Genomic DNA, 144179 nt, shown 5'->3' with positions numbered 1-144179 from the left:
TGTAGAACAGGGGGAGATCACACAAACTCCACTCACTCTGTAGAACAGGGGGTGATCACACAAACTCCACTCACTCTCTGTAGTACAGGGGGAGATCATACAAACTCCACTCACTCTGTAGAACTGGGGGAGATCATACTAACTCCACACACTCACGCTTAGAACAGGGGGAGATCATACAAACTCCACTCACTCTGTAGAACAGGGGATGATCACACAAACTCCACTCACTCTCTGTAGTACAGGGAGAGATCACACAAACTCTACTCACTCTGTAGAACAGGGGGTGATCACACAAACTCCACTCACTCACTGTGTAGAACAGGGGGAGATCATACAAACTCCACTCACTCTGTGGAACAGAGGGAGATCACACAAACTCCACTCACTCTGTAGAACAGGGGGTGATCACACAAACTCCATTCTCTCTGTTGAACAGGGGGAGATCATACAAACTCCACTCACCCTGTAAAACAGGGGGAGATCATACAAACTTCACTCACTCTGTAGAACAGGGGGTGATCACACAAACTCCACTCACTCTCTGTAGTACAGGGGGAGATCATACAAACTCCACTCACTCACTCTGTAGAACAGGGGGAGATCATACAATCTCCACTCACTCACTCTGTAGAACAGGGGGTGATCACACAAACTCCACTCACTCACTGTGTAGAACAGGGGGAGATCATACAAACTCCACTCACTCTGTAGAACAGGGGGAGATCACACAAACTCCACTCACTCACTCTGTAGAACAGGGGGAGATCATACAAACTCTACTTGCTCTGTAGAACAGGGGGAGATCACACAAACTCCACTCACTCACTCTGTAGAACAGGGGGAGATCATACAAACTCCACTCACTCTGTAGAACAGGGGGTGATCACACAAACTCCACTCACTCACTCTGTAGAACAGGGGGAGATCATACAAACTCCACTCTCTCTGTTGAACAGGGGGAGATCATACAAACTCCACTCACCCTGTAAAACAGGGGTGGATCATACAAACTCCACTCACTCTGTAGTGCCGGGGGAGATCACACAAACTCCACTCACTCTGTAGAACAGGGGGAGATCATACAAACTCCACACACTCACTCTTAGAACAGGGGGGGATCATACAGACTCGACTAACTCACTCTGTAGAACGGTGGGAGATCATACAAACTCCACTCTGTAGAACAGGGGGAGGTCACACAAACTCCACTCACTCTGTAGAACTGGGGGAGATCATACAAACTCCACACACTTGCGCTTAGAACAGGGGGAGATCATACAAACTCCACTCACTCTGTAGAACAGGGGATGATCACACAAACTCCACTCACTCTCTGTAGTACAGGGAGAGATCACACAAACTCTACTCGCTCTGTAGAACAGGGGGTGATCACACAAACTCCACTCACTCACTGTGTAGAACAGGGGGAGATCATACAAACTCCGCTCACTCTGTGGAACAGAGGGAGATCACACAAACTCCACTCACTCTGTAGAACAGGGGGTGATCACACAAACTCCACTCACTCACTCACTCTGTAGAACAGGGGGTGATCACACAAACTCCACTCACTCTCTGTAGTATAGGGGGAGATCACACAAACTCTACTTGCTCTGTAGAACAGGGGGTGATCATACAAACTCCATTCTCTCTGTTGAACAGGGGGAGATCATACAAACTCCACTCACCCTGTAAAACAGGGGGAGATCATACAAACTTCACTCACTCTGTAGTGCCAGGGGAGATCATACAAACTCCACTCACTCTGTAGAACAGGGGGAGATCACACAAACTCCACTCACTCTGTAGAACAGGGGGTGATCACACAAACTCCACTCACTCTCTGTAGTACAGGGGGAGATCATACAAACTCCACTCACTCACTCTGTAGAACAGGGGGAGATCATACAATCTCCACTCACTCACTCTGTAGAACAGGGGGTGATCACACAAACTCCACTCACTCTGTAGTACAGGGGGAGATCACACAAACTCTACTCGCTCTGTAGAACAGGGGGTGATCACACAAACTCCACTCACTCACTGTGTAGAACAGGGGTTGATCATACAAACTCCACTCACTCTGTGGAACAGGGGGAGATCACACAAACTCCACTCACTCACTCTGTAGAACAGGGGGAGATCATACAAACTCCACTCACTCTGTAGAACAGGGGGTGATCACACAAACTCCACTCACTCACTCTGTAGAACAGGGGGAGATCATACAAACTCCACTCTCTCTGTTGAACAGGGGGAGATCATACAAACTCCACTCACCCTGTAAAACAGGGGTGGATCATACAAACTCCACTCACTCTGTAGTGCCGGGGGAGATCATACAAACTCCACTCACTCTGTAGTTCCGGGGGAGATCATACAAACTCCACTCACTCTGTAGAACAGGGGGAGATCATACAAACTCCACACACTCACTCTTAGAACAGGGGGGGATCATACAGACTCGACTAACTCACTCTGTAGAACGGTGGGAGATCATACAAACTCCACTCTGTAGAACAGGGGGTGATCACATAAACTCCACTCACTCTGTAGTACAGGGGGAGATCACACAAACTCTACTCGCTCTGTAGAACAGGGGGAGATCACACAAACTCCACTCACTCTGTAGAACAGGGGGAGATCATACAAACCCCACTCACTCACTCTGTAGAACAGGGGGTGATCGCACAAACTCCACTCACTCTGTAGAACAGGGGGAGATCACACAATCTCCACTCACTGTAGAACAGGGGGAGATCACACACACTCCACTCTCTCTGTAGAACAGGGGGTGATCACACAAACTCCACTCTCTCTGTAGAACAGGGGGTGATCACACACACTCCACTCTCTCTGTAGAACAGGGGGTGATCACACAAACTACACTGTAGAACAGGGGGAGATCATACAAACCCCACTCACTCACTCTGTAGAACAGGGGGTGATCGCACAAACTCCACTCACTCTGTAGAACAGGGGGAGATCACACAAACTCTACTCGCTCTGTAGAACCGGGGGTGATCACACAAACTCCACTCGCTCTGTAGAACAGGGGGTGATCGCACAAACTCCACTCACTCTGTAGAACAGGGGGTGATCACACACACTCCACTCTCTCTGTAGAACAGGGGGTGATCACACAAACTCCACTCTCTCTGAAGGTGATCACCTTCCACTGTCGTTGTTTTAATTCAATCGCGAAACCGTTGGAGGTGACGGCTTCCTCGTGTTTAGGCCACTTTGTTGAGCCATCATTTGCGACTTTCCCTGGTGCTTTACATATCCGTTGAAAGCGATTTGCTCAGCTTACCTTTACACTTTAGCCCCGTGTCCCCTCCCCCCCCCCTACTGCAACAGGAGCTTCATAGCACTTCGGGATTTATACTCCAGTATAAGTAACTTTTCTGTTCGTAATAGAGTTTTTTTTGGAGGGGTGCGATCGCGTAAATGTATACATGTCGTTAAAATTCGTGCTACCACACGACTCGGCCAGCTAGTAAGGGTTGTCACGTAAATAGAACGTGGCCAATTCGTCACTAGTACAGCACTGGTGTATAGTAGTGTAGTGTATAGTAGTGTAGTGTGTAGTGCATAGTAGTGTAGTGTTTAGTGTAGTCTATAGTGCAGTGTATAGTGTAGTCTATTGTGTAGTGTGTCGTGTATAGTGCAGTGCGTAGTGTATAGTAGTGTAGTGCATAGTAGTGCATAGTGTAGTGTATAGTAGTGCATAGTAGTGCATAGTGTAGTGTATAGTAGTGTATAGTAGTGCATAGTGTAGTGTATAGTGTAGTGTATAGTTTAGCGTATAGTGTAGCGTATAGTGTATAGTGTAGTGTATAGTAGTGTAGTGTATAGTAGTACATAGTGTAGTGTATAATAGTGTAGTGTGTAGTCTGTAGTGTAGTGTATAGTAGTGCATAGTGTAGTGTATAGTAGTGTATAGTGTAGTGTATAGTGTAGTGTATAGTAGTGCATAGTGTAGTGTATAGTGTAGTGTATAGTAGCATATAGTGTAGCGTATAGTGTAGCGTGTAGTGTATAGTGTAGCGTATAGTATATAGTGTAGTGTATAGTGTAGTCTATAGTGTAATGTATAGCGTGTAGTGTAGCGTATAGTGTACAGTGTAGTGTGCTTGTACAGCGACACCGGTGTGTTGGGGAGCCCAGCCACAACATTTGCAATCTGAGTACGACGCTTCGCCAGCAGCAATTTCAACTTGGCTCCATCAGGCGACAGCGAGATTTGTGACGAAGTCCACCGTTTCCGTCCCCTATATATCGAGGCGTGGATGTGTTGACCACAGCGGGGGCTTACGGAGTCAAGGTACGTCGTGGACGATATTGGTCGCCAAAGCCTCAGCTGTTAAACTTCTCTGTTCAAGGGGCAGTCCGTGAATGACGTCACGATTTTTTGACGGCGTCACTAAAAGTCAGACCCCCCCCCCCCCTCAAATATGACGTCACACAGCTCTGCCCCTCCCTCTCCCCCCCAAAAACCATATTTCCATTTTGAAAATAAAACATGCGTATTTAACGCGGCGCTGCACTCTGATGTTGTAGGAGCGTTGTTAGAACAATTTCTGTATTTATTTAAAGTTGACGTGACGTCACATGTCTCAAACCCCCTCCCCCCCCCCCCCCCCCCACGTCGTCACACGTCGTCACAAATGTCTGACCCCCCCCCCCCTAAGATGTTCACACGTTAGGCCACTGTTGATGTTGAGTCTTCACCCCGTGACTTTGCCCGGTAGTTTCACTCGCTACAATTTATTTCTCCTATCGCGTTTGTTGTGTGTTGTGATTGTTGTTGTTGATGTTGTTGTTGATGTTGTTGGAACCGTTGTGGGACTCCCCCCGACTGGACTGTCTGTGAATTGAAGAGCTTCGTAGCTCATCGGATTCCTTCTCCTGCGGTATAACTCCACCATTCTGATTCTGTGCGGGGGCTGAGTAGGGTGGGGTGGATGGTGGATGTTGTTTAGAGATCGTACGGGGGTGGTGGGGGTTGTACATCTGGGTCTCAGGCCCTTCCCGCGGTAATGGTGATGGTGGTGATGGTGGTGGTATTGGTGGTGGTGGTGATGATGGTGGTATTGGTGGTGGTGATGATGGTGGTATTGGTGGGGTGGTGATGATGGTGGTGGTGGTGATGATGGTGGTGGTGATGGTGATGATGATGGTGATGATGATTGTGGTGGTGGTGGTGATAGTGGCGGTGGTGATGATGATGATGGTGATGATGATGGTGATGATGGTGGTGGTTGTATTGGTGGTGGTATTGGTGGTGATGGTGGTGATTATAGTGGTGGTGGTCGTGATGATGATGGTGGTGGTGGTATTGGTGGTGGTGATGGTGGTGATGATGGTGATGATGATGTTGGTGTTGGTGGTGATGGTGATGATGATTGTGGTGGTGGTGATAGTGGTGGTGGTGGTGATAGTGGTGGTGGTAGTAGTGGTGGTGGTGGTAGTGGTGGTGGTGATAGTGGTGGTGGTGGTGATAGTGGTGGTAGTGGTGGTGGTAGTGGTAGTGGTGGTGACAGTGGTGGTAGTGGTGGTGGTGGTAGTGGTAGTGGTGGTAACAGTGGTGATAGTGGTGGTGGTGGTGATAGTGGTAGTGGTGGTGATAGTGGTAGTGGTGGTGGCGAATGTTGCGATGGGTGGATGGAGTTGTCCCAGTGGCAGCCCCCACTTAACACAGGAGGGGGGGTGGGGGGGATCTTTGTGTGTGTCACTGTGTGTGTGTCACTGTGTGTCACTGTGTGTCACAGTGTGTGTGTCACTGTGTGTATGTGTCATTGTGTGTCACTGTGTGTGTGTCACTGTGTGTGTGTCACTGTGTGTGTGTCACTGTGTGTGTCACTGTGTGTGTGTGTCACTGTGTGTCTCACTGTGTGTGTCACAGTGTGTGTGTCACTGCGTGTGTCACAGTGTGTGTGTCAGTGTGTCTCACGGTGTGTTTGTCACAGTGTGTTTGTCACAGTGTGTCTCACTGTGTGTGTGTGTCACTGTGTGTTACTGTGATTGTGTGTGTCACTGTGTGTTACTGTGATTGTGTGTGTCACTGTGAGTGTGTGTAGCGGTGGTGTAACAATTAACGCTACGCTGCGCTTAGAACCTGGCGACCCGAGTTCGATTCCCACTCACGGCCAACACCGGTGACGATTATCTGAACCGGTCCTGGGCCTCCCCTAGGTCGATTCAGCCTCAAATGAGTGCCTGGTGCTGTGTGTGTAATAAACATCGCCACTGGGGAGACAAAGGCGGCCGGGCGTGGCGCTGGCCACCCACCACTTCGTGTGCCACAGTGCCGGTATCCATCACAGGTGCTGCTCGCTAACAGCACTTGCCCCCAACAGCCTGTTAGAGGCTACACGGGGGAGCTTTGTTTTCGTTCTTTGGTTGATTGTACACGTGAGTGGTTGGCTGGGGAACCTGGTGTGACTGGGTCCTTGGTTGACTGTACGAGTTAGTGGTTGACTGAATGGGTGGGTGGGTGAGTGGTTGATTGAATGGGTGAGTGGTTGACTGAATGGGTGGGTGGGTGAGTGGTTCACTGAATGGGTGGGTGGGTGAGTGGTTGACTGGGTGTGTGAGTGGTTGACTGAATGGGGGGGTTGAGTGGTTGACTGGGTGAATGAGCGGTTGACTGGGTGGGTGAGCGGTTGATTGAGTGGGTGAGTGGTTGACTGGGTGGGTGAGTGGTTGGCTGAATGGGCGCGTGTGTGACTGGGTCATTCTCAAATGAGTACCTGGGTGGGTGGCAGATGGGTGTATGGTTGGGTGGTTGAGTCGATGAGTGGGTGGATGAGTGGGTGGGTGGATGAGTGGGTGCGTGGGTGGATGAGTGGGTGGGTGAATGAGTGGGTGCGTGGATGAGTGGGTGAGTGGGTGAGTGGGTGAGTAGATGAGTGGGTGCGTGGATGAGTGGGTGCGTGCGTGGGTGGATGAGTGGGTGGGTGGGTGGATGAATGGGTGGGTGGATGAGTGGGTGGGTGGGTGGATGAGTGGATGGGTGGATGAGTGGGTGGGTGGGTGGATGAGTGGGTGGATGAGTGGGTGGATGAGTGGGTGGGTGGTTGAGTGGGTGGGTGGATGAGTGCATGAGAGAGTGGGACAGTGAATGAGTGTGTGAATGAGTAAGTGATTGATTGAGTGATTGAGTAACTGGGGTGGGTGGGTGATGGTTTCGTTGTGACGTGCAGGGCAGTGCTGGTAGCACAGTGTGGTGGATGCGATGACGCCGTGAAATGTCTGGCAGCCCGAGTCAGAGTGGCCAGATGTTATCTCTCTCTCTTGCCTGCTATGGAGAAAGTTGTGGGTTCTATCTCGACCTTGACGATGCCTCTATTAAGGATTCTGCCTGTGTGTGTGTCTCTGTCTCTCTCCCCGTGGTGAGATGTTGACTATCTCGCCTGGTATACAGCAGGTCGTGGGTTAGATCCAGACCCTGACGATGCCTGATGCTGTATATGTGGAGTCTGAATCGCTCTTTCTCCCCGTGGTGAGATGATGACTACCTCGCCTGGCATACAGGAGGTCGTGGGTTCGATCCCGACCCTGACGCCCGCTGCTGTATATTTGGAGTCTGCGTCTCTCTCTCTCTCTCATCATCATCACGGTGGCCAGGAGATGTTAACTACCTCGCCTGGTCTACAGGAGGTCGTGGGTTCCATCCCGACCCTGATGCCTGCTGCTGCTGTATATGTGGAGTCTGCCTCTCTCTCTCATCATCATTATCACGGTGGCTAGGAGATGTTGACTACCTCGCCCGGTATACAGGATGACGTGGGCTTAATCCTTGCCCCTGACGATGCCTGCTGCTGCTGCTGTATATTTGGAGTTTGGGCGTCTCTCTTTCTACCTCCGCACGGCGAGATGTTAACTACCTCGACTTGAATATAGGAGGTCCTGATCCTGAAGTCTGTGTATTTGGAGTTTGCGCGTCTCTCTCTCTCTTCACGTGGTCGCGTGGATTATTCTTCGGGATCTTCCGGTTTTTCCCACCTCCCACGTTTGTCAAATCGGCGTCAGGCGCCGCACGTTCGCCGGGCTTGTTTCGCACCGTACGTAGCCAACGCCGCTGCTGTACATTTCCGCGTGATGTTGATGACGACGACGACGAAGCCCCACTTCTCGCTGAGCTTCGATCATTTGTGATGGGCCGGCGTCGCTTCTGAAAGAGAGAGCCCGCTTAGTCCAGTGGCGTGCCAAACCTGTTACAGTTAATAACGTTGTTTAGTTTTATAGATTGTTGCTGCTGCCTTGGTTGTGGTTTGTTGTGGTTTGTTGTGGTTATGGATGTTGTTTTCTTTGGTTCTTTCGGTAAAGTCACCACGTAGAATGAGAATAAAATAATAAATTTATAAAATAAAATAACACAATAATATTCTCACGACGTTTCGGCCACAACACAAGCGGCCTTTATCAGGTGAAGGGACGAGACTTGTCTGGAGGACAGCGCTGTGTTATTTTATTTTATCAATTTATTATTTTATTCTCATTCTACGTGGTGGTGACTTCACCGAAAGAACCAAAGAAGATGAATCCTTGCAGTCACGAAAGCTTTAAATCGAAATATGAATGTTGTGGTTGTGGTTTGTTGTGGTTGTTGTGGTTATGGATGTTGTTGTTGTGGTTTTGGTCTGTTGTGATTGTTGTGGTTGTTTTGGTTGTGGTTATGGTTTGTTGTGGTTTTTGTTGTTGTGGTTATGGTTGTTGTTGTCGTTGTGTGTGACGATTATCTGAACCGGTCCTCACCTCCGCTAGGTCGACTCGGCCTCACATACCTGGTGCTGTGTTGTGTAAAAGCATCGCCACAGGGGAGACAAAGGCGGCCGGGCGTGGTGCTGGTAGCCACCCACCCCCTCGTGTGCCGTTCCGGCCTTCACAGGTGCTGCTCGCTAACAGCACTTGCCCCTACAATCTGTTAAGACTAAACGGGGGATCTTTGTCTTTGTGAGAGTGTGCGTGAGTGCGTGAGTGTGAGCGTGTGCAGGGAGCGGTGGGTGTAGCGGTTAGCGCTACTACACTGCGCTACGAACCCAGCGACCCAAGTTCGATTCCCGCTCACGGTCAACACCAACACCACCGGTGACGATTCTCTGAACCGGTCCTGGGCGTCCCCTAGGTTGACTCGGCCTCAAATGACTGCCTGTTGCGGTGTGTAGTAAACATCGCCACTGGGGAGACAAAGGCGGCCGGGCGTGGTTGTCGGCCACCCACCCCCTCGAGTGCCGTGCCGGCCTTCATAGGTGCTAACAGCACTTGCCCCTATAGTCTGTTGAGGCTATACGGGGGATCTTTATCTTTGTGAGAGTGTTGTGTGTATGTGTGCGTGAGAGTGTTGTGTGTATGTGTGCGTGAGAGTTGTGTGTCTGCGTGAGAGTGTTGTGTCTGTGTGTGCGTGCGTGAATGAGAGTGTTGTGTGCGTGAGTGTTGTGTGTGTGTGCGCGTGCGTGCGCGAGTGTGTGTGTGTATGTGTGAGAGTGTTGTGTGTGTGTACGTGAGTGAGAGTGTTGTGTGTGCGTGAGTGAGAGTGTTGTGTGTGTGTGAGAGTGTGTGTGTGTGTGTGAGAGTGAGTGTTGTGTGTGTGTGAGAGTGAGTGTTGTGTGTGTGTGAGAGTGAGTGTATGTGTGTGTGAGAGTGAGTGTATGTGTGTGTGAGAGTGTATGTGTGTGTGAGAGTGAGTGTGTGTGAGAGAGTGTGTGTGAGAGAGTGTGTGTGTGTGAGAGTGAGTGTGTGTGTGTGTGAGTAAGTGTGTGTGTGTGTGAGAGTGTGTGTGTGTGAGAGAGAGTGTTGTGAGTGTGTGTGTGTGAGAGTGTGTGTGTGTGAGAGAGAGTGTTGTGTGTGTGTGTGTGAGAGCGTGTGTGTGTGAGGGTGTTGTGTGTATATGAGGGTGTTGTGTGTGTGTGTGCGTGAGTATTGTGTGTGTGTGTGTGCGTGAGTATTGTGTGTGCGTGTGAGAGTGTGTGTGTGCGTGCGTGAAAGTCGGCGCTCATCAATATTTGAGAGTCTGCCCGTCGCGCCTCTGTCAGTCTGAGCGGCGTGCGGTAGCGCCGGCCGGCCCAGCTACAGGAGATCTCGACACAAACGATATCCCTCAACACACCTCCGTGTCAGTAGCAATGCCGCACTTGCGTGAGTGTGTGTGACAGTGTGTGTGAGTGAGAGTGGGGAGCGGTGGTGTAGCGGTGTGTGTCACTGTGTGTGTATCTGTGTGTGTATCTGTGTGTGTGTGAGTGGGGAGCGGTGGTGTAGCGCTGTGTGTCACTGTGTGTGTGTATCTGTGTGTGTGAGAGTGGGGAGCGGTGGTGTAGCTGTGTGTGTCACTGTGTGTGTGTATCTGTGTGTGTGAGAGTGGGGAGCGGTGGTGTAGCGGTGGTGTAGCGGTGTGTGTCACTGTGTGTGTGTCTGTGTGTGTGAGTGGGGAGCGGTGGTGTAGCGGTGTGTGTCACTGTGTGTGTGTATCTGTGTGTGTGTGTGAGAGTGGGGAGTGGTAGTGTAGCGGTTAGCGCTACGCTGCGCTATGAACCCAGCGGCCCGGGTTCGATTCCCGCTCACGGCCAACACCGGTGACGATTATCTGAACCGGTCCCGGGCCTCCCCTAGGTCGACTCAGCCTCAAATGAGTACCTGGCGCGGTGTGTAAACATCGCCACTGGGGAGACAAAGGCGGCCGGGCGTGGTGCTGGCCACCCACCCCCTCGTGTACCGTTCCGGCCTTCATAGGTGCTCGCTAACAGCACTTGCCCCTACAGTCTGTTAAGGCTATACGGGGGATCTTTATCTTTGTTGTGAGTGAGAGAATGTGACGGTGTGTGACAGCATGTGTGAGTGTGTGTGAGTTAGAATATGTGTGAGTGTGTGTGAGTTAGAATATGTGTGAGTGTGTGTGAGTTAGAATATGTGTGTGTGTGTGTGAGTTAGAATATATATGTGTGTGTGAGTTAGAATGTGTGTGTGTGTGTCTGTGAGTTAGAATGTGTGTGTGAGTTAGAATATGTGTCTGTGTGAGTTAGAATATGTGACAGAGTCTGTGTGTGTGAGAGCGGTGGTGTAGCGGTTAGCGCGCTGCGCTATGAACCCAGCTGCCCGGGTTCGATTCCCGCTCACGGCCAACACCGGTGACGATTATCTGAACTGGCCCCGGGCCTCCCCTAGGTCGACTCGGCCTCAAATGAGCAGCTGGTGCTGTGTGTGTAGTAAACCTCGCCACTGGGGAGACAAAGGCGGCCGGGCGTGGTGCTGGCCACCCACCCCCTCGTTTAACGTGCCGGCCATCATAGATGCTCCTCACTCACAGCACTTGCCCCTACAGTCTGTTAAGGCTGCACAGGGGATCTTTTTGCGTGAGAGTTGGTGTGTGTGTGTGTGCTGTTCCGGCCTTCATAGGTGCTCGCTAACAGCACTTGCCCCAACAGTCTGATAAGGCTACACCGGGGGAGTATTTGTCTTTGTAAGTGTGTGAGTGTGTGTGTGAGTTGGTGTGTGAGTTGGTGTGTGAGTGAGTGTGTGAGTTGGTGTGTGAGTGTATGAGTTAGTGTGTGTGTGAGTGTGTTTGTGAGTTAGTGAGTGTGTGTGTGAGTTGGTGAGTGTGTGTTTGTGAGTTGGTGTTTTTGAGTTGGTGTGTAAGTGTGTGTGTGTTTGTGAGTTGGTGTGTGTGAGTGTGTGAGTGTGAGTTGGTGTGTGAGTGTGAGTGTGTGTGAGTGTGAGTTGGTGTGTGAGTGTGTGTGAGTGTGTGGGGAGTGGTAGGGTAGCAGTTGGCGTTACAAATCCGGCAGAGACCCGGGTTTGATTCCCGCTCACGGCCACCAACACCACCGGTGACGATTATCTGAACTGGTCCTGGGCCTCCCCTAGGTCGACTCGGCCTCAAATGAGTACCTGGTGCGGTGTGTAAACATTGCCACTGGGGAGACAAAGGCAGCCAGGCGTGGTGTGGGTGAGTGAGAGAGAGACGGTGGGTGAATGGATGGGTGAGTGGGTGGGTGAGTGGGTGAGAGAGTGAGTGTGTGGGTGAGATGGTTGGTGAGTGAATGAGTGCGGTAGGTGATTGAGATGATGGGCGAGTGAATGAGTGGGTGGGTGAGATGGTTGGTGAGTGAGTGAATGAGTGGGTGGGTGAGACAGTGGTTGAGTGATTGAGTGGGTGGGTGAGTGAATTGGTGGGTGAGATGGTTGGTGAGTGAGTGAATGAGTGGGTGGGTGACACGGTGGGTGAGTGATAGAGTGGGTGGGTGAGTGAATTGGTGGGTGGGTGACACGGTGGGTGAGTGATAGTGGGTGGGTGAGTGAATTGGTGGGTGAGATGGTTGGTGAGTGAGTGGGTGGGTGAGACGGTGGATGAATGATTGAGTGTGTGGGTGAGTAAATTGGTGGGTGAGATGGTTGGTGAGTGAGTGGGTGGGTGAGACAGTGGTTGAGTGATTGAGTGGGTGGGTGAGTGAATTGGTGGGTGAGATTGGTTGGTGAGTGAGTGAATGAGTGGGTGGGTGACACGGTGGGTGAGTGATAGAGTGGGTGGGTGAGTGAGTTGGTGGGTGGGTGACACGGTGGGTGAGTGATAGTGGGTGGGTGGGTGAGTGAATTGGTGGGTGAGATGGTTGGTGAGTGAGTGGGTGGGTGAGACGGTGGATGATTGATTGAGTGTGTGGGTGAGTGAATGAATTGGTGGGTGAGATGGTTGGTGAGTGAGTGGATGGGTGAGACGGTGGGTGAGTGATTGAGTGAGTGGGTGAGTGAATTGGTGGGTGAGATGGTTGGTGAGTGAGTGAATGAGTGGGTGAGTGAGTGACTTAGACGGTGGTTGAGTGAATGAGTGAATGAGTGGGTGAGTGAGTGACTTAGACGGTGGGTGAGTGAATGAATGAGTGGGTGGGTGAGTGAATGAGTGGGTGGGTGGGTGAGTGAATGAGTGGGTGCGTGAGACGGTGGATGAGTGATTGAGTGTGTGTGTGGGTGAGCGAGAACTGGTGGGTGAGGTGGTTAGGCGAGCGAGTGAATGAGTGTTGTGGTCGAGCGAGCGAGCGAATGCGTGGTGCTGCCCCATCCACCCATCCACCCATCCACCCATCCACCCATCCACCCCGTCCCGCTCGTGTGAACTTGCCGGCCCTCACGGCCGCTGCCGTGGCTGCGGCCGCCACTGCGCGTCACCCTTCACGGCCTTGCCGCCGGCCACACCGGGGTGGTGTGGCCTATGCTGCGCTCACGGGCCACCTGTGAACGCCCTCGCCCCTGGCGCCGACGGGGGGGGTGGCTGTTATTGTCCGCCGCCGTCCGTGTCGATTCGTTGCGATGGCGCTTTTGTTTTGGACGCTGCGGCGGCTTCTGCACCGAGTCTCGGGGGGGGGGGGGGTGGGGGGTGGTGCTCCTCTTCGGGGAGGGTCCTGCCGGGCTTTTTGTTGTCAGTAGGAAGAGGTGAGGAGGGTGGGGGGGTAGGAGTGGTGGCGATTGCTCTGCCCCCCCCCCCCCCACTCAGTGTGTAATTCCAGACTGAGTGCTTGAGTGGGCGGGTGACTGAGTGAGATGGTGGGTGGGTGAGTGAGTGAGTGAGCGAGCGAATGAATGAGTGTGTAAGTGGGTGAGTGAGTGAGTGGGTGGGTGAGTCGGCGAGTGGGATGGTGGGTGGGTGAGTGAGCGAGCGAATGAATGAGTGTGTGAGTAAGTGGGTGGGTGAGTGAGTGGGTGGGTGAGTCGGCGAGTGGGATGGTGGGTGGGTGAGTGAGCGAGCGAATGAATGAGTGTGTGAGTAAGTGGGTGGGTGAGTGAGTGAGTGGGTGGGTGAGTCGGCGAGTGGGATGGTGGGTGGGTGAGTGAGTGATCGAATTAATTATTTCATGAGTGGGTGGGTGAGTAAGTGGGTGGGTGGGTGAGCGGGTTTGTGGGTGAATCGGCGAGTGGGATGGTGGGTGGGTGAGTTATCGAATGAATTAATTCGTGAGTGGGTGGGTGAGTGAATGAGTGGGTGGGTGTCTGAAGGCTGAGTCGACCTAGGGGAGGACCGTGACCGGTTCAGATAATCGCTATAACCGTGTTGACCGTGAGCGGGAATCGAACTCGGGTTTGCCGGGTTCATAGTGCAACGTGGTTACCACTACACTTACCGCTCACCACACTCACTCGCACTCCCATCCACTCGCACTCACTCATCTCTGTCGGGATCGAACCCAAGACCTCCTGTATACCAGGCGAGGTAGGCAACATCTCCCAGCCACCGTGATGATGATGAGAGAGAGAGAGAAACAGACACACAGACTCCAAATATACAGCAGCAGCAGGCATCGTCAGGGTCGGGATCGAACCCACGACCTCCTGTAGACCAGGCGAGGTAGTCAACATCTCCCAGCCACCGTGATGATGATGAGAGAGAGAGAGAGAAACAGACACACAGACTCCAAATATACAGCAGCAGCAGGCATCGTCAGGGTCGGGATCGAACCCACGACCTCCTGTAGACCAGGTGAGGTAGTTAACGTCTCCTAGCCACCGTGATGATGATGAGAGACACGCAGACTCCACATATACAGCTGCAGGCATCGTCAGGGTCGGGATCGAACCCAAGACCTCCTGTATACCAGGCGAGGTAGTCAACATCTCCCAGCCACCGTGATGATGAGAGAGAGAGAGAAACAGACACACAGACTCCAAATATACAGCAGCAGCAGGCATCGTCAGGGTCGGGATCGAACCCACGACCTCCTGTATACCAGGCGAGGTCGTTAACATCTCCTAGCCACCGTGATGATGATGATGATGAGAGACACGCAGACTCCACATATACAGCAGCAGCAGGCATCGTTCTACAGAGTTAGTGGAGTTTGTGTGATCTCCCCCTGTTCTACAGAGAGAGTGGAGTTTGTGTGATCTCCCCCTGTTCTACAGAGAGAGTGGAGTTTGTGTGATCTCCCCCTGTTCTACAGAGTGAGTAGAGTTTGTATGATCTCCCCCTGTTCTACAGTGAGTGAGTGGAGTTTGTATGATCTCCCCCTGTTCTACAGAGTGAGTGGAGTTTGTATGATCTCCCCCTGTTCTAGAGAGTGAGTGAGTGGAGTTTGTGTGATCTCCCCCTGTTCTACAGAGAGAGTGGAGTTTGTATGATCTCCCCCTGTTTTACAGAGAGAGTGGAGTTTGTATGATCTCCCCCTGTTCTACAGAGTGAGTGAGTGGAGTTTGTGTGATCTCCCCCTGTTCTACAGAGTGAGTGAGTGGAGTTTGTGTGATCTCCCCCTGTTCTAGAGAGAGAGTGGAGTTTGTATGATCTCCCCCTGTTCTAGAGAGTGAGTGGAGTTTGTATGATCTCCCCCTGTTCTACAGAGTGAGTGAGTGGAGTTTGTATGATCTCCCCCTGTTCTACAGAGTGAGTGAGTGGAGTTTGTGTGATCTCCCCCTGTTCTAGAGAGAGAGTGGAGTTTGTATGATCTCCCCCTGTTCTAGAGAGTGAGTGGAGTTTGTATGATCTCCCCCTGTTCTACAGAGTGAGTGGAGTTTGTCTGATCTCCCCCTGGTCTACAGAGTGAGTGGAGTTTGTATGATATCTCCCTGTTCTACAGAGAGAGTGAGTGGAGTTTGTGTGATCTCCCCCTGTTCTACACAGTGAGTGAGTGGAATTTGTGTGATCTCCCCCTGTTCTACAGAGTGAGTGGAGTTTGTGTGATCTCCCCCTGGTCTACAGAGTGAGTGAGTGGAGTTTGTATGATCTCCCCCTGTTCTACAGAGTGAGTGGAGTTTGTATGATCTCCCCCTGTTCTACAGAGAGAGGGGAGTTTGTGTGATCTCCCCCATTCTACAGAGAGAGTGTGTGGAGTTTGTGATCTCCCCCTGTTCTACAGTGAGTGGAGTTTGTATGATATCCCCCTGTTCTACAGAGTGGGTGAGTGGAGTTTGTGTGATATCCCCCTGTTCTACAGAGTGAGTGAGTGGAGTTTGTAAGATCTCCCCCTGTTCTACAGAGTGAGTGGAGTTTGTATGATCTCCCCCTGTTCTACAGAGAGAGTGAGTGGAGTTTGTATGATCTCCCCCTGTTCTGCAAAGTGAGTGGAGTTTGTATGATCTCCCCCTGTTCTACAGAGTGAGTAAGTGGAGTTTGTGTGATCTCCCCCTGTTCTAGAGAGAGAGTGGAGTTTGTATGATCTCCCCCTGTTCTAGAGAGTGAGTGAGTGGAGTTTGTATGATCTCCCCCTGTTCTACAGAGTGAGTGAGTGGAGTTTGTGTGATCTCCCCCTGTTCTAGAGAGAGAGTGGAGTTTGTATGATCTCCCCCTGTTCTAGAGAGTGAGTGGAGTTTGTATGATCTCCCCCTGTTCTACAGAGTGAGTGAAGTTTGTCTGGTCTCCCCCTGGTCTGCAGAGTGAGTGGAGTTTGTATGATATCCCCCTGTTCTACAGAGAGAGTGAGTGGAGTTTGTGTGATCTCCCCCTGTTCTACACAGTGAGTGAGTGGAGTTTGTGTGATCTCCCCCTGTTCTACAGAGTGAGTGGAGTTTGTGTAATCTCCCCCTATTCTACAGAGTGAGTGAGTGGAGTCTGTATGATCTCCCCCTGTTCTACAGAGTGAGTGGAGTTTGTATGACCTCCCCCTGTTCTACAGAGAGAGTGGAGTTTATGTGATCTCCCCCTGTTCTACAGAGAGTGTGTGGAGTTTGTGATCTCCCCCTGTTCTACAGTGAGTGGAGTTTGTATGATATCCCCCTGTTCTACAGAGTGAGTGAGTGGAGTTTGTATGATATCCCCCTGTTCTACAGAGTGGGTGGGTGGAGTTTGTGTGATATCCCCCTGTTCTACAGAGTGAGTGGAGTTTGTATGATCTCCCCCTGTTCTACAGAGAGAGTGAGTGGAGTTTGTATGATCTCCCCCTGTTCTACAAAGTGAGTGGAGTTTGTATGATCTCCCCCTGTTCTACAGAGTGAGTAAGTGGAGTTTGTGTGATCTCCCCCTGTTCTAGAGAGTGAGTGACGTTTGTATGATCTCCCCCTGTTCTACAGAGTGAGTGAGTGGAGTTTGTATGATCTCCCCCTGTTCTACAGAGTGAGTGGAGTTTGTATGATCTCCCCCTGTTCTAGAGAGAGAGTGGAGTTTGTGTGATCTCCCCCTGTTCTAGAGAGTGAGAGGAGTTTGTATGATCTCCCCCTGTTCTACAGAGAGAATGAGTAGAGTTTGTGTGATCTCCCCCTGTTCTACAGTGTGTGTGGAGTTTGTTTGATCTCTCCCTGTTCTACAGAGTGAGAGAGTGGAGTTTGTATGATCTCCCCCTGTTCTACAGAGTGAGAGAGTGGAGTTTGTATGATCTCCCCCTGTCCTACAGAGTGAATGAAGTTTGTATGATCTCCCCCTGTTCTACAGAGTGAGTGAGTGGAGTTTGTATGATCTCCCCCTGTTCTAGAGAGTGAGTGGAGTTTGTGTGATATCCCCCTGTTCTACAGAGTGAGTGAGTGGAGTTTGTAAGATCTCCCCCTGTTCTACAGAGTGAGTGGAGTTTGTATGATCTCCCCCTGTTCTACAGAGAGAGTGAGTGGAGTTTGTATGATCTCCCCCTGTTCTGCAAAGTGAGTGGAGTTTGTATGATCTCCCCCTGTTCTACAGAGTGAGTAAGTGGAGTTTGTGTGATCTCCCCCTGTTCTAGAGAGAGAGTGGAGTTTGTATGATCTCCCCCTGTTCTAGAGAGTGAGTGAGTGGAGTTTGTATGATCTCCCCCTGTTCTACAGAGTGAGTGAGTGGAGTTTGTGTGATCTCCCCCTGTTCTAGAGAGAGAGTGGAGTTTGTATGATCTCCCCCTGTTCTAGAGAGTGAGTGGAGTTTGTATGATCTCCCCCTGTTCTACAGAGTGAGTGAAGTTTGTCTGGTCTCCCCCTGGTCTGCAGAGTGAGTGGAGTTTGTATGATATCCCCCTGTTCTACAGAGAGAGTGAGTGGAGTTTGTGTGATCTCCCCCTGTTCTACACAGTGAGTGAGTGGAGTTTGTGTGATCTCCCCCTGTTCTACAGAGTGAGTGGAGTTTGTGTAATCTCCCCCTATTCTACAGAGTGAGTGAGTGGAGTCTGTATGATCTCCCCCTGTTCTACAGAGTGAGTGGAGTTTGTATGACCTCCCCCTGTTCTACAGAGAGAGTGGAGTTTATGTGATCTCCCCCTGTTCTACAGAGAGTGTGTGGAGTTTGTGATCTCCCCCTGTTCTACAGTGAGTGGAGTTTGTATGATATCCCCCTGTTCTACAGAGTGAGTGAGTGGAGTTTGTATGATATCCCCCTGTTCTACAGAGTGGGTGGGTGGAGTTTGTGTGATATCCCCCTGTTCTACAGAGTGAGTGGAGTTTGTATGATCTCCCCCTGTTCTACAGAGAGAGTGAGTGGAGTTTGTATGATCTCCCCCTGTTCTACAAAGTGAGTGGAGTTTGTATGATCTCCCCCTGTTCTACAGAGTGAGTAAGTGGAGTTTGTGTGATCTCCCCCTGTTCTAGAGAGTGAGTGACGTTTGTATGATCTCCCCCTGTTCTACAGAGTGAGTGAGTGGAGTTTGTATGATCTCCCCCTGTTCTACAGAGTGAGTGGAGTTTGTATGATCTCCCCCTGTTCTAGAGAGAGAGTGGAGTTTGTGTGATCTCCCCCTGTTCTAGAGAGTGAGAGGAGTTTGTATGATCTCCCCCTGTTCTACAGAGAGAATGAGTAGAGTTTGTGTGATCTCCCCCTGTTCTACAGTGTGTGTGGAGTTTGTTTGATCTCTCCCTGTTCTACAGAGTGAGAGAGTGGAGTTTGTATGATCTCCCCCTGTTCTACAGAGTGAGAGAGTGGAGTTTGTATGATCTCCCCCTGTCCTACAGAGTGAATGAAGTTTGTATGATCTCCCCCTGTTCTACAGAGTGAGTGAGTGGAGTTTGTATGATCTCCCCCTGTCCTACAGAGTGAGTGGAGTTTGTATGATCTCCCCCTGTTGTAGAGAGGGAGTGAGTGGAGTTTGTATGATCTCCCCCTCTTCTACAGAGTGAGTGGAGTTTGTATGATCTCCCCTTGTTCTACAGAGTGAGTGGAGTTTGTATGATCTCCCCCTGTTCTACAGAGTGAGAGAGTGGAGTTTGTATGATCTCCCCCTGTCCTACAGAGTGAATTGAGTTTGTATGATCTCCCCCTCTTCTACAGAGTGAGTGGAGTTTGTATGATCTCCCCCTGTTCTACAGAGTGAGTGGAGTTTGTATGATCTCCCCCTGTTCTACAGAGTGAGAGAGTGGAGTTTGTAAGATCTCCCCCTGTTCTACAGAGTGAGTGGAGTTTGTATGATCTCCCCCTGTTCTACAGAGAGAGTGAGTGGAGTTTGTATGATCTCCCCCTGTTCTGCAAAGTGAGTGGAGTTTGTATGATCTCTCCCTGTTCTACAGAGTGAGTAAGTGGAGTTTGTGTGATCTCCCCCTGTTCTAGAGAGAGAGTGGAGTTTGTATGATCTCCCCCTGTTCTAGAGAGTGAGTGAGTGGAGTTTGTATGATCTCCCCCTGTTCTACAGAGTGAGTGAGTGGAGTTTGTGTGATCTCCCCCTGTTCTAGAGAGAGAGTGGAGTTTGTATGATCTCCCCCTGTTCTAGAGAGTGAGTGGAGTTTGTATGATCTCCCCCTGTTCTACAGAGTGAGTGAAGTTTGTCTGGTCTCCCCCTGGTCTGCAGAGTGAGTGGAGTTTGTATGATATCCCCCTGTTCTACAGAGAGAGTGAGTGGAGTTTGTGTGATCTCCCCCTGTTCTACACAGTGAGTGAGTGGAGTTTGTGTGATCTCCCCCTGTTCTACAGAGTGAGTGGAGTTTGTGTAATCTCCCCCTATTCTACAGAGTGAGTGAGTGGAGTCTGTATGATCTCCCCCTGTTCTACAGAGTGAGTGGAGTTTGTGTGATCTCCCCCTGGTCTACAGAGAGAGTGGAGTTTATGTGATCTCCCCCTGTTCTACAGAGAGTGTGTGGAGTTTGTGATCTCCCCCTGTTCTACAGTGAGTGGAGTTTGTATGATATCCCCCTGTTCTACAGAGTGAGTGAGTGGAGTTTGTATGATATCCCCCTGTTCTACAGAGTGGGTGGGTGGAGTTTGTGTGATATCCCCCTGTTCTACAGAGTGAGTGGAGTTTGTATGATCTCCCCCTGTTCTACAGAGAGAGTGAGTGGAGTTTGTATGATCTCCCCCTGTTCTACAAAGTGAGTGGAGTTTGTATGATCTCCCCCTGTTCTACAGAGTGAGTAAGTGGAGTTTGTGTGATCTCCCCCTGTTCTAGAGAGTGAGTGACGTTTGTATGATCTCCCCCTGTTCTACAGAGTGAGTGAGTGGAGTTTGTATGATCTCCCCCTGTTCTACAGAGTGAGTGGAGTTTGTATGATCTCCCCCTGTTCTACAAAGTGAGTGGAGTTTGTATGATCTCCCCCTGTTCTACAGAGTGAGTAAGTGGAGTTTGTGTGATCTCCCCCTGTTCTAGAGAGTGAGTGACGTTTGTATGATCTCCCCCTGTTCTACAGAGTGAGTGAGTGGAGTTTGTATGATCTCCCCCTGTTCTACAGAGAGAGGGGAGTTTGTGTGATCTCCCCCATTCTACAGAGAGAGTGTGTGGAGTTTGTGATCTCCCCCTGTTCTACAGTGAGTGGAGTTTGTATGATATCCCCCTGTTCTACAGAGTGGGTGAGTGGAGTTTGTGTGATATCCCCCTGTTCTACAGAGTGAGTGAGTGGAGTTTGTAAGATCTCCCCCTGTTCTACAGAGTGAGTGGAGTTTGTATGATCTCCCCCTGTTCTACAGAGAGAGTGAGTGGAGTTTGTATGATCTCCCCCTGTTCTGCAAAGTGAGTGGAGTTTGTATGATCTCCCCCTGTTCTACAGAGTGAGTAAGTGGAGTTTGTGTGATCTCCCCCTGTTCTAGAGAGAGAGTGGAGTTTGTATGATCTCCCCCTGTTCTAGAGAGTGAGTGAGTGGAGTTTGTATGATCTCCCCCTGTTCTACAGAGTGAGTGAGTGGAGTTTGTGTGATCTCCCCCTGTTCTAGAGAGAGAGTGGAGTTTGTATGATCTCCCCCTGTTCTAGAGAGTGAGTGGAGTTTGTATGATCTCCCCCTGTTCTACAGAGTGAGTGAAGTTTGTCTGGTCTCCCCCTGGTCTGCAGAGTGAGTGGAGTTTGTATGATATCCCCCTGTTCTACAGAGAGAGTGAGTGGAGTTTGTGTGATCTCCCCCTGTTCTACACAGTGAGTGAGTGGAGTTTGTGTGATCTCCCCCTGTTCTACAGAGTGAGTGGAGTTTGTGTAATCTCCCCCTATTCTACAGAGTGAGTGAGTGGAGTCTGTATGATCTCCCCCTGTTCTACAGAGTGAGTGGAGTTTGTATGACCTCCCCCTGTTCTACAGAGAGAGTGGAGTTTATGTGATCTCCCCCTGTTCTACAGAGAGTGTGTGGAGTTTGTGATCTCCCCCTGTTCTACAGTGAGTGGAGTTTGTATGATATCCCCCTGTTCTACAGAGTGAGTGAGTGGAGTTTGTATGATATCCCCCTGTTCTACAGAGTGGGTGGGTGGAGTTTGTGTGATATCCCCCTGTTCTACAGAGTGAGTGGAGTTTGTATGATCTCCCCCTGTTCTACAGAGAGAGTGAGTGGAGTTTGTATGATCTCCCCCTGTTCTACAAAGTGAGTGGAGTTTGTATGATCTCCCCCTGTTCTACAGAGTGAGTAAGTGGAGTTTGTGTGATCTCCCCCTGTTCTAGAGAGTGAGTGACGTTTGTATGATCTCCCCCTGTTCTACAGAGTGAGTGAGTGGAGTTTGTATGATCTCCCCCTGTTCTACAGAGTGAGTGGAGTTTGTATGATCTCCCCCTGTTCTAGAGAGAGAGTGGAGTTTGTGTGATCTCCCCCTGTTCTAGAGAGTGAGAGGAGTTTGTATGATCTCCCCCTGTTCTACAGAGAGAATGAGTAGAGTTTGTGTGATCTCCCCCTGTTCTACAGTGTGTGTGGAGTTTGTTTGATCTCTCCCTGTTCTACAGAGTGAGAGAGTGGAGTTTGTATGATCTCCCCCTGTTCTACAGAGTGAGAGAGTGGAGTTTGTATGATCTCCCCCTGTCCTACAGAGTGAATGAAGTTTGTATGATCTCCCCCTGTTCTACAGAGTGAGTGAGTGGAGTTTGTATGATCTCCCCCTGTCCTACAGAGTGAGTGGAGTTTGTATGATCTCCCCCTGTTGTAGAGAGGGAGTGAGTGGAGTTTGTATGATCTCCCCCTCTTCTACAGAGTGAGTGGAGTTTGTATGATCTCCCCCTGTTCTACAGAGTGAGTGGAGTTTGTATGATCTCCCCCTGTTCTACAGAGTGAGAGAGTGGAGTTTGTATGATCTCCCCCTGTCCTACAGAGTGAATTGAGTTTGTATGATCTCCCCCTCTTCTACAGAGTGAGTGGAGTTTGTATGATCTCCCCCTGTTCTACAGAGTGAGTGGAGTTTGTATGATCTCCCCCTGTTCTACAGAGTGAGAGAGTGGAGTTTGTAAGATCTCCCCCTGTTCTACAGAGTGAGTGGAGTTTGTATGATCTCCCCCTGTTCTACAGAGAGAGTGAGTGGAGTTTGTATGATCTCCCCCTGTTCTGCAAAGTGAGTGGAGTTTGTATGATCTCCCCCTGTTCTACAGAGTGAGTAAGTGGAGTTTGTGTGATCTCCCCCTGTTCTAGAGAGAGAGTGGAGTTTGTATGATCTCCCCCTGTTCTAGAGAGTGAGTGAGTGGAGTTTGTATGATCTCCCCCTGTTCTACAGAGTGAGTGAGTGGAGTTTGTGTGATCTCCCCCTGTTCTAGAGAGAGAGTGGAGTTTGTATGATCTCCCCCTGTTCTAGAGAGTGAGTGGAGTTTGTATGATCTCCCCCTGTTCTACAGAGTGAGTGAAGTTTGTCTGGTCTCCCCCTGGTCTGCAGAGTGAGTGGAGTTTGTATGATATCCCCCTGTTCTACAGAGAGAGTGAGTGGAGTTTGTGTGATCTCCCCCTGTTCTACACAGTGAGTGAGTGGAGTTTGTGTGATCTCCCCCTGTTCTACAGAGTGAGTGGAGTTTGTGTAATCTCCCCCTATTCTACAGAGTGAGTGAGTGGAGTCTGTATGATCTCCCCCTGTTCTACAGAGTGAGTGGAGTTTGTGTGATCTCCCCCTGGTCTACAGAGTGAGTGAGTGGAGTTTGTATGATCTCCCCCTGTTCTACAGAGTGAGTGGAGTTTGTATGATCTCCCCCTGTTCTACAGAGAGGGGAGTTTGTGTGATCTCCCCCATTCTACAGAGAGAGTGTGTGGAGTTTGTGATCTCCCCCTGTTCTACAGTGAGTGGAGTTTGTATGATATCCCCCTGTTCTACAGAGTGGGTGAGTGGAGTTTGTGTGATATCCCCCTGTTCTACAGAGTGAGTGAGTGGAGTTTGTAAGATCTCCCCCTGTTCTACAGAGTGAGTGGAGTTTGTATGATCTCCCCCTGTTCTACAGAGAGAGTGAGTGGAGTTTGTATGATCTCCCCCTGTTCTGCAAAGTGAGTGGAGTTTGTATGATCTCCCCCTGTTCTACAGAGTGAGTAAGTGGAGTTTGTGTGATCTCCCCCTGTTCTAGAGAGAGAGTGGAGTTTGTATGATCTCCCCCTGTTCTAGAGAGTGAGTGAGTGGAGTTTGTATGATCTCCCCCTGTTCTACAGAGTGAGTGAGTGGAGTTTGTGTGATCTCCCCCTGTTCTAGAGAGAGAGTGGAGTTTGTATGATCTCCCCCTGTTCTAGAGAGTGAGTGGAGTTTGTATGATCTCCCCCTGTTCTACAGAGTGAGTGAAGTTTGTCTGGTCTCCCCCTGGTCTGCAGAGTGAGTGGAGTTTGTATGATATCCCCCTGTTCTACAGAGAGAGTGAGTGGAGTTTGTGTGATCTCCCCCTGTTCTACACAGTGAGTGAGTGGAGTTTGTGTGATCTCCCCCTGTTCTACAGAGTGAGTGGAGTTTGTGTAATCTCCCCCTATTCTACAGAGTGAGTGAGTGGAGTCTGTATGATCTCCCCCTGTTCTACAGAGTGAGTGGAGTTTGTATGACCTCCCCCTGTTCTACAGAGAGAGTGGAGTTTATGTGATCTCCCCCTGTTCTACAGAGAGTGTGTGGAGTTTGTGATCTCCCCCTGTTCTACAGTGAGTGGAGTTTGTATGATATCCCCCTGTTCTACAGAGTGAGTGAGTGGAGTTTGTATGATATCCCCCTGTTCTACAGAGTGGGTGGGTGGAGTTTGTGTGATATCCCCCTGTTCTACAGAGTGAGTGGAGTTTGTATGATCTCCCCCTGTTCTACAGAGAGAGTGAGTGGAGTTTGTATGATCTCCCCCTGTTCTACAAAGTGAGTGGAGTTTGTATGATCTCCCCCTGTTCTACAGAGTGAGTAAGTGGAGTTTGTGTGATCTCCCCCTGTTCTAGAGAGTGAGTGACGTTTGTATGATCTCCCCCTGTTCTACAGAGTGAGTGAGTGGAGTTTGTATGATCTCCCCCTGTTCTACAGAGTGAGTGGAGTTTGTATGATCTCCCCCTGTTCTAGAGAGAGAGTGGAGTTTGTGTGATCTCCCCCTGTTCTAGAGAGTGAGAGGAGTTTGTATGATCTCCCCCTGTTCTACAGAGATAATGAGTAGAGTTTGTGTGATCTCCCCCTGTTCTACAGTGTGTGTGGAGTTTGTTTGATCTCTCCCTGTTCTACAGAGTGAGAGAGTGGAGTTTGTATGATCTCCCCCTGTTCTACAGAGTGAGAGAGTGGAGTTTGTATGATCTCCCCCTGTCCTACAGAGTGAATGAAGTTTGTATGATCTCCCCCTGTTCTACAGAGTGAGTGAGTGGAGTTTGTATGATCTCCCCCTGTCCTACAGAGTGAGTGGAGTTTGTATGATCTCCCCCTGTTGTAGAGAGGGAGTGAGTGGAGTTTGTATGATCTCCCCCTCTTCTACAGAGTGAGTGGAGTTTGTATGATCTCCCCCTGTTCTACAGAGTGAGTGGAGTTTGTATGATCTCCCCCTGTTCTACAGAGTGAGAGAGTGGAGTTTGTATGATCTCCCCCTGTCCTACAGAGTGAATTGAGTTTGTATGATCTCCCCCTCTTCTACAGAGTGAGTGGAGTTTGTATGATCTCCCCCTGTTCTACAGAGTGAGTGGAGTTTGTATGATCTCCCCCTGTTCTACAGAGTGAGAGAGTGGAGTTTGTAAGATCTCCCCCTGTTCTACAGAGTGAGTGGAGTTTGTATGATCTCCCCCTGTTCTACAGAGAGAGTGAGTGGAGTTTGTATGATCTCCCCCTGTTCTGCAAAGTGAGTGGAGTTTGTATGATCTCCCCCTGTTCTACAGAGTGAGTAAGTGGAGTTTGTGTGATCTCCCCCTGTTCTAGAGAGAGAGTGGAGTTTGTATGATCTCCCCCTGTTCTAGAGAGTGAGTGAGTGGAGTTTGTATGATCTCCCCCTGTTCTACAGAGTGAGTGAGTGGAGTTTGTGTGATCTCCCCCTGTTCTAGAGAGAGAGTGGAGTTTGTATGATCTCCCCCTGTTCTAGAGAGTGAGTGGAGTTTGTATGATCTCCCCCTGTTCTACAGAGTGAGTGAAGTTTGTCTGGTCTCCCCCTGGTCTGCAGAGTGAGTGGAGTTTGTATGATATCCCCCTGTTCTACAGAGAGAGTGAGTGGAGTTTGTGTGATCTCCCCCTGTTCTACACAGTGAGTGAGTGGAGTTTGTGTGATCTCCCCCTGTTCTACAGAGTGAGTGGAGTTTGTGTAATCTCCCCCTATTCTACAGAGTGAGTGAGTGGAGTCTGTATGATCTCCCCCTGTTCTACAGAGTGAGTGGAGTTTGTATGACCTCCCCCTGTTCTACAGAGAGAGTGGAGTTTATGTGATCTCCCCCTGTTCTACAGAGAGTGTGTGGAGTTTGTGATCTCCCCCTGTTCTACAGTGAGTGGAGTTTGTATGATATCCCCCTGTTCTACAGAGTGAGTGAGTGGAGTTTGTATGATATCCCCCTGTTCTACAGAGTGGGTGGGTGGAGTTTGTGTGATATCCCCCTGTTCTACAGAGTGAGTGGAGTTTGTATGATCTCCCCCTGTTCTACAGAGAGAGTGAGTGGAGTTTGTATGATCTCCCCCTGTTCTACAAAGTGAGTGGAGTTTGTATGATCTCCCCCTGTTCTACAGAGTGAGTAAGTGGAGTTTGTGTGATCTCCCCCTGTTCTAGAGAGTGAGTGACGTTTGTATGATCTCCCCCTGTTCTACAGAGTGAGTGAGTGGAGTTTGTATGATCTCCCCCTGTTCTACAGAGTGAGTGGAGTTTGTATGATCTCCCCCTGTTCTAGAGAGAGAGTGGAGTTTGTGTGATCTCCCCCTGTTCTAGAGAGTGAGAGGAGTTTGTATGATCTCCCCCTGTTCTACAGAGAGAATGAGTAGAGTTTGTGTGATCTCCCCCTGTTCTACAGTGTGTGTGGAGTTTGTTTGATCTCTCCCTGTTCTACAGAGTGAGAGAGTGGAGTTTGTATGATCTCCCCCTGTTCTACAGAGTGAGAGAGTGGAGTTTGTATGATCTCCCCCTGTCCTACAGAGTGAATGAAGTTTGTATGATCTCCCCCTGTTCTACAGAGTGAGTGAGTGGAGTTTGTATGATCTCCCCCTGTCCTACAGAGTGAGTGGAGTTTGTATGATCTCCCCCTGTTGTAGAGAGGGAGTGAGTGGAGTTTGTATGATCTCCCCCTCTTCTACAGAGTGAGTGGAGTTTGTATGATCTCCCCCTGTTCTACAGAGTGAGTGGAGTTTGTATGATCTCCCCCTGTTCTACAGAGTGAGAGAGTGGAGTTTGTATGATCTCCCCCTGTCCTACAGAGTGAATTGAGTTTGTATGATCTCCCCCTGTCCTACAGAGTGAGTGGAGTTTGTATGATCTCCCCCTGTTGTAGAGAGGGAGTGAGTGGAGTTTGTATGATCTCCCCCTCTTCTACAGAGTGAGTGGAGTTTGTATGATCTCCCCCTGTTCTACAGAGTGAGTGAGTGGAGTTTGTGTGACCTCCTGTCCTACAAAGTGAGTGGCTTATTCCGTGCAGAAATTTACAGCAGCAGCAGCAATCTAACTAATCGAGCACGACGCGTTTCGTCTGAAACGTTTAAGCGGCAGACAGACGCAGCACGCCCACGCGGCTTCGGGCAGGAAACAATCATCGAACGCCCCGCTCCGCCACGCCCCCCCACGCTTCCCCCACGCTCCCCCCACGCTCCCCCCACGCTCCCCCCACTCTCCCCCCACGCTCCCCCCACGCTCCCCCCACGCTCGCCCCACGAACCTCCCCTTCGCCCCCCCACGCTCCGCGTAACTTTAGAGACTCCCACGAACCTCCCCCCCCCACCTCCCCTCCACACCTCTTGCGACGTCGCCAGCGGCGGTGTTAGCGGAGCAAAGGCGGTAGTTGTTGTTGTTGTGGTGGTGGTGATGACGGGTGAATGGGCGGGCAAGGAACCGCCCCATCGACCGCCCCCACCGGGCGCTCGCTCGGACAGCCTCACACCGCAGCCCTCGCAGCGACGGCCGCAGCAGTAGCGGTGGATGTAGCGGCAGCAGTGGATGTAGCGGCAGCAGTGGTCGGTGGTTGTAGCGGCAGCAGTGGTCGGCGGTTGGTAGCAGTGGTTGTGACAGCGGTGGTAGCAGAAGCAGTCGTGGTTCTAGCAGCGGTCGTGGTTCCAACAGCGGTCGTGGTTCTAGCAGCAGCAGCGGTAGCAGCGGTAGCAGCAGTCAGTGGCGATAGCAGCAGCAGTAGTGGTTCTAGCAGCAGTAGTGGTAGTGGTTCTAGCAGCAGCAGCAGCAGCAGCGGTAGCAGCAGTCATTGGCGGTAGCAGCAGCAGCAGTAGTGATAGTGGTTCTAGCAGCAGCAGTAGTGGTAGTGGTTCTAGCAGCAGTAGTGGTAGTGGTTCTAGTAGTGGTAGTGGTTTTAGCAGCAGCAGCAGTAGTAGTGGTTTTATCAGCAGCAGCAGTAGTAGTGGTAGTGGTTCTAGCAGCAGCAGCAGTAGTGGTAGTGGTTCTTGTCGTGGTAGTGGTTCTAGCAGCAGTAGTGGTTCTAGTAGTGGTAGTGGTTTTAGCAGCAGCAGTAGTAGTGGTTTTAGCAGCAGCAGTAGTGGTAGTGGTTCTATCAGCAGTAGTGGTAGTGGTTCTAGCAGCAGTAGTGGTAGTGGTTCTAGCAGCAGCAGCAGCGGTAGCAGCAGTCAGTGGCGGTAGCAGCAGCAGCAGTAGTGGTAGTGGTTCTAGTAGCAGCAGTAGTGGTTCTAGTAGTGGTAGTGGTTCTAGTAGTGGTAGTGGTTCTAGTAGTGGTAGTGGTTCTAGGAGCAGCAGCAGCGGTAGTGGTTCTAGCAGCAGCAGCAGTGGTAGTGGTTCTAGTAGTGGTAGTGGTTCTAGTAGCAGCAGCAGTAGTAGTGGTAGTGGTTCTAGCAGCAGCAGTAGTAGTGGTAGTGGTTCTAGCAGCAGCAGTAGTGGTAGTGGTTCTAGTAGCAGCGGTAGTGGTTCTAGTAGTGGTAGTGGTTCTAGCAGCAGCAGCAGTAGTGGTAGTGGTTCTAGTAGTGGTAGTGGTTCTAGCAGCAGCAGTAGTGTTTCTAGTAGTGGTAGTGGTTCTAGCAGCAGTAGTGGTTCTAGTAGTGGTAGTGGTTCTAGCAGCAGCAGCAGCAGTAGTGGTTCTAGTAGTGGTAGTGGTTCTAGCAGCAGCAGTAGTGGTTCTAGTAGTGGTAGTGGTTCTAGCAGCAGCAGCAGCCAACAGCGGTGGTTGTTGGCAGCAGCAAGCGTTCTCCGGGGATTCGGTATCGACTGTCGTCACCACCACCACCACCACCACCGCTGCCGCTGTACCCGCCACTCTTGGCCCGCTCTTCGCCTGCGCGCTCGCCACCGTCACCGCCTCGCCGTCTCACCGCCTCGCCGCCGCCGCGATGATGAACTACGTGCTCGCCAACAACTCGAGCGTGGCCGGCCAGCGCCCGCAGTCGCACCGCGACGGGGAGACTTTCTGGCAGAGCGTCGTGGGCGTCTTCTACTGGGGCGACACCAAACCCTCGTGCGGCGGCGGCGGCGACCCGCGGCGGCGTCGGCGCGGCGCCCCCGGCGGCCGCCCCGGCTTCGCCGGCGGGGGAGGAGAGGGAGCGGGGGGCGGCTTGGCATGGCACACGCTGCTGGCGCTGTGCAGGTGCCACCCGGCGCTGCGGTGCGGGGCAGTGTCCAGCGAGGTAACCGTCGGAGGTGGTGCCGGGGGTGGTGGTGAGGGGGTGGTGGTAATGGTGATGGTGGTAATAGTGGTGATAGTGGTAATGGTGGTAGTGGTAATGGTGATGGTGGTGGTAATAGTGGTGATGGTGGTAATAGTGGTAATGGTGATGGTGGTAATAGTGGTAATGGTTGTGGTGGTAATAGTGGTAATGGTGGTAATGGTAATAGTGGTGGTAGTGGTGGTTATGGTAACAAGGGTGGTAATGGTGGTGGTAATTGTGGTGGTAATAGTGGTGGTGGTGGGTAATGGTGGTGGTAGTGGTGGTAGTGGTGGTTATGGTGGTGGTGGTAATAGTGGTGGTGGTGAAATGAAGAGGGTGGTCACACCCGCGTTCGTGCGACGCTCCCGGGGATGCACTTCTGCGGCCGTCTGGAACGGTCTTTCCTCTCCGGTTGTATGGGAAGCCAATGGGAGCTGTGGCACTATTAAATCACCCGTCATCTCGACCGACAAACTCGTTTCTTTGAGAGCTGCCGCTTTTTTTTGTCGTCATGTTCAGTTTGTTTGGCGAAGTACGGCGCTAAAGAGGTTCAGCGTACATACCCGCGGAGAACAAGATACCCCGCATGGCATGTTAGGGCAAGTGCTGTTTGCCGAGTAGCACCTACGAAGGCCGGCACGTGTAAACTTAGGCTCGTGCACACAGTGTTGAGTCTATGGTGCAGTGTTGAGTCTATGGGCATTGTTGAGTCTATGGGTAGTGTTGATTCTATGGTGCAGTGTTGAGTCTATGGTGCAGTGTTGAGTCTATGGTGCAGTGTTGAGTCTATGGTGCAGTGTTGAGTCTACGGTGCAGTGTTGAGTCTACGGTGCAGTGTTGAGTCTACGGTGCAGTGCTGAGTCTACGGTGCAGTGCTGAGTCTACGGTGCAGTGTTGAGTCTACGGTGCAGTGTTGAGTCTACGGTGCAGTGTTGAGTCTATGGTGCAGTGTTGAGTCTATGGTGCAGTGTTGAGTCTATGGTGCAGTGTTGAGTCTATGGTGCAGTGTTGAGTCTATGGGCAGTGTTGAGTCTATGGGTAGTGTTGAGTCTATGGTGCAGTGTTGAGTCTATGGTGCAGTGTTGAGTCTATGGTGCAGTGTTGAGTCTATGGTGCAGTGTTGAGTCTATGGTGCAGTGTTGAGTCTACGGTGCAGTGTTGAGTCTACGGTGCAGTGTTGAGTCTACGGTGCAGTGTTGAGTCTATGGTGCAGTGTTGAGTCTATGGTGCAGTGTTGAGTCTATGGTGCAGTGCTGAGTCTATGGTGCAGTGTTGAGTCTATGGTGCAGTGTTGAGTCTATAGTAGTCTTGAGTCTATGGTGCAGTGTTAAGTCTATGGGCAGTGTTGAGTCTACGGTGCAGTGTTGAGTCTATGGTGCAGTGTTGAGTCTATGGTGCAGTGTTAAGTCTATGGGCAGTGTTGAGTCTATGGTGCAGTGTTGAGTCTGTAGTAGTGTTGAGTCTATGGTGCAGTGTTAAGTCTATGAGCAGTGTTGAGTCTATGGTGCAGTGTTGAGTCTATGGTACAGTGTTGAGTCTATGGTGTAGTGTTGAGTCTATGGTCTAGTGTTGAGTCTATGGTGCAGTGTTCAGTCTATGGTGCAGTGTTGAGTCTATGGTACAGTGTTGAGTCTATGGTGCAGTGTTGAGTCTATGGTGCAGTGTTGAGTCTATGGTTTAGTGTTAAGTCAATGGGCAGTGTTGAGTCTATGGGCAGTGTTGAGTCTATGGGCAGTGTTGAGTCTATAGTAGTGTTGAGTCTATGGTGCAGTGTTAAGTCTATGGGCAGTGTTGAGTCTATGGCGCAGTGCTGAGTCTATGGTGCAGTGCTGAGTCTATGGTGCAGTGTTGTGTCTATGGTGCAGTGTTGAGTCTATGGTGCAGTGTTAAGTGTATGGGCAGTGTTGAGTCTATGGTGCAGTGCTGAGGCTATGTGTTGCAGTGTTGAGTCTATGGGCAGTGTTGAGTCTATGGGCAGTGTTGAACCTTTGGTGCAGTGCTGAGTCTGGTGCAGTGTTGAGTCTATGGCGCAGTGTTGAGTCTATGGGCAGTGTTGAGTCTATGGGCAGTGTTGAGTCTATCGTGCATTGTTGAGTCTATGGTGCAGTGTTGAGTCTATGGTGCAGTGTTGAGTCTATGGTGCAGTGTTGAGTCTATGGTGCAGTGTTGAGTCTATGGTGCAGTGCTGAATCTATGGTGCAGTGTTGAGTCTATGGTGCAGTGTCGAGTCTATGGGCAGTGTTGAGTCTATGGTGCAGTGTTGAGTCTATGGTGCAGTGTTGAGTCTATGGTGCAGTGTTGGGTCTATGGTGCAGTGTTGAGTCTATGGTGCAGTGTTGAGTCTATGGTGCAGTGTTGAGTCTATTGTGCAGTGTTGAGTCTATGGTGCAGTGTTGAGTCTATGGTGCAGTGTTGAGTCTATGGTGCAGTGTTGAGTCTATGGTGCAGTGTTGAGTCTATGGTACAGTGTTGAGTCTATGGTGCAGTGTTGAGTCTATGGTGCAGTGTTGAGTCTATGGTGCAGTGTTGAGTCTATGGTGCAGTGTTGAGTCTATGGTGCAGTGTTGAGGCTATTGTGCAGTGTTGAGTCTATTGTGCAGTGTTGAGTCTATGGTGCAGTGTTGAGTCTATGGTGCAGTGTTGAGTCTATGGTGCAGTGTTCAGTCTATGGTGCAGTGTTGAGTCTATGGTGCAGTGTTGAGTCTATGGTGCAGTGTTGAGTCTATGGTGCAGTGTTGAGTCTATAGTGCAGTGTTGAGTCTATGGTGCAGTGTTGAGTCTATGGTGCAGTGTTGAGTCTATGGTGCAGTGTTGAGTCTATGGTGCAGTGTTGAGTCTATGGTGCAGTGTTGAGTCTATTGTGCAGTGTTGAGTCTATGGTGCAGTGTTGAGTCTATGGTGCAGTGTTGAGTTTAAGGTGCAGTGTTGAGTCTATGGTGCAGTGTTGAGTCTATGGTGCAGTGTTGAGGCTATTGTGCAGTGTTGAGTCTATTGTGCAGTGTTGAGTCTACTGTACAGTGTTGAGTCTATGGTGCAGTGTTGAGTCTATGGTGGAGTGTTGAGTCTATGGTGCAGTGTTCAGTCTATGGAGGCAGTGTTGAGTCTATGGTGCAGTGTTGAGTCTATGGTGCAGTGTTGAGTCTATGGTGCAGTGTTGAGTCTATGGTGCAGTGTTGAGTCTATTGTGCAGTGTTGAGTCTACTGTACAGTGTTGAGTCTATTGTGCAGTGTTGAGTCTACTGTACAGTGTTGAGTCTGTGGTGCAGTGTTGAGTCTATGGTGCAGTGTTGAGTCTATGGTGCAGTGTTGAGTCTATGGAGGCAGTGTTGAGTCTATGGTGCAGTGTTGAGTCTATGGTGCAGTGATGAGTCTATAGTGCAGTGCTGAGTCTATGTGCAGTGTTGAGTATGGTGCAGTGTTAAGTCTATGGGCAGTGTTGAGTCTATGGTGCAGTGCTGAGGCTATGTGTTGCAGTGTTGAGTCTATGGGCAGTGTTGAGTCTATGGGCAGTGTTGAACCTTTGGTGCAGTGCTGAATGTATGGTGCAGTGTTGAGTCTATGGACAGTGTTGAGTCTATGGTGCAGTGTTGAGTCTATGGTGCAGTGTTGAGTCTATGGTGCAGTGTTGAGGCTATTGTGCAGTGTTGAGTCTATGGTGCATTGTTGAGTCTATTGTGCAGTGTTGAGTCTATGGTGCAGTGTTGAGTCTATGGTGCAGTGTTGAGTCTATGGTGCAGTGTTCAGTCTATTGTGCAGTGTTGAGTCTATGGTGCAGTGTTGAGTCTATGGTGCAGTGTTGAGTCTATGGTGCAGTGTTGAGTCTATGGTGCAGTGTTGAGTCTATGTTGCAGTGTTGAGTCTATGGTGCAGTGTTGAGTCTATGGTGCAGTGCTGAATCTGTGGTGCAGTGTTGAGTCTATGGTGCAGTGTTGAGGCTATTGTGCAGTGTTGAGTCTATGGTGCATTGTTGAGTCTATTGTGCAGTGTTGAGTCTATGGTGCAGTGTTGAGTCTATGGTGCAGTGTTGAGTCTATGGTGCAGTGTTCAGTCTATTGTGCAGTGTTGAGTCTATGGTGCAGTGTTGAGTCTATGGTGCAGTGTTGTGTCTATGGTGCAGTGTTGAGTCTATGGTGCAGTGTTGAGTCTATTGTGCAGTGTTGAGTCTATGGTGCAGTGTTGAGTCTATGGTGCAGTGTTGAGTTTATGGTGCAGTGTTGAGTCTATGGTGCAGTGTTGAGTCTATGGTGCAGTGTTGAGGCTATTGTGCAGTGTTGAGTCTATTGTGCAGTGTTGAGTCTATGGTGCAGTGTTCAGTCTATGGAGGCAGTGTTGAGTCTATGGTGCAGTGTTGAGTCTATGGTGCAGTGTTGAGTCTATGGTGCAGTGTTGAGTCTATGGTGCAGTGTTTAGGCTATTGTGCAGTGTTGAGTCTATTGTGCAGTGTTGAGTCTACTGTACAGTGTTGAGTCTATGGTGCAGTGTTGAGTCTATGGTGCAGTGTTGAGTCTATGTTGCAGTGTTGAGTCTATGGTGCAGTGTTGAGTCTATGGTGCAGTGCTGAATCTGCGGTGCAGTGTTGAGTATCGTGCAGTGTTGAGTCTATGGTGCAGTGTTGAGTCTATGGTGCAGTGTTGAGTCTATGGTGCAGTGTTGAGTCTTTGGCGGGGAGGGGCTGGGTGGGGAGGGGCTGGGGGTGGGGAGGGGCTGGGTGGGGAGGGGCTGGGTGGGGAGGGGCTGGGTGGGGAGGGGCTGGGTGGGGAGGGGCTGGGTAGGGAGGGGCTGGGTGGGAGGGGCTGGGTGGGGAGGGGCTGGTCACCCCGTGGTGCCCCCCTTATAAAACTCAACGTTTCACCAACTCACGCCGGCTTGTGCCCGCCCTTACAGTGGGGCATATTGTGCGGAACGCACCACCACGTGGTGCTGCCGCTGTTGACCCTGGCCATTGACCGAGCAACCCAACGTTCCTACCAGCAGCTCCCTCCCTCCGCAGGAGAACGTGTTATACGCACGCTCAGAGAGTCCGCTCTTACATGTTATATGTTACACTCGTACAGTCATATTGTAGTATATAGTAATGTAGTAGTATATAGTAGTGTTTAGTATTGTAGTGTAGTATATAGTAATATAGTAGCGTATAGTAATATAGTATTATTTAGTAGTGTATTGTCGTGTAAAGTAGTGTATAGTAATATAGTAGTGTGTGGTATATTGTAACGTATAGTAGTACATAGTAATATATTAGCGTATAGTAACATAGTATTATATAGTAGTGTATAGTAATATAGTAGTGTGTGGTATATAGTAGTATATAGTAATATAGTAGCGTATAGTAATATAGTATTATATAGTTGTGTATAGTAATGTATAGTAGTATATAGTAATGTATAGTATATGGTAGTGTATAGTATTGTAGTGTAGTATATAGTAATATAGTATTATATAGTAGTGTATAGTCGTGTAAAGTAGTGTATAGTAATATAGTAGTGTGTGGGATATTGTAACGTTTAGTAGTACATAGTAATATATTAGCGTATAGTAACATAGTATTATACAGTGGTGTATAGTAACATAGTGTGTGGTATATAGTAGTATATACTAATATATTAGCGTATAGTAACATAGTATTATACAGTAGTGTATAGTATTGTAGTGTAGTATATAGTAGCGTACAGTAACACAGTATTATATAGTTGTGTGTATATATATACACAATGTATATCTACACTGGTACAGGTGGAGCCCAACTTACGCAAATTCGCTCCTACGGACGGTGGTGCTGTGTGGTGAGGGCCACACAGAACCTAACCCCCCCTACCCGCGCACTCTGAGACCTTCCTCTATAACGTTTTTAATTTCACACAACGCCGCGGCGGCGGCGGCGGTATCGGCAGCGCGTTCGCGACCATTATCACCCGTGACGAGAGGTTTTCTCGGTTGCTAGATGGCGTGAATTTAGGCGTGTCGTGAAACACCGCAGCCGCAGCCAGGTGTCCGTGTCACGCCAGCACAAAAGTGCACAGTTTCGTGTTTTACTTGAGCACTTAAGGGGGCCATCCGTGGCGTGCGAACGCATGGAAGGGGGGAGGTGCGGGCGGGGGTTAACCCAAATGCGTCCGCTTGCGTATGGGGGAGTGGTGGGGGGGGGTCTACTGGCAATGTTCGCATAGGGAATGTGGGGAGGGGGTGCTGTGTCGCCTCGATAATAATTTGTCCACATCGGCCCTTCGAGTGAGTTGGATTGTCCGGCGGTGGACTGTCTGTTTGCTTAAAAACGCGTTAATATTATTGAGCCTTGATTATTTCTGCGTGGATTAAATATCGGCCGTTCTATAGGCTCCGGGGGTGGGGGGGGGGGGAATGCGTCAATCGTACGTACGCAACCGGGGGGAGTGGGTGGGTGTAAGAAGTCCGCGTGCGTACAGGGGGGGGTCGAGGGGTCAAGTTTTGACAGATTTGTGCGTGCCTACTTAATGTAAGGCCCCTAACCGGGTCTGTGTGTGTGCGTGCGTGTGTGTGCGTGCGTGTGCATGCGTGTGTGATGGGGAGCGGTGGTGTAGCGGTTAGCGCTACGCTGCGCTATGAACCTGGCGACCCGGGTTCGATTCCCGCTCACGGCCAACACCAGTGACGATTATCTGAACCGGTCCCGGGCCTCCCCTAGGTCGACTCAGCCTCAAATGAGTACCTGGTGCGGTGTGTAAACATTGCCACTCGGGAGACAAAGGCCCCCGGCCGTGGTGTTGGCCACCCACCCCCTCGTGTGCCGTGTCGGCCTTTATAGGTGCTCGCTAACAGCACTTGCCCCTACAGTCTGTTAAGGCTATACGGGGGATCTTTGATCTTTGATGGGGAGCGGTGGTGTAGCGGTTGGGTGCGCGGCGCTGCGAACCCGGCGACCCGAGTTCGATTCCCGCTCGCGGCCAACACCGGTGACGATGATCTGAACCGGTCATGGGCCTCCTCCCCCCCCCTAGGTCGACTCGGCCGCAAATGAGTGCCTGGTGTAGCGGTGTGAAGTAGTGAACATCGTCACTGGGGAGACAAAGGCGGCCGGGCGCGGCTGCTGGCAGCCACCCACCCCCCCTCTCGTGTGCCACGGTGCCGGTTGCCTTCATAGATGCTGCTCGCTAACAGAACTTGCCCCCAGCAGTCCGATCAGTCTACAATCGCCCTCCGTAGCTGCTACCACTCACGAACTGCACTTGCTCTCCCATCCCTCCGACAGTCTGTGGAGGCTACACGGGGCATCTTTGTCGTAAGCCTACGGCGGCGTTCCAAGTTGTACGTTTGCGACAGAAGTTTCCCCCGTGGATGACATTGCTACTACTACCACTGCTGCTGCTGCTGCTGCTAGGAATATGTTTTTACCCTTTTAACTGGCACAAAAAAACTGACACCTTTATTCAAGGCATCATGTTTGCAATAACCACAACACAAGCAGTCAAAATGCAAACAAAAGAGACAACTCTGATAATAATATTGCACTGTCTCTTTTGTTTGCATTTTGACTGCTTGTGTTGTGGTTATTGCAAACATGATGCCTTGAATAAAGGTGTCAGTTTTTGTGCCAGTTAAAAGGGTAAAACCTATTACTACAGGTTTGTAGTGGTGAGTGTAGTGGTGGTGATGTTCCATTCGCGTTTCTCTACCTTGCGATGGGACTTTGTAGGGTGAACGTTGAAGAATTATTAGGGGCCACGGGGTGATCCATTAAGGTCTGAATTGGTCTGTAATAAGTTCGGCACTGATAAGGGGTCGACAGGTTTGTAGTGTTTACATTATGAGACCTCCTTTGCCAGTAACAAGATATAGTAATAGGTTTTACCCTTTTAACTGGCACAAAAACTGTCACCTTTATTCAAGGCATCATGTTTGCAATAACCACAACACAAGCAGTCAAAATGCAAACAAAAAAGACAACTCTGATAATAATATTGGCACTGTCCTTGAATTTTGACTGCTTGTGCTGTGGTTATTGCAAACATGATGCCTTGAATAAAGGTGTCAGTTTTTTTGTGCCAGTTAATAGGGTAAAAACCTATTCCTATATCTTGTTACTGGCAAAGGAGGTCTCTCAGTGTAAATGCTCACCCCGAGCCCTCAATACTCTGATAGTGCGCTGTTTTTTGAGCTGTACGCCTTTTGGCGTCATCTGGTCCACTAAGGGCTCTAAGAAAAGCCATCTCGGGTGTGGACCAATCAAATTCAAGGACAGTGCCAATATGATCAGAGTTGTCTCTTTTTGTTTGCATTTTGACTGCTGTGTTGTGGTTATTGCAAACATGATGCCTTGATTGAAAGCGTTCGTGACTGCAAGGATTCATCTTCTTTGGTTCTTTCGGTAGAGTCACGTAGAATGCGTTCTTAAATTTTATTAATTTATTATTTTATTCTCATTCTACGTGACTTTACCGAAAGAACCAAAGAAGATGATGCCTTGAATAAAGGTGTCAGTTTTTGTGCCAGTTAAAAGGGCTAAAACCTATTCCTATATCTTGTTACTGGCAAAGGAGGTCTCATAATGAAAAGAGCGTTTCCCCTTTTTCCCCCCTACGCCTTTAGGCGTCCTCCGGGGTCTAACGCCGTTTGAGACGAGGCTCGGAAGCAGGGGCGGAGCCGGGGGGGAGGGGTGACAGGGTAGACAATTGTCACCCCCGGAAAAAAAATTAAAACATCGGAAATCTGAAACATTCTGCGTGTAAGTGTTACGACGCTCGGTCTGGCGGACTCCCGTGAAACTGCACTGTCAGAGCGCGTCGCCAACCGGTGGCGAGTCCGGTTCAACAGCCCCCGACTCTCTCCAAATCATTCTTGAAATTGAAATTTTGTTGAATGTCACCCCCCCCCCCCTCGGGGGGCTGAAAATCCTGGCTCCGCCCCCTGCCCGGAAGAAATCTGTCCTCTGGTGGTGTGGACCAATCGGTTTCAAAGACAATGCCAATATTATCAGAGTGTGTTTTTTTTTAGTTTGCATTCTGAGCACAAGTATTGTGGTCATTGCAGTAACGCGATTCCTTGCGGAAGGTTTCGGTTTGGTGTTTTAACGTCTTAACACAGCTCTTTCTCGTTGTCAGTGAAAAGGGGAAAACCTCTTCTCGTGTTTTGGTACTGGCAAATGAGGTGCCGTGATGTAGTTGCTCAACCCCGAGCTCTCATTACTCTGATAGTGGCATTGTCCTTGCGCTGTCCACCGTTAGGCGTCCTCTGGGGGTCTCTAACACCGCTTGAGACGAGGCTCAAAAGAAAGCCGTCTCTGGTGGTGTGGACCAATCAGTTTCGAAGACAATGCATACACAGTATAAACCTTGGATTGCGAGCATAATTTGTTCCGGGAACGTGTTTGTAATCCAAAGCACTCGTATATCAAAGCACTCGTTATGTCAGTTGTGTGATCACGTGACGCTCGGCAGTACAAAGCGTGTACACGTACACTACTCGTATTGCTAAGACCCTCGCTCGTTTATAAAATTAATGTTTATATTTTTGGTTCTTTCGGTAAAGTCACGTAGAAGGGAAACAATAAAATAATAAAAACATAACACAATAAAATTCTCACGACGTTTCGACTGAGAGAGACTCACACAGAGAGACACACAGAGAGAGAGAGACTCACACAGAGAGAGACTCACAGAGAGAGACTCACACAGAGACACAGAGAGAGACTCACACAGAGAGAGACTCACACAGAGAGAGACTCACACAGAGAGAGACTCACACAGAGAGAGACTCACACAGAGAGAGACTCACACAGAGACAAACGGAGAGACACACAGACAGACACACATGCAGACAGAGACACACACAGAGACACGCAGAGACAGACACATGCACAGGCATTCTGACCCACAAGTATTGTGGTCAATGCAGTAACACGATCCCTTGTAAAACGTTTCAGTTTGGTGTTTTAACATCTTAACGCAGCTGTTGTGTTGTCAGATAAAAGGGGGAAGAAAAAAAAACCTCTTCTCATGCTACCGCTGCTGTTACCGCGGAGCTGACTGGCGGGCCACCACGTGAATGATAGCTCACAGCACAGTGGGCTTGGGCATGTTGCCATTCATGAGCGTGAAGCATAATCCAAACAATCGTTTCTCCTGAATGTGACGCAAGGCGGCCGAGGAGGAGTGTGGAATAACGATATGACGCTGGGTGTCAGTCGGAACTCTTAATTACGTGATGAGCGTCGTCTAGGTCGACTGTCGACTGAAGCAGGCTGTTGGGGCGCGTGCTGTTAGTAGCGAGCAGCAGCAGCAGCAGCAGCTAGCAGCAGCTATGAAGGTAGACACAGACAAAGGTCCCCCCCGTGTAGCCTCTTACAGGCTGCAGGGGCAAGTGCTGTTAGCGAGCAGCACCTGTGAAGGCTACCGGCACTGTGGCACACGAGGGGGTGAGCGGGTAGCAGCCACGCCCGACCGCCTTTGTCTCCCCAGTGGCGATGTTTACTGCACACCGCTACACCAGGTACTCATTTGAGGCCGAGTCGACCTAGGGGAGGCCCAGGACCGGTTCAGATAAAAGTCGCCTGTGTCGGTGGCCTTGAGCGGGAATCGAACTCGGGTGGCCGGTTTCGTAGCGCAGCGCGGCGCTAACCGCTGCTACTACCGCTCAGCATACCCACACACACATCTACACACCCACACACATACACATCTACACACACACATACACATCTACACACACACATCTACACACATCTACACACACGCATCTACACACATCTACACACACACACACACCCACACACACATCTACACACACACACATCTACACACACACACACACATCTACACACACATCTACACACACACACACATCTACACAACAACAACAACCGCCATTCGCCACTAAGTGGCGGTGACGTCACCACGACGCTTGTGCCAGGCTATGTGCACCCTGAGGCCACGTGAAGTGTCGAACGCCCGCTGGCAGGAGGTCACGGGGCAGACCCAGGTGCCACGGGTCGACTGACTGAGATGACTGGCTGATGCACCACCTGTGCCCCCTACTGTGCCAACCTGCTGTGCTTTAGCCACCCGGCGCTCCGCTCGCTGTTGTGAGCGTCGCTCCTCCGCCCTCCGTTGTTGTTGGAGGGCGACTGCCTCCAACTGCCCAGTAGCATCCTTCACGAGCCTCCTCCACAGAGGCCGATCTTGACACTGCTGGTACCAGTCATCGGCAAGTCCACTCAGCTCCACGTCCTCCTGTACCACATCACTCCATCTCTTCTCTAGCCCGTGCCGCGCCCGCTTAGCCCCCTCAATCCGGCCAAACAAAAGCTGTTTCGGCATGCGGTGGCTGGGCATGCGGGCTACATGACCCAGCCATCGCAGCCTTGCCTGCCGGAGGAGCTCACCGATGGGACCCTGCCCAGATCTTTCAAGGATTTGTGAGCTCCTCACACAATCCAGTCTGGTTAAACCCAGGATGGATCGTAGGCAGGTCAGCCTAAATGTTTCTAACCGGCGAAGATGTTCCATTAGGGGGGTCCACGTTTCGCAAGCGTAGAGAAGGGAGGGAATGACCGTGGCCGAGAAGACCTGAAGCTTAGTGCGGAGCGACAGACCAGGTAGCTTCCACACAGCGTTACGCAACCGATGAAAAGATATTGCCGCTCGACTGATTCGGAGTGAGACCTCTGCTGTTAAACTGGAGCCAGTCATAAGCACACTGCCCAGGTATGGGAAACTCTCCACTCTCTCCACAACTGCCCCATCACCGATTGGGAGTTGTGGGGGTGGAGTGTCCGATGGTACAAAATACCCAGGCAGGTGCTTAGTTTTGGTGGGGCTGATGGTAAGGCCCCACCTCTTAGTGGCACGCTCCAGTCTCAGCAGCAGCGTCTCCAACTCCTCCTCTGACTGAGCAGCTATTACCAAGTCATCAGCATACATAACGTGGTTGAGCAATAGGGAGCCATCCCTTGACCGCACCCGGGCATCAATTAGCCTCCCATTATATCTGTACCATATGGAGATTCCCCCGGTACAGCTATTGAAGGCTTCACGAACTACGTGGTCAAAATAGATGTTAAATAATGTGGGAGCCAGAGGACATCCCTGTCGCACCCCAAGGTGTACAGGGAATGGCTCTGACTCCCGGCCACGTAGTTTTACCCGGGCCCGCTCACCATCATGAAGGTCCTTAATGATCGTGAGCAGAGGGTCAGGTACTCCAAAAGCACGAAGAACGACCCAGAGCCCAGGCCTACTGATGGTATCATAGGCCTTGACCAGGTCAATAAAGCAGAGATGTAGGTCTTGTTGGAATTCCCTACACCTCTGCTGTAGCAGACGGACAGAAAATATGGCATCTGTGCAGGACCGCCCTTTCCTGAAACCGCATTGGGGCTCCGCAAGCCTCTCCTCAGCGTGCCTGGCAAGGCGATGCTGAATAATCCTTGCCAGGACCTTTCCCGGCACACTGAGGAGTGAGATGCCCCTGTAGTTGTTACAGTCTGTGCGGTCCCCCTTCTTAAAAAGGGGGACCACCAGGGCATCCTTCCAATCCTGCGGAACCCGTCCAGTGGTCCAGACTGTTGTTATGATGTCATATAGGGCAGTCTGTGCACAAACGCCACCCTCCCTCAGCATTTCGCTTGGGAGATCATCTCTGCCCGCTGCCTTTCCTGGTCTCAGACTCCGGATCGCCTTCAATACTTCCTCAGCAGATGGCACCTCAGCCAGCCACTCACAGGGGGTGACTTCATCCAATATTTGAGGCACCGCAGCCTCAGCAGGGTCATCCTCACTTTGTGCCACGATGTTTTCCTGGCTGAGGGATTTTCCCTCCCCCAGGACCTCACAGAAATGCTCAGCAAATCTGCGAACCTGTTCCTGGGGGTCGGAAATTGGATCACCGTTTTTTCCCCTAATGATGGTAATAGGTGTGGCGCTGCAGGTTACTTTTTTGATGGAGTTAAATAGAGATTTGTGATCACGGGCCACTGAGGCAGACTCCATCTCCTCAGCAACCCGCGACCACCACCCATCCTTGCAGCGCCTCACGGCTCTCCGAACCTCCGAGCGAAGGCTGCGGTAAGCCTCCTCATTCTCTGACGTGGGATTCTGTAGCCGATGACAGTGGGCCTGTCGCTTTTTCTCAACCATCCTGAACAACTCCTCTGTCATCCAGGGTGTCTGGGGAGGTCTGGACCACGTACCCAAAGCAGCCATTGCAGCTGCATGAGTCACAGTCCTAAACCTCGCCCATTTACCCTCGACATCAGGAGGAGTCGGGGACGATGCCAATCCCAGCCGCAAGCGATGATGAAATTCTCGCTTGCAACTTTCATCAGATAACTGAGACCAGGCCACTTTAGGTTGGAATGGGGTCCTGGGTGTACACATCTACACACACATCTACACACACACATCTACACACACATCTACACACACACACATCTACACACACACACATCTACACACACACACATCTACACACACATCTACACACCTACACACACACCCACACACATACACACACACCCACACACATACACATCTACACACACACATCTACACACATACACATCTACACACACACATCTACACACACACATCTACACACACACACATCTACACACACACACATCTACACACACATCTACACACCTACACACACACCCGCACACACACCTACACACACACATCTACACACACACACACACATCTACACACACACACATCTACACACACACACATCTACACACACACACATCTACACACCTACACACCCGCACACACACCTACACACACACATCTACACACACACCCACACACATACACATCTACACACACATCTACACACACACATCTACACACACACATCTACACACACACATCTACACACACACACCTACACACACACCCGCACACACACCCGCACACACACCTACACACACACACATCTACACACACACACATCTACACACACACCTACACACACACATCTACACACATACACATCTAGACACACACATACACATCTACACACACACCTACACACACACACATCTACACACACACACCCACACACATCTACACACACACACATCTACACACACACACCCACACACACACATCTACACACACACATCTACACACACACACCCACACACACACACCTACACACACACACCTACACACACACACATCTACACACACACCTACACACACACACTCACACACACACCCACACCTACACACACCCACACACATACACACCTACACACACATCTACACACATACACACACATCTACACACACACACCTACACACACACACCTACACACACCCACACACACACATCTACACACACACACCTACACACACCCACACACACACATCTACACACACACACACCCACACACACACACCCACATACACACACACCCACACACACACACACCCACACACATACACACACACCCACACACCCACACACATACACACACACCCACACACCCACACACACACACACCCACACACACACACCCACACACTCACGGCCACCCAATCTCACCCACTCCCACCCACCAATGCCACTCGCTTAGATTTGCTCGCTAAATTATGTAGGCGTCCGTCACTCGGCAGGGCCAGGCGCCTGTGTCGGGAATCGAATGGAGACTTTGCGCGCGTGTGTGGGGGCGGGGTTGTGTGTGTGTGGGGTGTGGTGTGTGTGTAGGGTGAGGAGGGGGGTGTTGTGGGTGTGTGGGGTGTGTTGTGTTTGTGTGTGTGGGGTGAGGAGGGGGGTGTTATGTGTGTGTGGGGTGTTGTGTGTGTGTGTGTGGTGTTGTGTGTTTGTGTGTGGTGTTGTGTGTGTGTGTGTGGGGTGTTGTGTGTTTGTGTGGGGTGTTGTGTGTTTGTGTGTGGTGTTGTGTGTGTGTGTGGGGTGTTGTGTGTGTGTGGGGTGTTGTGTGTGTGTGTGGGGTGAGGAGGGGGGTGTTTTGTGTGTGTGGTGGGTGTGTGTGGGGGTTGAAGAGGGGGGGTGGTAAATGATCGTTGGAAGGGGGCGGCTGCTTCCGCCCGCGGTCATAACAGCGTTGAGTCGTTTACACCACAGGGATCGACCCTGGCGGTGCTGGTTGTGTATTTGTGTGGCTAGGAGATGTTGACTACCTCGCCTGGTGTGCATGAGGTCGTGGGTTCGATCCCGACCTTGACGATGCTGGTTGTGTATTTGTGTGGCTAGGAGATGTTTACTACCTCGCTTGGTACGCAGGAGGTCGTGGGTTCGATCCCGACCCTGATGGGGCCTGGTTGTGTATTTGTGTGGCTAAGAGATGTTGACTACCTCGCCTGTTGTGCAGGAGATCGTGGGTTTTCCTCCCAGGGTACCCTCCGGTTTTTCCCTCTCCCATTTTTTGAATCGACGTCGCCACGCATTCACAGTATTTGACCGCTGCTATAAATTTCCACGCATCGACGACGACGTTGATGAGGAGCCACTTGGCCGAGCTGCCATTTGTTGATGGCCAGAGTCGCCTCTGCAAAGGGATTCGCGTAGCAACGCAGTGGGCCTTGCCTGGTGAAATAAAAAATAGTTAGAAATTGTGAACGGTTAACAGAACCATCTCCCGTTGTAGCCCACGTGGTTGGTCACCTGATGGGGGGGGGGGGGGGTAAATGCAGGTCCGGGGGGTAATTAATTTTTTTTCTGGTTTGATGTGGACGAAGCGAGCTGTTGAGCCGGAACAACGGGAGATCCTGGGTTCAAATTCACCCCCCCGCACCTCCGATCAGCACGGTTGGCGATGTACTGTGCAAAAGAAGTTTGGCATACACACGTAGACCCAAAGACTCAACACTGCACCATAGACTCAACACTGCACCATAGACTCAACACTGCACCACAGACTCAACACTGCACCATAGACTCAACACTGCACCATATAATCAACACTGCACCATAGACTCAGCACTGCACCATAGACTCGACACCGCACCATAGACTCGACACCGCCCCATAGACTCAACACTGCACCATAGACTCAACACTGCCCATAGACTTAACAATCCGCACCTCCATTTAGCACGGTTGGCGATGTACTGTGCAAAAGAAGTTCAACGTAAAACAACAACTGCCATTCGCCACTAAGTGGTGGTGACGTCACCACGATGCTTGTGCCAGGCTATGTGCACGTTGAGGCCATGTGAAGTGTCGAACGCCCGCTGGCAGGAGGTCACAGGGCAGACCCAGGTGCCACGGGTCGACTGACTGAGATGACTGGCCCATGCACCACCTGTGCCTCCTACTGTGCCAAATTGCTGTGCTTTAGCCACCCGGCGCACCGCTCATTGTTGTGAGCGTCGCTTCTCCGTCCTCCGTTGTTGTTGGAGGGTGACTGCCTCAAACTGCCCAGTAGCGTCCTTCACGAGCCTCCTCCACAGAGGCCGATCTTGACACCGCTGGTACCAGTCATCGGAAAGTCCACTCAGCTCCACGTTCTCCTGTACCACATTACTCCATCTCTTCTCTAGCCCGTGCCGCGCCCATTTAGCCCCCTCGATCCGGCCGAACAAAAGCTGTTTCGGCATGCGGTGGCTGGGCATGCGGGCTACATGACCCAGCCAACGCAGCCTTGCCTGCCGGAGGAGCTCACCGATGGGACTTTGTCCAGATCTTTGAAGGATTTGTGAGCTCCTCACACAATCCAGCCTGCTCGTTAAACCCAGGATGGAGTGTAGGCCCCACCTCTTAGTAGCACGCTCTAGTAGCACGTTCAACGTGCAATAACAACCGCCATTCGCCACTAAGTGGCGGTGACGTCACCACGACGCTTGTGCCAGGCTATGTGCACCTCGAGGCCACAACGCACACACACACATGCACACGCACGTACACATCTCACCACGTAATTCCTGATGATCCCTGACAATGGGGAACATTTTTTCCAGCCAATTGCAGACAAGCGGTGGTACAGGTGGCAGGGGAAACCAGAGCATGCTGAGAAAACCCCACGTGATTGAAAGTGGGGAGTTGGGGGAGCAATGCTGTATCCCCCGTACGGAAGAGACAGATTATAGAAATATGCACTTTGAGTGAGAAAGAACAGGTGGAGATTAGTCCACACACGTGGTAGAAGGGGAGTGAGATGGAACAGATGGAGATTAGTCCACACACATGGTAGAACGCAGTGAGATGGAACAGATGGAGCCACGGGGTAGAAGGCAGTGAGATGGAACAGATGGAGATTAGTCCACCCACGGGGTAGAAGGCAGTGAGATGGAACAGATGGAGATTAGTCCACCCACGGGGTAGAAGGCAGTGAGATGGAACAGATGGAGATTAGTCCACCCACGGGGTAGAAGGCAGTGAGATGGAACAGATGGAGCCACGGGGTAGAAGGGAGTGAGATGGAACAGATGGAGGTTAGTCCACCCACGGGGTAGACCGCAGTGAGATGGAACAGATGGAGCCACGGGGTAGAAGTGAGTGAGATGGAACAGATGGAGTTTAGTCCACCCACGGGGTAGAAGGCAGTGAGATGAAACAGATGGAGATTAGTCCACACACGGGCTAGAAGGCAGTGAGAAGGAACAGATGGAGATTAGTCCACGCACTTGGGTCTACAGCAGAGCTTGAGGCTGGAGATGGGGGGGGGGGTGGTTAGCGGACAGGCGAGGGTCCCGTTACTCAATTTGATCTCCGCTAACAGCCTCGCCATCTTTGTGAAATGTCGGTAATAGTGGTGGTGTAATTGAATCCCTGGCTCAGGTTATTCGCTGCCTCCCTTCCTCCCTCCCCGCTCCATTAGTGCGCACGGGGTCCTGGGACCACCACGGCCACGTTCTCATTTATTCATGCCGCTCGCTCCCACGGGCCCCTGATGGCACCCGCTCGCCCTCGCTCTCTCTCTCTCACTCGCCCTCTCTCTCACGCTCTCAATGGCTCACTCTCACTCTCTCACTTTAGCTCGCTGTCTCTCTCACTCGCCCTCTCTCTCTCGCGCTCACTCTCTCCCTCTCACTCGCTTACTCTCACTCACTCTCACTCACTCTTACTCATGCTCGCTCTCTCACTCACTCGCCCTCTCTCTGACGCTCTCAATGGCTCAATCTCACTCACTCTCACTCACTTTAGCTCACTCACTCACTCTCACTCACTCACTCTCACTTACTCTCACTCACGCTCTCTCTCTCACTCACTCGCCCGCTCTCTCATGCTCTCAATGGCTCACTCTCACTCACTCTCACTCTCTCTCACTTTAGCTCACTCGCTCACACTCACTCTCACTCACTCTCACTCACTCTCACTCACTCTCGCTCACGCTCGCTCTCCCTCGCTCTCACTCACTCGCTCTCTCTCTGACGCTCTCAATGGCTCACTCTCACTCGCTCTCACTCACTTTAGCTCACTCACTCTCACTCACTTTAGCTCACTCGCTCACTCTCACTCACTCTCACTCACTTTAGCTCACTCACTCCCTCTCACTCGCTACTCTCACTCGCTCTCTCTCACTCTCACTCACTCTCACTCGCCCCCCTCTCACTCGCTCACTCGCCCCCCTCACTCGCTCGCTCGCTCTCCCTCTCACTCACTCTCACTCACTCACTCACTCTCACTCACTCCCTCTCACTCGCTACTCTCACTCGCTCTCACTCTCTCACTCACTCACTCTCTCGCTCACTCACCCTCGCTTGCTCACTCACGCTCACACTCACTCGCCCCCCTCTCACTCGCTCACTCTCACTCGCCCCCTCTCTCTCTCACTCTCTCTCTGACTCTCTCTCTGACTCTCTCACTCTCGCGCTCACTTTCGCGCTCACTCCCGCTTGCTCTGGCTCCCACTCACTCATCCACTGCACAAACCATGGCAGCAGCAGCAGCAGCAAACGGGGATGACACCCCGATGCACAGATGGCAAATTCAAAACACATCCGGTAGTCGTGGCGGTGGTGCCGACCGTGGGTCATCCGGAACAGATCTCGTGGTGTCAACGCGCAAATGCCCCGATTCACAAACACGAAGGAGGAGGAGGCATCACGGCGATGATGATGGTGATCCGCCAATCCGCTCGCTGCCGACGCGTTTTTTCCTGCTGGCTGGACCACCTCTGCGTGACGTGAAATTTCGGTCGTCACCTTCGCAATCGACAACAGCAACAGCCGTACGGAAGAAGAAGTCTGGGTCCCTTGCCTGTAACATCGACAGTTCGATACTACCAGACAGTCTCGCCCCTTCACCTGATGAAGGCCGCTTGTGTTGTGGCCGAAACGTCGTGAGAATATTATTGTGTTATTTTATTTTATCAATTTATTATTTTATTCTCATTCTACGTGGTGACTTTACCGAAAGAACCAAAGAAGATCGACAGTTCGCCGGCACGGATTCAAACGAGCTCGACTCTGCTGCTGCTGCTGCTGCTGCCGATGATGATGATGATGAGATGGTGAATGTCAAAACCAGTCCCTTGCCTCTTATACAGCTGCCTCGACATGAGCCAACAGAGTCTCGGCTTCACTCGCGTTGCCTCTCGTCACACGCTAGGCGGCTCCCTAGCCGCTCCGTAGGAGCGTGTTAAATCGGCTCATCTTCTTTGGTTCTTTCGGTAAAGTCACCACGTAGAATGAGAATAAAATAATAAATTGATAAAATAAAATAACACAATAATATTCTCATGACGTTTCGGCCACAACACAAGCGGCCTTCATCAGGTGAAGGGACGAGACTGTCTGGTAGGACATGACTTTACCGAAAGAACCAAAGAAGATGAATCCTTGCAGTCACGAAAGCTTTAAATCGAAAGCTGTCCTACCAGACAGTCTCGTCCCTTCACCTGATGAAGGCCGCTTGTGTCGTGGCCGAAACGTCGTGAGAATATTATTGTGTTATTTTACTTTATCACTTTATTATTTTATTCTCATTCTACGTGGTGGTGACTTTACCGAAAGAACCAAAGAAGATTAATCCTTGCAGTCACGAAAGCTTTAAATCGAAAAATAGCATCGGCTTATATTTATGCAGCTTACACGATTTACATTGACCTGCTTCATCCCCCCGTCCCGTCCTGTCCACCTACCCACCTCTGGTCTTCGCACCCGACAGGCTCACCACGGCGATGGTGGGCATCACGCTGCTTCAGGCCCCCCACCCCTCGATTCGAGAGGCGGAAGCAACGGGAAGATTTAATTTTTTCTCTTCGCAGATTGTGGCAAAAAAATCGCCTGAACGAAGCTTACTGGAACCTTTTTTTACAAGGCATCGTTTCACTGCATTCTGAACACACAATGCCTGCGGTCGGAATTCGAAACGAACGAAAAACCACACCCTGATCATATATTGCGGCATTAAACTTGATTTGAGGCTTCGCGAATTGCAGGGACCAACTCCGGTGGTTCTTTCGGTCAAGTCGCGCAGAGAGGGAAGATAAATGGGATGATAGAATTCCATTCTTTAATTTCTTTCCAAAGGGTAATGTGATGCATCGTCTTCGAAACGGATTGGTCCAGACCAGATACAGCTTTCTTTCTCACCACACAGGACACGCACAGACACCGGTTTAGTGGAGTGGTACCTCGGTACAAGTCGTTAATTCGTTCCATAAGAAATCAAGGGAAAAATAAATAATCCGTTCCAGAGTAATAAGAAATTATATTTTAAATGGCATATTATACGTTAATGTGGTTGTATAATATAATGTAGACACTACTTATTACTAAAATGCATGCATACATTAAAATAAATGCGTAAATATATTAAAATAAATTTTAATAAAAATCTAATTTAACATCACTTTACCTTGCTGAGAATTCACGTTAAAATGCCGAAAAACCACGTGAACATTCACGGAGTTCTAGCAAGGGTCGTGCACTGAACGAGATCTACAGACAGACTGAGCAGCGGGGCTTTGTCTCGGTCGTGAACGGGATACACGCGGGGACGCGGTGACTCAATCCCGACCCAGACAAGTTCTATCAAGCAGCGTCGTACCCCAAGCAAGACGTCGTACCCCAAGACGTCGTACCCCAAGCAAGACGTACCCCAAGACGTCGTACCCCAAGACGTCGTACCCCAAACAAGACGACGTACCCCAAGGCGTCGTACCCCAAGCAAGACGTACCCCAAGACGTCGTACCCCAAGACGTCGTACCCCAAGACGTCGTACCCCAAGACGTCGTACCCCAAGACGTCGTACCCCAAGACGTCGTACCCCAAGACGTCGTACCCCAAGACGTCGTACCCCAAGACGTCGTACCCCAAGCAAGACGTCGTACCCCAAGACGTGGTACCCCAAGACGTCGTACCCCAAACAAGACGTCGTACCCCAAGGCGTCATACCCCAAGCAAGACGTATCCCAAGACGTCGTACCCCAAGACGTCGTATCACAAGACGTCGTATCACAAGACGTCGTACCCCAAGACGTCGTACCCCAAGCAAGACGTCGTATCACAAGACGTTTTTCCTTCTCTTCAAAACACGACGTGTACCAAATTCGACGTATTCCAAACCGGTCGTATACCGAGGTACGCCTCTAACTAAATTGGCTCGTTTACATCATTAGACCTCCTTTGCCAGTACCCAAATATAATAATAGGGGGGTTTTTCCCCTTTTTTCTGGCAACGAAACTCAAACCTTTTTACAAGGATTCATGTTTACTGCATTAACCTACAATACCTGCAGTCAAAATGCAAACAAAAAACATACTATGATAATATTTGATGCATTGTCCTTGAAACTGATTGGTCCACACCAAGGGACGGCTTTCTTTTGAGCCTCCACCCAATTGGTGCTCGACCAGATGACGCCAAAATGCGTACGGCTCAAAGACAATGCACAATCAAAGTAATGAGGGCTCGGGGTGAGCATCTACATCATTAGACCTCCTTTGCCAGTACCAAAATATAATAATAGTTTTGTTGTTTAGTTTACACGACACAAACCTCCTTACCAATTGGCCGTGTTGGGCGGTGTTGGGTTAATAAGACCGTCATTTACGCAATCTCACCCAAAGAACACCTTTTGTCGTGGATGATAATGGTGGCAGTATTATCCGGCGTGACAACATTGTTGCTGGCAATATTATCCTAATTGTTGAACCCGTCGATCAAACGGTTGTGCTTTTCCGCACCGCCCGATAGAAGCCACCTTCGATGACGAACCCAGGTGGCGCACAAAATCGCGTCTTGTCGGAAATCCAGCGGTGAGCGGTTTCAGAGCCATCAGCTCGCTGTGCTTGAGAATGCCGGCTTAATGACACCTCCGTTATACGTGTGTCCAGACCACAACAACCACATCAACCATAACCACAACAACAACAACAATATCCACAACAACCACATCAACCATAGCCACAACAACCATATCAACCATAACCACAACAACAATATCCACAACAACCACATCAACCATAGCCACAACAACCACATCAACCATAACCACAACAACAATATCCACAACAACCACATCAACCATAACCTCAGCAACCACATCAACCATAACCACAACAACCACAACAACAATATCCACAAAAACCACATCAACCAATTGGTGACGGGGCAGTTGTGGAGAGAGTGGAGAGTTTCCCATACCTGCGCAGTGTGCTCATGACCGGCTCCGGTTTGACAGCAGAGGTCTCATTCCAAATCAGTCGAGCGGCATTATCTTTTCATCGGTTGCGTAACGCTGTGTGGAAGCTACCTGGTCTGTCGCTCCGCACGAAGATTCGGGTCTTCTCGGCCACAGTCATTCCCTCCCTTCTCTACGCTTGCGAAACGTGGACCCCCCTAATGGAACATCTTCGCCGGTTAGAAACATTTAGGCTGGCCTGCATACGATCCATTCTGGGTTTAACCAGGCTGGATTGTGTGAGGAGCTTACAAATCCTGGAAAGATCTGGACAAAGTCCCATCGGTGAGCACCTCCGGCGGGCAAGGCTGCGTTGGCTGGGTCATGTAGCCCCGCATGCCCAGCCACCGCATGCCGAAACAGCTTTTGTTTGGCCGGATCGAGGGGGCTAAACGGGCGCGGCACGGGCTAGAGGAGAGATGGAGTGATGTGGTACAGGAGGACGTGGAGCTGAGTGGACTTGCCGATGACTGGTACCAGCGGTGTCAAGATCGGCCTCTGTGGAGGAGGCTCGTGAAGGACGCTACTGGGCAGTTCGAGGCAGTCGCCCTCCAACAATAACAGAGGGCGGAGGAGCGACGCTCACAACAACGAGCGGAGCGCCGGGTGGCTAAAGAACAGCAAGTTGGCACAGTAGGGGGGCACAGGTGGTGCATCAGCCAGTCATCTCAGTCATCTCAGTCAGTCGACCTCTGGCACCTGGGTCTGCCCCGTGACCTCCTGCCAGCGGGCGTTCGACACTTCACGTGGCCTCAACGTGCACCTAGCCTGCCACAAGCGTTGTGGTGACGTCACTGCCACTTAGTGGCGAATGGCGGTTGTTGTTGGTGGGTGAGTGGATGGATGGGTGGGTGAGTGGGTGTGTGTGTGAGTGAGTGACTGTGGGTGCGTGAGTGGATGGGTGTGTGTGAGTTGGTGAGTGGATGGATGGGTGGATGAGTAGGTGTGTGTGTGAGTGAGTGACTGAGTGAGTGGGTGAGTCCACTCAGTTGTATTTTTGTTTAAATACATTGTCGCCTTTCTGGCACACATCCGCCCCTCAAAGCCCCATCATCACATCCATACTCGGCGTAACATTCGGAAATTCTAAACAAGTCAGAAACAAGCAAATCGTGGCTGCGAGCTGTCGGCTGTTGAGCGATCTCAACCGAATCAACTAGAAAGGAAACCAGTTTATTTATCGGGGTCAAGCCCACCGAGCCGATTGCTCCCGTACGGCAGAAGGGGAAAATGCAGCCGCGTTGGATGAGGGAGATGTCGTGGAACGGGGGGGTGTAGACGGCGGGAGGCGCTGTTGCAGATCGCAGCGACGCCGCTGGGTAGCTAGGTTAGATGTCGACTCCCTCGCCTCGTACGCAGGAGGTCGTGGGTTCGATCCTGACCCCTGACGATGCCTGGTGATTGTGTATTTGTTGTGTGGCTAGGTTAGATGTCGACTCCCTCGCCTCGTACGCAGGAGGTCGTGGGTTCGATCCTGACCCCTGACGATGCCTGGTGATTGTGTATTTGTTGTGTGGCTAGGTTAGATGTCGACTCCCTCGCCTCGTACGCAGGAGGTCGTGGGTTCGATCCTGACCCCTGACGATGCCTGGTGATTGTGTATTTGTTGTGTGGCTAGGTTAGATGTCGACTCCCTCGCCTCGTACGCAGGAGGTCGTGGGTTCGATCCTGATCCCTGACGATGCCTGGTTGTATATTTGTGTTGTGTGGCGATGTCGACTACCTCGCCTCGTACGCAGGAAGTCGTGGGTTCGATCCTGAGCCCTGACGATGCCTGCTTGTGTATTTGTTGTGTGGCTAGGAGATGTTGACTACCTCGCTTGGTACGCAGGAGGTCGTGGGTTCGATCCTGACCCCTGACGATGCCTGGTTGTGTATTTGTTGTGTGGCTAGGAGATGTTGATTACCTCGCCTGGTACGCAGGAGGTCGTGGGTTCGATCCCGACCCCTGACGATGCCTGGTTGTATATTTGTGTTGTGTGGCGATGTCGACTACCTCGCCTGGTGTACGCAGGAGGTCGTGGGTTCGATCCTGAGCCCTGACGATGCCTGGTTGTGTATTTGTTGTGTGGCGATGTTGACTCCCTCGCCTGGTACGCAGGAGGTCGTGGGTTCGATCCCGACCCCTGACGATGCCTGGTTGTATATTTGTTGTGTGGCTAGGAGATGTTGACTACCTCGCCTGGTACGCAGGAGGTCGTGTGTTCGATCCCGACCCCTGACGATTCCTGGTTGTATATTTGTTGTGTGGCTAGGAGATGTTGACTACCTCACCTCGTACGCAGGAGGTCGTGGGTTTGATCCCTACCATGACGATGCCTGGTTGTGTATTTGTTGTGGCGAGATGTCGACTCTCTCGCCTGGTACGCAGGAGGTCGTGGGTTCAATCCCTACCATGACGATGCCTGTTTTATATTTGTGTTTTGGCGGTATGTTGACTTCTTCGCCTGGTATGCAGGAGATTGTGGATTCGATCCTGACCCCTGAAGAAGACCTGTTGCTGTATATTTGTTGTGTGGCTAGGAGATGTTGACTACCTCGCCCGGTGCGCAGGAGGTCGTGGGTTCGATCCTGACCCCTGAAGAAGGCCTGTTGCTGTATATTTGTTTGTGTGGCGAGATGTTGACGACCTCGCCTGGTACGCAGGCGGTCGTGGGTTCGATCCCGACCCCTGATGATGCCTGGTTGTATATTTGTGTTGTGTGGCTAGGAGATGTTGACTACCTCGCCTGGTACGCAGGCGGTCGTGGGTTCGATCCCGACCCCTGACCATGCATGGTTGTGTATTTGGAGTTTGCGTCTCTCTCTCTCCGTGGTCGGGTGGAATTTTTTTTTCTCCGGCTCCTCCCGTTTTCCCCTCCACATTTCGAAACGTGCAATTAGAGCCCGTGATAAAACACGGGCTAATTTGGTAGTTACTCCTGGGACGCATGCTATTTCAATTGCTTTGATGATCCGATCACTTTGAGCGGTTGCGTTGTTTGGACTTGGTTCGGCATTCAGTGGTCCGCTATTTTTGAGCATTATTGTAGCCGTTCAGACGCAGTGCTTCTTGAACGTGTTTCATCTCTCTCCTTAGACTTTTTTTTTTTGCCCGATGTAAGAGCGTCTTGACGACGAGAGGATTTCTGCGCTGGGTGATGGTGCGAACCTGCGTTCAGGCATCAGTGTGTGGGTGTGTGTGTGTTCCCTTTCGGCAGACGCCGTGTGTTATATTTTGCCACTGACTGGTACTGCCCGGCTTCGCCCGGGACTTGGATTCAGGACGCCCGGCCGCCTTTGTCTCCCCAGTGGCGATGTTCGCACAGCAGAGCAGTTACTCGTTTTGAGGCTGAGTCGACCTAGGGGAGGCCCAGGACCGGTAAAAGTAATTGTCACCGGTGGTGGCCGTGAGCGGGAATCGAACTCGGGTCGCCGGGTTCGTAGTGCAGCGTGGTTACCACTACACTACCGCTCCCCACATATATACACAAACATAAACAAAGATACAAAGATCCCCCGTATAGCCTTAACAGACTGTAGGGGCAAGTGCTGTTAGCGAACACCTATGAAGGCCGGAACGGTACACGAGGGGGTGGGTGGCCAGCACCACGCCCGACCGCCTTTGTCTCCCCAGTGGCGATGTTTACACACCGCACCAGGTACTCATTTGAGGCCGAGTCGACCTAGGGGAGGCCCGGGACCGGTTCAGATAATCGTCACCGGTGTTGGCCGTGAGCGGGAATCGAACCCGGGTCGCCGGGTTCGTAGCGAAGCATGCTAACCGCTGCACCACCGCTCCCCACACACACACAGACACACACACAGACACGCACACACACAGACACACACAGACACAGACACACACACACAGACACACACACGCACACACACACAGACAGCGCGCTAACCGCTACACCACAACGCGTGACGCTTCCACGTGCGCGGGTCACGTGACAGATGTGACGTCACAGCTTACTTGCCCCGTGCAAAAAAATATAAATGCATTATTGAGCTCCCCCTCCCAAAAAAACAAGAGTGTATTTTTATAATGTTTGCATGGTGTACAGTCTGGAAAGTACCCACGTGGCAAATTTCAAGTTTGTTGCATGTCGGGAAGTACTCTAAAACATTTTGAACAGACACACAATCACAACTTTGCCTTTTTTATAGACATGGAGATTTAGGCCACGTCCAAGCAAAACTGTCTAGGAAGGGGGGTGGGTGTTGTTCACCTCCATGTCCACGGTGAACTTAATGGCAAACGCAAAACATCAAAGTAATATTTGGTACGGTACACAAAATTCAAAAACTAGGGTGTTGTACTAAAGATGAATTGCCTAAATTTTGATTTAAAGCTTTCGTGACTGCAGGGATTCATATTCTTGGTTCTTTCAGTAAAGTCACGTTAGAAGGGAAATAAAAAAAAATATAAAACAATAAAATTCTGACGAATTACCGAAGTTATCAACCGAAGGTGCATATCGGATCAATTGCTTATGCGCTAAATGCTGTATTGGACAGACGGGACGTAACAGCAGCGTCAGACTAATAGAACACCAAAGGAACATTAAATAATCTCAAACACAGCTGTCGGAAGTGGCAGAGCATGCTTGCCAACAAGGACACTCAATTGATTTTGATAACGTTGAAGTGTTATGCAAAACGAATTAATTATTAGTGGCCAAGACTATATTAGAGAATCCATCGAAATTGGGAGAAATACCAATAATTTTAACCGCTCCGATAGCTGCAGACTTGGCGCAGCCTGGAAGCGTATTATTAAGTAATTCACAATACATATAACATTTCCTTATTGAGGAATCGCATACTAATGAACCGATTACTAATCTACATGTATAAATGGGAAATTTGTGAATGTGTGTGGCTGTTCGAAATGTTTAGCATACTTCCCGACATGCAACAAACTTGAAATTCGGCATTTGGGTAGCTTCCAGACTGTACACCATGCACAAAGTATGAAAACGGTATTAGACTCCAGAGGGGACACCTTTTGAGACGAGGCTCAAAAGAAAGCCGTCTCTGGTGTGGACCAATCAGTTTCAAAGGCAAAGCAAAATACTATCGGAGTTTTTTTGTTTGCATTCTGACCACAAGTATTGCGCTTAATTGCAGTATCATGATTCCCCGTAAAAAAAGGTTTCAGTTTCGTTGCCAAAAGTTGCCAAAAAAAAGGGGGAAAAAACCCCTTTTCTTTTATTTTGGTACTGGCAAAGGAGAAAGGGGGGGGGTCCCATTATGGCGTTTTAGAGCGTTTGATCTACCGCTACTACGTTTGCGCGCGCGCGATGAGCGGCTTGGTGGAGCCGTCATTTGCGGTGGCCCACGGTCGCTTGTGAAAAAGCGCTACGCCGTGGGCAGCTCGGCAGGGCCTTAGGTGGTGAAATGAAAACTAGCGTTCGTTGTTTTCACACTTGATTTTGTGTCTTGCCAGGCAAGGCCCACTGGGCTATGAACAAATCTCTCGCCAGCCGATGGCTTGCCAACGGCGGGACTCGCGTGCGCACCGCTTGTGACGTTGACTCCCTCGCCTGGTATGCAGGAGGTCGCGGGTTCGATCCCGACCCCCCTGACGCCTGCTGCTGCTGTATATTTAGAGTCTGCGTGTCTCTCTCTCTCTCTCATCATCATCACGGTGGCTATGAGATGTTGACTACCTCGCCTGGTATGCAGGAGGTCGCGGGTTCGATCCCGACCCCTGACGCCTGCTGCTGTATATTTAGAGTCTGCGTGTCTCTCTCTTCATCATCATCATCATCAAGGTGGCTATGAGGTGTTGACTACCTCGCCTGGTATACATACGGGAGGTCGCGGGTTCGATCCTGACCCCTGACGCCTGCTGCTGTATATTTAGAGTCTGCGTCTCTCTCTCCTCATCATCATTTTCACGGTGGCTATGAGATGTTGACTACCTCACCTGGTATACATACGGGAGGTCGGGTGTTCGATCCCGACCCTGACGCCTGCTGCTGCTGTATATTTGGAGTCTGCGTGTCTCATCAGCATCACGGTGGCTATGAGATGTTAACTACCTCGCTAGCTATACAAGAGGTTCGTGGGTTAAGTCCCGACCCTGACGCCTGCTGCTGCTGTATATTTAGAGTTTGCGTGTCTCTCTCTATCTCTCCCCCCGCCCGGCCGCGTGAATTTTTTTTCCTCCTCCGCATTTGGAATCAAAGTGCCCTCGGCGATTATTTTGCCGCCGTACATTTCCACGTGACGGGCCCCCTTAGTCTGGCCCGTCGTTTGTGATGGCCAGGTCGCTTGTCTGCAAAAAAAATGGGGCTGACGTAGCAGCTCTGTTGGGCCTTAAGCTGGTAAGATAAACAAAAAAAAGTTTAGTTTTGAGCGGCTGCTGCTGCCGCCTCTGCGTTTGTCTTTGTTGAACTTCTCATCCCTGGTAAAGTACAAATGTGGTTTGTGGTCCCCGTAGCCAAATGATGCCGAACTCGCGAGACGTCGATTTGGAGGGGCCGGAGGGTGGTGTGGGGACACTGAAACGCACGTTGCCCGAGCGGAACCGTCGCCTGATGGGCTTGGACTCCGACGACGAATCGGCAAGCTGGCCGCAGCTGTGGCCGATTCTTTGTGCGATCGTCTCGTTTGTTGGGGAGGGAGGGAGGGAGGGGAGGGAGGGATGGAAAGAGAGAGATTGAGAGAGGGAAGGATGCAGAGAGGGACATGGAGAGAGGCTTAGAGACAGACCAGGCAGGCTGACTGGCTGCTAGGCCTGGAAACAGGCAGGCTGAGTGACTGACTGCTAGGCCTGGAAACAGGCCAGGCTGAGTGACTCCTAGGCCTGGAAACAGGCCAGGCTGACTGACTGATTGATAGGCCTGGAAACAGGCCAGGCAGGCTGACTGACTGCTAGGCCTGGAAACAGACCAGGCAGGCTGACTGACTGACTGCTAGGCCTGGAAACAGACCAGGCAGGCAGGCTGACTGACTGCTAGCCTGGAAACAGACCAGGCAGGCTGACTGACTGCTAGGCCTGGAAACAGACCAGGCAGGCTGACTGACTGACTGCTAGGCCTGGAAACAGACCAGGCAGGCAGGCTGACTGACTGCTAGGCCTGGAAACAGACCAGGCAGGCTGACTGACTGACTGCTAGGCCTGGAAACAGACCAGGCAGGCAGGCTGACTGACTGACTGCTAGGCCTGGAAACAGCAGGCAGGCTGACTGACTGACTGCTAGGCCTGGAAACAGACCAGGCAGGCTGACTGACTGACTGACTGACTGCTAGGCCTGGAAAACAGACCAGGCAGGCAGGCTGACTGACTGACTGCTAGGCCTGGAAACAGACCAGGCAGGCTGACTGACTGACTGCTAGGCCTGGAAACAGGCCAGGCAGACTGACTGACTGCTAGGCCTGGAAACAGACCAGGCAGGCAGGCTGACTGACTGCTAGGCCTGGAAACAGACCACGCAGGCAGGCTGACTGACTGACTGCTAGGCCTGGAAACAGACCAGGCAGGCTGACTGACTGACTGCTAGGCCTGGAAACAGACCAGGCAGGCAGGCTGACTGACTGCTAGGCCTGGAAACAGACCAGGCAGGCAGGCTGACTGACTGACTGCTAGGCCTGGAAACAGACCAGGCAGGCTGACTGACTGACTGCTAGGCTGGAAACAGACCAGGCAGGCTGACTGACTGACTGCTAGGCCTGGAAACAGACCAGGCAGGCTGACTGACTGACTGCTAGGCCTGGAAACAGACCAGGCAGGCTGACTGACTGACTGCTAGGCCTGGAAACAGACCAGGCAGGCAGGCTGACTGACTGACTGCTAGGCCTGAAAACAGAGCAGGCAGGCTGACTGACTGACTGCTAGGCCTGGAAACAGACCAGGCAGGCTGACTGACTGACTGCTAGGCCTGGAACAGACCAGGCAGGCAGGCTGACTGACTGACTGCTAGGCCTGGAAACAGACCAGGCAGGCTGACTGACTGACTGCTAGGCCTGTAAACAGGCCAGGCAGGCTGACTGACTGACTGCTAGGCCTGGAAACAGACCAGGCAGGCAGGCTGACTGACTGCTAGGCCTGGAAACAGACCAGGCAGGCAGGCTGACTGACTGACTGCTAGGCCTGGAAACAGACCAGGCAGGCTGACTGACTGACTGCTAGGCCTGGAAACAGACCAGGCAGGCAGGCTGACTGACTGCTAGGCCTGGAAACAGACCAGGCAGGCAGGCTGACTGACTGACTGCTAGGCCTGGAAACAGACCAGGCAGGCTGACTGACTGACTGCTAGGCCTGGAAACAGACCAGGCAGGCTGACTGACTGACTGCTAGGCCTGGAAGCAGACCAGGCAGGCTGACTGACTGACTGCTAGGCCTGGAAACAGACCAGGCAGGCTGACTGACTGACTGCTAGGCCTGGAAACAGACCAGGCAGGGCTGACTGACTGACTGCTAGGCCTGGAAAACAGGCCAGGCAGGCTGACTGACTGACTGCTAGGCCTGGAAACAGACCAGGCAGGTTGACTGACTGACTGCTAGGCCTGGAAACAGACCAGGCAGGCAGGCTGACTGACTGACTGCTGGGCCTGGAAACAGAGCAGGCAGGCTGACTGACTGACTGCTAGGCCTGGAAACAGACCCAGGCAGGCTGACTGACTGACTGCTAGGCCTGGAAACAGGCCAGGCAGGCTGACTGACTGACTGCTAGGCCTGGAAACAGACCAGGACTGTGCAGAGGAGGAGGATCTGAGACACTGCCTCAGTGCTCGATTGCTCTCGCCTGCTGCTTCTGCAGCAGAAGGGGGGAGGGGGGGGAGGGGGGGAGAGCGAGAGAGGGCGAGAGGGAGGAGGGAAGGAGAGAGGGAGGGGGGGGGAGCGAGGGGGTGGAGAGGGGGGGGAGGGTTGCCAGTCCCCTGCGTTGACCGTCTCCTCCGTCGAGTCGATTTCCCCGTCTGCGGCTGCTGCGCCACCTTTGATGCGGACGTCAGACGCGCGAGGCAGCGCACCGCACGCACGCACGCACGCACGCACGCACGCGGACACGCGGCGGGTTAGACGCGCCGTTGGTATTATCGTGAAGGAAAAAAAAATGTTTGTTACATAGTCGGGGGGGGAAAATCGCCTTTCGTGTAATGCTTTGATTTATTCTCCTTTCGGAGATATCGCCCGTCCCGCCCGTTTTCTTTCCTGCCTTTCGTTTCTCTTTCCCTCGCCGCCATCTGCGCCGTTATTTGTGCGACGTTATTGCCACCACTTGTTATTCTCCCCGTGCGCGTCGTCGCCACCGCTGCCGCTTTCATCGCCGCCCGTCTCCTCCTCCTCCTCCTCCTCCTCCTCCTCCTCCGCCTCCGTTCCGCGCGCGTGGGGAGGTATTTTTTTTTTTCCCGCCTTCCTCCCCCCCGGGGGAGGGCGCACAGCTGCACCCCCCCCCGCTCCCCGTGCGACATTTCACGCCTCCGATGATGGCGGTGCCTCTGCCTCCGCCGCTGCCGCCGCCGACGACGCCGACGACGTTCAGCGCCGACGAGGAGGACGACGCCGCCGCCGCCGCCGCCGGCGTCTCGTGAACCCGTGCAGGAAATGCGCGCGCGCTGAGCCTGAGCGGCTGGGGAGTCGACGTTCTCTTTTGTTCAAATCCTCTCCCGTTTTTCGCCGCGGAACGACAAAAGAGGACGGGGGACCTGGGGCAGCAAGGGACATAACCCCACGACCACCACTGCCGCCGCCGCCGCCGCCCGGCTCCGCAAAGCCTATCGAGTGCCGAAGATTCCGGAGCACGCGGGGCAGCCATCTTAAACGGCAACAGTCGAAAACAAAAATCTGAAAGAAAAAAAAAAATCTCAAAAGATTTTAATTTTGCCAACGCCGCCGCAATCGACGGGATGGCCGCTGTCGGCGACGCAGCTGACGACCGCCGTGAGAATGTTCTCCCTCCTCCTCCTCCTCCTCTTCCTCCTCCATCCGCCTCGAGGTCGTCGTGAACACCGCCGCCACCACCGGATCGCGTCCCGCTAAGCGCCGCCAACGGAGACCGACGGGGCCGGGCGTCGCCTTTTGCCCCGCTCGCGACGATAAATTAGCCGGAGCGGCCTGTTGAGAGAGGGGGGTGGGTGGAAAAGAAACGACGACGACGGGTGGGTGGGTGGGTGCTGTGGGTGGGTGGGTGCTGTGGGTGGGTGGGTGCTGTGGGTGGGTGGGTGCTGTGGGTGGGTGGTGGTTTATCCATCGCGTGAGAGCGGTCGAGCTCGCGCGACCACCGCCGTGCATTCGGCGTGAGCCCTGGCGTGCCTGGTTCGTTAAACTACGCACACACACACACATACACACGCGTGTATGTGAAACAACTACAATCCGCGGCTGTCCGTTAAACCAAAGCATTTGGAATGATTTCGTGGACCCCTGCCGGAGCCGCCTCCTCCTCCTCCTCCTCCTCCGTCCGTATTTTGGCGAGAAAATAACAACGGTGGTGGTAGTAGCAGCGGCGCGACGATGTGACGGTGCCTGCCAACCCCCCCTGCCCCCCCCCCCCCACCGAGAAAGCGTGCCCAAGACAGTCCCTGCAGGTCAGAGCGAGATTTCAGCGAAGGGCGGTGGGCTGAGAGATTTCTTGAAAGGGAGAGCGAGCGAACGAGAGGGGGAGAGAGAGAGAGAGAGAACGGCGGTGGCGGTGCCGGTGGTGGCGGTGCCGGTGGTGGCGGTGCCGGTGGTGGTGGTGGTGGTGCCGTTGGCGGTGATGGTGGCGGTGGTTGCGCCGCCACGTTTTTGAACGTTGCCCACCCACCCCCCACCTTTAATAGCCAGACTTTTGAAAATGGCCACCGCGCGGATACGACGCGACGGAAATTCAAACGAGGAGCGAGGAAGCTTCCTGAATTATTCAGCTGCAACTCCCCCCCGCCGTCTGATTTACGACGACTAGGCGAAAGGAGGTGGGGGAGAGCGAGAGAGAGAGAGGCCTAGGGTACGGGCCCGACCGCGAGAGTGTGGCGGTAGCAGCAGTGAAGAGGGGAAAAACGCAAGAAATAATTTGTTTTTGTTTTGCCTCTCCGGAGAGCAACAAGCGGGGGTTTGACGAAAATATATCCGTGCCCATCCACCCACCCCCCCCCCACCCCTCCGACGTGACAATATTTTACCCGATAGACCCGCCTGGGGTCTCTCTCGTCCTCGCTCCGGATCTTAAAATCCTAATCCTGAAGCGGAAAGTTTGCCAGTCTGGAGGAGGAGAGGTGAAAAGGGTTGAAATTGCATTGGCTGAAGGGAGGAGAGAGAGAGAGAGACAAGAGTGGCGGGTTTCCGGAAGCCATTTTGGAGTGCGGGTGGCGGACAGAGAGACCCCGCGTTGTCGGTGGCGGTGATTTTTATTTTCCGTCTGAGCGCGGAGTGAGCAGACGGCTTAGGGGGAGGGAGGAGAGTGGTCGGGCTCGGCGCGTAGGAAGGGAGCCTCGGTAAATTGTCCCGTGCGTTGCCACCCAACCAACCGCACGCCTACCCAAAGCGCGTTGTGTTTTTACGAGTAGCATTATTATTATTATCGCCAAAGCATCCACCGCCAAGGTTAGGCCGAGGGTCAGCAGCGACCGGTGGGAACGCAGCTTCCGGTGGGCTAGCCTACACGCGGAATCTTGCACGCGGTGCACGTCTTTACATATACATGGACAGATTAAACGCGCGTGCGCTGACGTTCAACGTTTCATTGCATGTGCAGCATCGTCATTAGTTGGGCGATTTTCCGCGAACCGCTGATCGTTCGTCGGCAACGGTGAGGTGGAGTTGAAAATCGACGTGAATCCGAGCCGTCCGATTCGGGTCGTCCAAGCAGGCAGGCAGGCAGGCAGGCAGGCAGGCAGGCAGGCAGGCAGGCAGGCAGGCAGGCAGGCAGGCAGGCAGGCAGGCAGGCAGGCAGGCAGGCAGGCAGGCAGGCAGGCAGGCAGGCAGGCAGGCAGGCAGGCAGGCAGGCAGGCAGGCAGGCAGGCAGGCAGGCAGGCTTTTTCACCGCGCGAGGAATTTGAACGGCAGGAGGAAGAGGGGGGATGGGTTGGGATCGTGCTCACGTGTGAATCTGCTGTCGGTTCGGACATACGAACCGACCGGGTGAGTTGCCAATCGCTTGACCCGGCCGACCTTAAAAGACTCCGGCGACAGGCGGAGGTTGGGGGAGCGGTTGCTACGTAGGCCCCGCCCCCCGTTTGGCTCTGTTTTTTTTTTTAAAACACGGCAGAAGATTTCCGTTGGCTCTGGACGAGCCGTGGTGGAGGAGATTTGAACTTGACGGTATCCACCAAAACCCTGAACGCCATCATCATCATCATCGTTATTATTATTGTTGTTGTGCACGAGAAACTTCCAACGGGACTTCCCAGAGAGAAGGGCTTCATCGCCGCTACACCAAGACGGCCCGGGGCGAGCGTGACCGAAGGGCCCGCCGGACGCTCCGCTCCGAGGAAGGGGAACTCTGTTTTTAAACGCGGCGGGAGATTTCCCGTCGGCTCCGGACAAGAGAGTCGCGTGACTGTGTCCGCCAACACCCGGAGCAACGTCGCCATCATCATCATCATTAGTTGTTGTGTTGCACGGGAAATTCTTCCGGGACTCCCGACAGACCTCTCTCTCTCTCTCTCAAGCCGACCTACGCCGCCTCTTTACCGTCGTGGCGAAGGGCCGAACCGTTGTGGGAGTCGCGCCACGAGCGAGAGCTCCGGAACAGGAAGGGAGAGAGGTAGAAGGGGGTTGAGGAAGAAGTGGATAAGTGAGAGGGGGGGGCGGCGGCGGAGGGGGGGGGGGTCGTACGCACAAGTTGAACTTTCCTTCCGCGCACCGTACGTGGCCGGCCGAGCCCGGATCGGAGGTGCGAGAGAGCGAGGCGGCGGCGGAGGGCGTCGGGGGGGGGGAGGGAGAGAGACGTGGAGCGGCCAGTGGAGACACGGGGAGAGACGACGGAGAGCGTTGGAGAGCAGCGGCCAGTTACTTTCGAGAGAGTCGTATAGAGCAGTGGACGGGGGAGAGCGGGCGGTGGAGAGAGAGAGAGAGATCTCCTAGTGGGGAGACGGAGCGAGAAGCGGTGGAGAGGAGGCTTGGGAGAGTCTGCTGGAAGAGGCAGACGCGTGTGCGTTACGAGGGAGAGGATCGCTTCGCTTGGGAGAGCTGACGAGCGAGAGGCTACGCTCGGTCAGGACGAGGCCAAGTTGGTGGTGAGGTCGGGGACGTTGGAGAGAGAGAAAAGGAGCGCAAGCGAGAGCAAAGGAGCACGCAGAGAGGGAGGCAGGGAGGGAGACGGAGAGTGTTGTTCAGAGTGTGGAGACGCACAGACTTGTGGGGAGAGTTATAGAGGGCAGGGCAATTCATTACGAGAGAGGTGGAGCGAACGAGCGGCGAGGAGCGAGGGAAGGGAGAGTTGCAGAGGCGACCCGCGGTTCATTTACGAGACGGCGGGACCGACAGCGGGAGGGAGCAGAGGGTCAGAGTCGTAAATAGAAAGGGAGAGAGAGAGCGAGAGAGAGAGAGAGCGAGAGAGAGAGAGAGCGAGAGAGAGAGAGCGAGAGAGAGAGAGAGAGAGCGAGAGAGAGAGAGAGCGAGAGAGAGAGAGAGCGAGGGAGAGAGAGCGCTACGGAGGCGTAGATTTACATCGGGGAGCGGGAGGGCGCGGAGCCGAAAGGGAAGGACGGAGACGGGGCGAAGATGGGAGAGGCGTAGGGACGGGGAAGACGGCAGTGACTGCAGAGAGACGGAGGGAGACTGGCACAGCAGTGGCGACAGAGGGAGACGGACAGGCGAAACGGAGGCGGAGGGAGACGTGGAGAGTAACTCGAGGTGACGGAGGCGGACGGCGAGAATCGGAAAAAATCTTGAGAGCCGCAATACGAGGAAGAGAGCGAGAGAGTAGGGGGGAGGGGAGAGAAAGCGAGAGTGAGAAATATATATAGAGAGAGAGAGCTAGAAAGACTGAAGAAGAATAAGGAGGAGGAGGAAGCTGCTGCGGACTTAGAGACACTCAAGCAAGCGCTGGGGAGAGCCGCTTACAGAGAGAACGGACAACAGCCGGTGCGGCGCTCGCCCGACCCTGCAGCCCACCACCACCACTGCCCATCAAGTAGCACCGCCAACGCCGATGCTCGACAGCACCGCCGCCGCCACCACCACCATCGACGCCGCCGCCGCCAACAAGTAGCACCACCGCCACCACTAACAAGTAGCGCCACCACTAACAAGTAGCACCACCGCCACCACTAACAAGTAGCGCCACCACCATCGCCACCGCCGCCAACGCCCGGCCAGCACCGCGACCCGCGACGATGGCGTCCTACGCGTACCGCACCGACTACTGCTGCGGAAACCCCGACTGCTGCGCCGCGGCCTCCTCCTCCTCCTCCTCCTCGGCCGCTCCCTCCGACGCGCGCTACTGCGCCCAGCCAGCCCGCGGCGGCGCCAGGGCCGTGGTAGATTACGGTGCTCAGCACCAGCACCAGCAGCACCACCAGCAGCAGCTGCAGCAGCAGCAGCAGCAGGCGCAGTCCCACAAATCGATGGGCGGCGGGCACCTTGGATCGCAGACTCTGCCGCCGGGCGCTGGCGGGAGGCCGCCAGGGCACGGCGGGGGCGGTGGCATGGGGAAGGGCCCGGCGGGCAGCACACTCGCCAGGTCGGGTGCCGGTGGTGCCGCCGTGTGGAGAGAGCCGGCGGCACTCTGGGGAGACCAGCAGCAGCAGCAGCAGCTGCAGCAGCAGCAGGTAACCTTCGCCCGTGCCGGAGGTTGCTCCACTCATCGGTGGGGGTGGGAGTTGGGTTAGTTGTCCGTGGTCGGGTTCGGCGCGAGATCGCGATGCCGAGGCGGTTCATGTGTACGTGCGTGCGTGCGTGCACGTACGTAGGTGTGTGTGTGTGTGTGTTGATGGTGCAGCGTTGAGTCTGTGGTGCAGCGTTGAGTCTATGGTGGTGCAGTGTTGAGTCTATGGTGCAGTGTTGAGTCTATGGTGCAGTGTTGAGTCTTTTGTGCGGGGTTGAGTCTATGGGCAGTGCTGAGTCTATGGTGCAGTGTTGAGTCTATGGTGCAGTGTTGAGTCTATGGTGCAGTGTCGAGTCTATGGTGCAGTGTCGAGTCTTCTGTGCAGTGTCGAGTCTTCTGTGCAGTGTTGAGGCTATGGTGCAGTGTTGAGTCTTTTGTGCGGGGTTGAGTCTATGGGCAGTGCTGAGTCTATGGTGCAGTGTTGAGTCTATGGTGCAGTGTTGAGTCTATGGTGCAGTGTCGAGTCTATGGTGCAGTGTCGAGTCTTCTGTGCAGTGTCGAGTCTTCTGTGCAGTGTTGAGGCTATGGTGCAGTGTTGAGTCTTTTGTGCAGTGTTGAGTCTTTGGTGGAGTGTTTCAAACCCATGGGGCCATGTATACATCTCTTTGTGTATTTCATGATGGCCTTGTCGGAAACACGGGCAGTGGGCAGTAACTGCTGAGGTGGTGGTTTTCTTGCCAAGGGTTGCGGTGTCTCTCGCAAGAGGGTTGTATACCTCATGGCTGTCCAAGCCACCACGGGGAGAGAGAGACTCACAGACTCCAAATATACAGCAGCAGCAGGCATCGTCAGGGTCGGGATCGAACTCACGACCTCCTGTAGACCAGGCGAGGTAGTCAACATCTCATAGCCACCGTGATGATGATGAGTGAGAGAGATGCAGACTCCAAATATACAGAGAGAGACTCACAGACTCCAAATATACAGCAGCAGCAGCAGGCATCGTCAGGGTCGGGATCGAACTCACGACCTCCTGTAGGCCAGGCGAGGTAGTCAACATCTAGCCATCGTGATGATGATGATGAGAGAGAGACGCAGACTCCAAATATACAACAGCAGCAGCAGGCATCGTCAGGGTCGGGATCGAACCCACGACCTCCTGTAGACCAGGCGAGGCAGTGATCATCACCTCGCCCCATCTTTCTTTCTCGCAGGGTTCATGATAGCCGATTCACAGATGCTCGCCGAGATAGCACTGCTGAGATCCTGGATGTCAAGCCCTCTGGGGTAGTGTGTATGTAAATCTAACATATCATCATCACGAAGGGGGTCCATGATGGCCATATTGAAGGCACGGAGCCAGAACCGCCTGAGAGGCTGGGTTCTGGCCCCGGATGTGAATTGCCGGTCTCGATATTAATGACAGTGACGAATGTTTGAACTGGTTCTGGGGTCTCGTGCTCGGTCATCTCGGCCTCAAATGAGTATTTGGTACGGTGTGTAAACAACGTTCTTCAAGGCTGCCGTGCGGGCGTGGTGCTGGCACGCCCGCTACCTCGTCTGCCGTGCCGGCCTTCATAGGTGCTGCTACTTGCTGACAGCACTTGCCCCAACAGTCTGTTACAGGCTTAAAGGGGGAGGGGGGGTGGGGGGTGGGGGGGATATTGGCCTCTTGTGTCCGTGTGTGTGCACACTTCACGTGTGAATGGAGGCGGTCCGTGTAAGTTCTCCACGTGTTGTGTGTGGGGGTTTCCTCCAGTTTCTCTTGTTTTCTGCCAAAGGTAGACCCCCCCCCCCCAGCCCCCATTAGACGTGGCACCAACATCACCCTGTGCCCTGCGAAAAGTTGGCATGGACCCTGCCGAGTCTTGTTGAGGCTCGGGCTTTCCTGGGTAAGCGAGAGTAGTAGTGGTAATTGTAATGACAACAGGAATATCGCCTGCGTGTGTGTGTGTGTGTTTTGTTTTTGGAGTTGCAACATCTTCCCCGTGCCATGGTGAGCAAGCTCACTCGGCACCATAGACCCAGACCCATTAACAGCGCTCAGCACCATGGACAGCGCCTAGCACCATGGACAGCGCCTAGCACCATGGACAGGGCCCCAGACCTCTAGACAGCGCCTAGCACCATGGACAGCGCCTAGCACCATGGACAGGGCCCCAGACCTCTAGACAGCGCCTAGCACCATGGACAGCGCCTAGCACCATGGACAGGGCCCCAGACCTCTAGACAGCGCCTAGCACCATGGACAGCGCCTAGCACCATGGACAGCGCCCCAGACCTTTAGACAGCGCCTAGCACCATGGACAGCACCCCAGACCTCTAGACAGCGCTTAGCACCATGGACAGCGCCTAGCACCATGGACAGCACCTAGCACCATGAACAGCACCCCAGACCTCTAGACAGCCCTTAGCACCATGGACAGCGCCTAGCACCATGGACAGCGCCTAGCACCATGGACAGCGCCTAGCACCATGGACAGCGCCTAGCACCATGGACAGCGCCCCAGACCTTTAGACAGCGCCTAGCACCATGGACAGCGTCTAGCACCATGGACAGCGCCTAGCACCATGGACAGCGCCTAGCACCTTGGACAGGGCCCCAGACCTCTAGACAGCGCCTAGCACCATGGACAGCGCCTAGCACCATGGACAGGGCCCCAGACCTCTAGACAGCGCCTAGCACCATGGACAGCGCCCCAGACCTCTAGACAGCGCTTAGCACCATGGACAGCGCCTAGCACCATGGACAGCGCACAGCAAGCAGCGCTGGGGAACAGAACGCGGACACCCAGTATAAACACCACCTCAGTGTTTAGTTTATGGGCAGTGTTGGTGCAGTGTTGGGTCTATGGGGCAGTGGTGAGTCTATGGGCAGTGGTGAGTCTATGGGCAGTGGTGAGTCTATAGGCAGCAGTGAGTGTTGGTGCAGTGGTGAGTGTATGGGCAGTGGTGAGTCTATGGGCAGTGGTGAGTGTTGGTGCAGTGGTGAGTGTATGGGCAGTGGTGAGTGTTGGTGCAGTGTTTAGTCTATGGGCAGTGTTGAGTCTATGGGCAGTGTTGAGTCTATGGTGCAGTGGTGAGTGTTGGTGCAGTGTTGAGTCTATGGGCAGCGTTGGTGAGTCTGTGGTGCAGTGTTGTGTGCATGTTGAACTTCTTTCGCACCGATACATTAAAGAGGAGCCACAGTGGTGCGTTTGTGACCGTGCAAACCCAAGCCGATGGACTTATGGCATGCGCCGCGTCATCAGCATCGGACTGTGTGTTCATACCGCAGGAGAAATCCGATGATCTATAACCCCCCCCCCCCCCAGCCCATGGAGGTGGAGTGGGGATAGCGAACAATGAAACTGAACTCTTTTTATTTTTCGCCCGCACGTTTTGAATCCTGCGCCGCTGCGTCAAAATGATGCGCCGTGCGGCTGACGGGGTTGTAAAAAAAAACCGGTGTGTGTGTGTGCGCGTGCTTTTGAAAGAGCGCCGATCTTGCTTGCTGCTGCTGCTGCTCCTGTGTGTCATCCCGGCGGAGTGATTTGGGGCAAATATTTTATTCAGCTGTTGGGGATGCCTTCGTCGGTACGTCTTGCATTGTGTTTGTGGGGGGTTTTTTCAACGGGTTTTTTTTAACCACACCCGTATTTGCCGTGGTCGAAACTTGTCATCTGAAAGTGCCGCCGGGCTCCCCTCCCCCCCCCCTCCCCCCCCCCCCCCCCCAAGCGGCACGGGGGGCCTCTCCCTGTGCCGTGCGTGAGTCGCAGCTCCTAGCACGAGGCTTGAGCCGTGCGTCTGTTCAGAGACGCACACGGACAAAGATCTTCCCCCGTGTAGCCTCTTAACATACCGCAGGGGCAAGTGCTGTTAGTAGCAAGCAGCAACAGCAGCAGCAGCGCCTGCGAAGGCTACCGGCACTGTGGCACACGAGGGGGTGGGTGGCTACCAGCAACGCGCCCGCCCAGCCGCCTTTGTCTCCCCCGGTGGCGACGTTTGCCACACACCGCACCGGGTACTCATTTGAGGGCCGAGTCTACCTAGGGGGAAGGCCAGGACCGGTTCAGATAATCGTCGCCGGTGTTAGCCGTGAGAGGGGTTGGAATCGGAAGTCGTAGCGCAACGCAGCGCTAACCGCTGCGCCACCGCTCCCCACCACGTCTGTTCAGCACGCGCACGCACACACACACATAAGCGCACGCACACATACGCGCTTACACACACGCGCGCCTTGTTTGTCCAGCCGGATGTGTGTGTGTATGTGCGTGCGTGTGCGTGCGTGTGTGTGCGTCAGTGCAGTGTGGAGTCTATGGGCAGTGTTGAGTCTATGGTGCAGTGTTGAGTCTATGGTGCAGTGTTGAGTTTATGGTGCAGTGTTGAGGCTATGGGCAGTGTTGAGGCTATGGGCAGTGTTGAGTCTATGGTGCAGTGTTGAGTCTATGGTGCAGTGTTGAGTCTGTGGTGCAGTGTTGAGTCTACGGTGCAGTGTTGAGTCTGTGGTGCAGTGTTGAGTCTGTGGTGCAGTGTGGAGTTTATGGGGCAGTGTTGAGTCTATGGTGCAGTGTTGAGTCTATGGTGCAGTGTTGAGTCTGGGCAGTGTTGAGTCTATGGGCAGTGTTGAGTCTATGGTGCAGTGTTGAGTCTATGGTGCAGTGTTGAGTCTGTGGTGCAGTGTTGAGTCTATGGTGCAGTGTTGAGTCTGTGGTGCAGTGTTGAGTCTGTAGGTCTCTACGTGTGTGAGTGTTGAACTTCTTTTGCACTGTACGCAGCCAGCCGCGCTAATCGGAGGTGCCGGGGGAAGGGCAACAAACTGAATGTGTACATGTAGGGTCGGTCAAAACACAATTAACACATAGTCTGGCTGATTAAGTTATTTCAGTTATTTAAAACACAATTAACACATAGTCTGGCTGATTAAGTTATTTAAAATAATAAAGTTAATTAACTTAATCAGCCAGACTATGCGTTAATTGTGTTTTGACCGACCCTCTGTGCTGCATTATGTTCTTTCCAAAATTTTACTGAATCTTGTCCAATATGATGTGCTTCTCCATCTCTCTGTGTTTCCTCTCTCTCTATTAAATGTAGCCCTTCTATACCTGATGATGATTGCTTGCGTTGCAATCGAAAGGTCGCATGCTATTATGTAATTTTATTTCATTATTATTTCTTATTTCTACGTGGTGACTTTACCGAGAAAACCAAAGAGTAATTCCTGCAGTCACGAAAGCACCAAATCAAGTTGAATGTGTACATCTCTCTGTCTCTCTCTCTCTCTCTCGGTATTGAAACCATGCACTCTTGTATATCAGGGGAGGTAGGTAACATCTCGCCAACACAACGCCCATCTGCTGATCATCTCAATCGGTCAGCACATTGCGCCTGGATGCCTCCCGCGACCAGTGACGTGCCGTGTGAGGTCAATGGCTGGGAAGGCACTGGCACGTGTCGGAGCAAGATTCACACACTGAGGGGGGGGGCGTGGCCTCACCGAGGGGGCGTGGCCTCACTGAAGGGGGGCGCGGCCTCGCTGAAGGGGATGTGGCCTCACTGAAGGGGGCGTGGCCTCACCGGGGGTCGTGGCCTCACTGAAGGGGGCGTGGCCTCACTGAAGGGGGCGTGGCCTCGCTGAGGGGGGCGTGTTAGACACGTCCCCCCCCAGTGAGGCAGATGTGATAGCTGCCTCCGCCGGTGCTTTTTCATTGCGGTTTCATGACGAGACCAGCGAGCCTAAATATCTTTATACACAATACGTGAAATAAGTTACCTGGAGTATGGAAGGCGAGGACATGAAATGAAGGGGCCTACCATCATCACATTGGTGACACACTGAGATGGTAACGGGCACGCGCTTATTGCCCGCGCTCCATCCGGCTACTGAGGTGTTGGCCAATCAGAGGGGAGGCTGAGCTCGCCGCTGCCTCACCTCTCGTCTCTTCCAGTATTTGCAGCGGAGCTCCGCAAATTTTGGCGATTTTTGACTCTAAAAATTATTGGAATCGTACGGAAATGACATAACTCAGATGCTGGGTCTGTCCCGTGACCTCCTCCTGCATCTTGCCTGGCACAGCAGTCAACCCATGGCACCTGCTGAGTCTGTCCCGTGACCTCCTCCTGCACCTAGCCTGGCACAGCAGTCAACCCATGGCATCTCCTGGGTCTGTCCCGTGACCTCCTCCTCCTGCACCTAGCCTGGCACAGCAGTCACCCCGTGGCACCTGCTGGGTCTGTCCCGTGACCTCCTCCTACCAGCAAGCGAGCCTTCGACACTTCACGTGACGGCCTCAGAGTGCACCTAGCCTGGCACAGGCGCCGTGGTGATGTCACCGCCACTTTTAGTGACGAAGGGCGGCTGTTGTCATTGTTGTGGTGTGTGGGTGAGTGCGTGGATGATGTGTGTGGGTGGGTGTGCGGATGACGTGTGTGGGTGATGTGTGTGGGTGAGTGTGTGGATGACGTGTGTGGGCGAGTGTGTGGATGACGTGTGTGGGCGAGTGTGTGGATGACGTGTGTGGGCGAGTGTGTGGATGACGTGTGTGGGCGAGTGTGTGGATGACGTGTGTGGGCGAGTGTGCGGATGACGTGTGTGGGTGAGTGTGCGGATGACGTGTGTGGGCGAGTGTGCGGATGACGTGTGTGGGCGAGTGTGCGGATGACGTGTGTGGGTGAGTGTGCGGATGACGTGTTTGGGCGAGTGTGCGGATGACGTGTGTGGGCGAGTGTGCGGATGACGTGTGTGGGCGAGTGTGCGGATGACGTGTGTGGGTGAGTGTGCGGATGACGTGTGTGGGTGAGTGTGTGGATGACGTGTGTGGGTGAGTGTGCGGATGACGTGTGTGGGCGAGTGTGTGGATGACGTGTGTGGGCGAGTGTGCGGATGACGTGAGTGTGATGGCCATTATCTGAATCGGTTCTGGGCCCTGCCTTGCGTCGACTCAGCCTTACGAGTACCTTTTGCGGTGTAGTGTCGTAAACGTCGCCACCGGGGAGACAAAGGCGGCCGGGCTTGGTGCTTGTAGCCACCCCACCCACCTCGTGCACCACGGTGCCGGTAGCCTTCACAGGCGCTGCTGCTCCACGCGACTAAACAGCACTTGCCCCGACATTCGGATTTCAGGCTACACGGGGCAGACCTTTGCCTTTGTGTGCGGGGCACGTGCTGTGGGAGCTACGCCGGGAGCTTTGTCTGTAACCTTCCTGTGCCCCCGCCCCCCACCTCCCCCCGTGTTTGTCTTCCAGGCGAACCCGCCGCCCATCATCGTGAACACGGACAACATGGACCCCTCGGCATACGTGAGTGTCACTCGGCCCTGTTGTGTCACTGACCACGTGCGTGAGTGTCACGCGGCCCTGTTGTGTCACTGTCCACGTGCGTGAGTGTCACACAGCCCTGTTGTGTCACTGTCCACGTGCGTGAGTGTCACGCGGCCCTGTTGTGTCACTGTCCACGTGCGTGAGTGTCACACAGCCCTGTTGTGTCACTGTCCACGTGCGTGAGTGTCACTCGGCCCTGTTGTGTTACTGTCCACGTGCGTGAGTGTCACTCGGCCCTGATGTGTCACTGTCCACGTACGTGAGTGTCACACAGCCCTGTTGTGTTACTGTCCACGTGTGTGAGTGTCACACAGCCCTGATGTGTCACTGGCCACGTGCGTGAGTGTCACAGCCCTGTTGTGTTACTGGCCACGTGCGTGAGTGTCACACAGCGCTATTGTGTCACTGTCCACGTGCATGAGTGTCACACAGCCCTGTTGTGTCACTGTCCACGTGCGTGAGTGTCACAGCCCTGTTGTGTCACTGGGGACGTGCGTGGGTGTCACTCAGCCCTGTTGTGTCACTGTCCACGTGCGTGAGTGTCACACGGCCCTGTTGTGTTACTGGCCACGTGCGTGAGTGTCACTCAGCCCTGTTGTGTTACTGGCCACGTGCGTGGTGATGATGATGATGACAGCGCGTCATCTCAGTGTGTGGCTGGTATCATCATCGCCCCATAGAGACACGCAGAGATGCACACAGATACATAGACACATAGAGACACATAGAGACACGTGTTACAGCAACACCGTCACTAGTACAGCAACACCGGTGTGTTGGAGGGACAAGCCACAACATTTACAATCTGAGTACGATGTTTCGCCAGTAATTACAGCTGTCGTGTTTACCTCCGTGTTACACTATCGTGTCTGTTGTTTGCGACTGTCTGACTTTCTGGCTCCCCGTGGTCCTCTACTGGACTATCTGTGAATTAAAGAGCTTCATAGCTCATCGGATTACTCCTCCTCCTGCAGTGTAAATACGTCGCTGTAATCCGTCTCTGTGCGTGTTTGTGTGCGTTGCCAGATGAACGGAGCAGAACTGGAGTTTGAGTACGAAGAGATCACCCTGGAGAGGGTAAGAGAACGCTTGTGTGTGTGTGCACATGTGTGTGTGTGTGTGCACGTGTGTGTGTGCGCGTGTGTGTGTGCACGTGTGTGTGTGTGTGTGCACGTGTGTGTATGTGCACATGTGTGTGTGTGTGCACATGTGTGTGTGCGCGTATGTGTGTGTGCGTGTGTGTGTGTGCGTGTGTGTGTGTGCGTGTGTGTGTGTGCGTGTGTGTGTGTGCACGTGTGTGTGTGTGCACGTGTGTGTGTGCACGTGTGTGTGCACGCATATGTGTGTGTGTGCGCGCATATGTGTGTGTGTGCGCGCATATGTGTGTGTGTGCACGTGTGTGTGTGTGTGCGCATGTGTGTGTGTGTGTGCACACGTGTGTGTGTGTGTGCACGTGTGCGTGTGTGTGCACACGTGTGTGTGTGTGTGTGCGCACGTGTGCATGTGTGTGTGCGCACGTGTGTGTGTGGGTGTACACGTGTGTGTGTGTTGAACCCGGCGACACGAGTTTGATTCCCGCTCATGGCCAACACCGGTGACGATTATCTGAACCGGTGCTGGGCCTCCCCTAGGTCAACTCAGACTCAAATGAAAACCTGGTGCGGTGTGTAGTAAACATCGCCACTGGGGAGACAAAGGCGGTCGGGCGTGGTGCTGGCCACCCACCCCCTCGTGTACCGTGCTGGCCTTCATAGGTGCTGCTCGCTAACAGCACTTGCCCCGACAGTCTGTTAAGGCTATATGGGGGTTCTTTGTATTTTGCGTGTATCTCTGTCTTTGTGCATGTGTGTGTGCGAGTGTGTGTGCGCGAGTGTGTGCGAGTGTGTGCGAGTATGTGTGTGCATGTGTGTACGTGCGTGCGTGTGTGTGTGCGTGTGTGTACGTGCGTGTGTGTACGTGCGTGTGTGCATGCGTGTGTGCGTGCGTGTGTGCATCCGTGTGTGTGATTGCGTGTGTGTGTGCGTGTGTGCGTGTGTGTGTGTGCGCGTAGCTGGCATAGTAGGGGCGCACGGGTGCTGCATCTGCCGTACATCTCAGTCAGCCAACCCATATGTGTGTGTGTTTGTGTTTGTGAGTTTACGTGCGTGTGTGGCCATGAGCGTGTGTTGTCTGGCAGTAAGCGTGCATGCAGGGTGTAGTAGTGTATAGTGTAGGGTAGAGTAGTGTATAGTGCAGTGTGTAGGGTCGTGAATAGTGTAGTATATAGTAGTGTGTGGTAGTGCATAGCGTATAGCGTATCGTGTAGCGTATAGTGTAGTCAATATCGTAGTCTATAGCATAGTGTAAAGCGTAGTGTATAGCGTACCGTGTACGCTATGACGATGATGATGATGTCGATGATGATGATTATGACGTCGACGATGATGATGATGACGACGGTGTCGATGATGATGACGGCGATGATGATGATGATGACGGCGATGATGATGATGATGACGACGACGGTGTCGATGATGATGACGACGGTGATGATGATGATGATGATGACGGCGATGATGATGATGACGACGATGATGATGACGGCGGTGACAATGATGATGACGGCGGTGACAATGATGATGACGGCGGTGACGATGATGATGACGGCGGTGACAATGATGATGATGACAACGTTGACGATGGTGTGTTGACGATGGTGTGATGACGATGATGACAACGATGACGGAGGAGGTTACAGTGCCGCGCCTCGCTCTCGCAGGGTAACTCTGGCCTGGGCTTCAGCATCGCGGGCGGTACGGACAACCCCCACATAGGGGACGACCCCAGCATCTTCATCACCAAGATCATCCCCGGGGGAGCGGCCGCTCAGGATGGACGACTCAGGTGAGAGAGAGAGTGTGAGAGAGTGTGAGAGTGTGAGAGTGAGAGAGAGAGAGTGTGAGTGTGAGAGAGAGAGTGTGTGAGGGTGAGCGAGAGAGTGTGTGTGAGCGGGAGTGTGTGAGTGAGAGAGAGAGCGTGTGAGTGTGAGAGAGAGAGTGTGAATGTGAGAGAGAGAGTGTGAGGGTGAGCGAGAGAGTGTGAGCGAGAGTGTGCGAGTGTGAGCGGGAGTGTGTGAGTGTGAGCGAGAGAGTGTGAGCGAGAGTGTGTGAGGGTGAGCGAGAGTGTGAGGGTGAGTGAGTTTAAGAGAGAGTGTGAGGGTGTGTGAGGGTAAGCGAGAGTGTGCGAGTGAGGGTGAGCGAGAGTGAGCGAGAGTGTGTGAGTGTGAGCGAGAGAGTGTGAGGAGGTAGGGGGTTGTTTTGCCAGACAGAAACAACAAAAAGCCACTACGGATGGCGACGTGGAATGTTCGAACGCTCACTGCGGAGGAGAGGCTGCCACTCCTCTTTCGGGTGCTGGACCGGTACCGCCTGGATCTCTGTGGCATTCAAGAGGTCCGGTGGACCAGCTCTGGCTCCTGCCACCATGAGGGGTGGACAGTCCTCTACTCGGGGCAGGAGACTGCCAAACAACAGGGAGTGGCTCTTCTTCTAAACAAAATAATAGAGGGGGTGTGGGAGCGTGGCGGTGAGGTATGGGATGCTGGAAGCCCCAGGCTACTTTGGGCTCGCCTCCCCATCAACCGGAGGCGAGGAGTGGTGGTCGTGGTTACTTATGTCCCCACCGAAGACGAACATCCGTGGAGGGATGCAGGCAAGGCTGATAAGTCAGATGCCTTCTATGACCTCCTGTCACAGGTGCTGGCTAAAGTGGCACCTCGGGATAGTCATCTTGTTGGGTGACTTCAATGACCAAGTTGGTCATGATGCTGGCACCTGGTCTGGAGTGATTGTAAGGCATGGGCCAGATCAGCTCAATAACAACGGTAGGAGGCTGCTAGATTGTTGTGCAGCCCATGGGCTTGTAATTACCAACACTCTGTTCTGGAATCGGTGCATCCACACAACATCATGGATGCATGCCTGGTCCAAGCAAGAACATCTGCTGGACTACATAGTGAAAGACCAGCGGATGCGAGCCCATGTCCTTAACACCAGGACCTACCGTGGAGCTGATCTGCCCTCTGACCATCGACTTGTCATCTGTAAGATGCGCCTGCCATTCTTCCACTCTGGTAGTGAGTATACACCCAGGACCCCATTCAGATCTAAGGTGGCCTGGTCTCAGCTAGCTGATGAAAGTTGCAAGCGAGAATTTCATCATCGCTTGTGGCTGGGGTTGGCATCGTCCCCCACTCCTGATGTCGAGGGTAAATGGGCGAGGTTTAGGACTGTGGCTAATGCAGCTGCAATGGCTGCTTTGGGTATGCGGTCCAGACCTCCCCAGAGACCCTGGCTGACAGAGGAGGTGTTCAGGATGCTTGAGAAAAAGCGACAGGCCCATTATAATCGTCTACAGCATCCCACGTCGGCGAATGAGGAGGCTTACCACAGCCTTCGCTCGGAGGTTCGGAGAGCCGTGAGCTGCTGCAAGGATGGGTGGTGGTCGCGGGTTGCTGATGAGATGGAGTCTGTCTCAACGGCCCGCGATCACAAATCCCTATTTAACTCCATCAAAAAAGTTACCTGCAGCGCCACACCTATAACCATCATTAGAGGAAAGAACGGTGATCCAATCTCCGACCCCGAGGAACAGGTTTGCAGATTTTATGAGCATTTCTGTGAGGTCCTGGGGGAGGAAAAATCCCTCAGCCTGGAAAACACCGTGGGACAAAGTGGGAATGACCCTGCTGAGGATGCGGTGCCTCAAATATTGGAGGAGGAAGTCACCCCCTGTGAGTGGCAGGCTGAGGTGCCATCTGTTGAGGAAGTACTGAAGGCGATCCGGAGTCCTGAGACCAGGAAAGGCACCGGGCAGAGATGTCTCCAAAGCGAAATGCTGAGGGAGGGTTGCATTTGTGCGCAGACTGCCCTACATGACATCATAACAACAGTCTGGGCCACTGGATGGGTTCAGCATGATTGGAAGGATGCCCTAGTGGTCCCCCTTTTTAAGAAGGGGGGACCGCACAGACTGTAACAATTACAGGGGCATCTCACTCCTCAGTGTGCCGGGAAAGGTCCTGGCAAGGATTATTCAACATCGCCTTGCCAGGCACGCTGAGGGGAGGCTTGCAGAACCCCAATGCGGTCCTGCACAGATGCCATATGTTCTGTCCGTCTGCTACAGCAGAGGTGAAGGGAATTCCAACAAGATCTACATCTCTGCTTTATTGACCTGGTCAAGGCCTATGATACCATCAGTAGGCCTGGGCTCTGGGTTGTTCTTCGTGCTTTTGGAGTCCCTGACCCTCTGCTCACGATCATTAAGGACCTTCATGACGGTGAGCGGGCCCGGGTAAAACTACGTGGCCGGGAGTCAGAGCCATTCCCTGTACACCTTGGGGTGCGACAGGGATGTCCTCTGGCTCCAACATTATTTAACATCTATTTTGACCACGCAGTTCGTGAAGCCTTCAATAGCTGTACCGGAGGAATTTCCATTTGGTACAGATATAATGGGAGGCTGATCGATGCCCGGGTGCGGTCAAGGGATGGCTCCCTATTGCTCAACCACGTTATGTATGCCGATGATTTGGTAATTGCTGCTCATTCAGGAGGAGTTGGAGACGCTGCTGCTGAGACTGGAGCGTGCCACTAAGAGATGGGGCCTTACCATCAGCCGCACCAAAACTAAGCACCTGCCTGGGTATTTTGTACCATAGAACACTCCACCCCCACTCCACCCCCACAACTCCCAATTGGTGATGGGGCAGTTGTGGAGAGGGTGGAGAGTTTCCCATACCTGGGCAGTGTGCTCATGACCGGCTCCAGTTTGACAGCAGAGGTCTCACTACGAGCAGCAATATATTTTCATCGGTTGCGTAACGCTGTGTGGAAGCTACCTGGTCTCTCACTCCGCTCGAAGCTTCAGGTCTTCTCGGCCACGGTCATTCCCTCCCTCTCTACGCTTGCGAAAAGTGGACCCCCGTAATGGAACATCTTCGCCGGTTAGAAACATTTAGGCTGGCCTGCCTACGATCCATCCTGGGTTTTACCAGGCTGGGTTGTGTGAGGAGCTCACAAATCCTTGAAAGATCTGGGCAAGGTCCCATCGGTGTGCTCCTCCGGCAGGCAAGGCTACGTTGGCTGGGTCATGTAGCCCGCATGCCCAGCCTCCGCATGCCGAAACAGCTTTTGTTCGGCCAGATAAAGGGGGCTAAATGGGCGCGGCACGGGCTAGAGAGGAGATTGAGTGATGTGGTACAGGAGGACATGGAGCTGAGTGGACTTGCCGATGACTGGTACCAGCGGTGTCAAGATCGGCCTCTGTGGAGGAGGCTCGTGAAGGACGCTACTGGGCAGTTGGAGGCAGTCGCCCTCCAACAACAACGGAGGGCGGAGGAGCGACGCTCACAACAACGAGCGGAGCGCCGGGTGGCTAAAGCACAGCAGGTTGGCACAGTAGGGGGCACAGGTGGTGCATCAGCCAGTCATCTTAGTCAGTCGACCCGTGGCACCTGCTGGGTCTGCCCCGTGACCTCCTGCCGGCGGGCGTTCGACACTTCACGTGGCCTCAGGGTGCACATGGCCTGGCACAAGCGTCGTGGTGACGTCACCGCCACTTAGTGGCGAATTGCGGTTGTTGTTGTTGTGCGTCCCCCCCAGAGTGAACACCGTTCCTGCGCGTGAACGGTGTTTATACGACGTGCGTGTGCGTGCGTGTGTGTGCGTGCGTGTGCGTGTGTGTGCGTGCGTGTGCGTGCGTGTGCGTGCGTGCGCGTGTGTGTGCGTGCGTGTGCGTGTGTGTGCGTGCGTGTGTGTGCGTGCGTGTGCGTGCGTGCGTGTGCGTGCGTGCGTCGCCACGCAGGGTCAACGACTGCATCCTGCGCGTGAACGAGGCCGACGTGCGTGAGGTCGCCCACAGCCGAGCCGTGGAGGCGCTCAAGGAGGCGGGCGCCATCGTGCGTCTCTACGTGAGGCGACGCCGGCCGGCCGGGGAGACGCTCGCCGAGATCAAGCTCGTGAAGGGGCCCAAAGGTTGGGTGGACTCGCTCACTAGCGCGCGTACACACACACGCTCGTACACACACACACTCGTGTATATATACACTCGTGTGTGTGTGTGTGTATATACACGAGTGTATATACACTCATACACACACACTCGTGTATATACACTCGTGTGTATATATATATACTCATATATATACACACACTCATATACACACACACTCGTGTATATACACTCGTGTGTGTATATATACTCATATACACTCACACACACTCATATATACACACTCCTATATATACATATACAAAGATCCCCCGTGTAGACTTAACAGACTGTAGGGGCAAGTGTTGCTAGCGAGCGCCTATGAAGGCCGGAACGGTACACGAGGGGGTGGGTGGCCAGCACTACGCCCGACCGCCTTTGTCTCCCCAGTGGCGATGTTTACACACCGCACCAGGTACTCATTTGAGGCTGAGTCGACCTAGGGGAGGCCCGGGACCGGTTCAGATAATCGTCACTGGTGTTGGCCGTAAGCGAGACTCGAACTCGGGTCGCCGGGTTCGTAGCGCAGTGTAGCGCTAACCACTACAGCACCGCTCCCCACATATATACACAAACATATACAACAACAACAACAACCGCCATTAGCCACTAAGTGGCGGTGACGTCACCACGACGCTTGTGCCAGGCCATGTGCACCTTGAGGCCACGTGAAGTGTCGAATGCCCGCTGGCAGGAGGTCACCGGGCAGACCCAAGTGCCACGGGTCGACTGACTGAGATGACTGGCTGATGCACCACCTGTGCCCCCTACTGTGCCAACCTGCTGTGCTTTAGCCACCCGGAGCTCCGCTCGTTGTTGTGAGCGTCGCTCCTCCGCCCTCTGTTGTTGTTGGAGGGCGACTGCCTCCAACTGCCCAGTAGCGTCCTTCACGAGCCTCCTCCACAGAGGCCGATCTTGACACCGCTGGTACCAGTCATAGGCAAGTCCACTCAGCACCACGTCCTCCTGTACCACGTCACTCCATCTCTTCTCTAGCCCGTGCCGCGCCCATTTAGCCCCCTCGATCCGGCCGAACAAAAGCTGTTTCGGCATGCGGTGGCTGGGCATGCGGGCTACATGGCCCAGCCAACGCAGCCTTTCCTGCCGGAGGAGCTCACCGATGGGACTTTGCCCAGATCTTTCAAGGATTTGTGAGCTCCTCACACAATCCAGCCTGGTTAAACCCAGGATGGATCGTAGGCAGGCTAGCCTAAATGTTTCTAACCGGCGAAGATGTTCCATTAGGGGGGTCCACGTTTCGCAAGCGTAGAGAAGGGAGGGAATGACCGTGGCCGAGAAGACCTGAAGCTTAGTGCGGAGCGACAGACCGGGTAGCTTCCACACAGCGTTACGCAACCGATGAAAAGATATTGCTGCTCGACTGATTCGGAGTGAGACCTCTGCTGTTAAACTGGATCCGGTCATAAGCACACTGCCCAGGTATGGGAAACTCTCCACTCTCTCCACAACTGCCCCATCACCGATTGGGAGTTATGGGGGTGGAGTGTCCGATAGTACAAAATACCCAGGCAGGTGCTTAGTTTTGGTGGGGCTGATGGTAAGGCCCCATCGCTTAGTGGCATGCTCCAGTCTCAGCAGCAGCGTCTCCAACTCTTCCTCTGAATGAGCAGCTATTACCAAATCATCGGCATACATAACGTTGAGCAATAGGGAGCCATCCCTTGACCACACCCAGGCATCGATCAGCCTCCCATTATATCTGTACCAAATGGAGATTCCCCCAGTACAGCTATTGAAGGCTTCACGAACTACGTGGTCAAAATAGATGTTAAATAATGTGGGAGCCAGAGGACATCCCTGTCGCACCCCAAGGTGTACAGGGAATGGCTCTGACTCCCGGCCATGTAGTTTTGCCCGGGCCCGCTCACCATCATGAAGGCCCTTAATGATCGTGAGCAGAGGGTCAGGGACTCCAGAAGCACGAAGAACAACCCAGAGCCCTGGCCTACTGATGGTATCATAGGCCTTGACCAGGTCAATAAAGCAGAGATGTAGGTCTTGCTGGAATTCCCTACACCTCTGCTGTTGCAGACGGACAGAAAATATGGCATTTGTGCAGGACCGCCCTTTCCTGAAACCGCATTGGGGCTCCGCAAGCCTCTCCTCAGCGTGCCTAGCAAGGCGATGTTGAATAATCCTTGCCAGGACCTTTCCCGGCACACTGAGGAGTGAGATGCCCCTGTAGTTGTTACAGTCTTTGCGGTCTCCCTTCTTAAAGAGGGGGACCACCAGGGCATCCTTCCAATCCCGGGGAACCCGTCCAGTGGTCCAGACTGTTGTTATGATGTCATGTAGGGCAGTCTGTGCTCAAACGCCACCCTCCCTCAGCATTTCGCTTGGGAGATCATCTCTGCCCGGTGCCTTTCCTGGTCTCAGACTCCAGATCGCCTGCAGTACTTCCTCAACAGATGGCACCTCAGCCTGCCACTCACAGGGGGTGACTTCCTCCTCCAATATTTGAGGCACCGCTGCCTCAGCAGGGTCATCCCCACTTTGTGCTACGATGTTTTCCTGGCTGAGGGATTTTCCCTCCCCCAGGACCTCACAGAAATGCTCAGCAAATCTGCAAACCTGTTCCTGGGGGTCGGAGATTGGATCACCGTTTTTTCCCCTAATGATGGTAATAGGTGTGGCGCTGCAGGTTACTTTTTTGATGGAGTTAAATAGAGATTTGTGATCGCGGGCCATTGTGGCAGACTCCATCTCCTCAGCAACCCGCGACCACCACCCATCCTTGCAGCGCCTCACGGCTCTCCGAACCTCCGAGCGAAGGCTGCGGTAAGCCTCCTCATTCTCTGACGTGGGATTCTGTAGCCGATGACAGTGGGCCTGTCGCTTTTTCTCAACTATCCTGAACACCTCCTCTGTCAGCCAGGGTCTCTGGGGAGGTCTGGACCGCGTACCCAAAGCGGCCATTGCAGCTGCATGAGTCACAGTCCTAAACCTCGCCCGTTTACCCTCGACATCAGGAGGAGTGGGGAACGATGCCAACCCCAGCCGCAAGCGATGATGAAATTCCCGCTTGCAGCTTTCATCAGATAACTGACCAGGTCACTTTAAGTTGGAATGGGGTCATGGGTGTACACCCATCACCGGAGTGGGTGAATGGCAGGTGCATCTTACAGATGAATAGTCGATGGTCAGAGGGCAGATCAGCTCCATGCTAGGTCCTGGTGTCAAGGACATGGGCTCGCATCCTCTGGTCCGTCACTATGTAGTCCAGCAGATGTTCTTGCTTGGACCCGGCATGCATCCATGATGTTGTTTGGATGCGCCGATGCCGGAACAGCGTGTTGGTCATTACAAGCCCATGGACTGCACAGAAATCTACCAGCCTCCTTATTGAGCTGATCTAGCCCATGCCCTCCAATCACTCCAGGTGCCAGCATCATGACCAACTCGGGTATTGAAGTCACCCAACAAGATGACTCTATCTCGAGGGGCCACTTTAGCCAGCACCTGTGACATTAGGTCATAGAAGGCATCTGACTCATCGGCTTTGCCTGCATCCCTCCACGGATGTTCGTCTTCGGTGGGGGCATAAGTAACCACGACCACCACTCCTCGCCTCCGGTTGATGGGAAGGTGAGCCCAAAGTAGCCTGGGGCTTACAGCTTCCCACACCTCACCGCCACGCTCCCACGCACCCTTCATTCTTTTGTTCAAAAGAAGAGCCACACCCTGTTGTTTGGCAGTCTGCTGCCTCGCTCCTAGTTCACGACACAAACCCCTCGCTCGTAGTTCACGCCGCAAACCCCTCGCTCCTAGTTCACGACACAAACCCTCGCTCCTAGTTCACGACACAAACCCTCACTCATAGTTCACGACGCAAACCCTCGCTCATAGTTCACGACGCAAACCCCTCGCTCCTAGTTCACGACACAAACCCTCGCTCCTAGTTCACGACACAAACCCTCGCTCCTAGTTCACGACACAAACCCCTCGCTCATAGTTCACGACACAAACCCCTCGCTCGTAGTTCACGACACAAACCCCTCGCTCATAGTTCACGACACAAACCCCTCGCTCATAGTTCACGACGCAAACCCCTCGCTCCCTGTTCACGACACAAACCCTCGCTCCTAGTTCACGACGCAAACCCCTCGCTCCTAGTTCACGACACAAACCCCTCGCTCATAGTTCACGACACAAACCCCTCGCTCCTAGTCCACGACGCAAACCCTCGCTCCTAGTTCACGACGCAAACCCTCGCTCTGAGTTCACGACACAAACCCCTCGCTCGTAGTTCACGACACAAACCCTCGCTCGTAGTTCACGACGCAAACCCCTCGCTCCTAGTTCACGACACAAACCCCTCGCTCATAGTTCACGACACAAACCCCTCGCTCGTAGTTCACGACACAAACCCTCGCTCATAGTTCACGACACAAACCCTCGCTCGTAGTTCACGACACAATCCCTCGCTCCTAGTTCACGACACAAACCCCTTGCTCATAGTTCACGACGCAAATCCTCGCTCATAGTTCACGACACAAACCCCTCGCTCCTAGTTCACGACACAAACCCCTCGCTCATAGTTCACGACGCAAACCCTCGCTCATAGTTCACGACTCAAACCCCTCGCTCCTAGTTCACGACGCAAACCCTCGCTCATAGTTCACGACACAAACTCCTCGCTCCTAGTTCATGACGCAAACCCTCGCTCGTAGTTCACGACTCAAACCCCTCGCTCCTAGTTCACGACACAAACCCTCGCTCGTAGTTCACGACACAAACCCTCGCTCCTAGTTCACGACACAAACCCCTCGCTCCTAGTTCATGACACAAACCCTCGCTCATAGGTCAAGACACAAACCCTCGCTCCTAGTTCACGACACAAACCCTCGCTCCTAGTTCACGACACAAACCCCTCGCTCCTAGTTCACGACACAAACTCCTCGTTCACGACACAAACCCTCGCTCATAGTTCACGATGCAAACCCTCGCTCAGAGTTCACGACGCAAACCCTCGCTCATAGTTCACGACACAAACCCCTCGGTCATAGTTCACGACGCAAACCCTTGCTCATAGTTCACGATGCAAACCCCTCGCTCATAGTTCAAGACACAAACCCCTCGCTCATAGTTCACGACACAAACCCCTCGCTCCTAGTTCACGACACAAACCCCTCGCTCCTAGTTCACGACACAAACCCCTCGCTCGTAGTTCACGACGCAAACCCTCGCTCATAGTTCACGACACAAACCCTCGCTCCCAGTTCACGACACAAACCCCTCGCTCATAGTTCACGACACAAACCCCTCGCTCGTAGTTCACGACACAAACCCTCGCTCATAGTTCACGACACAAACCCTCGCTCCTAGTTCACGACTCAAACCCCTCGCTCCTAGTTCACGACGCAAACCCTCGCTCATAGTTCACGACACAAACCCTCGCTCGTAGTTCACGACACAAACCCTCGCTCGTAGTTCACGACACAAACCCTCGCTCCTAGTTCACGACACAAACCCCTCGCTCCTAGTTCACGACACAAACCCTCGCTCATAGTTCAAGACACAAACCCTCGCTCATAGTTCACGACACAAATCCCTCGCTCCTAGTTCACGACACAAACCCTCGCTCCTAGTTCACGACACAAACCCCTCGCTCCTAGTTCACGACGCAAACCCTCGCTCCTAGTTCACGACGCAAACCCTCGCTCCTAGTTCACGACACAAACCCCTCGCTCCTAGTCCACGACACAAACCCCTCGCTCCTAGTTCACGACACAAACCCCTCGCTCCTAGTTCACGACACAAACCCCTCGCTCGTAGTTCACGACACAAACCCCTCGCTCATAGTTCACGACACAAACCCCTCGCTCATAGTTCACGACACAAACCCTCACTCATAGTTCACGACACAAACCCCTCGCTCGTAGTTCACGACACAAACCCTCGCTCATAGCTCACGACGCAAACCCCTCGCTCATAGTTCACGACACAAACCCCTCGCTCATAGTTCACGACACAAACCCTCGCTCATAGTTCACGACACAAACCCCTCGCTCATAGCTCACGACACAAACCCCTCGCTCGTAGTTCACGACACAAACCCCTCGCTCATAGTTCACGACACAAACCCCTCGCTCATAGTTCACGACACAAACCCCTCGCTCATAGTTCACGACACAAACCCCTCGCTCATAGTTCACGACGCAAACCCCTCGCTCATAGTTCACGACACAAACCCCTCGCTCCTAGTTCACGACACAAACCCCTCGCTCGTAGTTCACGACACAAACCCTCACTCATAGTTCACGACACAAACCCCTCTCTCGTAGTTCACGACACAAACCCCTCGCTCCTAGTTCACGACACTAACCCCTCGCTCATAGTTCACGACACAAACCCCTCGCTCATAGTTCACGACACAAACCCCTCGCTCATAGTTCACGACACAAACCCCTCTCTCGTAGTTCACGACACAAACCCCTCGCTCCTAGTTCACGACACAAACCCCTCGCTCATAGTTCACGACGCAAACCCTCGCTCATAGTTCACGACACAAACCCCTCGCTCTGAGTTCACGACGCAAACCCCTCGCTCGTAGTTCACGACACAAACCCTCGCTCTGAGTTCACGACACAAACCCTCGCTCCTAGTTCACGACACAAACCCCTCGCTCCTAGTTCACGACACAAACCCTCGCTCATAGTTCACGACACAAACCCCTCGCTCCTAGTTCACGACACAAACCCTCGCTCGTAGTTCACGATGCAAACCCTCGCTCATAGTTCACGACGCAAACCCCTCGCTCGTAGTTCACGACACAAACCCCTCGCTCCTAGTTCACGACACAAACCCCTCGCTCCTAGTTCACGACACAAACCCTCGCTCATAGTTCACGACACAAACCCCTCGCTCCTAGTTCACGACACAAACCCTCGCTCTTAGTTCACGACACAAACCCTCGCTCATAGTTCACGACACAAACCCCTCGCTCCTAGTTCACGACACAAACCCCTCGCTCCTAGTTCACGACGCAAACCCTCGCTCATAGTTCACGACACAAACCCTCGCTCAGAGTTCACGACACAAACCCTCGCTCATAGTTCACGACACAAACCCCTCGCTCCTAGTTCACGACGCAAACCCTCGCTCATAGTTCACGACACAAACCCTCGCTCAGAGTTCACGACACAAACCCTCGCTCATAGTTCACGACACAAACCCCTCGCTCGTAGTTCACGACACAAACCCCTCGCTCATAGTTCACGACACAAACCCCTCGCTCCTAGTTCACGACTCAAACCCCTCGCTCCTAGTTCACGACTCAAACCCCTCGCTCCTAGTTCACGACACAAACCCCTCGCTCATAGTTCACGACACAAACCCCTCGCTCCTAGTTCACGACACAAACCCCTCGGTCATAGTTCACGACACAAACCCTCGCTCCTAGTTCACGACACAAACCCTCGCTCCTAGTTCACGACACAAACCCCTCGCTCCTAGTTCACGACACAAACCCCTCGGTCATAGTTCACGACACAAACCCTCGCTCCTAGTTCACGACACAAACCCTCGCTCAAAGCCCACGACACAAACCCTCGCTCGTAGTTCACGACACAAACCCTCGCTCCTAGTTCACGACACAAACCCTCGCTCATAGTTCACGACACAAACCCCTCGCTCAAAGCCCACGACACAAACCCTCGCTCATAGTTCACGACGCAAACCCTCGCTCCTAGTTCACGACACAAACCCTCGCTCCTAGTTCACGACACAAACCCCTCGCTCATAGTTCACGACACAAACCCCTCGCTCCTAGTTCACGACACAAACCCCTCGCTCCTAGTTCACGACACAAACCCTCGCTCGTAGTTCACGACACAATCCCCTCACTCAGTTCACGACACAAACCCCTCGCTCCTAGTTCACGACACAAACCCTCGCTCCTAGTTCATGACGCAAACCCCTCGCTTCGAGTTCACGACACAAACCCCTCGCTCCGAGTTCACGCCGGCCGCGACGTTTTTTGCAATGGTGATCTATACGTGTACGTTCGTGTGTGTCTGTCTGTGTGTGTGTCTGTGTGTGTGTATCTGTCTGTCTGTGTCTGTCTGTGTGTCTATCTGTGTGTCTGTCTGTGTGTGTGTCTGTCTGTGTGTCTGTCTGTGTGTGTGTCTGTGTGTCTTTGTGTCTGTGTGTCTGTGTCTGTGTGTCTGTCTGTGTCTGTGTGTCTCTCTGTGTGTCTGTCTGTGTGTCTGTCTGTGTATCTGACTGTCTTTGTGTGTCTGTGTCTCTCTGTGTGTCTGTGTGTCTGTCTGTGTATCTGACTGTCTGTGTGTGTCTGTGTGTCTGTCCGTGTCTGTCTGTCGCCGCCGCTCCTCAGGCCTGGGCTTCAGCATCGCGGGCGGCATCGGCAACCAGCACATCCCCGGAGACAACGGCATCTACATCACCAAGATCATTGAGGGGGGAGCCGCGCAGAGGGACGGCCGCCTGCAGATCGGCGACCGACTCCTCGCGGTAGCCGGCGTGCACCTAGCCTGGCGCGCTACCGGGGGTTGGGGGGGGGGGGTTGTCATCTTCATGTACACAGACGCGTGCGTCTGTGTACCCGTGTGTGTGTGTCTGTGTAAACCCGCGTGTGTGTGTGTGTAAACCCGTGTGTGTGTGTGTGTGTAAACCCGTGTGTGTGTGTGTGTGTCTGTGTAAACCCGTGTGTCTGTGTAAACCCGTGTGTGTGTGTCTGTGTAAACCCGTGTGTGTGTGTGTGTGTGTGTCTGTGTAAACCCGTGTGTGTGTGTGTCTGTGTAAACCCGCGTGTGTGTGTGTGTAAACCCGTGTGTGTGTGTGTGTGTAAACCCGTGTGTGTGTGTGTGTCTGTGTAAACCCGTGTGTCTGTGTAAACCCGTGTGTGTGTGTCTGTGTAAACCCGTGTGTGTGTGTCTGTGTAAACCCGTGTCTGTGTGTCTGTGTAAACCCGTGTGTGTGTGTCTGTGTAAACCCGTGTGTGTGTGTGTGTGCGTCTGTGTACCCGTGTGTGTGTGTCTGTGTAAACCCGCGTGTGTGTGTGTGTAAACCCGTGTGTGTGTGTGTGTGTAAACCCGTGTGTGTGTGTGTGTGTGTCTGTGTAAACCCGTGTGTCTGTGTAAACCCGTGTGTGTGTGTCTGTGTAAACCCGTGTGTGTGTGTGTCTGTGTAAACCCGTGTCTGTGTGTCTGTGTAAACCCGTGTGTGTGTGTCTGTGTAAACCCGTGTGTGTGTGTGTGTCTGTGTCTGTGTAAACCCGTGTGTGTGTGTCTGTGTAAACCCGTGTGTGTTTGTCTGTGTAAACCCGCGTGTGTGTGTCTGTGTAAACCCGTGTGTGTGTGTCTGTGTAAACCCGTGTGTGTGTGTGTCTGTGTAAACCCGTGTGTGTGTGTGTCTGTGTCTGTGTAAACCCGTGTGTGTGTGCGTCTGTGTACCCGTGTGTGTGTCTGTGTAAACCGCGTGTGTGTCTGAGTAAACCCGTGTGTGTGTGTCTGTGTAAACCCGTGTGTGTGTCTGTGTAAACCCGTGTGTGTGTGTCTGTGTAAACCCGTGTGTGTGTGTCTGTGTAAACCCGTGTGTGTGTGCGTTTGTGTAAACCCGTGTGTGTGTGTCTGTGTAAACCCGTGTGTGTGTGTCTGTGTAAACCCGTGTGTGTGTGCGTCTGTGTACCCGTGTGTGTGTCTGTGTAAACCGCGTGTGTGTCTGAGTAAACCCGTGTGTGTGTGTCTGTGTAAACCCGTGTGTGTATGTCTGTGTAAACCCGTGTGTGTGTGTGTCTGTGTAAACCCGTGTGTGTGTGTGTCTGTGTAAACCTGTGTGTGTGTGTGTCTGTGTAAACCCGTGTGTGTGTGTGTCTGTGTAAACCCGTATGTGTGTGTCTGTGTAAACCCGTGTGTGTGTGTCTGTGTAAACCCACGTGTCTGTGTGTCTGTGTAAACCCGTGTCTGTGTGTCTGTGTAAACCCGTGTGTGTGTCTGTGTAAACCCGTGTGTGTGTGTCTGTGTAAACCCGTGTCTGTGTGTCTGTGTAAACCCGTGTGTGTGTCTGTGTAAACCGTGTGTGTGTGTCTGTGTAAACCCATGTGTCTGTGTAAACCCGTGTGTCTGTGTGTCTGTGTAAACCCGTGTGTGTGTGTGTCTGTGTAAACCCGTGTGTGTGTGTGTCTGTGTAAACCCGTGTGTGTGTGTCTGTGTAAACCCGTGTGTGTGTGTCTGTGTAAACCCACGTGTCTGTGTGTCTGTGTAAACCCGTGTGTGTGTGTCTGTGTAAACCCATGTGTGTGTCTGTGTAAACCCATGTGTGTGTCTGTGTAAATCCGTGTGTGTGTGTCTGTGTAAACCCGTGTGTGTGTCTGTGTAAACCCGTGTGTGTGTCTGTGTAAACCCGTGTGTGTGTGTCTGTGTAAACCCACGTGTCTGTGTGTCTGTGTAAACCCGTGTCTGTGTGTCTGTGTAAACCCGTGTGTGTGTCTGTGTAAACCCGTGTGTGTGTGTCTGTGTAAACCCGTGTCTGTGTGTCTGTGTAAACCCGTGTGTGTGTCTGTGTAAACCGTGTGTGTGTGTCTGTGTAAACCCATGTGTCTGTGTAAACCCGTGTGTCTGTGTGTCTGTGTAAACCCGTGTGTGTGTGTGTCTGTGTAAACCCGTGTGTGTGTGTGTCTGTGTAAACCCGTGTGTGTGTGTCTGTGTAAACCCGTGTGTGTGTGTCTGTGTAAACCCACGTGTCTGTGTGTCTGTGTAAACCCGTGTGTGTGTGTCTGTGTAAACCCATGTGTGTGTCTGTGTAAACCCATGTGTGTGTCTGTGTAAATCCGTGTGTGTGTGTCTGTGTAAACCCGTGTGTGTGTCTGTGTAAACCCGTGTGTGTGTCTGTGTAAACCCGTGTGTGTGTCTGTGTAAACCCGCGTGTGTGTGTGTCTGTGTAAACCCGCGTGTGTGTGTGTCTGTGTAAACCCATGTGTGTGTAAACCCGTGTGTGTGTGTCTGTGTAAACCCGCGTGTCTGTGTGTCTGTGTAAACCCGTGTCTGTGTGTGTCTGTGTAAACCCGTGTGTGTGTGTGTCTGTGTAAACCGCGTGTGTGTGTGTCTGTGTAAACCCGCGTGTGTGTCTGAGTAAACCCGTGTGTGTGTGTGTCTGTGTAAACCCGTGTGTGTGTGTCTGTGTAAACCCGTGTGTGTGTGTGTCTGTGTAAACCCGTGTGTGTGTGTGTCTGTGTAAACCCGTGTGTGTGTGTGTCTGTGTAAACCCGTGTGTGTGTGTCTGTGTAAACCCGTGTGTGTGTGTGTGTGTCTGTGTAAACCCGTGTGTGTGTGTGTCTGTGTAAACCCACGTGTCTGTGTAAACCCGTGTCTGTGTGTCTGTGTAAACCCGTGTGTGTGTCTGTGTAAACCCGTGTATGTGTGTCTGTGTAAACCCGTGTATGTGTGTCTGTGTAAACCCGTGTATGTGTGTCTGTGTAAACCCGTGTCTGTGTGTCTGTGTAAACCCGTGTGTGTGTCTGTGTAAACCCGTGTGTGTGTCTGTGTAAACCGTGTGTGTGTGTGTGTGTCTGTGTAAACCCGTGTGTGTGTGTGTGTCTGTGTAAACCCGTGTGTGTGTGTGTGTGTCTGTGTAAACCCGTGTGTGTGTGTGTGTCTGTGTAAACCCGTGTGTGTGTGTCTGTGTAAACCCACGTGTCTGTTTGTCTGTGTAAACCCATGTGTGTGTCTGTGGAAACCCGTGTGTGTGTGTCTGTGTAAACCCGTGTGTGTATCTGTGTAAACCCGTGTCTGTGTAAACCCGTGTCTGTGTAAACCCGTGTGTGTGTCTGTGTAAACCCGTGTGTGTGTCTGTGTAAACCCGCGTGTGTGTGTGTCTGTGTAAACCCGCGTGTGTGTGTCTGTGTAAACCCATGTGTGTGTAAACCCGTGTGTGTGTGTCTGTGTAAACCCGCGTGTCTGTGTGTCTGTGTAAACCCGTGTCTGTGTGTGTCTGTGTAAACCCGTGTGTGTGTGTGTCTGTGTAAACCCGTGTGTGTGTGTCTGTGTAAACCCGCGTGTCTGTGTGTCTGTGTAAACCCGCGTGTGTGTGTGTAAACCCGTGTGTGTGTGTCTGTGTAAACCCGCGTGTCTGTGTGTCTGTGTAAACCCGTGTGTGTGTGTGTCTGTGTAAACCCGCGCGTGTGTGTGTCTGTAAACCCGTGTGTGTGTCTGTGTAAACCCGTGTGTGTGTGTGTGTCTCTGTAAACCCGTGTGTGTGTGTGTGTCTGTGTAAACCCGTGTGTGTGTGTCTGTGTAAACCCGTGTGTGTGTGTCTGTGTAAACCCACGTGTGTGTGTCTGTGTAAACCCGTGTGTGTGTGTGTCTGTGTAAACCCGTGTGTGTGTGTCTGTGTAAACCCGCGTGTGTGTGGGTCTGTGTAAACCCGTGTCTGTGTGTCTGTGTAAACCCGTGTCTGTGTAAACCCACGTGTGTCTGTGTGTGTGTGAGGAGCGGTGGTGTAGCGGTTAGCGCGCTGCGCTATGAACCTGGCGACCCGGGTTCGATTCCCGCTCACGGCCAACACCAGTGCCGATTATCTGAATTGGTGCTGGGCCTCCCCTAGGTCGACTCGGCCTCAAATGAGTACCTGGCGCAGTGTTTAGTGAACATCGCCACTGGGGAGACAAAGGCGGTCGGGCGTGGTGCTGGCCACCCACCCCCTCGTGTACCGTTCTGACCTTCATAGGTGCTCGCTAACAGCACTTGCCCCTACAATCTGTTAAGCCTATATGTGGGTTCTTTGTATTTTGCGTGTATCTCTGTCTTTGTGCATGTGTGTGCGCGTGTGTGCGCGTGTGTGCGAGTGTGTGTGCGTGCGAGTGTGTGTTTCCGAGTGTGTGTGTGTACCCATGCGTGTGTGTGTACCTGTGTGTATGTGTGTACCCGTGCGTGTGTGTGTACCTGTGTGTGCATGTGTGTGTACCCGTGTTTCTTACTATGTCTCTCACTGTGTGTCTCACTGTGTGTGTGTCTCACTGTGTGTGTGTGTCTCACTGTGTGCCTCACTGTGTGTGTGTATATATATACTTTTATCTTACTGTCTGTACCGGTGTAACCGTGTGTCTCACTGCGTGTACCCGTGTGTGTACCGTGTGTGTGTGTGTACCGTGTGTGTGTACCGTGCATGTGTACCGTACGTGTGTGTGTACCGTGTGCGTGTGTGTGTGTTCGGTGCGTGTGTGTGTGTACCGTGTGTGTATGTGTGTGTACCATGTGCGTGTGTGTACCGTGTGCGTGTTCGGTGCGTGTGTGTGTGTATGTGTGTGTACCGTGTGCGTGTGTGTGCGTGCGTGTGCGTGCGGTGCATGCGTGTGTGTGCGTGCGGTGCGTGTGTGTGTGTACCGTGTGTGTGCACTGTGTGCGTGTGTGTTCGATGCATTTGTGTGTGCACCGTGTGTGTGCGGTGTGTGTGTGTGTGTACTCTGCGTGTGTGTGCGGTGCGTGTGTGTGTGTGTGTACTCTGCGTGTGTGTGTGTTGGGTGCGTGTGTGTATACCGTGTGCGGTGCGTGTGTGCGTGCGTGTGCGTGCGGTGCGTGCGTGGGTGCGTGTGTCTGTGTGCGTACGTGCGTGCGGTGCGTGCAGGTGAACATGATGTGCCTGGAGGAGGTGACGCACGAGGACGCTGTGCAGGCCCTGAAGAGCACGGCGGACGTTGTCTACCTCAAGCTGGCTAAGCCCACGAGCAGCGTCTACATGGCGGACGCCTTCGCCCCGCCTGACGTCACGGGGGGAGCGGGAGGATTGGGCGGCATGGGAGATGAAGGAGGTGGGTGTGGGTGTCTTTGGGTCTCTGTGTGAGTCTGTGGGTCGCTGTGTGAGTTTGTGGGTCTCTGTGTGAGTCTGTGGGTATCTTTGGGTCTCTGTGTGAGTCTATGGGTCTCTGTGTGAGTCTGTGGGTCTCTGTGTGAGTCTGTGGGTGTCTGGATCTCTGTGTGAATCTGTGGGTCTCTGTGGGTCTCTGTGTGAGTGTGTGGGTCGCTGTGTGAGTTTGTGGGTCTCTGTGTGAGTCTATGGGTCTCTGTGTGAGTCTGTGGGTCTCTGTGTGAGTCTGTGGGTCTCTGTGTGAGCCTGTGGGTCTCTGTGTGAGTCTGGGGTCTCTGTGTGAGTCTGGGGGTCTCTGTGTGAGTCTGTGGGTGTCTGTGTGAGTCTGTGGCTGTCTATGGGTCTCTGTGAGAGTCTGCGGAACTCTGTGTGAGTCTGGGGGTCTCTGTGTAAGTTTGTGGGTGTCTGTGTGAGTCTGGGGGTCTCTGTGGGTCTCTGTGTAAGTCTGTGTGAATCTGTAGGCCTCTGCGAGTCTCTGGGGTGGTCTGTGGGTCTCTATGTGAGTCGATGAGCCTCTGTGTGAGTCTGGATCTCTGTGAGTCTGTGGCTAGCTGTAACTCTGTGGGTCTGTGTGAGTCTGTGGGTGTCTGTGTGAGTCTGTGGATGTCTGTGTGAGTCTGGGGGTGTCTGTGTGAGTCTGTGGGTCTCTGTGTGAGTCTGTGGATTTCTGTGTGAGTCTGTGGGTCTCTGTGTGAGTCTGTGGATGTCTGTGGGTCTCTGTGTGAGTCTGGGGGTGTCTGTGTGAGTCTGTGGATTTCTGTGAGTCTGTGGCTAGCTGTAACTCTGTGGGTCTCTGTGTGAGTCTGGGGGTGTCTGTGTGAGTCTGTGGGTCTCTGTGTGAGTCTGGGGTGTCTCTGTGAGTCTGTGGATTTCTGTGAGTCTGTGGCTAGCTGTAACTCTGTGGGTCTCTGTGTGAGTCTGTGGGTGTCTGTGTGAGTCTGTGGGTCTCTGTGTGAGTCTGAGGGTGTCTGTGTGAGTCTGTGGGTCTCTGGGCGAGTCTGTGGGTGTCTTGTGTGAGTCTGTGGGTCTCTGTGTGAGTCTGTGGGTCTCTGGGTGAGTCTGTGGATCTCTGTGTGAGTCTGTGGGTCTCTGTGTGAGTCTGTGGGTCTCTGTGTGTGGGTTTGTGGGTCTCTGCGTGAGTCTGTGGGTCTCTGTGTGTGAGTCTGTGGGTCTTTGTGTGAGTCTGTGGGTCTCTGTGTGAGTCTGTGGGTCTCTGTGTGAGTCTGTGGGTCTCTGTGTGAGTCTGGGGGTGTCTGTGTGAGTCTGTGAGTCTCTGTGTGAGTCTGTGGGTCTGTGTGAGTCTGTGGGTCTCTGGGTGAGTCTGTGGGTGTCTGTGTGAGTCTGTGGGTCTCTGGGCGAGTCTGTGGGTGTCTGTGGGTCTCTGTGTGAGTCTGTGAGTCTCTGTGTGAGTCTGTGGGTCTCTGTGTGAGTCTGTGGGTCTCTGTGTGAGTCTGTGGATCTCTGTGAGTCTGTGAATGTCTGGGTGAGTCTGTGGGTGTCTGCGTGAGTCTGTGGGTCTCTGCGTGAGTCTGTGGGTGTCTGTGTATGCTGAGTATGGGGGCAGAGTTGACTCGGTGTCTCTACGCGAGTCTGTGCCTCTCCACGTGCGTGTGTACGTTGAACTTCTTTCGCACCGTACGTAGCCGACCGCGCCATGGCGAGCGACGTTCGGAACCAGCTGACCACACGCTCACCCTGCTGCTGCTCCCCCTCCTTCCCCCCTCCCTCCTCCTCCCCCCTCCTCCCTCGGTGTCCCCCTCCACAGCCTACCAGTCCCTGATGGACAACACGGTGATGGGTCCCAGCGGGTATCTCCCTGCGTCGCCCTCTCGCTACTCGCCCGTGCCCAAGCAGATGGCGTGCGACGACGACATGCCGAGGTACGGCCTCCACGTGGTGGCGGCGTTGGTGGTGGCGGCGCTGGTGGTGGTGGTGGTGGCGCTGGTGGTGGCGGTGGTGGCGGCGTTGGTAGTGGTGGTGGTGGCGTTGGTGGTGGTGGCAGTGGTGGCGGCGTTGGTGGTGGTGGCGGCGGCATTGGTGGTGGTGGCGGCGGCAGCGTTGGTGGTGGTGGTGGTGGCGTTGGTAGTGGTGGCATTGGTAGTGGTGATGGCGTTGGTGGTGGTGGTGGTGGCGGCGGTGGCGGCGGCGGCGTTGGTAGTGGTGGCATTGGTAGTGGTGGTGGCGTTGGTGGTGGTGGTGGTGGTGGCAGTGGTTAGTGCGAAGCCGCGAGTTCGATTCTCACTCACGAGTGATGATTATGTGAACCGGTCCTGGGCTTCCTCCCCTAGGTTGACTCAAAATGAATGAGTACCTGGTGCAGGGTGTAAACATCGCCATTAAGGAGACAAAGGCGGCTGGGCGTGGTGCTGGCCACCCACCCCCTTGTGAGCCATGCTTGCTATATAATAGGTGCTCGCTAAGAGCACTTGTCCCCAACGGTCTGTTAAGGGTACACAGGGGATCTTTGTCTGCATGTGCCAGGGTCCTTTGCTAGATCGTGCTGCACAGTGCTGCGTCTATGGGCAGTGCTGAGTCTATGGTGCAGTGCTGAGTCTACGGTGCAGTGTTGAGTCTACGGTGCAGTGTTGAGTCTATGGGCAGTGTTGAGTCTATGGTGCAGTGTTGAGTCTACGGTGCAGTGTTGAGTCTACGGTGCAGTGTTGAGTCTATGGTGCAGTGTTGAATCTCTGGTGCAGTGTTGAGTCTATGGTGCAGTGTTGAGTCTGTGGTGCAGTGTTGAGTCTATGGTGCAGTGTTGAGTTTGTGGTGCAGTGTTGAGTCTATGGTGCAATGTTGAATCTACGGTGCAGTGTTGAGTCTATGGGCAGTTTTGAGTCTATGGTGCAGTGTTGAGTCTATGGGCAGTGTTGAGTCTATGGTGCAGTGTTGAGTCTCTGGTGCAGTGTTGAGTCTATGGTCCAGTGCTCAACAGGCTCACTGGGGGGGGCGGTGGGGCTTGTTGTGTCCACGTCGCCAGGGACCTGCGCAAGGTGGTGCTGCACAAGGGCTCCACGGGGCTGGGCTTCAACATCGTGGGGGGCTGGGCTTCAACATCGTGGGGGGCGAGGACGGCGAGGGGATCTTCATCTCCTTCATCCTGGCGGGGGGCCCTGCCGACCTGAGCGGGGAGCTGCGGCGCGGGGACCAGATTGTGTCGGTGAGCACGGGGACACTCGTGTGTACGTGTGTGGGTGTACGTGTGTGTCTGTGTGTGTGCGTATGTGTGTGTGTGTACGTGTGTGTGTACGTGCGTGTGTGTACGTGCATGTGTGTACGTGCGTGAGTGTACGTGTGTGGGTGTACGTGTGTCTGTATGTATGTGAGTGTACTTGTGTGTCTGTACGTGAGTGTGTGTCTGTACGTGAGTGTGTACGTGTGTGTCTGTATGTGAGTGTGTACGTGTGTGTCTGTACGTGTGTGTCTGTATGTATGTGAGTGTGTACGTGTGTGTCTGTACGTGTGTGTCTGTATGTATGTGAGTGTGTACGTGTGTGACTGTATGTATGTGAGTGTGTACGTGTGTGTCTGTATGTATGTGAGTGTACGTGTGTGTCTGTATGTATGTGAGTGTACGTGTGTGTCTGTACGTGTGAGTGTGTACGTGTGTGTCTGTATGTGAGTGTGTACGTGTGTGTATGTATGTGTGTGTCTGTACGTGTGTGTATGTATGTGAGTGTGTACGTGTGTGTCTGTATGTATGTGAGTGTACGTGTGTGTCTGTACGTGTGTGTCTGTATGTATGTGAGCGTGTACGTGTGTGTCTGTACGTGTGTGTCTGTATGTATGTGAGCGTGTACGTGTGTGTCTGTACATGTGTGTCTGTACGTGTGTGTATGTATGTGAGCGTGTACGTGTGTGTCTGCATGTATGTGAGTGTACGTGTGTGTCTGTACGTGTGTGTCTGTATGTATGTGAGTGTGTACGTGTGTGTCTGTGCATGTAAGTGTGTGTTTAAACATTGCCACTGGGGAGACAAAGGCGGCCGGGCGTGGTGCTGGCCACCCACCCCCTCCTGTGCCGTGCCGGTCTTCATAGGTGCTCGCTAAGAGCACTTGCCCCTACAGTCTGTTAAGGCTATACGGGGATCTTTGTCTTTTCTGTTCCTCACTGAACATTTCCAGTGCTGTTTGAAGCCTCAACCACAACTGGTGCCTTGACTTGCACCCCCTCCCTCCCTCCCTCCTTCCCTCCCATCCCTCCCTCCCTCCTTCCCTCCCTCCCTCTCTCCCATCCCTCCCTCCCTCTCCCCCTCCCTCTCTCCCCTCCTTCCCTCTCTCCCTCCCTCCCTCCCTCCCTCCCATCCCTCCCTCCCTCTCTCCCTCCTCTCCCTCCCTCTCTCCCTCCCTCCCTCTCTCCCTCCCTCTCTCCCTCCCCTCCCTCCCTCCCTCCCTCCCTCCCTCCCTCCCTCCCATCCCTCCCCTCCCTCCCTCCCCTCCCTCCCTCCCTCCCATCCCTCTCTCCCATCCCTCGTTCCCTCCCTCCTTCCCTCCCTCCCCTCCCTCCCCTCCCTCCCTCTCTTCCTCCTTCACTCCCTCCCTTAAGTCCCTCCCATCTCCCCCATCCCTCTGCTGTCTCTCCTCTTCCACCCCCTCCCTGCCTCCCTCCCATCTCTCCCTCCCTTCCCTTCTATCCCTACTCCTCCCCCCTCCCTCTCATCCTTCCCATCTCTTCCATTCCCGCTCCCTCCCATCCCTCCCATCCCTGCTATCTCCCTCTCCCTCTCCACCCCGCCCCCCCCCCCAGGTGAATGGGGTTGACCTGCGGGGTGCTACCCATGAGCAGGCGGCTGCAGCGCTGAAGGGCGCTGGGCAGGTGGTGACCATCATCGCGCAGTACAAGCCAGAGGGTGAGCAGCAGCACTGGGAGCAGTAGTAGTATCGGTATTAGTAGCAGTAGTAGTAGTATCAGTAGCAGTAGTAGCAGTAGTAGTAGTATCAGTAGTAGTAGTAGCAGTAGTAGCAGCAGTAGTAGCAGCAGTAGTAGTAGCAGTAGTTGTAGTGTCAGTAGTAGTAGCAGCAGTAGTAGCAGCAGTAGTAGTAGCAGTAGTTGTAGTATCAGTAGTAGTAGCAGCAGCACTGGTAGTAGTAGTAACAGTAGTAGTAGTAGCAGCTGCAGTAGTAGTAGCAGTAGTAGCAGCAGTAGTATCAGTAGTAGCAGCAGTAGTAGTAGCAGCAGTAGTGTCAGCAGTAGTAGTAGCAGCAGTACCAGTATCAGTACCAGTCGTAGCACTAGTAGCACTGGCTGTACTACCAGTAGTATCAGTAGTAGTACTACCAGTAGTAGTATCAGTAGTAGTGCTACCGGTAGTAGTACTACCAGTAGCAGTATTAGTAGTAGTACTACCGATAGTAGTACTACCAGTATTATTATTATTAGTAGTAGTACTACCGTTAGTAGTACTACCATTAGTATTATCGGTAGTAGTACTACCAGTAGTAGTATCAGCAGCAGTAGCAGCAGCACTTGCGGTACCACTCATCTGGTGACGCAAAAACAGTTTGAAAGTGGAAATGCCGTATCTCTGTGTGTCTCTCTATCTCTCTTTGTATCTCTCTGCACCTCGCTGGGTCTCTACGCATCTCTGCACGCACCTCTGCACGCACCTGTACGCACCTCTGCCCGCCTCGCTGCTACGCGGCATCTCCGCGCGTGTCCCCGTCACCCCGCCAGAGTACAGCCACTTCGAGGCGAAGATCCACGACCTTCGAGAGCAGATGATGAACAGCAGCCTCAGCACCGGCTCTGGGTCGCTCAAGACCAGCCAGAAACGCTCCCTCTACGTCCGGTAAGAGGAGGGAACCCCCCCCCCCCTCCCTGACCATCCCCTCCCCTGCCTTAGGCGCGAACCCACGACCTCCTGCGTACCAGGCGAGGTAGTTAACATCTCCTAGCCACCGTGATGATGATGAGAGAGACGCAGACTCCAAACATACAGTAACAGCAGGCATCGTCAGGGTCGGGATCGAACCCACGACCTCCTGTAGACCATGCGAGGTAGTCAACATCTCCTAGCCACCGTGATGATGATGAGAGAGAGAGACGCGCAGACTTCAAATATGCAGCAGCAGACATCGTCAGGGTCGGGATCGAACCCACGACCTCCTGTGTACCAGGCGAGGTAGTCAACATCTCCTAGCCACCGTGATGATGAGAGAGAGAGAGACGCAGACTCCACATATACAGCAGCAGCAGGCGTCATCAGGGTCAGGGATCAAACCCACGACCTCCTGCATACCAGGCGAGGTAGTCAACATCTCCTAGCCACCGTGATGATGATGAGAGAGAGAGACGCAGACTCCAAATATACAGCAGCAGCAGCAGGTCGTCATCAGGGTCAGGGATCAAACCCACGACCCCCTGCGTACCAGGCGAGGTAGTTAACATCTCCTAGCCACCGTGATGATGATGATAATGAGAGAAAGACACGCAGACTCCAAATATACAACAGCAGCAGCAGGTCGTCATCAGGGTCAGGGATCAAACCCACGACCTCCTGCGTACCAGGCGAGGTAGTTAACATCTCCTAGCCACCGTGATGATGATGATGAGAGAGACACGCAGACTCCAAATATACAGCAGCAGCAGCAGCAGGCGTCATCGGGGTCAGGGATCAAACCCACGACCTCCTGCGTACCAGGCGAGGTAGTTAACATCTCCTAGCCACCGTGATGATGATGATGAGAGAGACACGCAGACTCCAAATATACAGCAGCAGCAGCAGCAGGCGTCATCGGGGTCAGGGATCAAACCCACGACCTCCTGCGTACCAGGCGAGGTAGTTAACATCTCCTAGCCACCGTGATGATGATGATGAGAGAGACACGCAGACTCCAAATATACAGCAGCAGCAGCAGCAGGCGTCATCGGGGTAAGGGATCAAACCCACGACCTCCTGCGTACCAGGCGAGGTAGTTTTAACGTCTCTTTAAATTGCAACTCGCTCCTCTACGGGGGACGTCCGTCGATAAAAAAGCATGACCAGGCTGCAAGCGCGTGCAACATTGTTCGCCTCGGTTATTGCACCGCCACCGTGACGCGGACGTCTCCTGCCACGCCAGGGCGCTGTTTGACTACGACCGCTCCAAAGACAGCGGCCTGCCCAGCCAGGGCCTGAGCTTCCGCTTCGGCGACATCCTCCACGTGCTCAACGCCTCGGACGACGAGTGGTGGCAGGCGCGGCGCGTCACGGCCGAGGGGGAGAGCGACAGCATCGGGGTGGTGCCCAGCAAGCGCCGGTCAGCGCGCGGGCACGGGCACGGCGGGCACGGGCACACGCACGCACGCGCACGGCCATACACGCACACACGTGGGTTGGCTGACTGAGATGTACGTCAGCACCCGTGCCCGCTACTGTGCCGTCTACGCACACGCACACACACGTGCACACAAACGTGCACACGATACACACGTGCACACACTTCACATGCACACGCACACACGCACGTGCACACACAGATACACACACGCACACACACGCACGTGCACACACAGATACACACGCGCACACACACACACACACGCACACACACGTGCACACACAGATACACACACGCACACACACACACACACGTGCACACACATAGACACACACTTCACACGCACACACACGTGCACACACGTGCACACAGATACACACATACACACACACAGATACACGTACACACACATACGTGCACACACAGGTACACGCGCACGTGCACACACGAGCGCACACTCGAACCCCGTCTCCTCCCCCCGCGGTCTGCCGCCCCCTCCCCCCCCCCCCCCGCGTGTCGCAGCGTGGAGCGGAAGGAGCGAGCGCGGCTTAAGACGGTGAAGTTCAACTCCAAGTCGGACACGAGAGGGGTGATTGCCACAGCGTCGCCATCACCATCACCGCGATTGCCATCGCCGTCACCGTGATTATCGCCGTCGTCATCATCATCATCATCGCCGCCATCATCATCGTCACCATCATCGCGGGGTGTGTGTGGGTGCGTGTTTGCGGGGTGTGTGTGTGGTAGGGCTGAACGATTAATCGATTTCAAATCGAAATCGCAATTTGGAACAACGCCGTTAACAAATCGCAAAGGGCTGCGATTTTTTTTTCTGCGATTTGAAAAGTCCCATTGCTTTCTCATTGGAATTGTTTCATTTGTTGTTGTTGTTGTTATAACAATTTTTATTTATTTAGCTGAACAATTGTTCTATGCTTTATTGTTCAATTTCAATTAAAACATTTTAACGAATACACGTTGGAAGCGATTCAAATCTTTGAAGTTCTCGTCCTTGCATTTTAGAATGTACAGCGCGAGCGGTTCATACTTTGATGGTGTCACGTGGTAATGCTCCACAGTGAATGTTGAACTGAAGCTTGGCTTTTAAAAAAAAAAAAATGAGGAGAGGTTTTCCCGTTATTTTATCTGGCAACAGACTTCATTCCTTGTGAAAGGTTTCAGTTTGGTGTTGTAACAACTTCACCCAACTGTTTTGTGGTCAGAAATAAGTATAATATTAAAAACTTTTTTTTTTTAAACACACGCTTTCATGCAATGTACCGTGCTGGTAATGGAATAGCTCCACGACTCGGGGAAGTGGCCATGAAGCTCGCCACGACGTAAGGGGGCCGTGGTCATTTACAGCCAACGTCAGTTGAGCGTGGACAGTTAGAGCCAAGCCGAAACGTAACGAATAAAAAATAATGTTTAAAAAAATATATTATTTATGTTGGAATCTAGTTATCGTCATCGGTATGACATTGGTATACCAAGTATGCAGTCGAGACCACATTGGGAAGTGGGTTACAATCGAGTTACAAGATTTGAGGATATAACAACAACAACAGACAGAGTGAGTTCAATAAAATATATAATTGTAATAATAGAATCTAGTTATCGTCATCGGTATGACATTGGTATACCAAGTATGCAGTCGATACCACATTGGGAAGTGGGTTACAATCGAGTTACAAGATTTGAGGATACAACAACAACAGACAGAGTGAGTTCAATAAAATATATATTTTTTATAATAGAATCTAGTTATCGTCATCGGTATGACATTGGTATACCAAGTATGCAGTCGATACCACATTGGGAAGTGGGTTACAATCGAGTTACAAGATTTGAGGATAAAACAACAACAGACAGTGAGTTCAATAAAATATATAATTGTAATAATAGAATCTAGTTATTGTCATCGGTATGACATTGGTATACCAAGCTTGCAGTCGAGACCACATTGGGAAGTGGGTTACAATCGAGTTACAAGATTTGAGGATACAACAATAACAACAACAGACAGAGTGAGTTCAATAAAATATATAATTGTAATAATAGAATCTAGTTATCGTCATCGGTATGACATTGGTATACCAAGCTTGCAGTCGAGACCACATTGGGAAGTGGGTTACAATCGAGTTACAAGATTTGAGGATACAACAATAACAATAACAGACAGAGTGAGTTCAATAAAATATATAATTGTAATAATAGAATCTAGTTATTGTCATCGGTATGACATTGGTATACCAAGCTTGCAGTCGAGACCACATTGGGAAGTGGGTTACAATCGAGTTACAAGATTTGAGGATACAACAATAACAACAACAGACAGAGTGAGTTCAAGATTTGAGGATACAACAATAACAACAACAGACAGAGTGAGTTCAATAAAATATATAATTGTAATAATAGAATCTAGTTATCGTCATCGGTATGACATTGGTATACCAAGCTTGCAGTCGAGACCACATTGGGAAGTGGGTTACAATCGAGTTACAAGATTTGAGGATACAACAATAACAATAACAGACAGAGTGAGTTCAATAAAATATATAATTGTAATAATAGAATCTAGTTATTGTCATCGGTATGACATTGGTATACCTAGTTTGCAGTCATACCACATTGGGAAGTGGGTTACAATCGACTTACAAGATTTGAGGATACAACAATGACAACAACAACAACAGACAGAGTGAGTTCAATAAAAGCGTGTGAAAAGGGAGAACACCTCTTCTCGTATTTTGGGACTGGCAAAGGAGGAGTTCCCACGACTCTCATTAAAACAAAAAAAATAAAAAATGTAACTCGCAATCGCAATATCTGTCCGAATAATGGCCAATGAGATGTTCTCCCCAAATCGTTCAGCCCTGGCGCGTGGTCGTCTGGGATATGCTGCGGTGCGCCGCCTTTGCCGCGCTGTGTGACGTGCGGTGTGACGTGCGGTGTGACGTGCGGTGTGACGTGCGGTGTGACGTGCGGTGCTCGCTGTCTTCCCCCAGGACTTGCAGAGCTACGGGGAAGATGGGCGGTCGAAAAGCATGAGTGAGCGGTGACGTCACAGCACCGCCACGGCCACGGCCACGTTCAACACCATCACCACATTCAACACATTCAACACCATCACCACACTCAACACCATCACCACATTCACCACATTCAACACCATCACCACACTCAACACCATCACCACATTCACTACATTCAACACCATCACCACACTCAACACCATCACCACATTCACCACATTCAACACCATCACCACATTCAACACCATCACCACATTCACTACATTCAACACCATCACCACACTCAACACCATCACCACATTCACCACATTCAACACCATCACCACATTCAACACCATCACCACATTCACCACATTCAACACCATCACCACACTCAACACCATCACCATCACTACATTCAACACCATCACTACATTCAACACCATCACCATCACTACATTCAACACCATCACTACATTCAACACCATCACCATCACTACATTCAACACCATCACCACACTCAACACCATCACCACATTCACCACATTCAACACCATCACTACATTCAACACCATCACCATCACTACATTCAACACCATCACCACATTCAACACCATCACCACCATCACTACATTCAACACCATCACCACATTCAACACCATCACCATCACTACATTCACCACCATCACCACACTCACCACCATCATCACCATCACCACATTCACCACCATCACCACACTTACCACCATCATCACACTCACCACATTCAACACCATCACCACCATCACCACATTCACCACCATCACCACATTCAACACCATCACCACCATCATCACATTCAACACCATCACTACATTCAACACCATCACTACATTCAACACCATCACCACACTCAACACCATCATCACCATCACCACATTCAACACCATCATCACCATCACCACATTCACCACCATCATCACCATCACCACATTCACCACCATCATCACCATCACCACATTCACCACCATCATCACCATCACCACATTCACCACCATCATCACATTCAACACCATGACCACCATCATCACGTTCAACACCATCACCACATTCACTACATTCAACACCATCACCACATTCACTACATTCACTACATTCAACACCATCACCACACTCAACACCATCATCACCATCACCACATTCAACACCATCATCACCATCACCACATTCACCACCATCATCACCATCACCACATTCACCACCATCATCACATTCAACACCATGACCACCATCATCACGTTCAACACCATCACCACATTCACTACATTCAACACCATCACCACATTCACTACATTCACTACATTCAACACCATCACCACACTCAACACCATCATCACCATCACCACATTCAACACCATCATCACCATCACCACATTCACCACCATTATCACCATCACCACATTCACCACCATCATCACATTCAACACCATGACCACCATCATCACGTTCAACACCATCACCACATTCACTACATTCAACACCATCACCACATTCAACACCATCACCACATTCACTACATTCAACACCATCACCACACTCACCACCATCATCACCATCACCACATTCACCACCATCATCACATTCAACACCATGACCACCATCATCACGTTCAACACCATCACCACATTCACTACATTCAACACCATCACCACATTCAACACCATCACCACATTCACTACATTCAACACCATCACCACACTCAACACCATCATCACCATCACCACATTCAACACCATCATCACCATCACCACATTCACCACCATCATCACCATCACCACATTCACCACCATCATCACATTCAACACCATGACCACCATCATCACGTTCAACACCATCACCACATTCACTACATTCAACACCATCACCACATTCAACACCATCACCACATTCACTACATTCAACACCATCACCACACTCAACACCATCATCACCATCACCACACTCACCACCATCATCACATTCAACACCATCACCACACTCACCACCATCATCACCATCACCACACTCACCACCATCACCACATTCACTACATTCACCACCATCACCACACTCACCACCATCATCACACTCACCACCATCATCACACTCACCACATTCAACACCATCACCACCAACACCACCATCACCACCATCATCACATTCACTACATTCACCACCATCACCACATTCACCACCATCATCACATTCAACACCATCACCGCCATCATCACATTCAACACCATCACCACATTCACCACCATCACCACATTCACCATCACCACCATCACCACATTCACCACCATCACCACATTCACCACCATCACCACATTCACCATCATCACCACACTCACCACCATCACCATCACACTCACCACCATCACCATCACACTCACCACCATCACCACACTCACCACCATCACCACATTCACCACCATCACCACATTCACCACTACTACCACCACTACCACCACTGTCGTATTCACCACAGCCACTACCACGTTCACCACCACCACCACCACCGTTGCGTTCTCTACAGCCACTACCGTGTTCACCACATTCGCCACATTCACCGCCACCGCCTCTGCTGCGTCCTCCACAGCCCACTTGCCGTATCCACCGCATTCACCACAAAAACCACAACCACCACCGCCACCAATTCCTGAGCGTTCGTGCGTTTGTGTGCGCATCGTGGTTGTTTTACACATTCATGCCCGTGTGTGCGTGCGCGTGTGTGCGTGTGTGCGTGTGTGTGCGCGTGTGTGCGCGCGTGCGTGTGCGCGTCTCTCACGGCCCTCCCATTCCACAGAGTCTGTCACCTCAACCAATGTCAGTGACAGTGAGACTAGCCAGCGTAAGTGGCACAACTTTTCGCCCTCAATATTTTTTTCCCCCCCACCACCACCACCACCACACGCAGCGCGTCTCTCGTGCGCGCGCGCGTTCTCGTTGCGTCTGTGCGTTAGCGCGGTAGCGGTTAGCGCTACGAACCCGGCGGCCCCCGGGTTCGATTCCCGCTGCCCTGTCCCCTGGCGGGGGAGTCTCCCGAGGCAGCTCGGCCCTGCCCCGCTGTTTTACCGCTCCTGTAAGAGCCACCGCGTGTCACGTGACGACGGACAGTTGTGTTTGTTTGACCTCCCGGTTGCCGAGCGTTTAACCTTCGCTGTTGGCGCGCGTGCGTGTGTGTGTGTTGGCGTGCGTGTGTGTTGGCGTGCGTGTGTGTGTGTTGGCGTGCGTGTGTGTTGGCGTGCGTGTGTGTTGGCGTGTGTGTGTGTTGGCGTGCGTGTGTGTTGGCGTGTGTGTGTGTTGGCGTGCGTGTGTGTGTTGGCGTGCGTGCGTGTTGGCATGCGTGCGTGTTGGCGCGCGTGTGTGTTGGTGTGCGTGTGTGTTGGCGTGTGTATGTGTGTGTTGGCGTGCGTGCGTGCGTGTGTTGGCGTGTGTGCGTGTGTTGGCGTGCATGCGTGTTTGTGCGTGTGTGCGTGTGTGTGCGTGTGCCTGTGTGTTTGTGCGTTGTTCCAGCTGGGAGCCAGGACGAGTACATCCTGTCCTACGAGCCCGTCACTCAGCACGAGCGTGAGTCCTTACGACACGCGCACACACACACACATAGATACTCACACACGCACACACACACACAGATACTCACACGCGCACACACACACATACATAGATACTCACGCGCGCACACACACATACATAGATACTCACGCGCATGCACACACACATAGATACTCACACGCATACACACACACATACATAGATACTCACGCGCACACACATACATAGATACTCACGCGCGCACACACACATACATAGATACTCACACACGCACACACATAGATACTCACACGCATACACACGCATACACACACACACACATAGATACTCACACGCGCACGCACACACACATAGATACTCACACACGCACACACACATACATAGATACTCACACACGCACACACATAGATACTCACACGCGCACGCACACATATATAGATACTCACACGCGCACACACATATATATACTCACACGCGCACACATACATAGATACTCACACGCACACACACATACATAGATACTCACACGCACACACACTTACATAGATACTCACACGCGCACGCACACAGACATAGATACTCACACGCGCACGCACACACACATACATAGATACTCACGCACGCACGCACACACACATACATACTCACACGCGCACGCACACATATATAGATACTCACACACGCATGCACACACACGTAGATACTCACACGCGCACGCACACATACATACTTAGATACTCACACGCACACACACACATACATAGATACTCACACGCGCACGCACACACATAGATACTCAGACACGCACGCACACACACATAGATACTCACGCACACACACATAAATACTCACACACGCACACATAGATACTCACACACACATAGATACACACACACATAGATACTCACGCACACACACATAAATACTCACACACGCACACATAGATACTCACACACACATAGATACACACACACATAGATACTCACACACACACACATAAATACTCACACACGCACACATAGATACTCACACACACATAGATACACACACACATAGATACTCACACACACACACATAGATACTCACACGCACACACACATAGATACTCACACGCGCACGCACATAGATACTCACATGTGCACGCACACACATAGATACTCACACACGCACGCACATAGATACTCACACACGCACGCACACACACGTACATACTCACGCACACACACGTACATACTCACACGCGCACATATGCAAACACACACGTACATACGCACGCAAACCTATGTTTAAAACATCCGTCATTCGTTAATTGTGCGTGCGTGTATGTGTGTGCGTGCGTATGTGCGTGTGTGCGTGCGTGTGTGTGTGCGTGTGTGCGTGCGTGTGGGTGGGGAGCGGTAGTGTATCGGTCAGCGCTACGCTGCGCTATGAACCCGGCGACCCGAGTTCGATTCCCGCTAACGGCCAACACCGGTGACGATTATCTGAACCGGTCCCGGGCCTCCCCTAGGTCGACTCAGCCTCAAATGAGTACCTGGTGCGGTGTGTAAACATCGCCACTGGGGAAGACAAAGGCGGTCGGGCGTGGTGCTGGCCACCCACCCCCTCGTGTGCCGTGCCGGCCTCCATAGGTGCTGCTCGCTAACAGCACTTGCCCCTACAGTCTGTTAAGGCTACACGGGGGATCTTTGTCTCTTTGTATGCGTGCAGTGCGTTACACCAGACCTGTCATCATCCTGGGGCCCATGAAAGATCGAATAAATGACGACCTCATCTCCGAGTTCCCCGACAAATTCGGCTCCTGCGTCCCTCGTAAGTGTCGCCCGGCTGTGAGGTTGTGAGTTAGGGCGACTGTGAGTTGGCACGGCTGTGAGGTTGTGAGTTGGGGCGACTGTGAGGTTGTGAGTTAGGGCGACTGTGAGTTGGCGTGGCTGTGAGGTTGTGAGTTGGGGCGGCTGTGACTTCGCACGGCTGTGAGGTTGTGAGTTGGGGCGATTGTGAGGTTGTGAGTTAGGGCGACTGTGAGTTGGCGTGGCTGTGAGGTTGTGAGTTGGGGCGACTGTGAGTTAGGGCGACTGTGAGGTTGTGAGTTGGCACGACTGTGAGTTGGCGTGGCTGTGAGGTTGTGAGTTAGGGCGACTGTGAGTTGGCACGGCTGTGAGGTTGTGAGTTGGCACGGCTGTGAGTTGGCGTGGCTGTGAGGTTGTGAGTTAGGGCGATTGTGAGTTGGCACGGCTGTGAGGCTGTGAGTTAGGGCGACTGTGAGTTGGCACGGCTGTGAGGTTGTGAGTTAGGGCGACTGTGAGTTAGGGCGACTGTGAGGTTGTGAGTCGGCACGGCTGTGAGTTGGCGTGGCTGTGAGGTTGTGAGTTAGGGCGACTGTGAGTTGGCACGGCTGTGAGGTTGTGAGTTAGGGTGATTGTGAGTTGGCGTGGCTGTGAGGTTGTGAGTTAGGGCGACTGTGAGTTGGCACGGCTGTGAGGTTGTGAGTTAGGGTGATTGTGAGTTGGCGTGGCTGTGAGGTTGTGAGTTGGCACGGCTGTGAGGTTGTGAGTTAGGGCGACTGTGAGGTTGTGAATTAGGGTGACTGTGAGTTGGCGTGGCTGTGAGGTTGTGAGTTGGCACGGCTGTGAGGTTGTGAGTTAGGGCGACTGTGAGGTTGTGAATTAGGGTGACTGTGAGTTGGCACGGCTGTGAGGTTGTGAGTTGGCACGGCTGTGAGTTGGCGTGGCTGTGAGGCTGTGAGTTGGCGTGGCTGTGAGATTGTGAGTTAGGGCGACTGTGAGTTGGCGTGGCTGTGAGGTTGTGAGTTAGGGCGACTGTGAGTTAGGGCGACTGTGAGGTTGTGAGTTAGGGCGACTGTGAGTTGGCGTGGCTGTGAGGTTGTGAGTTGGCGCGGCTGTGAGTTGGCGTGGCTGTGAGGTTGTGAGTTGGGGCGATTGTGAGTTGGCGTGGCTGTGAGGTTGTGAGTTGGGGCGGCTGTGAGTTGGCACGGCTGTGAGGTTGTGAGTTGGGGTGACTGTGAGTTGGCACGGCTGTGAGGTTGTGAGTTAGGGCAACTGTGAGTTGGCACGGCTGTGAGGTTGTGAGTTAGTGTGATTGTGAGTTGGCGTGGCTGTGAGGTTGTGAGTTGGGGCGATTGTGAGTTGGCACGGCTGTGAGGTTGTGAGTTAGGGCGACTGTGAGGTTGTGAGTTAGGGCGACTGTGAGTTGGCGTGGCTGTGAGGTTGTGAGTTGGCACGGCTGTGAGGTTGTGAGTTGGCACGGCTGTGAGGTTGTGAGTTAGGGTGACTGTGAGGTTGTGAATTAGGGTGACTGTGAGTTGGCGTGGCTGTGAGGTTGTGAGTTGGCACGGCTGTGAGGTTGTGAGTTAGGGCGACTGTGAGGTTGTGAATTAGGGTGACTGTGAGTTGGCACGGCTGTGAGGTTGTGAGTTGGCACGGCTGTGAGTTGGTGTGGCTGTGAGGCTGTGAGTTGGCGTGGCTGTGAGTTTGTGAGTTAGGGCAACTGTGAGTTGGCGTGGCTGTGAGGTTGTGAGTTATGGCGACTGTGAGTTAGGGCGACTGTGAGGTTGTGAGTTAGGGTGACTGTGAGTTGGCGTGGCTGTGAGGTTGTGAGTTAGGGCGACTGTGAGTTGGCTTGGCTGTGAGTTGGCGTGGCTGTGAGGTTGTGAGTTAGGGCGACTGTGAGTTGGCACCGCTGTGAGTTTGCACGGCTGTGAGGTTGTGAGTTGGCGTGGCTGTGCTGTGAGTTGGCACGGCTGTGAGGTTGTGAGTTAGGGCGACTGTGAGTTGGCGTGGCTGTGAGGTTGTGAGTTAGGGTGACTGTGAGTTGGCTTGGCTGTGACGTTGTGAGTTGGCATGGCTGTGAGGTTGTGAGTTAGTCTCCGTCTCTCTCTCCATTCCCGTCTCCCTGTGTCTCTCCCCGTGTCTCCCCGTGTCTCTCTCCCCGTGTCTCTCTCCCCGTGTCTCTCTCTCTCCATTCTCCTGTCTCCCTGTGTCTCTCTCCCCGTGTCTCTCCCCGTGTCTCTCTCCATTCTTCTGTCTCCCTTGTCTCTCTCCACGTGTCTCCCCGTGTCTCTCACCGTGTCTCTCTCCCCGTGTCTCTCCCCGTGTCTCCGCGTGTCTCTCTCCCCGTGTCTCTCTCCCCGTCTCTCCCGGCTCCCCGTGTCTCTCTCCACCCGTGTCTCTCTCTCCCCGTCTCCCCGTGTCTCACTCTCCCCGTGTCTTTCTCCCCATGTCTCTCTCCCCGTGTCTCTCTCTCCGTGTCTCTCTCTCTCCATCTCCCCGTGTCTCTCTCCACCCGTGTCTCTCTCTCCCCGTCTCCCCGTGTCTCTCTCCACCTGTGTCTCTCTCCCCGTGTCTCCGCGTGTCTCTCTCCACCCGTGTCTCTCTCTCCCCGTCTCCCCGTGTCTCTCTCCACCCGTGTCTCTTTCTCCCCGTCTCCCCGTGTCTCTCTCCACCCGTGTCTCTCCCCGTCTCCCCGTGTCTCTCTCCACCCGTGTCGCTCTCCCCGTCTCCCCGTGTCTCTCTCTCCCTGTCTCCCCGTGTCTCTCTCCACCCGTGTCTCTCTCTCCCCGTCTCCCCGTGTCTCTCTCCACCCGTGTCTCTCTCCCCGTCTCCCCGTGTCTCTCTCTCCCTGTCTCCCTGTGTCTGTCTCCACCCGTGTCTCTCTCTCCCTGTCTCCCCGTGTCTCTCTCCACCCGTGTCTCTCTCTCCCCGTCTCCCCGTGTCTCTCTCCACCCGTGTCTCTCCCCGTCTCCCCGTGTCTCTCTCTCCCCGTCTCCCTGTGTCTCTCTCCACCCGTGTCTCTCTCTCTCCCCGTCTCCCCGTGTCTCTCTCTCCCCGTGTCTCTCTCCCCATCTCCTCTTGTCTCTCTCCACCCGTGTCTCTCTCTCCCCGTCTCCCCTGTATCTCACTCTCCCCGTGTCTCTCTCCACCCGTGTCTCTCTCTCCCCGTCTCCCCGTGTCTCTCTCTCCCCGTCTCCCCGTGTCTCTCTCCACCCGTGTCTCTCTCTCTCCCCGTCTCCCCGTGTCTCTCTCTCCCCGTGTCTCTCTCTCCCCGTCTCCTCTTGTCTCTCTCCACCCGTGTCTCTCTCTCCCCGTCTCCCCGTGTCTCACTCTCCCCGTGTCTCTCTCCACCCGTGTCTCTCTCTCCCCGTCTCCCCGTGTCTCTCTCTCCCCGTCTCCCCGTGTCTCTCTCTCCCCGTCTCCCCGTGTCTCTCTCTCCCCGTCTCCCCGTGTCTCTCTCCACCCGTGTCTCTCTCTCTCCCCGTCTCCCCGTGTCTCTCTCCACCCGTGTCTCTCTCTCCTCGTCTCCCCGTGTCTCACTCTCCCCGTGTCTCTCTCCACCCATGTCTCTCTCTCCCCGTCTCCCCGTGTCTCTCTCTCCCCGTCTCCCCGTGTCTCTCTCTCCCTGTCTCCCCGTGTCTCTCTCCACCCGTGTCTCTCTCTCTCTCTCCCCGTCTCCCCGTGTCTCTCTCCACCCGTGTCTCTCTCTCTCTCCCCGTCTCCCCGTGTCTCACTCTCCCCGTGTCTCTCTCCACCCGTGTCTCTCTCTCCCCGTGTCTCACTCTCCCCGTCTCCCCGTGTCTCTCTCTCCCCGTCTCCCCGTGTCTCTCTCCACCCGTGTCTCTCTCCCCGTCTCCCCGTGTCTCTCTCCACCCGTGTCTGTCTCTCTCTCCCCGTCTCCCCGTGTCTCTCTCTCCCCGTCTCCCCGTGTCTCTCTCCACCCGTCTCTCTCTCTCTCTCCCCGTCTCCCCGTGTCTCTCTCTCCCCGTCTCTCTCTCTCCGTCCGCGCCGCCTAGACACGACGCGCCCCAAGCGGGACTACGAGGTGGACACGCGCGACTACCACTTTGTGGCGACGCGCGAGCAGATGGAGCGGGACATCCAGGAGCACAAGTTCATCGAGGCGGGGCAGTACAATGGCCACCTGTACGGCACCAGCGTGCAGAGCGTGCGCAACGTCGCAGAGAAGGTGCCCCCGCACGTTTTGCTAGAGCCAACACCGTCGCCGCCACCACCACCGCAGCCATCGTCAACACCACCACAGCAGCTATCGTCAACACCACCACAGCCATCGTCAACACCACCACAGCCATCGTCACCACCACCACAGCCATCGTCACCACCACCACCATCGTCACCACCACCACCACAGCCACCACCACCACAGCCATCGTCAACACCACAGCCATCGTCAACACCGCCACAGCAGCCATTGTCAACACCACCACCACCACAGCCATCGTCAACACCACCACCATCGTCACCACCACCACAGCCATCATCACCATCACCACCACAGCCATCGTCAATACCACCACAGCCATCATCACCACCACCACAGCCATCGTCACCACCACCACCATCGTCACCACCACCACCACAGCCACCACCACCACAGCCATCGTCAACACCACCACCACAGCCATCGTCAACACCGCCACAGCAGCCATTGTCAACACCACCACCACCACAGCCATCGTCAACACCACCACCATCGTCACCACCACCACAGCCATCATCACCATCACCACCACAGCCATCGTCAACACCACCACAGCCATCATCACCACCACCACAGCCATCGTCACCACCACCACCATCGTCACCACCACCACCACAGCCACCACCACCACAGCCATCGTCAACACCACCACCACAGCCATCGTCAACACCGCCACAGCAGCCATTGTCAACACCACCACCACCACAGCCATCGTCAACACCACCACCATCGTCACCACCACCACAGCCATCATCACCATCACCACCACAGCCATCGTCAACACCACCACAGCCATCATCACCACCACCACAGCCATCGTCACCACCACCACCACCACAGCAGCTATCGTCACCACCACCACCACCGTCACCACAGCCATCGTCACCACCATCGTCTCCACCACAGCTATTGTCATCACCACCACCACAACCACCACCACCACAGCCATCGTCAACACCACCACCACAGCCATCGTCAACATCATCACCATTACCACCACCACAGCCATCGTCACCATCACCACCACCACAGCCATCATCACCACCACCACAGCCATCGTCACCACTACCACCACAGCCACCACCACCACCACAGCCATCGTCACCACCACCTCACTCACCACCACAACCACCGTCACCACCGCAACCAAACACCACCACAACCAAACACCACCACCGCCATCACCATCACCGCAAGTTAATCGAGGCGAGGCGGGGTGGGGGGGTGGGTGGTGGTGGTGCAGTACAGCAGCGGCCGCCTGTACTGCAGCAGCGTGCTGACCCTCCGCAGCTATCACCAGGTGAAGGCCCGCCACCACTCAGCTGCTGTGAGGCTCTCTCTCAGAAGCGGCCGTGGCGATCACGAATGATAGCGGGCGCAGCCAGGAGGCGGCCTACCGTGATCGCGGGCGGTAGCCGCGTGCGGTCTGAACGCTCGACGTTGGTTCTAAATGCGGAGTGTAAAACCGTGGAGGACACGGAGAGAAATCCACGCGGCCACGGGTGAGGGAGACGCACCCGGCAAGGTCGACAACATCTCCATGGGGCGAGAGAGAGAGAGAGACACGCAGACTGCAAATGTACAGCAGCACTAGCAGGCATCGTCAGGGTCGGGGTAAAACCCACGACCTCCTGTATACCAGGCGAGGTAGTCAACATCTCATAGCCACCGTGATGATGATGATGAGAGAGAGAGACGCAGACTCCACATATACAGCAGCAGCAGCAGGCATCGTCAGGGTCGGGGTAGAACCCACGACCTCCTGTATACCAGGCGAGGTAGTTAACATCTCCTAGCCATCGTGATGATGATGATGATGAGAGAGAGAGACGCAGACTCCACATATACAGCAGCTGCAGGCATCGTCAAGGTCGGGGTAGAACCCACGACCTCCTGTATACCAGGCGAGGTAGTTAACATCTCCTAGCCACCGTGATGATGATGATGATGAGAGAGACGCAGACTCCACATATACAGCAGCAGCAGCAGGCATCGTCAGGGACGGGGTAGAACCCACGACCTCCTGCGTATTAGACGAGGTAGTTAACATCTCCTAGCCACCGTGATGGTGAGAGACAGCCGCAGACTCCAACTATACAGCGGCAGGCATCGTCAGGGTCGGGATGGAACCCGCGACCTCCTGCGTACCAGGCGAGGTAGTCAACATCTCATAGCCACCGTGGTGATGATGATGATGATTATAAGAGAGACGCAGACTCCACAAATACAGCAGCAGGCATCGTCAGGGTCGGGGTAGAACCCGCGACCTCCTGCGTATTAGGCGAGGTAGTCAACATCTCATAGCCACCGTGATGATGATGAGAGAGAGACGCAGACTCCACAAATGCAACAGCAGCAACAGCCTCCGGCAAGGGTCGGGGATGTAACCCGCGACCTCCTGCGTACCAGGCGAGGTAGTCGACATCTCGTCACGGCGGTGTGCAGGGCAAGCACTGCATCCTGGACGTGTCGGGGAACGCCATCAAGCGGCTGCAGATAGCACAGCTCTACCCGGTCGCCATCTTCATCAAGCCGAAGAGCATGGAGAACATCCTGTGAGTGAGCACGCACGACACAGACAAAGATCCCCCGTGTAGCCTCTAACAGGCTGCAGGGGCAAGTGCTGTTAGTAGCGAGTAGCAGCAGCACCTGTGAAGGTAGACAGACAAAGGTCCCCCGTGTAGCCTCTAACAGACTGTAGGGGCAAGTGCTGTGAGTAGCGAGTAGCAGAAGCACCTGTGAAGGTAGACACAGACAAAGATCCCCCGTGTAGCCTCTAACAGGCTGTAGGGGCAAGTGCTGTTAGTAGCGAGCAGCACCTGTGAAGGTAGACACAGACAAAGGTCCCCCGTGTAGCCTCTTAACAGGCTGCAGGGGCAAGTGCTGTTAGTAGCGAGTAGCAGCAGCGCCTGTGAAGGTAGACACAGGCAAAGGTCCCCCGTGTAGCCTCTAACACACTGCAGGGCAAGTGCTGTTAGTAGCGAGTAGCAGCAGCACCTGTGAAGGTAGACACAGACAAAGGTCCCCCGTGTAGCCTCTAACAGGCTGCAGGGGCAAGTGCTGTTAGTAGCGAGTAGCAGCAGCACCTGTGAAGGTAGACAGACAAAGGTCCCCCGTGTAGCCTCTAACAGACTGTAGGGGCAAGTGCTGTGAGTAGCGAGTAGCAGCAGCACCTGTGAAGGTAGATACAAACAAAGATCCCCCGTGTAGCCTCTAACAGGCTGTAGGGGCAAGTGCTGTTAGTAGCGAGTAGCAGCAGCACCTGTGAAGGTAGACACAGACAAAGGTCCCCCGTGTAGCCTCTAACAGGCTGTAGGGGCAAGTGCTGTTAGCGAGCAGCAGCTGTGAAGGCTACCGGCACTGTGGCACACGAGGGGGCTGGGTGGCTACCGGCACCACGCCACGCCCGGCCGCCTTTGTCTCTCCCCCAGTGGCGACGTTTACGACACACCACACAGCAGCAGGTAACTCATTTGAGGCTGAGTCGACCTAGGGGGAGGCCCAGGGCCGTTTTAGATAATCGTCAGCGGTGGTTGTTGGCCGGGTCGCCGGGTTCGTAGCGCAGCGTAGCGCTAGCCGCCACACACGCCACGCACGCCCTGCCAGGCTCACTCCGCCGCTGCACACCACTGGGTTTGTTGCACGGCTCTCTGTGTCTTCCCATTCGCCATTCGCGAAGAGGCATTGCCGCCGCCCTCATTTTGGTCTTTCCGTTTTTGACGAACGGGGAAAAAAATGAACCCTCCGGGGAGAAGCCTTCTCCCGTCCGCAAATCCACACCTCCCATTGGCACGCTCGGCTACGCACGGTGCGAAAGAAGTTCATCGCGCGCACGCACACACACACATGCACACACACACACACGCACGCACACACGCACGCACGCACACACGCACGCACGCACGCACACACACACACGCACACACACGCACACACACACACGCACGCACACACGCACGCACGCGCACACGCACACACGTGCACACACGCGCACACACACGTGCACACACGCGCACACACGCGCACACACGCGCACACGCGCGCACACGCGCGCACACGCGCACACACACGCACACACACGCACACACACACGCACACACGCACACACACACACACGCACACATAAGCGCGCAGCTATGCGTTCCCTTCTGACGGCTCGTGTTCCCTCCGGTCTGTAACCATTAACTTCCTCCCCATCCCTCTCATCTCTCCCTCCCATGCCCTCCCCTCCTTCCTTCCTACCTCATCGCTCCAACCCATCCCTCTACTCCACTCCCTCCACTCTCTCCCTCCCTCTCCTGCTATCCCCCTCCTCCCATCCCTCCTGCTCCCACCCACCCCTGTGCCCGCAGAGAGATGAACAAGCGTCTGAGTGAGGAGCAGGCACGCAAGGCCATGGAGAGAGCTCTGAAACTGGAGCAGGAGTTTGGAGAATTCTTCTCTGGTGAGGGCTCGGCTAACGCTCACCGCCCCCGCTCACCGCTCGCTCACCATCTCGTTCAACTGCCCACCCACTCACTCACTCACTCGTCATCTCACTCACCATCTCACTCACCCACTCACCATCTCATTCAACTACCCACCCACTCACTCACCATCTCACTCACCATCTCACTCACCCACTCACTCACCATCTCACTCACCATCTCACTCACCATCTCATTCAACTACCCACCCACTCACTCACCATCTCACTCACCCACTCACCATCTCATTCAGCGACCCACCCACTCACTCACCATCTCACTCACCTACTCACCATCTCATTCAGCGACCCACCCACTCACTCACCATCTCACTCACCCACTCACCATCTCATTCAGCGACCCACCCACTCACTCACTATCTCACTCACCCACTCACCATCTCATTCAACTACCCACCCACTCACCATCTCACTCACCCACTCACCATCTCATTCAACTACCCACCCACTCACCATCTCATTCAACTACCCACCCACTCACTCACCATCTCACTCACCCACTCACCATCTCATTCAACTTCCCACCCACTCACCATCTCATTCAACTACCCACCCACTCACTCACCATCTCACTCACCATCTCACTCACCCACTCACCATCTCATTCAACTACCCACCAACTCACTAACACACTCACCATCTCATTCACTCACTCACTCACTCACCCATCCCACTCACCCACTCACCATCTCATTCAACTACCCACCAACTCACCCGCTCACCATCTCATTCACTTCCTCACCCATCTCACTCACCCACCCACCATCTCATTCACTCATCCTCTCGCTCGCTCTTGCCAACGGGGGTACCCGGTGCCTCTCACCTGGTCATGTGGTCACCAGTGAATCCTGTGTGTGTGTGTGTGTGCACGTGTGCGTGCGTGCGCGTGCGTGTGTGGGCGTGCGTGTGTGGGCGTGCGTGCGTGTGTGGGGGCGTGTGTGTGGGCGTGTGCGTGCGTGTGTGTGGGCGTGCGTGTGCGCGTCTCTACTCATGGCTCACAACCGATTGCTCCTGCACGGCTTAAGTCGATGTTCTGGTCGCCCTCAGCCGTGGTGCAGGGCGACACGCTGGACGAGCTCTACAGGCAGGTGAAGACGGTCATCGACGACTCCTCAGGACCCTTCGTGTGGGTGGCCTCACGCGAGAAGCTGTGAGAGAGGCAGAGGAGAGAGGAGAGAGAGAGAGCGGCAAGATGGAGAGGACACGGGCAACCGGTGCCTCTCTCACTCCGGCCTCCACTCTCACCACCACCACCACAGCCATCATCGCCACCACTTCAGCCGTCACCACCACCACCACCACAACCGCCACCACCGTCACGGCCATCATTATCACCACCACAACCACCGCCACCACCGCCACAGCCATCGCCGCCACCGCCCGTACCCCCGAGCGACTCTCGGCGAGCGACGGAGACCCAAGCCGAGACCTCCGTAGCTGCTGCCACAGCCGCCGCTGCTTCCCGAGATGAAAACGACGGGCGGCGAATGTGGACGCGGCACGCACGCCCCCGCGGGGCTTCGCCGCGAGACGCCGAGCGGCAGCGGCCCCGGCGCAGGAGCTGAGCGAGCGGCGGCGGTGGATGGCGGCGGTGGCGGTGGTCGTCACGGCGGTGGCAAGACGGCCGGTGGCCCGGGGTTCGAACGACGCCGCGGGGGGGGCGACGCCGCGGAAAGGACGCTGGGGTTGCGACGCCGTGAGGGGCGACGCTGTGCGGGGTGACGCTGCGGGGATGGGCACCGGGAGAGGGGCGACGCTGTGCGGGGTGACGTTGGTGCGGGGTGACGCTGTGCGGGGTGACGTTGGTGCGGGGCGACGCTGTGCGGGGTGACGTTGGTGCGGGGCGACGCTGTGCGGGGTGACGCTGTGCGGGGCGACGCTGCGGGGATGGGCACCGGGAGAGGGGCGACGCTGTGCGGGGTGACGCTGTGCGGGGTGACGCTGTGCGGGGTGACGCTGTGCGGGGTGACGCTGTGCGGGGTGACGCTGTGCGGGGTGACGTTGGTGCGGGGCGACGCTGTGCGGGGTGACGTTGGTGCGGGGCGACGCTGTGCGGGGTGACGCTGTGCGGGGCGACGCTGCGGGGATGGGCACCGGGAGAGGGGCGACGCTGTGCGGGGTGACGCTGTGCGGGGTGACGCTGTGCGGGGTGACGCTGTGCGGGGTGACGCTGTGCGGGGTGACGCTGTGCGGGGCGACGCTGCGGGGATGGGCACCGGGAGAGGGGCGACGCTGTGCGGGGTGACGCTGTGCGGGGCGACGTTGCGGGGATGGGCACTGGGAGAGGGGCGACGCTGTGCGGGGTGACGCTGTGCGGGGTGACGTTGCGGGGATGGGCACCAGGTCGCGATTTCTCAGCGGGCCTTCTCGGGAAAACTAAAAACTAAAAAAAACACGGAAAAAAATTCTACATATATATTTTTCTTTCCCTCTATCGAAAAAAAGATTTCCCCGGCGAACGTAAACGCCGAGGGCCGTTTATTGTCACCGTAACCCTTTCCCGTTCCGTACGACGTACGTACGTACGTGTAGCACATCATCAGTTGTTCATTTCGGTTCCGATGACGTACGTACGTGTCTGTTGCGATGACGTACGTACGTGTCTGTTGCGATGACGTACGCATCTGTTGCAATGACGTACGTGTCTGTTGCGATGACGTACGTGTCTGTTGCAATGACGTACGTGTCTGTTGCAATGACGTACGTGTCTGATGCAATAACGTACGTGTCTGTTGCAATGACGTACGTGTCTGTTGCAATGACGTACGTGTCTGTTGCAATGACGTACGCACGTGTCTGTTGCGATGACGTACGTATCTGTTGCGATGACGCACGTACTGTCTGTTGCGATGACGTGCGTACGTGTCTGTTGCGATGACGTGCGTACGTGTCTGTTGCGATGACGTGCGTACGTGTCTGTTGCGATGACGTACGTACGTGTCTGTTGCGATGACGTACGTGTCTGTTGCGATGACGTACTGCTGCTACTTAGGCCTCTCTCTCTCACGGAGGCGCTCACTCGTGGGCGTCTCCAAACGGGAAAGGTGGCACGCGACTACCTCCCTCCGCTCCACGCTGCAACGCGGAGGGAGTGGAGGGAGGGGTGGGATTGGAAGGGAGTGGAGGTAGTGGAGGGAGGGAGTGGAGGGAGAGGGAGTGGAGGGAGGGGTGGGATTGGAAGGGAGTGGAGGTAGTGGAGGGAGGGAGTGGTGGGGGATGGGGGGGAGTGGAGGAATGGGATTGAAGGGAGTGGAGGTAGTGGAGGGAGGTAGTGGAGGGAGGGAGTGGAGGGAGAGGGAGTGGAGGGAGGGGTGGGATTGGAAGGGAGTGGAGGTAGTGGAGGGAGGGAGTGGTGGGGGATGGGGGGGAGTGGAGGAATGGGATTGAAGGGAGTGGAGGTAGTGGAGGGAGGTAGTGGAGGGAGGGAGTGGAGGGAGAGGGAGTGGAGGGAGTGGAGGGAGGGAGTGGAGGGAGAGGGAGTGTAGGGAGGGAGGCGAGGTTAGGATGGCCACAACAAATTGTTGTTGTTGTTGTTGTTCACGCTCGGGGGTCCAGCCCACCCACAGCAAAGACAAAGATCCCCCGTGTAGCCCGTAACAGACTGCAGGGGCAAGTGCCGTTAGCGAGCAGCGCCTACGAAGCCCACCGCTGTGGTCACGCGAGGGGTTGGGTGGCCAGCACCGCGCCCGGCCGCCTTTGTCTTCCCGGTGTCGATGTTCACTCCGCACCGCCGCACCTGGAGCCACCCCCGCCTGCCTCACTCCCTCCGGCTTCGGTGGCTGCACCGAAGCCGCTGCTACTGCCGCTGTCAATGGGGAAGAGATGGAAATGATGATGATGAAGATGATGATGATGAAGATGATGATGATGAAGATGATGATGAAGAGGAGGAGGAGGTGGAAGTCGCGAGGGAGAGGATCGCCCGACTCGTTCCGTGCTCTGCGTGAACTTTGCTGGGTTGGGGGTCACCCGACAGCAGCGCTCGCCACGGTCCGTGGTGGTGGTGGTGACGGTGACGGTGGTTGTGGTGACGGTGGTGGTGGTGACGGTGGTGGTGGTGGTGGTGACGGTGGTGGTGACGGTTGTGGTGGTGGTTGTGACGATGACGGTGGTGGTGACGATGACGGTGGTGGTGACGATGACGGTGGTGGTGACGGTGGTCGTGGTGGTTGTGGTTGTGGTGACGGTGGTGGCGTTTATTGGTGTGTGTGTGTGAACACGTGGGCGCTTGAGCCGTGCGAGGTGCGCACGAGACTCGTTGGCTCGCGGAGTGCCCTACGCGTTGCCGTACCCATCCCGACCACCACCACCACCACCGTCTCCCTCCTCACCGCGACCGACCGGGTGAGAAAATTTCTCGCGAACGAGGGGGAAAAGAAAAAAAAAGGAATAAGCGGTGGTAAGGGGAGTGGAATTGCTCTCTCTTTTTTATATATAAAACTCTATATTTAACAAACGGACAAAAAAATTAGTTTGATTGAGGGGGGGAGGGGGGTGTGTGGAAACAAACGTATATATATTGAAACAAAAAAAAATCCTATATTCATGATATATATTATTATTATAATACGGTGATCGAATGTGTACAGTTGCACGCTCTGTCAAAATAAGAGCCCTCCCCTCTCCCCTTCCTCGCCCTTTTTGCACACACACACACACACCCCCATCGCCCGTCGTGAATGACGAACGTTCCGCGGGACGTCCGCGAAACGTCGGGCCCCGGGGAGACTTTTGTTTTGACGCGTTTGAAAGGATTCGCCGCAGCTTTTGCCCGCCCTCGCCCGCCACCAAATCGCGCGGTGGACAAACGCTGAATCCTCCACACACACACACAGAGACAGAGAGAGAGCGAGAGACAAGGGCTAGTGATTGTTTACGCATGGAATAAATATATAGAGATACATCCCTCCCTTAGAATAATACACACGGTGGTAAGGAGGAATGCTTCCGCCGTACTCCCCTAACTCCTCCCCACACACACATTATATATAAACAATGCGTTACTTATATTCGGTGATGGTGAAGGGTTTATTTTTGCAACGGTGTCGTTCTGTTTTTTTTTGGGTTGTGAGGGGGGTATGGGTTGTGAGGGGTATGGGTTGTGAGGGGTATGGTGGGTTGTGAGGGGTATGGGTTGTGAGGGGTATGGTGGGTTGTGAGGGGTATGGGTTGTGAGGGGGTATGGGTTGTGAGGAGTATGGGTTGTGAGGGGGTATGGGTTGTGAGGAGTATGGGTTGTGAGGGGTATGGTGGGTTGTGAGGGGTATGGTGGGTTGTGAGGGGTATGGTGGGTTGTGAGGGGTATGGTGGGTTGTGAGGGGTATGGTGGGTTGTGAGGGGTATGGTGGGTTGTGAGGGGTATGGTGGGTTGTGAGGGGTATGGTGGGTTGTGAGGGGTATGGTGGGTTGTGAGGGGTATGGTGGGTTGTGAGGGGTATGGTGGGTTGTGAGGGGTATGGTGGGTTGTGAGGGCTATGGTGGGTTGTGAGGGCTATGGGTTGAGGGCTATGGGTTGTGAGGGGTATGGTGGGTTGTGAGGGGTATGGTGGGTTGTGAGGGGTATGGTGGGTTGTGAGGGGTATGGTGGGTTGTGAGGGGTATGGTGGGTTGTGAGGGGTATGGTGGGTTGTGAGGGGTATGGTGGGTTGTGAGGGGTATGGGTTCGTCTTCATACCGGCAAAGGGTGACCCACGGTCGCATTCCCCCTCCCTCCCCACCCCCTCCACCCCCCCCACCCACCTCACCACCTCCACCCCCCCACCCACCCCCCCCACCACCTCCCCCGCACCACCCCCCCACCACCTCCCCCTCTTCTCGCGTCTTCCCCCCCCCCCCCCCCCGTATCATCGCAACGGCCTCTTCAGTCTCTCCGCTGAGCCCACTGAATCGTCAGTCCACTACTCCACCCACTAGTCATCCACTAGTCACCCACTACTCCACCCACTAGTCATCCACTACTCCACCCACTAGTCATCCGCTAGTCACTCGCTAGTCACCCACTAGTCACCCACTACTCCACACACTAGTCATCCACTAGTCATCCGCTAACCCACACACTAATCATCTGCTAGTCACCCGCTAGTCATCCGCTAACTACACACGAATCATCCGCTAGTCATCCGCTAACCACACACTAGTCATCCATTAGTCGTCCGCTAACCCACACTAATCATCCATTAGTCATCCGCTAGTCATCCGCTAACCCACACACGAATCATCTGCTAGTCATCCGCTAACCCACACACTAGTCATCCGCTAACCACACACGAATCATCCGCTAGTCATCCGTTAACCACACACTAGTCATCCACTAGTCATCCGCTAACCACACACCAATCATCCGCTAGTCACCCGCTAGTCATCCGCTAACCACACACTCATCATCCGTTAGTCATTCGCTAGCCATCTGGTAGCCATCAGCTAATCATCATCCACTAATCATCATCCACTAATCATCTGCTAACACTGTAAAAAAATAGTTTTCTTGTCCCTGGGCTGTGTTATTGTTTAATTGCTGATGCCTCAGAAAGTGGCTATTGTTATTATTCCCCACAAACTTTGCATTTGTGACCAGGGCAGTGATATATTTATAAATGTACCTATCGTCAATGAGAAAAAAACGGAGCGAATTTTGCGTCCCTCCTTCGCGTCAAATCCTGGTCACAAAAGCAAAGTTTGCGGGCAATAATAATCATAACAACAGTGGCCACTTTCTATACTCCGTTTGGCATTAGCAATGAAAGAATAGCACTTACTACCCAGGGTCAAAAATCGCGTTACACAGCGAAATCGTGCGCTGATCGTCCGCTCATCATCCGCTCATCATCCGCTAAAACCACCGCGCCACGCCACACACACGCACACAGGGCCACACACACGCACACACGCCGCCGTAAGTTATCACCGTACAAGTCGAGGCAACATTCTCTCAGGATCACTTTTATCTTGTTTCCCTCTCTCCTGCCGTTCCGTTTCGCCCCCTACCCCACCCCCTACCCCACCTCGTGTCGAGCAGCTCAAGTCAACGGTAGTTCGGGGAATGAACGCGCGTGGGTTGCGTTGTCACGTGGGTTGCGTTGTCACGTGGGTTGCGTTGCCACGTGGGTTGCGTTACCACGTGGGTCGCGTTGCCACGTGGGTCGCGTCGCCACGTGGGTTGCGTCGTCACGTGGGTTGCGTCGCTTCGACCTGAGGCCCGTTCGAGTTCGGTGGTGGCGCGATGAGAGAGGAGTCTCATCCCACCGCCACCCACTGCCCCTTTCTCCGTCCAGTTTTACCGATGCATTTCAACGACAGCCCCCGTTCCCGTTTCGATGACGTACGTCGTCAGTCCACGCGCGGGAAGGGTGGAGGGTGGAGGGTGGTGGGCACGCGAACACGTGCTCTGGCGATGTGTGCGCATTGTCCTGTGGAACCGATTGGGCCCTCCCACCAGAGCTATTGGCATCGTCTCTGCATCAGTATTAGACGAGAGGACATCCGCCAGAAGGTGTACGGTGCAAGGCCAATGCACACAAACACGCCGTGATGATGATGATGTGCACACAAACACGCCGTGATGATGATGATGTGCACACAAACACGCTGTGATGATGATGTGCACACAAACACGTGATGATGATGTACTCATTGGGGGGGGGGGGGGTCCCTCTGGTTCCCCTCTGGTTCCCGGAGTCTCCCGGGGAACCTGAAGGGAATCGATACTGACGATTATTATTCTTCTTCTTCTGTCGAAAGCTTGGACCCCGAACACACACTCGCACACCACGTCAATATAAAACGGTCTGTTAAAACATTCGGTTATGGTTTATTAGTTTTGTTTGCTCTACGTGTTTGTTTATTATTGCGTTGTCGGTCGTCGTTGTTGTTACTTTCATTGTTGTTGAAACTTTCATGCTCACATTGTTGTTGTTGTTGTTACTTTCATTGTTGTTGGTTTTGAGAAACAAAGGGAAACGAACAAACTGGGGGGGGGGGGGGGTGATGCCATCCCCCCCCCATCACCCCCCCCCATCACCCACCCATCACCCCCCCCATCACCCCCCCCATCACCCACCCCCATCACCCACCCATCACCCCCCCCCCCATCACCCCACCCCATCACCCACCCCCCCCGCCCACAAAACGTTTCCTGTTCAGTTCCGTTCCACTCCGTTCTGTTCCACTCCGTTCCGTTCAGTCCCACTCCGTTCCGTTCAGTTCCGTTCAGTTCTGTTCAGTTCCACTCCGTTCCGTTCAGTTCCGTTCAGTTCCGTTCAGTTCTGTTCCGCTCCGTTACGTTCCATTCCGTTCAGTTCCACTCCGTTACGTTCCACTCCGTTCAGTTCCGCTCCGTTACATTCCGTTCAGTTCCACTCCGTTAGTTCCATTCCGTTCTGTTCCGCTCCGTTCAGTTCCGCTCCGTTACGTTCCACTCCGTTCAGTTCCACTCCGTTACGTTCCACTCCGTTACGTTCCATTCCGTTCCATTCCGCTCCGCTCACATTCCAGCCCGTTCGGCTCAATTCACGGCCACCATCCCCGCCGTGTGACAGCGATTCTCTGAACCGGTCCTAGGCCTCCCCAAGGTCGACTCGGCCTCAAATGAGTAACCCGGTGCTGTGTGTAGCGAACGTCGCCACCGGGGGAGAGACAAAGGCGGCCGGGCGCGGTTGCTGGTAGCCACCCACCCCCCTCGTGTGCCACGGTGCCGGTAGCCTTCAGAGGCGGCAGTCTTGTTCCTGTCCACACGGGGGACCTCTGTCTTTATGCGGTCTGGTGTTTTTGAGAACCATCCTTGTCACACATTCCCCTCTTATTTTATTTGATCAGTTCAGATGTTTTCGTGTTTTTATTGTCACGCTTTGATGTGGTGGTGGTGGTGTGGTGTTGGTGGTATGCTGGTGTGGTGGTGTAGTGTTGGTGTGGTGGTGGTGGTGGTGTAGTGTTGGTGGTATGCTGGTGTGGTGGTGGTGTAGTGTTGGTGGTATGCTGGTGTGGTGGTGGTGGTGTGTTGGTGGTGGTGGTGGTGGTGTGTTGGTGGTGGTCGTGTAGTGTTGGTGGTGGTGTAGTGTTGGTGGTGGTGTGGTGTTGGTGGTATGCTGGTGTGGTGGTGGTGTAGTGTTGGTGTGGTGGTGTTGGTGGTGGTGTTGGTGGTGGTGATGTAAGGTTGGTGGTGTTGGTGGTGTGGTGGTGATGGTGGTGATGGTGTGCTAACTGGCATCTCAACCCATTTGGGAATCGTAACTAAATCCAAATTATCGGCGGACGGTTACCCCTGGGAGCCGTGGCATGCAGGGTGCTTCAAACAAACAAACAAAATGTGAACACTTGAACGGCGAATAAAACACCGTGACATGATAACAAAAGTGATGTTGATGATGGCTTCAAAACTTTCAGGGTGTCTCCCTCCAGGGGGCCAGGAGGCAGCACGCTCCTTGTGGTCCTTGTTGCAAACTCTGAGCAATGTTTGAAGCGCCCTGCCGTATTATTATTCCTACTACTACTGTGTACCTGATTGTGGATGCTGCTGTGTTTACCAAATCCCATTGTTTTTCCACACCCACACCAAAGACAGTGTCGCCTCTTAACAGACTGTTGGGGCAAGCGCTGTGAGCTGACGGCCGGCACCGTGCGTGAGACGTCGGGGTGAGAGGGGTGGCCGGGACCCCACGCCCGGCCGCCTTTGTCTCTCCACAGCGGTTGCCGTGTTTACAAGGCGACCCAACCTCACCAGGGACTCATTTTGAGGCCGCGGTCCACTTTGGGGGGGCAGGAGGGGGCCCCCCCAAGGTTGACCGGTTCAGATCAAATCGCCGGTGTCGGCGTCGGCCGTGAGCGGGAGTCGAACTCGGGCCCGCCGGCTTTTGTAGCGCTAACCGTGCCACGACGCTACCGCTCCCCGTACCCACACAAAGACAGAGATCCCCCGTATAGCCTGCACAGGCGTTTGGGGGCAAGTGCTGTTAGCGAGTAGCAGCAGCAGCCAGCAGCGTGTGAAGAGTGGCACACGTGGGTGGGTGGGTGGCCAGCGCCACGCCGCACCAGGTACACATTTGAGGCTGAGTTAGCCTACACCACCCATACAGCCACACACCACACCACACACCCTACACACACCACCCATACAGCCACACACCACACCACACACCCTACACACACAACACAAACGCACGACACACACACCCTACACGCCCTACACACCACACCACATACACCACACACCCTACACACCACACACACCCGACACCCTACACGCACCACACGACACACACCACACACACCCTACACACCACACCACATACACTACACACACACCACACGCTACACGCACCACACACCACACACCCTACACACACCCTACACGCACCACACACAACACACACCACACACCCTACACTCACCACACACCACACAAACGCAACACACATCCACACACACCGATACCACCATCACCCACACACATCGCACCACACACACCACACACTATATCACATTCGACGCCGCATGCGAGATTATGAATTGTGTTTGTGCGCTCTCCCCCCCCCACCTAGACCCCTACCTCCCTTCCCCTCCCACGCCCTCCCGTAAACTCTGTGGGGATTTTTTGTTGTGATCGCAGTCGACCGTCGTGCTGGTGATTGCATTTTTCACGATTATTAAATTTCACGATTCCGACGATCATTGGGAAATCGGAGTGGTCTCGCTCACGCGCCCGCCTCTCAATCTCTCGCGTATCGGTGGTTGAGATCGTCATCGTCACGGTCATCGCTGCGGTCATCACCAAGGTCATCACCACAGTCATCACCACAGTCATCACAGTCATTACCAAGGTCATCACCACAGTCATCACCACAGTCATCACCACGGTGATCGCCACAGTCACCACCACAGTCATCACCACAGTCATCACCCCCGTCATCACCACGGTGATCGCCACAGTCATCACCACGGTGATCGCCACAGTCATCGCCACGGTCATCACCGCAGTCATCACCACGGTCATCACCACGGTGATCGCCATAGTCACCACCACAGTCATCACCACAGTCATCCCCGCAGTCATCACCACAGTCATTGCCACAGTCATCACCGCAGTCATCACCACAATCATCACCGCAATCATCACAAATTTCACCAATTACGCCCATCATCATCACACATCACCACAATCGTCATCACCACACTCATCATCACAATCAATCATCGTTACCACAATCGTCGCCACAATCATCGTCCGTCCCCAACCGAGAACGATTAGCACGGTCGGCTACGTAATGTGCGAAAGAAGTTCAACATACATAGAGACCCATGGACACAACACTGCCCATAGACTCATGGGGGTATTAATCGGCACTCCTCATGCAGTTAGCGGGTAGCTCGCCCTTCTCGTCAACAGGGAGCGGAAGCGTCGTCACGCTAGTGTCAAGGATCATGGCCCAAAGGGCCAATGCCAATCCCCGGGAAAGCGGATCCTGGGACACAAATCCCCAAGCCCCGGGAGGGGGGCGTTGGGGGATGATGTCACCTTCCAGAAGCTTCTGGAAGGAAGGCGTGGCTAGGGCGGAGCGAGCCACGCCTCTGGAAGGGAGGCGTGGCTAGGGTGGAGCAAGCCACGCCTCCCTTCCTGAAGCTTCTGGAAGGGAGGCGTGGATAGGGCGGAGCGAGCCACGCCTCCCGGAAGCTTCTGGAAGGGAGGCGTGGCTAGGGTGGAGTGAGCCACGCCTCCCGGAAGCTTCTGGAAGGGAGGCGTGGCTAGGGCGGAACGAGCCACGCCTCCCTTCCGGAAGCTTCTGGAAGGGAGGCGTGGCTAGGGCGGAGCGAGCCACGCCTCCCAGAAGCTTCTGAAAGGGAGGCGTGGCTAGGGCGGAGCGAGCCACGCCTCTCTTCCTGAAGCTTCTGGAAGGGAGGCGTGGCTAGGGCGGAGCAATCCACGCCTCCCTTCCAGAAGCTTCTGGAAGGGAGGCGTGGCTAGGGCGGAGCGAGCCACGGACCTGTATACAAGCCGGACCTCTGAAGTGTCCGGCTCGGTCATCTCCAAGCCGAAGACCTGGGCTGAAGCTAGGACCCTGGACCCCAAAGCTCCGGCTGTCCTTCAAAGGGCCGGAGCTCAGTGAGGCCGACGGTCAAGACCCGGAGACCTTGGGACGGACGATTGTGGCTTTCGTGACTGCATGGATTCATCGTCTTGGTTCTTTCGGTAAAGTCACGTAGAAGGGAAACAATAAAATAAAACATAGTCAAATAAAATTCTCACGACGTTTCGGCCACAGCACAAGCAGCCGTCTTCAGGTGAAGAAACAGAACTGTCGGGAAGACAGCGCTCCAGTGAACACTGCCAAGCTTGGCAGCGTCTTTTAAGCTGGGTGGGATGGAGCAGAGCGCCTTGACAAAGGAGTTTACATATCAACAGAAGAATTTGGCATTGAAGTAGCTAAGTTAATGTGATAGATTAGCAGGATGTTAAAGTCATAAATTAGCATGTAACTGGGAGATTAGCGGGCGTGGTCCCAGTGTTAGGAGGCGCAGTGTAGCCCGGAGGCCACGCCTCCTGAGGTATCAGGTGGAAGGGGCCGTTACCTCTCTGTGTTAGGGACTTGTATGGAGTGTAGTTAAATGAATATTGTGCTGCCTCACGTAAGTTCTCCTCTGGTTTCTGACCCACTACAGACTCAGCACTGCACCATAGACTCAACACTGCACCATAGACTCAACACTGCACCATAGACTCAACACTGCCCATAGACTCAACACTGCCCATAGACTCAACACTACCCATAGACTCAACACTGCCCATTGACTCAACACTGCACCATAGACTCACACAGAAACCCACAGACTCACACACTGCACCATAGACTCAACACTGCACCATAGACTCAACACTGCACCATAGACTCAACACTGCCCATAGACTCACACTGCACCATAGACTCAACACTGCACCATAGACTCAACACTGCACCGCAGACAACACTGCACCACAGACTCAACACTGCCCATAGACTCAACACTGCACCATAGACTCAAAACTGCACCATAGACTCAACACTGCACCATAGACTCAAAACTGCACCATAGACTCAACACTGCACCATAGACTCAACACTGCACGATAGACTCAACACTGCACCATAGACTCAACACTGCACCATAGACTCAACACTGCACCATAGACTCAACACTGCACCATAGACTCAACACTGCACCATAGACTCAACACTGCACCATAGACTCAACACTGCACCATAGACTCAACACTGCACCATAGACTCAACACTGCACCATAGACTCAACACTGCACCATAGACTCAAGACTGCACCATAGACTCAACACTGCCCATAGACTCAACACTGCCCATTGACTCAACACTGCACCATAGACTCAAAACTGCCCCATAGACTCAACACTGCCCATAGACTCAACACTGCCCATAGACTCAACACTGCCCATTGACTCAACACTGCACCATAGACTCACACAGAAACCCACAGACTCACACACTGCACCATAGACTCAACAATGCACCATAGATTCAATACTGCCCATAGACTCAACACTGTGCCATAGACTCACACTGCACCATAGACTCAACACTGCACCACAGACAACACTGCACCGTAGACTCACACTGCACCATAGACTCAACACTGCACCACAGACAACACTGCACCACAGACAACACTGCACCGTAGACTCAGCACTGCACCATAGACTCAACACTGCACCATAGACTCAACACTGCACCATAGACTCAACACTGCACCGTAGACTCAACGCTGCACCGTAGACTCAACACTTCACCACAGACTCAACACTGCACCATAGACTCAACACTGCCCATAGACTCAACACTGCCCATTGACTCAACACTGCACCATAGACTCAAAACTGCCCCATAGGCTCAACACTGCCCATAGACTCAACACTGCCCATAGACTCAACACTGCCCATTGACTCAACACTGCACCATAGACTCACACAGAAACCCACAGACTCACACACTGCACCATAGACTCAACAATGCACCATAGATTCAATACTGCCCATAGACTCAACACTGCGCCATAGACTCACACTGCACCATAGACTCAACACTGCACCGCAGACAACACTGCACCGTAGACTCAGCACTGCACCACAGACTCAACACTGCACCATAGACTCAACACTGCACCGTAGACGCAACACTGCACCGTAGACTCAACACTCTGCACCGTAGACTCAACACTCTGCACCTGCGATTAACACGGTTGGCTACGTACGGTGTGAAATGAGTTCAACGTACACGTGGCACAACAACCTTTTACACTTGTTTTTATTTTACCAGGCACGGCCCAGCCACTGAGCCACGTCGCTCTCGATCAGAAGCGACCGTGCCCATCACAGAGGAGGGGGGAAATCCGGAGGAAAAAATCCACGCGGCCACACGGACAGACAGATGGAGACGCAGACTCCAAATATCCAGCAGCAGCAGGCGCCGTCAGGGGTCGGGATCGAACCCACGAGCTCCTGTATACCAGGCGAAGTAGTCAACATCTCCTAGCCACCGGGGCGGACTTGGAGAAGCTGTCCCTCCGAGCGCAGTTCAAGTCCCCCCCCACCACTTCTGTGACCATCGCAAACGTGACAACACATCCACAGGCCGTCACGCGTCCAGGCTGTGACCTGTAGCACCCCCTAGCGGAGACAAGAGTCCCCTTGCCTCTAGAGGTGACGGGGCCCCCTCTTAATGGAGGTGGATCGCCCGCTAGCGGTCACAGCAGGGATGTGGTTGACCCAGACCACTAGGGTGGACGTGTGGGTTACGTGAGTCTGTAGGTCTCTGTGTGAGTCTGTGGGTCTCTGTGTGAGTCTGTAGGTCTCTGTGTGAGTCTGTGGGTCTCTGTGTGAGGCTGTGGGTCTCTGTGTGAGTCTCTGGGTCTCTGTGTGAGTCTCTGGGTCTCTGTGTGAGTCTGTGGGTCTCTGTGTGAGTCTGTGGGTCTCTGTGCGAGTCTGTGGGTCGCTGTGCGAGTCTGAGGGTCTCTGTGTGAGTCTGTGGGTCTCTGTGTGAGTCTGTGGGTCTCTGTGCAAGTCGGTGGGTCTCTGTGTGAGTCTGTCGGTCTCTGTGTGAGTCTGTGGGTCTCTGTGCGAGTCTGTGGGTCTCTGTGCGAGTCTATGGGTCTCTGTGTGAGTCTCTGGGTCTCTGTGTGAGTCTGTGGGTCTCTGTGTGAGTCTGTGGGTCTCTGTGTGAGTCTGTGGGTCTCTGTGCGAGTCTATGGGTCTCTGTGTGAGTCTCTGGGTCTCTGTGTGAGTCTCTGGGTCTCTGTGCGAGGCGCTTCCCTCAGATCGTCTCGTAGGCGACGCCACCGCAACCACCACCCCTCAGCGTCAGAGCCAGGGCCATCGCGGCCGCCAGGGCCCCCAGGACGAGGGGCGGCAGGAGGGAGGGGTGCGGCGAGAGCCTGCCGGAGGGTCGGCCCGGAACGACGTTGGTCAGGTTGAGCATGCGGCCCAGCGTCCAGCCCAGGGAGCTGCCTCCGGCGTGGGGGGTGACGGTTACGGAGTGGGGTTCAGGCTCAAACACAACAACAACAACAACATCAACCACCATTCGCCACTAAGTGGCGGTGACGTCACCTCGATGCTTGTGCCAGGCCATGTGCACCTTGAGGCCACGTCAAGTGTCGAACGCCCGCTGGCAGGAGGTCACGGGGCAGACCCAGGTGCCACGGGTCGACTGACTGAGATGACTGGCTGATGCACCACCTGTGCCCCCTAATGTGCCAACTTGCTGTGCTTTAGCCACCCGGCGTTCCGCTCGTTGTTGTGACCATCGCTCCTCCGCCCTCCGTTGTTATTGGAGGGCAACTGCCTCCAACTGCCAAGTAGCGTCCTTCACGAGCCTCCTCCAAAGAGGCCGATCTCGACACCGCTGGTACCAGTCATCGGCAAGTCCACTCAGCTCCACGTCCTCCTGTACCACATCACTCCATCTCTTCTCTAGCCCGTGCCGCGCCCGTTTAGCCCCCTCGATCCGGCCGAGCAAAAGCTGTTTAAGCATGCGGTGGCTGGGCATGTGGGCTACATGACCCAGCCAATGCAACCTTGCCTGCTGAAGGAGCTCACCGACGGGACTTTGTCCAGATCTTTCAAGGATTTGTGAGCTCCTCACACAATCCAGCCTGGTTAAACCCAGGATGGATCGTAGGCAGGCCAGCCTAAATGTTTCTAACCGGCGAAGATGTTCCATTAGGAGGGTCCACGTTTTATGAGCGTAGAGAAGGGAGGGAATGACCGTGGCCGAGAAGACCTGAAGCTTCGTGCGGAGCAAGAGACCAGGTAACTTCCAGCCTCTCACAGGGGGTGACTTCTTCCAATATTTTAGGTACCGCAGCCTCAGCAGGGTCATCCTCACTTTGTGCCACGATGTTTTCCTGGCTAAGGGATTTTTCCTCCCCCAGGCCCTCACAGAAATGCTCAGCAAATCTGCAAACCTGTTCCTGGGGGTCGGAGATTGGATCACCGTTTTTTCCCCTAAAGATGGTAATAGGTGTGGCGCTGCAGGTTACTTTTTGGATGGAGTTAAATAGAGATTTGAGATCGCGGGCTACTGAGGCAGACTCCATCTCCTCAGCAACCCGCGACCACCACCCATCCTTGCAGCGCCTCACGGCTCTCCGAACCTCCGAGCGAAGGCTGCGGTAAGCCTCCTCATTCTCTGACGTGGGATTCTGTAGCCGATGACAGTGGGCCTGTCGCTTTTTCTCAACCATACTGAACACATCCTCTGTCAGCCAGGGTCTCTGGGGAGGTCTGGACCGCGTACCCAATGCAGCCATTGCAGCTGCATGAGTCACAGTCCTAAACCTCGCCCATTTACCCTCGACATCAGGAGGTGTGGGGGACGATGCCAATCCCAGCCGCAAGCGATGATGAAATTCTCGCTTGCAACTTTCATCAGATAACTGAGACCAGGCCACTTTAGGTTGGAATGGTGTCATGGGTGTACACCCACCACCGGAGTGGAAGAATGGCAGGCGCATCTTACAAATGACAAGTCGATGGTTAGAGGGCAGATCAGCTCCACGGTAGGTCCTGGTGTCAAGGACATGGGCTTGCATCCGCTGGTCCGTCACTATGTAGTCCAGCAGATGTTCTTGCTTGGACCCGGCATGCATCCATGATGTTGTGTGGATGCGCTGATGCCAGAACAGCGTGTTGGTAATTACAAGCCCATGGGCTGCACAAAAATGTAGCAGCCTCCTTCCGTTGGTATTGAGCTGACCTGGCCCATGCCCTCCAATCACTCCAGAGCAGGTGCCAGCATCATGACCAACTCGGGCATTGAAGTCACCCAACATGATGACTCTATCCCGAGGTGCCACTTTAGTCAGCACCTGTGACAGGAGATCATAAAACGCATCTGACTCATCGGTTTTGCCTGCATCCCTCCACGGATGTTCGTCTTCAGTGGGGGCATAAGTAATCACGACCACCACTCCTCGCCTCTGGTTGATGGGAATGTGAGCCCAAAGTAGCCTGGGGCTTACAGCTTCCCACACCTCACCGCCACGCTCCCACGCCCCTTTCATTCTTTTGTTCAAAAGAAGAGCCACACTCTGTTGTTTGGTAGTCTGCTGCCCCGAGTAGAGGACTGTCCACCCCTCATGGTGGCAGGAGCCAGAACCGGTCCACCGGACCTCCTGAATGCCATAGAGATCCAGGCGGTATCGGTCCAGCTCCCGACAGAGGAGTGGCAGCCTCTCCTCCGCAGTGAGCGTTCGGACATTCCACGTGGCCATCCGTAGTGGCTTTTCGTTGTTTCTGGAGGAGCCCCGAGGGTAGACATTCAATCTCCTGGCTCCGCCAATTGGGGTTTGGCCAGGAGACGTCATAGACGCCTGTCCCCCCGGGGCCTCCGGCACAAGCTTATTAGTTACATATTTTAGTTCAACTCGTGGTTTAGTGGTAATTAATTGAAGGTGGAGGGGTTACCAGCCCCTCGCACCCATCCAGAGCCCCCGTTTAGCCACTGTGGTGGACACAGATGCCATGAGGGGAGGAGCCACTCAAAATTGGCCCTCCCCCCACAGCACTGTCCACGACATAGTTGCCCGTCCGGCACCTCAAGGAAGTAGGGGGTTGTTTTGCCAGACACACACACCTGTACACACACACCTGTACACACACTCACACACCTGTACACACACACACCTGTACACACACACACACCTGTACACACACACACCTGTACACACACACACACCTGTACACACACACACCTGTACACACACACACACCTGTACACACACACACCTGTACACACACACACACCTGTACACACACACACACCTGTACACCTCTGTGAGCAGCACGAGACCGTGACGTCGCCCGCCGTTTACGTCCGAATTGACATCACTGCCGAAAGTAACTCCCCCCCTCCCCGTACTCCCCCCTCGCCCTACTCCCCCCTCCCTCTACTCCCCCTACTCCCCCCTTCCTCTACTCCCCCCTCCCTCTACTCCCCCTACTCCCCCCTCCCCCCTCCCCTCCACCTCCCCCTACTCCCCTCCCTCCCCACTTCCCTCCCCCTGGTGCTGGATGTGCGTTCAATCGCCAGAGGTCGCTCGAGGCTCGCCCACACAGAACTCCCCCTCCCCCTACTCCCCTCCCCCTACTCCCCCACCTACCCCCTCCCCAGATGTCCAGTAGGGAGCAACGAGAGCGTCAACAACAACAACACAACAACAACAACATCAACACAACAACAACACAACAACATCAACACAGCAACAACAACAACACAACATCAACACAGCAACAACAACACGACATCAACACAGCAACAACAACACAACATCAACACAGCAACAACAACACAACAACAACACAACAACAGCACAACAACAACACAACATCAACACAGCAACAACACAACAACACAACAGCAACAACAACACAGCAACACAACAACAACACAACAAACATCAGATTCTTATCCCTACTACGGGCTGTTTACAACCCAAACATCGCGGAAGATTTTGCTTCTCTAACTCGTCACTTGGTGATGTGGCTTGTTGTTGTGGTTGTTGTTGTAGTTGTTGTCGATGTTGTTGTTGTGGTTGTTGTTGTCATGGTTGTTGTTGTCATGGTTGTTGTTGTGGTTCTTGTTGTGGTTCTTGTTGTTGTGGTGGTTGTTGTTGTCGCCCGCCGTTTACTTCCGAATTGACGCCATTGCCGAAAGTAACTCCCCCCCTCCCCCTACTCCCCCCCTACTCCCCCCCCTCCCCCTACTCCCCCCCTACTCCCAACCCTCCCCCTACTCCCCCCCTCCCCCTACTCCCCCCCTCCCCCTACTCCCCCCTCCCCCTACTCCCCCCCTCCCCCTACTCCCCCCTCCCCATACTCTCCCCCTCCCCCTACTCCCCCCCTCCCCCTACTCCACCCCTCCCCCTACTCCACCCCTCCCCCTACTCCCCCCTCCCCCTACTCCCCCCCTCCCCCTACTCCCCCCTCCCTGATGGTGGTGATGATGATGGTGATGATGATGGTGGTGATGATGATGGTGATGATGATGGTGGTGGTGACGATGGTGATGATGGTGGTGATGGTGATGATGGTGATGGTGGTGATGGTGATGGTGACGATGATGATGATGGTGGTGGTGATGATGGTGGTGATGGTGATGATGGTGGTGGTGATGGTGATTGTGATAATGATGATGGTGGTGATGGTGATGATGATGTCTCTACCCTGATTGTGTTCTCTCGCCCACGTGTCCCCATCTCTCTCTGTCTCTCAGTGTAATAACCACCATCGTCTGCCAGCAAAGAGCTTCATAGCTCATCGGCTTCCTCCTACGGTATAAATAAACATTCTGACTCCTCTGATCGGTTCCGACAATCGCTGTCATCGGCGCTGACCGTGAGCGGGAATCGAATTCCGTGGGGCAGAGCGGCACGCTAACCACTGCGCCACCGCTCTCACGCCACATCTATAAATGCACTCACACACACTCATACACTCACACAGTCACTCACTCATACACTCGCACTCACTCACACACACTTACACACAACAACCGCCATTCGCCACTAAGTGGCAGTGACGTCACCACGACGCTTGTGCCAGGCTGTGTGCACGTTGAGGCCACGTGAAGTGTCGAACGCCCGCTGGCAGGAGGTCACGGGGTAGACCCAGGTGCCACGGGTCGACTGACTGAGATGACTGGCTGGTGCACCACCTGTGCCCCCTACTGTGCCAACCTGCTGTACTTCAGCCACCCGGCGCTCCGCTCGTTGTTGTGAGCGTCGCTCCTCCGCCCTCCATTGTTGTTGGAGGGCGACTGCCTCCAACTGCCCAGTAGTAGCGTCCTTCACGAGCCTCCTCCACAGAGGCCGATCTTGACACCGCTGGTACCAGTCATCGGCAAGTCCACTCAGCTCCACGTCCTCCTGTACCACATCACTCCATCTCTTCTCTAGCCCGTGCCGCGCTCGTTTAGCCCCCTCAATCCGTCCAAACAAACGCTGTTTCGGCATGCGGTGGCTGGGCATGCGGGCTACATGACCCAACCAACGCAGCCTTGCCCGCCGGAGGAGCTCACCGATGGGACCTTGCCCAGATCTTTCAAGGATTTGTGAGCTCCCCACACAATCCAGTCTGGTTAAACCCAGGATGGATCGTAGGCAGGCCAGCCTAAATGTTTCTAACCGGCGAAGATGTTCCATTAGGGGGGTCTACGTTTCGCAAGCGTAGAGAAGGGAGGGAATGACCGTGGCCGAGAAGAGCTGAAGCTTAGTGCGGAGCGACAGACCAGGTAGCTTCCACACAGCATTACGCAACCGATGAAAAGATATTGCCGCTCGACTGATTCGGAGTGAGACCTCTGCTGTTAAACTGGAGCCGATCATGAGCACACTGCCAAGGTATGGGAAACTCTCCACTCTCTCCACAACTGCCCCATCACCAATTGGGAGTTGTGGGGGTGGAGTGTCCGATAGTACAAAATACCCAGGCAGGTGCTTAGTTTTGGTGGGACTGATGTTAAGGCCCCACCTCTTAGTGGCACGCTCCAGGTTCAGCAACAGCGCCTCCAACTCCTCCTTTGAGTGAGCGGCAATTACCAGATCATCGGCATACATAACGTGGTTGAGCAATAGGGACCCATCCCTTGACCGCACCCGGGCATCGAGCAGCCTCCCATTATATCTGTACCATATGGAGATTCCCCCGGTACAGCCATTGAAGGCTTCACGAGCTACGTGGTCAAAATAGATGTTAAATAATGTGGGAGCCAGAGGGCATCCCTGTCGCACCCAAAGGTGGACAGGGAATGGCTCCGACTCCCGGCCACGTAGTTTTACCCGGGCCCGCTCACCATCATGAAGGTCCTGAATGATCGTGAGCAGCGGGTCAGGGACTCCAAGAGCATGAAGACCAACCCAGAGCCCAGGCCTACTGATGATATCATAGGCCTTGACCAGGTCAGTAAAGCAGAGATGTAGGTCTTGTTGGAATTCCCAACACCTCTGCTGTAGCAGACGGACAGAAAATATGGCATCTGTGCAGGAACGCCCTTTCCTGAAACCACATTGGGGCTCCGCAAGCCTCTCCTCACCGTGCCTGGCAAGGCGATGTTGAATAATCCTTGCCAGGGCCTTTCCCGGCACACTTAGGAGTGAGATGCCCCTGTAGTTATTACAGTCTGTGCGGTCCCCCTTCTTAAAAAGAGGGACCACCAGGGCATCCTTCCAATCCTGCGGAACCCGTCCAGTGGCCCAGACTGTTGTTATGATGTCATGTAGGGCAGTCTGTGCACAAACGTCACCCTCCCTCAGCATTTCGCTTGGGAGATCAACTCTGCCCGGTGCCTTTCCTGGTCTCAGACTCTGGATCGCCTTCAGTACTTCCTCAGTAGATGGCACCTCAGCCAGCCACTCACAAGGGGTGACTTCTAATATTTGAGGCACTGCAGCCTCAGCAGGGTCATCCCCACTTTGTCCCACGTTGTTTTCCTGGCTGAGGGATTTCCCCTCCCCCAGGACCTCACAGAAATGCTCAGCAAATCTGCACACCTGTTCCTGGGGGTCGGAGATTGGATCACCGTTCTTTCCCCTAATGATGGTAATAGGTGTGGCGCCGCAGGTTACTTTTTTGGATGGAGTTAAATAGAGATTTGTGATTGCGGGCCACTGAGGCAGACTCCATCTCCTCAGCAACCCGCGACCACCACCCATCCTTGCAGCGCCTCACGGCTCTCCGAACCTCCGAGCGAAGGCTGCGGTAAGCCTCCTCATTCTTTTACGTGGGATTCTGTAGCCGATGACAGTGGGCCTGTCGCTTTTTCTCAGCCAGCTTGAACACCTCCTCTGTCAGCCAGGGTCTCTGGGGAGGTCTGGACCGTGTACCCAAAGCAGCCATTGCAGCTGTATGAGTCACAGTCCAAAACCTCTCCCATTCCCCCTCGACATCAGGAGGAGTGGGGGACGATGCCAACTCCAGCCGCAAGCGATGATGAAATTCTCGCTTGCAACTTTCATCAGCTAACTGAGACCAGGCCACTATGGGTTTGAATGGGGTCCTGGGTGTACACCCACCACCGGAGTGGAAGAATGGCAGGCGCATCTTTACAGATGACAAGTCGATGGTCAGTGGGCATATCAGCTCCATGGTAGGTCCTGGTGTCAAGGACATGGGCCCGCATCCGCTGGTCCGTCACTATGCAGTCCAGCAGATGTTCTTGCTTGGACCCGGCAAGCATCCATGATGTTGTGTGGATGCGACGATGCCGGAACAGCGTGTTGGTAATTACAAGCCCATGGGCTGCACAAAAATCTAGCAGCCTCCTACCGTTGTTATTGAGCTGATCTGGCCCATGTCTTCCAATTACTCTAGACCAGGTGCCAGCATCATGACCAACTCGGGCATTGAAGTCACCCAAGAAGATGACTCTATCCCGAGAGGCCACTTTAGCTAGCACCTGTGATAGGTCATAGATGGCATCTGACTCATCGGCCTTGCCTGCATCCCTCCACGGATGTTCGTCTTCAGTGGGGGCATAAGTAACCACGACCAAAGCAGCCTGGGGCTTACAGCTTCCCACACTTCACTGCCACGCTCCCACGCTCCTTTCATTATTTTATTCAAAAGAAGAGCCACACTCTGTTGTTTGGCAGTCTGCTGCCCGAGTAGAGGACTGTCCACCCCTCATGGTGGCAGGAGCCACAGCTGATCCACCGGACCTCCTGAATACCACAGAGATCCAGCCGGTATCGGTCCAGCTCCCGTCAGAGGAGTGGCAGCCTCTCCTCCGCAGTGAGCGTTCGAACATTCCACGTGGCCACCAGCAGTGTTTTTAGTTGTTTCTGGAGGAGCCCCGAGGGTAGACATTCAATCTCCTGGCTCCGCCAATTGGGGTTTGGCCAGGAGACGTCATAGACGCCTGTCCCCCGCACCTAGGGGAGGTACTCACACACAAACAAAGACAAAAATCCCCCATGAATCCTCTATACAGACTGTAGTGGCAAGAGCATCTATGAAGGCTACCGGCGCTGTGGTACACGAGGGTGTGGCTACCAGCACCACACCCGACCGCCTTTGTCTCCCCAGTGGCGATGTTTACTACGCACACAGCACCAAGTACTCATTTGAGGCTGAGTCGACCTAGGGGAGGCCCAGGACCACGTTCACGTAAATGGTCACCGGTGCTGGTGGTGGCCCTGAGCGGGAATCGAACCCGGGTTTCTGTGCTCTGGGGGGGGAGTTCGGAAACGCAACGCAGCACGAACCCCTCCCCCACACCTCCACCCCCACCCCACCCAACTCACCCCACCCAACTCACCCCCCAACTCACCCCCCCACCCCACCCATCTCACCCCCCCTCCCACCCCCCAACTCACCCCCACCCTCCCAACTCACCCCACCCCTCCCAACTCCCCCCTCCCAACTCCCCCCCACCCTCCCAACTCCCCCCCACCCTTCCAACGCCCCACCCCCCCCCACAAATCCCCTCTCACTCCCCCAACCCCCACCCAACTCACCCCCACCCCCAACTCCCCCGAACTCACCTCCACCCCCCAACTCCCCCCACCCCCAACTCCCCCTCACCCCCCAACTCCCCCACCCCCAACTCCCCCGAACTCACTCCCACCCCCCCAACTCCCCCCACCCCCCCAACTCCCCCCACCCCCAACTCTCCAGAACCTGCCCAACTCCCCCCCCACTCCCCTCCTACCCCCCACCCTCCCAACCCCCCCAAATCCCTCCCACTCCCCCCACTCCCCTCCTACCCCCCTCTTACCCACCCCCACCCACACCCCCAACCCCCACTCCGTAATTAAAGGCTCGAACCGTTTTTACGAATCGCGTTTCTTGCACCGCTGAGGAGCTTCCGTAGAGTAGCGGTGACGTCGTCGTCATTCACCCGTTGCGGGGCGGGGCGGAGCGGAAATTGAAGTGAGAGAAAAGGCGGGAAAAAGGAAACTTCTCGCAAGGGAGGTAAGGATTTTGTATATTTCTTTCGCTTTTTTAAAAATCTTAATCTGAGGGAAATAAAACAAAATCAAACGTTAATGCTTGAACGCGAACAATTTTGGGTTAAAAAGAAAAAAGGTTGAAGGCTTTTTTTCCCAACCTCATCACACATTAAGCGGGAGTGGCAGCTGACTTTAATCGTTAAATACTTTCGCGTTTTCCACCCGCTGTTTTTTTTGTAACTTGAAAATGTTTGCGTTGAAAGTTGCCCTCTCCCCACCCACCCCCCCACCAATACGCGTTCGTTCGATGTGCGGTTATGGTGTACACGATGTCGAGGTAGCGAGGGGTCTTGCGGATGGACTGGGAACCGCCATAGTAACGTGGACAATCGCGTGAAACGATTTTTTTTCAGCACGACGCTCTTCATCGCATCGACATTTCCCTCAAAAAATAATCGTCAACGGCCGTGATCGATCTTCTGCTGGATGAGGGATCCACCCACCCGCCTGCCTGCACTTCGCGAAATGATTGAATCGCTCCTTTCTCTTAGGCAGAAGCCCTCTAATTATTCATCATCATCGGCGTCGTTGTGGCTGCTGTTACGTTAAGCGACGTGGTTAAGTGGCGGTGTGCGTCTTGCGAGTGGACTGTACTCGTCGCGGGAATGTGGAATGTGCATATCCGTGTTGTCAATGGTACGCGATCGTTGATAATTCTATCAGTCGCCGTACCCGCAACGGATCGTCA

At 53.6% G+C, this 144179-nt stretch overlaps 1 protein-coding gene and 1 pseudogene across 1 annotated transcript in view; both read left to right on the top strand.

Moving 5' to 3' along the window:
* Positions 1 to 64648: 64648 nt before the first annotated feature.
* On the top strand, positions 64649 to 122147 carry LOC116956764 (disks large homolog 4-like; annotated as a pseudogene).
* Positions 122148 to 143306: 21159 nt separating this feature from the next.
* LOC142906570 (uncharacterized) overlaps positions 143307 to 144179 on the top strand; it is a 130744-nt gene continuing 129871 nt past the window's right edge. The window contains exon 1 of the mRNA XM_076054703.1: positions 143307 to 143453. The gene's annotated coding sequence lies outside the window, so the exon portion shown is untranslated. The remainder of the gene's footprint in view (positions 143454 to 144179) is intronic.

This window comes from Petromyzon marinus, chromosome 67, assembly GCF_048934315.1.
Source record: "Petromyzon marinus isolate PM22_M1 ecotype Great Lakes invasive population chromosome 67, UKy_Petmar_22M1.pri1.0, whole genome shotgun sequence".
Lineage (NCBI taxonomy): Eukaryota > Metazoa > Chordata > Hyperoartia > Petromyzontiformes > Petromyzontidae > Petromyzon > Petromyzon marinus.
The sequence above is the reverse complement of the archived record's forward strand: the minus strand, read 5'-3'. Positions and strand labels throughout refer to the sequence as shown.